The sequence below is a fragment of the Nuphar pumila genome, chromosome 17, assembly GCF_984573655.1.
Source record: "Nuphar pumila chromosome 17, dmNupPumi1.hap1.1, whole genome shotgun sequence".
NCBI classification, from domain to species: Eukaryota; Viridiplantae; Streptophyta; class Magnoliopsida; order Nymphaeales; family Nymphaeaceae; genus Nuphar; species Nuphar pumila.
In genome coordinates this window covers 27,161,251-27,305,429 of record NC_143265.1, presented here as the reverse complement: position 1 = coordinate 27,305,429, position 144,179 = coordinate 27,161,251, and the positions used below count along the sequence as shown (strand labels likewise).

At 36.9% G+C, this 144,179-nt stretch overlaps 2 protein-coding genes across 2 annotated transcripts in view; one reads left to right on the top strand and one right to left on the bottom strand.

The window, feature by feature from the left end:
• LOC149811821 (protein CORTICAL MICROTUBULE DISORDERING 2-like) overlaps positions 1–3,964 on the bottom strand; it is a 9,606-nt gene extending 5,642 nt beyond the window's left edge. Inside the window, exons 1-3 of the mRNA XM_089992811.1 lie at positions 2,796–3,964; positions 1,994–2,269; positions 1,745–1,836 (exon numbers count right to left, since the gene is read on the bottom strand). Of these exons, the coding sequence (XP_089848937.1) occupies positions 1,745–1,836; positions 1,994–2,269; positions 2,796–3,827 (1,400 nt within the window). The 5' untranslated portion in view covers positions 3,828–3,964. The remainder of the gene's footprint in view (positions 1–1,744; positions 1,837–1,993; positions 2,270–2,795) is intronic.
• Positions 3,965–49,405: 45,441 nt separating this feature from the next.
• On the top strand, positions 49,406–127,624 carry LOC149811820 (rhamnogalacturonan I rhamnosyltransferase 1-like). Its single transcript, XM_089993216.1, has 9 exons — positions 49,406–49,457; positions 50,239–50,491; positions 124,679–124,746; positions 124,847–124,935; positions 125,067–125,229; positions 125,505–125,794; positions 126,094–126,298; positions 126,645–126,802; positions 126,913–127,624. The coding sequence occupies exons 2-9, from the start codon at positions 50,308–50,310 to the stop codon at positions 127,178–127,180; spliced, it is 1,425 nt and encodes a 474-aa protein (XP_089849342.1). The 5' UTR covers positions 49,406–49,457; positions 50,239–50,307; the 3' UTR covers positions 127,181–127,624.
• Positions 127,625–144,179: the final 16,555 nt, after the last annotated feature.

Here is a 144,179-nt window from a genome sequence, read left to right as displayed (position 1 = left end):
AAAAGCAACAGCGGATCTTATTTTCTCATGATGGATATGTCTACTTACCCTCAGATACTCTAATGCATATTAAATTAGATCTTCTGCCCATTCCCAGAAGAGTAGGAACCTCCACATTTAAAACATGAAAATGAGGAAAACAATAAACTTAGGTATTTATCAGTGTTGTGAAAAGCGTTGAGGCATAGAGAGGCGCTCCACCAAAAACTGAGGCGAAGCGTAAGCTTCAAGGCGTAAAGCGTAAGCCTCAAATTATTTTTTTGAAAACTTAAAAAAAAATATCTAAAAATATAAATAAAAAAATGCTTTATTGATGAAGTAACAACCAATAAGAAATAGAAAATCTCAAATAAGTACTAAAAAATATGAGATTAACATATAAAAGTAACTAAGAAACTGAAAAACCAATTATATAACTGAAAAATATAATGTCCTACAAAGCAACAACCAAAGTAACTAAGAAACTGAATATATAACTGGAAAACTAATTATATAACTAACAAAATCTTCTCTTCTTCTTCTTGATGTTGTTCATGCCTCACGCCTCAGGCTGGCGCCTTGAGGCGCAGAGGGCCTCGCCTCAAGGCAAGGCGCGCTTTCAATAACACTGGTATTTATTTTTATCATCTTAACATCAAAGACAGCATCTTCCATTCTACATTGACTGCAGTGAGTCAGTGGTTGATCCACTTATATACATCATTTCACAACAGAATTTTGCATATAATAACACACGTGAGCACATCAAAAAGTATTAACTTACATTTAAATTCCTTGATTAGCTTACTCTGTTTTGGAAAAGTATTATGCAGTGACAAACTCCAGAGAACTGTCATATGTATATGGAAATGAACTCCTAGTGGTACAACACATGGGTTGTAGTTTGTAACTCCTGGGAGTCAAGTACCCAGAGATCCAGGTATGCTGGGGTATAATTCATTTGAATAATTACAACTAAAGTACTTTCTTGGTATGGTGCATTGTATTTCACAAATTGCAAGAGAGAATAGTGAAAGCCTGAAAACTTCAACTCAGGCTCATATATGTCACATTGATACAGATGTGGAAACAGGACACAGTGTATGACATGGCAATTCCTTAAAACTAGGACACAAATAGACATAATTAAAAATATCAAATAGCAAACAATAAAACTAAGTTGAAATTGAACTATAACGTAATTGATGACAATTTTCTTTAAAAAAAAAAGAATCAGGTGAATACAAAATAACTAATTAAGATAGTCAAAGGAAATAGAGAAAGTTAATGAAACAATTCTGGCTGTGTCTGACACTGGTTTGACTGTGTCCATAGAGCTCGAATGTCGTGTCATGTCAACATGGGATATGCATGCTAAGTGAAGTTTCCATGTGACAGAGGCTCATTCAGCGGGAATCCCTATAATACAATCCCAATGCAATATGACATCAAAGAATCAAAACACAAAAGGAAACTTATAAACAAAAAAAATCTAAGTATTAATATATTTTCAATCAAATAAAATTATAAAACAGTAGACAAATCATAAAAGATGATTTTTTCAAAATAGCAGATGCAGAAAAATCATAAAAATATGGATATTAGATGGCAAGAAACTGCAGCATGCACATTAATCAGGATTTAGGAAAGTACATAGCAGTCCCGTAAGATAGGAAGAAACATCAATTGTACGAATGCATTACATTCTATATAGTAACCTTAGATTCCAATAACGTCAATATAGTAATGCCCAATAGATATTTACCTCAAGCATCGAATTAAACAATCTGCAGCAGAAGCTTCCTGCATGGCTTCAACTGCAGCTAGCTGTGCTGCGTCTCTGTACTGCATAACCTCCTGCAGAGCAAACAAATAACGAGTCACCAATAAATCAAGTTCTTATACTATGTACCGCAGAAGCATTTCCACTGTGCTTCCCAAGGAAATAACATATAACAAGAGACTTGTTCAGAATCTCATTCTTGGGGAGAGAAGGCTATCAATAGAATTATACCTTCCCAAGCTTTTCTAGAGAGGGTGGGAGGGAAGCCCAAGAAACATTACTGTCACTCAACTTTCTACTGTTGAGAGAGATCTTGACCAAGTTCCCAGGAATGATACCATTAGGGCACTCTCCAGATGATTTCTTTCCCAAAGATATCTTAGGCTTGCTTGACTTTTCAGGTGCATCAAGAGTTTTTTCCTCAGATGCTTTCTTAGTCGACTGTTGAGCTTTATTATCCTCCTTAGGTGATGGTTTTCCATTCACAGGTGACTTTTTCAGAGGAACCTGGCATTCAAGAAGAATTAGATATGGAAGGTACTCCAAATAACTTATTTACAACAGAGAATAGCAACATCAGAAAGATGTTATTCCCTTTGTAAGTTATTTGCAAAGCAACAAAATACAGAAGAAGAAGAAGAAAAACGCACACCTGTTGATTTTGAAACTGTAACCAGGAATCGACACAAAAGTGACAAAAAGCCAAATTGACAAAGAATCGAGAAATCGAACAGAGCCAAGTACCATAGTCCCAACTTTGGATTATAGAATAGGGTACCTCAGGTCAGCTCAATCTTAGCACCAAGGGCATCTCTCTCTCTCTCTCTCTCTCTCTCTCTCTCTCTCTCTCTCTCTCTCTCTCTCTCTCTCTCTCTCTCTCTCTCTCTCTCTCTAAAAAGAAAAATATATAGAAAAAATGAAGTCTGAAATAAGTCTAATGGGTTTGAACTTTGAAGGATGACTGCAAATTAGTTAACAAGAAGACATCAATGAACTAAAGCAAATGAGGGAAAAGCAAAAAACAAAATCTCACCGAAGAACTGCGGGAATCCGATTTGGTTTCTTTCTTGATATATCTCGAAGCTGAAGTTTCCCTGCCTTTCAGTTCAATGGCTCCCTCCCAGCTCTTTCTTAGAGCTTTCTGCCCCAACTCAATCCCATTAACCATATGGGTTACGGGAGTCCCAGAGATAGACTTTCTTCCCGCTGCACTTCCCTTCAACGCGGATGCTGATTTCTGCAACAATCCCTTTCTCAGGGTCTTCTCTGATCCCTTGGAAACAACAGATTGCTTTGCAGATGACACGCTCATCCGGATCTTCGCCTGCTCCTTAACTCCGGCAGAGAATTTCCCGAACGAAGTCGGCAACGAAAAGCAGCTCGTGGGCGACGAAGGGATCGAGCGGACGTTCAGCGGCTTCAATTTCGTCCGAATTGCCAACGAAGGAGCACTATTAAGCTCGTCCTTCTCCTTCGGCTTCATAGGCAGAGACCTCGACCGTTCGAATACCTTCTTCTTCTCCGAATTCGCCGAATTCCCATCGAGTTTCGTCGTTGATCTACTAGCCTTCGTCTCCCAAGATGAATTGGACCCCGGCCCAGATTTCTGCCCCGCACCATTTTCGCCGATTCTTCGATTCGATCCGTTCTTCTTCCGGTTCTTCTCATCAGAACCAGATGGATTGAGAAAGCCAAGAGAATGAGTGGCAACAATATCCTCAGGGCTTCCTACACACGGATGTCTGCCAGGCACAGGCTTCACACCTCTTAGAATGGGAACAGGGGATGCGGACTCCAACCTTTCCACATGAATGAACTGACCCAGTTGGAGTTTGTCACTGAAGATGAGATCATCATGCTCATCAGGCAGAGTCACATAGGTGGCATGGGAGGAATCAGAAACCTTCAAATAGAAGCCCTGGTTGGGCCACAGCTCCCCACCGGCTAGAGCAGGAACAATGCTTATGACTTGCAAGAGAACCGACCTGTGCTCACCTGCTATCTTCACATCCGTGTTCATGTGCTGAAGCAGCTTCAAAAGAACTCCAGGAACCAAGGTAGCCATCAGGCATCACTCTGAGAACCCACAAAACCAAGATCTTATCATCAGAAGCCAAACAACTCCCTTTTCACAAGTATGGGTTTTTATAGGTGTGGCTGATGAGAGAGAGCCTGGGTCAAGGCTTTTCTCTCTGTATCTTCTCCTCTGCTTCTTCACCACCAACTCAGGGCAAGGTCTTGAGCACCAAAAAAGCAAGACTTTTGATGGTTCACAAACAAAAAAAATTTCAAATAGCTATTTGGGCGTCCTTGATTGATGAATAAAAGTACAGTTTTCCCCTTTCCTGGTTATTCTTTTGATTTCTCTTTGAAGGGAACCAATAAGATTGAAGAAGTTATGGAAAAATATAAGATTGAAGAGTACTTAACTCAGAAAAAGCAAAAAAATCCGGATTTTGTTCATAACAAATGAAAGCTCTCTTTTGGAAAATATGGGGTTGGTGATTGAATGAGAAAGGTGAAAACCAGAAGCTTTTTTTGCTTGATCTTCAAGGCTGAAGCTTTGATGGTGGATTTAGATGATGGGTGCTGCGGAAGAAAAGGTAACTTGTATGATTGAGCATTCCTCTCTGGCTTTCTTTTGACATGATCACACGAAAGCCTCCAGCCCAGCAAACCAATTCAGTGGAGAGGCAATTTCTTTTGACATGATCACATGAAAGCCTCCAGCCCAGCAAACCAATTCAGTGGAGAGGCAAGGACTAATGGAACTCTTGTATTTTTTAGAAGGAAACCTCTTTTTTTAATGCCAAAACTATCGAGGGCAGTGGTTGGGGGACTGTGACCCACAACCTGCACAGCCCATTGCGCACCTCCTCCCCCCCCCCCCCCCCCCCTGCTTGGGAAATCCACCGCTCACTGCCACCAATACACACTCATCTCCAACGAAAGGGTCGCCCATTTCAACTTTGACTGTCCCATGCTTTGCCATGTCACAATAAGGGACATTTTGGTCATTTTCTTATTCCCAAATCTTGCAAGGGCAAGTTCCTAAGGCTGATGCAAGGCGCATGGTATTTTCAAAGGGAAGTTCCAAATTTTCAATGTTGTTCCTTTCATAGAAAAAAACGTTTATTTTTCATGGTAATTCTTCATTTTGTCTTTTGTTTTGTTCACAATAGGGGGTTCTTTGGATAACGAAGAAAAGAGGATCAAAACTCAATGAAAGGCCTACCTTGCTTACTTTGAAAGCCATATTCCAATCACTCCTTTTCCTTTCTAATAGGAACTGCAAGAGTTTTTCATGGTTAGGTCTTTTTCTGTTTTTTGGGGGGCTTTGGGCAGAGATGACTGATAGTCAAAGGACGTTTTGGTCATTTTCTTCAATTCCAAATCTTGCAAAGGGAAGATCCGAAGGCTAATACAATGCGCTATTATCTTGGTCATTTTCAATGATTTTTCTTTTATAGAAAAGCACTTGTTTTTCATGGTCATTCTTCATGTTGCCTTTGGTTTGACTATTCACATTAGGGGGATAAAAGACAGAATGGAGGGCCTATGTTGCTCATTTTCAAAAGCCAAAATCCCAATCACTCCTTTTTCCCGCATCTATTATGAAAATGCAAGATTTTTCATGTTTTTTTTTCCTTTTTTTTTTTTTTGTGTGTGTGTGTGTGTGTGTGTGTGGGGGGGGGGGGGGGGGTGTTGCTGCAGAGATGAAACTGATCATGGTCTCTTTGCTTAACCGGAGAAAAGGAAAGCAAAGGTACTAACATGCAAGGAACCATTTACTACCAAAGTCCCATGCCAAATCTTTGCAAAATCTTTGCTTTTTTCATGATAAGTCTGGTTTTACATCATTTGCCAGCACTAGTATATGAGTTTTTCATCCCTTATCGATATTGGTAATCAATAAACGAGCATGAGAACAAAGTCCAAAGCTACCGTATTCACCAAAACCATATAATAGCAGAAAGGACAATAACTCGGAGAATAATGCCCTGTAAATTGTTCTCTTGAACGATTAAAAAAACTCAAAAAGACTTTTTTCCCATTTCATACAAATATTGATGTGCTCCATGTGCCATCTTTAAATCACATCCCCACCAAACGTATGATATATCACACAAAAAAATGTTGACTGCCGTCCGATTCCTCGTCTCTTCTTGGCAAGGCATGCTAATAATGATAAATTGATAATGAGCCATTAAAGAAAGCAATGCATAACACTATAAATAGAGTATTATTTATTAGTTGGTTGATTAAAATAGCAAAGAATAATGTAATGGGGTGTGTCGGTTTAACATATCTAGAACAATTTAATAAATGATTGCACCAGTATCAAATATATTTATGCCATAATGGAGTTGGGTTTGTTGACTGTATCCCTTCTTATTTCATTAATGACCAAAAACTCCCCAGTTGGCCTGTCAACGGCTCAGATCAAATCTAATCCACCTATATGCATGGTAACCAGATTGGGATTCAACTTTGGGTATGGGTCAAATTTGTGACAACTCACATCCTGTAAACAGTCCTCTTGATAATCTCAAATATGTTGCATGAATGCTTATGGTAGAGCTGGGAAACTGGGAAACGAATGGAGCAGAGCTCGTCGCTTGATTTGTTCGGGCTCACTATGAACTCGTTGGTGTAACTGGTGAGCCGAGCCATGAACAGCTTGTTAACGAAAAACAAGTCGAGTACGAACAAAGAGTGATGAGCTCATGTAGGACCATTAGAATATGACATAGAATTTAAGTGCGATATTTATCATAAAAAAACAGTTTTATACAGTTGGTAAAGTATATGGCATGTGGGAAAGAGGCGTAAAGTTCCGAATTCCATTGTTGGCAACTTTAAACTTCACATAATTTTTTTTAACACGAGCCAGCTTGTGGCTCGGCTTAGCTCACTTGAGCTTGGCTCGTCAAGTTATGAGCACGAGCAGAGCCAGAGATGAGTTAGACAAGCTGAGCTTATTCGGCTCATTTACCAGTCCTAGCTTTAACGAGACCTTTTTTTTATAGGCAAGCTGGGGTTAGGCAGACCCCCACCTGTTATACATCATACCCTTGGGATTTGAACTTGCAACGTCCAATATAAGGTGACGTGCCCTAACAGCTTCTGGGCATGTTTCATCCAACCTAAACCAATGTTCTCAAACTCAACCCAACCCAACCCAACCTTTAGGGGCGGTTTGCATGTCACTGAATGGGGTACTGTGGCATTCACTGCCGCGGAAATAGAATCGGACCCCTTACGGAACCGTTTCTAAAAAAACCCACCTCCCGTGTGTAAAATGGCACGCCCGTCAAGGGTTTTTCATAGAAATGCATGTTTCCATTCCAGTGTTTGTGTTATCACTGTGTGCCCCCATTGAAATGCACGCCAGTCTATGCATTTTCGCGAAAAACAACCCGCTTTACGATGAGACTGGATGCGCTAGAAAAATGTTGTTTTTTTTGTGAAAGAGTACTGTTTCATCAGGGGCAAGAAGCAGTGGCGGATGGCAAATAAGCATCAGCAAAACACACACAAATATTGTGTTGCTGCGCTTAGTGATGGCGATTCAAACACGTCCTTATAGAACCATGTGTTTGGGTTGGTCAGAAAACTAGACTGGTCTCACAATCAGGATAGCCTATTTTTATTGAATGGGTGTTTATGCTTGACCCAACAGCTGTATTCAATTTGTGCTTGAAGTAACCCAAACCTAATTTATAACCAAACTTGTCTCACTCCTCACCTGAACCGACCCATAACATGAATCTACTCAAAGATGAATTGCTCCAAACCAGAACCGATCCATCACCATAATGGACCCAAACTCACACCTAGCATATAGCCAAATTGGTTTCAAGTAATTATAAAACTTTTTAATTTACATATGTCTGGAGAAGTGTTTGCAAATATACGTAGGATCTCAAAGGAGGTGTGCACATTGAATAGGAGGAATAAAGAATAGTATAAATGACTTGTGTCAAAGGGGATAAGGCACATGTATTTTTTTTTTTTTTTTGCTTATGCGCAAGTGTTGAGCTCTTATAGCCTCTCTTGAAGTAGTTGTTACCTTTCTAACATAACAAACCTCAAGTTATGGACTCTCCACATTTTTTAATTGGCCATAGAATGTACTCCCCATAACCTACTAATTAAGTTCTCAAAAAGAAGCTCGCTTAGTTCATGCGTGAGACCCTATGACTATACATATTGAACCCATTTTTTTGATCCAACATCTCTCACTTGGTTATACGGGTCGAACACTCATATTATATCATAACCAGTGCATTATGTATGACACTCATAACTATATGACATCATGAGGTTTTATATATATTAGTTAGACTTTTTTTCATAATATATCTTTATCATGAGGCTATTCACAAACTAGGTTATTTTTTCATCATGTCATGAATTTTATCATAACCTTTAATTTGTGTATCAGTTTATTTCAAGTATTCACTATTTACTTCTTACTAAGTCATGCAGTTCATAGATAAAAAATAAATACATGATAATGTAGGTCTTACATAGTCATGGGTTTTTGTGGCTCTTCTATGACTATATCATCATCATACATACTAGTGGAGTATTATAAAATTTATAAATTCATGATTTGCCAATCATAGCTAATAGTCTCACTTTTCAATATTCTATCATAGTTTATACTCCAACTTTCCATGTGCATTATCATATGTTGATCACCACCTGATTATTTCATATTAGTATATTATGATTCAAATAATCATAAGCATGACTGACCAACACTATTTAACATTTCATGCATGAAAACAAAATATCCCTTCATGCATTTATATAGTCATACTATAGGAAGTATTAATTATAATAATTATTTATCATTATATACAAATAAATATCCTCACATGCATGTGTAAAATTATAATTCAGCTCTCACTTTTTCAATACATTACATTTAAGCAATATTTGCATTAAATCATGACATCCCGAGGTTTTGCATATACTAGTTGGACTTTTCCTTCATTATATATTATCATCATACAGACTAGGTTGATTTTTTCATCATGAAATAAAGTATAAATCTATATATCCAAAATCAATTTTGGATATACACAAGATCCATATCCAATGAGAGTTAGCATTTGGATATGCCAAATATGATAAGTCAATTTCAAGGCTTTAGTCAAACCACAAGCTTGAATATTTAAGTTTAAATCCATTATTGGATATATATATATATATCCAAATTTATTAGATTTATAGGATTCTATATCCAAATTTGACTCGAGATATTATCTATCAAATTCAACATGATCCATATTAAAATGGATCTCTATACAGGCTTAACTAAAACCATGGATCACTCAAGATTTAATCATAAACCAAAACCATATATGTTACAAATGAAAATAGATCCATATCCAACATTCTTCTTATATGGATTTATCTGAGTCAAATAAAGATCCATATAAAATATATTATTAGGTCTAATATCTGCCTTGTTACTATTAAGATCTACCATAAACTCTAGATAAAATATGGATTTATGTCTCGTATCCATGAATTACCATCACAAAACTTGGATCTAGATTCGTATCCCATATTCGGGCATTGTACTTTTCTGAATCCATCACATAACCTAGATCCAATCTAGAGCCATACAAATTCAACAAAAACCCAATATTATTATCTGAATCCAAAACTAATCCAACTAGATATATACTCAATCAATTTGATCTATTCAAATATGTATATGACCGAATCTAATATGCTTTACTGGATCAAACTAGATCTATGTCTCCTTACTAAAACCAAACATTTGATTTAATACTGATCAAATTCAATCTTGACTCAAACATCATATTTAATAGATCTTATTATTAAACTTGATCTATATAAGAATTGAATCAATACAAACCATACCAAATCCATATATAATATAGTCCAAAACATGATATTAAGCATAAAAAAATGCAATAAGTTAAAGAATTTTAGGATTAAAAAAAAAAATTACCAGATGCAATGAAATCTTTATGAAACTACCTGTACCAATTAGATCTAAACATGTTTAGATAATGCTCTGTGAGGTATTCCACTAACTAGAAGCACTTTTCTGCAAAATTAAAAAAAGTCAAAATAGTTTTGGGTAAAATCAACAAGCCAGAACATTAAAATTGAATTTTTAAATTTTTTTGAGTTAAACAAAAAATTTAAGGTGGTTTTATGTAATTAAAAATAATCAAGAGGAGTTTTGAGAAAAATCTCAATCTGCATCTCTATCTCTGATATTTTTCAGAGAATAGGTCTAAAAAAAAAATAGAAAACAACCTCGGTCTCATGACGTAATATCACAAAAAAATAAGGATTAAATCTAAAAAAAATCAATGAAAACAAAATAAATAAATAAAAAGATAAAGGGTTCTCGAGTTTTCGAGAAACCCTAACCCCTTTTGTTTTCATACTTTTTTTTTTCTTTTTCGCAAGTTTCTCTGTAACCAGTACTGTGGCTGAGGTTTACGGTGAGCGTCCAGTGGAGGAAAATAAAGGTCACTGCCTTCCCTACTCCACCGCGCCTACCTGTAGAGTGACTCTCTCACCCCCTTTACGGTTTTCCCTTTTAGCATGGGTGATGCCATTGGTCTCTGCTCATGCAAAGCTGCAACAACACTGACGATATGGCAGACATGCCGCTGGCGGTGCAGTAAGTGGCCTCGGTCCCCTCGAGTGCGGCCATCTGCTGGCCAAGGTTTAAGACGGTGGGGTTGAAGTGTTGTCTGTAGATGAAAAAATCGTGGTTGGGGCCGAGCTCTCCGATGAACATTCTCTGCATCGTATCCGGCTTCATCACCATGAACGTCGTCGATGCCTCGATCGACATGTTCACCCCTCCGTGTTCGCCGAACTCGTGTCACGCACTCACGAGTGCCTGCACCAGGTCCGACGAGATCCACCCGTTCATCACCGATCCCTTCTTCAATGAGAACCCCTAATTGTTGTCATCCTTATTATAGTGCTTCTTCTTGATCAGACCCATCTCTTCGATGGTCGATTCGACAACCATGGATTCTCCAACAGAAGTGTTTCTTGTGTTTCATTTTTCTTCTCACTTTTTTGTTCGCCTCTTCACTCCCTTGCTGGAGCTGTAAACTTTGGCCATTCCGGCATTTGCCCGTTCTCCTTTCTTCATACTGCCCTGACGAGGTTGATGTTGTAATGGAAGAAGTGGTAGAGGAATGGGGTGAGGCAGGCGACAGAGATCACCAAGATCTGCCCCAATTTCTGTTGGATGATCAGTGGATCCTCCAGTGATGGAGCGGCCAGTGCGGGTTTCGATCTACCATTGATCCCCTTCTCAAAGGTCGTAAAGGGGTTGAAAAAAAATGTTTCCCTGTTCTTCTTTTGTTGCACTTTTGGCATGACCATTCGGTAGGCCACATATAGAATCGAAGTCCAGTAGCGACGTCGTTTTGATTGGATCTGTCTCTAGCTCTAGCAGTGAAGCTGCCGCTAGGGGTGGCAGTCGTGTCGGGTTGGCGGGTCAGAACACCTCAACACGAACCCGACCCGTTTATTAAACGGGTCGGATGTGGCAAACACGACCCGTTTATTAAACGGGTAACCCGACATGGTTAACCCGTTTATTAAACGGGTCAGGTCGACCTAACATGATTATACGACACAGCGATCCATTTATTAAATGGGTCGACACAGCGATCCATTTATTAAATGGGTCGACCCGATAACACAATAACACGGGTTGTGGGGTGACGTGTTGCGGGTTTGTGTAAACGGGTTGTGGGTTTGTGCAAACGGGTTGACCTGCCCGCCTAACCCGTTTATTAAATGGGTCGAACGGGTTGGCGGCAGGGGCGTAGCTAGGATTCATGTGAGGGAGGAGCAAACAGGAGTGTAGAAAAAAAAATGTATTTGTGTGCTACAGCCCAGTCCTGCCCCCCCCTAGCTACGCCCCTGGTTGGCGGGTTGGCATACCCCTAACACGAACCTGACCCATTTAATAAACGGGTTAGGCGGGTCGATCCGTTTACGACACGAACCTGTTTAAGCCAAACCCGAACTCGGCTAAGAAGCGGGTTGGCAGGTCGTGTCAGATTTTGCCACCCCTAGCTGCCGCAGAGGTCTCCTCCAGTATTGATGTCGATAGAGACTAGGGGGTTCTCTTTTTTCCCTCTCTCATTTGATTTTTTTCTTTTTCATTGTTTCATCGGCAGCAATGTTTGTAGGGCACAACTGTTCGATAGACGAGCCTTTGACGTTTAGCTCATTTTCGCGGTAGCTTGTTTCTGGCTGCTGCAATTGTCAAGTACCCCTACGCACACCAAAACTTGGCTCTGATACCACTGTAGGATCTTACAGGAGGTGTGCATAAATAATAGGAAGAATAAGAAAGAGTATAAAAAAGGAGTTTTCGGTAAACGGCCCATGTCAAGGGAAATAACGCACATGCATTTTTTTTTTTTCTGTTTGCTTGTGCTTAAGTGTTGGGTTCTTATAGCCTCCCTTGGAGTAACCATTACCTTTCTAGCATAACAAACCCTAAGTTATGAGCCCACGTAATTGATCACAGAATATGTGGAGTTGTAACTTTTCATAACCCACTAATTAAGCTCTCAAAAAAGGCCCACTTAGTTCATGGGTGAGACCCTATGGCTACAGTTGAATTGGACCCTACACTAGATCCAGTTCTCATATTGGATCCATTTTCTCGATCCAACAATATGTAATCATGTTCAAGGTTACCATTTGACCTAACTAGAGCTTAAGTCTGTTAAAATCCAACCTTTTATACCTGTCCCTATTCGTACCCAAACCCATTTAAACCCAAGCCCGATCTTGCATCGGAGTGGGTTGGATCTAGGTTCAATTTATAAATCAAATAAAAAACAGGTGTGCTTAAAACCTGTTTTTTTCTTTTTCTCTTTTATAGTTGACTCGGTTTATACCTAAACCAATTAACAGTTTCATTTATAAAAGTACCTAAACCTGAATCAAATTGGGTTGGGTCTTGGTCCAGTTTTTAGGCCTGTTTTAAAAAATGGGTCTAACAAAACCGGACTCAAACGACCCGGCCAGTTACACCCATAGCAAATACTTCAAACAGCAAAAAATTTATTGATGAATGGATACATGATTGAAAGCAATTTGCATTAAAAAGGACAGAAAGAAAGTATCTTGAAAATAATAAACACTTACCACCGAGGTGGTATATGAAGTTCCAGGATCGAATCCCTCTGCCACATGGGGCTGCTGGTTTCTGGCAAGGATCCGCCTAACCCCAGCTTGCCTTTAAAAAAAAAGAAAATAAAATAAAAGAAAATAATATACACGTGTTTAATTTGGTTTTAACTTCATTACAAGGTCAAAAGATATATATGTCAGCTATTTTCCTTGAAACCCAAGCCAAGGACACATGAGCTTTGCATTTTGGAAAAAAAAGGAAGAAAAACATAATTTCATTTGGTTTTCACAGTTTTTATTATTAAGAAAGACATGTTTTAAGTAACCATACCGCATAAAAGGCCACGCGTTGTGGACAGGTGGGCTCTATTTTGAGGGGGCCGTTCTAGGGTAACAAAAAGTAATAATAAAAAAAAAATCAGTAAAAAAATAGGAACGATTCAATCCTGGATCAGACCGATTTATCCCCCATTCTACCGATGTGAAATTGAAAGGGCCAGTTTTTTGGGTTAGGACTAGTAGGGGTGGCAATAGCCAACCCGTTTAATAAACGGGTCGACCGGCGTAACCCGTTTATTAAACAGGTCGGGTTCGAGTTGGGGGTATGCCAACCCGCCAACCCGGCTGACCCGTTTAATAAACGGGTTAGGCGGGTGGGTCAACCCGCCAACCCAACCCGTCAACCCGTCTGCTCGACCCGTCGACCCGCCAATCCGACCCATCAACCCGACCCGCCAACCTGCCAACCCGATCCATCAACCCGCCAACCCGACCTGGCAACCTAACCCGCAAACCTGAAAACCCGTTTACCCGACCCAACCCATTTATTAAATGGGTTGGCAGGTCGTGTCGGGTTACTCATTTATTAAACGGGTCGGGTTCGTGTTTGCCACAGCCGACCCGTTTAATAAACGGGTCGGGTTGAGGTATGCTGACACGCCAACCCGCCAATCCGACCCGATTGCCACCCCTAAGGACTAGGGATGGCAGTGGACCCGGGGAAAGCAGGGCCCCGCCCTGTTTGGACCGAGGATGGAGGCGGGGATGAAGGTTAAAATTCATCCCCGTTCGAGGATGGAGGCAGGGATGGACGTACACTTTTTCCTGCCCCGCCACGATCCCCACCTCATCCCCGTCCTCGTCACTTTTCCCCGCAATATCCCTGCCCCCATCACTTTTCCCCGCAATATCCCCGCCCCGCCTCATCCCCCGTTTGAATCAGGGATGAAGGACATGAAACGGGGATGAAGGCGGGGGTGGAGGTTAAAATCCATCCCTGCCAGGGATGGAGGTTCTAATGTTGAGGCGGGGCAGGGGTGGAGACCTTGTCTCCCACCCTGCTCCGCCCCACTGCCATCCCTAGTTAGGACCGATTCGACCATGAAATGAATCGATTTGGGGTAGGTTCGACTGGATTACGATGGCATTGACGCAGCTACTCATACGTTTTGACATGATTCTTTTAATTTTGTAACACACCAAGAAACCCTTGCCAAGTAAAGTGGCGTGCTGTGTTGTCGGTCTGTGGTTCCTTTGAGACAGGATGGGTTCCATCCTGCATTCAATCCTAACCATCCTAATCAACGATTAGGATTGACTCACACTTCAAATGCTTCGTCTGTGACTGTATATTTTTTGCTGACGGTGGGTTGACGGATATTGAGTGTGACGTTTCCGCGCTTGCAGCGCCACACAACAAGCCATTGCCACTGCTGTCTGTGACTGCCCCCCACAAAGGACGGCAATCAACGACCATTCACTCACCGTGTACTGCTTTACGATCATTAGCTGTATTACAGGTGTGAAGTTGCTTTCTCAAACCCTCTCACCAATACACTCTCCCAAGCTTATTTGTTGGTCCAAGTAATTACCGGGGCCTACTTCTGCACGAGCATCTCATGATGATCAATAGCTTCTTCTCATGCACTTGTAACAAAAGAAAATGACCCCCTGAGATCCACCTTAAAGTAGGTGCCGTTTCATCTCTCATTCTATAATTTTTCTCTTTCGGATAAGTTTTTTTTTTTTTTACACCTAACTGCGCTGGCTCAGCCTGCCATGCTTATGGTCTCTGGCGGGTCAGCATACCTCAACCTGAACCCGACCCGTTTATTAAACGGGACGGCTGTGGCAAACACAAACCCGGCCTGTTTAATAAACGGGTAACCTGACACGACCCGCCAACCCATTTAATAAATGGGTTGGGTCGGGTAAACGGGTTCTCAGGTTCGCGGGTTGGGTTGGCGGGTCGGGTTGGCAGACGAGTTGGCGGATTGACCCACCCGCCTAACCCGTTTATTAAACAGGTCAGGTGGGTTGGCGGGTTGGCATACCCCTAACACGAACCCGACCCGTTTAATAAACGGGTTAGGCAGGTCAACCCATTTATTAAACGGGTTCATTTTTTCCAAACCCGAACCCGCCTAAGAGGCAGGTTGGCGGGTCGGGTCAAGTTTTGCCACCCCTACCTTCGACCCCAAGGAGTCGCCAAGCTTTGGCTTAAGCAACCATAACGCCCGTAGAATTTGAACCTAGACTAGCCGTCAAACAGTTTAGGCCTCGTTTCAATGCACCAAACCTCTTTCCGATAAGTTTAATAACTAGGAGAGTGCCACACCAGTTCGTAATACTTTACATGGTGAGACTTTTGTTTTCCAAAGTATTAGGTTAAAATTAAGGTTGACACTAAGGGAAATGAAAAACGAGAAACATACTTCTAATAAAAAAAAATAAGAAACTTGTTGGAAAATCCATAATTAAGGCACGTTTAGAAGCGACAAAGATGTAGAAAAAGTGATACAAGGTGAGAAAACCAAGCAGTTTTTCTAACCCTTGCGGACCAAAGAGACTTTTCTCTGACAGAGTTTTTCTAAAAGCTAGACTTCTTGATAAGAAACATTCTTCCATTTGAGGAGGTAGATGAATGTTTTCTACAAAAGAAAAACTGATGACTATCACACACTTCCCTGAAAACCTCTCTACCCATAATAATTTTTTACCATTCATTGCATCACCACTACTACCACCCAACATCACCCACCTATAAAAAAACTGCACTAGAAAAGCTTCACCACCCCTTGATGATTTTTTACCTTCACTCATCTCTTCACACCACCACCCACCATCACTCATCTTCCGAAAAAACCCACCACCCTCACCTACCTCTTAAAAAACGGCATCGAAGAAGGTCCACCACCACCACCAACCCCACGATGATTTTTTACCACCATTCACAATCACTCGCATCCCAAACAGCCACACCTAAGAACCTCCACCACCACCAACCCCACGATGATTTTTTACCACCATTCACAATCACTCGCATCCCAAACAGCCACACCTAAGAACCTCCACCTCCACCACCACCCTTATCCTCTCTCTCATTTTTTTAAGATTTTTTTATTTTTATTTTTTTCATGCTGCCCAAACAAGTGAACATTTTTTATTTTGAAAAAAATATCATATCAAAATTTTCTTTTCGTATAAGAGTTTTCTTGCTTCCAAACTTGCCCCATGTGAAATGAAAAATGTGTGTGTGTGTGTATATATATATATATATATATAAAGAGAGAGAAAAGTAATGTTGGCTACCAACATGAGTAAGGAACTTCTTAATGAAAAATGTAGCATTTTTTACTTCTTTTTAGTTATTTTGCATGGCAAACTCTCTAGATGTGATCTACATATTTTTAGTAGAAACTGACCTTTGGATCATGTTTTTCTAACGTATATGTCATATTGCATATTGCATGAGAGTTGAAAAATCAATAGCTTACAATGTATCAAATTTTCAAACTTAATAAAAACAAAAATTTACATTGAAAAACTATAATCCAAAGGTCGATGCTTACTATTTTTATCATGTTGAACACATCCATGAGGTCAGATTTGGTCAAAACAACAACGACTTATGAGTTCCAACTAGGGGGTTGTTAAAACAATCTCATTCTTTGTGTCCCAACAAGGGTAAGAACCCCTTAGTTGGAACTCAGGGAGAGGTTGTTTTCACTACAAGAAAAATGGCTATTAGCGACAAAAGTTTGCGACGGATTTTTTCTGTCACAACTTTACGGCAGATTAACGAGAGAAACAAATCCATCGCTAAAATTTGTAATATTTACGAAAATAGCAACGAAAAAACTTTCGTCATAAAATTCGTCGCTAATTAGCGACGGCTTAGCGATGCCAATTTTTTATCGCAATACCCGCGACATTTAGCGACGGATTTGACGACGAAGGTTTTTCCGTTGCTACGTAGCGACGACGTTAGCGGCAGAAATATTTCGTCGCTAACTGGTCATGTAAATTTGCGACGGAGTTGCGATGAAAGTAGGCCATCGCCAAATCCGTCGCTAAGTTTTTCGTAAATCCCTAATCAGAACCCTTCTTTCTCTTTCCTGTTTCGTCTCTCCCGCCTGACGCACTCCCCCGGCTGCCGCCCTCTACCGCCCGATGCACTCTCCGGCCCACCGCCCGTCGCTCCCCGATCTGCTGCCCGTCCCTCCCCCGACCCATCGCCTCTCGTTCCGCCGTCCGTCCCTCCCCCGGCCCATCGCCCCTCGTTCCGCCACCCGTCGCCCGCTGCCCGGCGTCTCCCAAGTAAGTGGATCATTTTTTTTTCCTGCAGGGGGTTGCCCCCCCTACCTCGTTCTTTTTTTTCGGCAGAGGGGGGCGACCCTCTGCATCATTTTTTTCTGGCAGGGGGTCGCCCCCCATGCCTCATTTTTTTATTCGAGCAGGGGGTCGCCCCCTGCCTTTTTTTTTTCCGACAGGGGGGGGACCCCTTGCCCTTTTTTTTCGGTAGGGGGTCGCCCCCCTGCCTCTTTTTTTCTATTTGTTGTTCATGGCATGTTGTCAAACCCTCGCATCATAGTTAATTTTGCTCTACCTGCATTTTTCTGCAAAATCCTTCATGGCTTGTGGAAACTTTTTTTAGGTTAACATTTTCCTTTTATTTTCCGTTGATCTCCTCATATTTTCCCTCGATTTTGGTCATTCTTGCGGCATTTTGGGGAAAATCTGGTGTTGCTCATGGAAAATATTTTCCAGAAGGATGTTTTCCTTTTTTTTTGAGTTATTTGATGTATTCTGTCGAACTCCTCAACCATAGCGTGAGCATTGCTTGTTTCTATCCTTTTTGTTCGTTAGAACATTTTCTGTTTCTCATTTTCTTTTTCGTTTCTCATAATTTTAATAGTTTTGTGCATAATTTTAATATATCTATTGCAAAATTGGTTCTTCATAAGGCATTGTTTTGGGTTTTTACCAAGCATTTGCAGATATGAGGAGAAATTTCATGTGATTTGGTATCATGGATGATGGCTTCATTAACTCAACTTTTTTTTTTCAAGTTCAGAATTCATATTTGTATTGTTACGCTATAATTAGATATTTGAATTTTTGAATCTTATTCAAGCAATTGATTGCGGTACACAAGGTTTTGTGAAATTTCCATCTTTTAATTACATATTTGAATTAGTATTATGCCTTTGGCATCACATTCGAGTTGTCATAGAATTTTCATGTATCTCTGACAGTTTTTATAATATCCTTGTTACCTTACCTTTTCCAATACAAGTATTTATCTTGTGATGTTATCACTTGTAATTATTATTGCCAAATTTGTTATAATATTGAAATTTGATTTTTCTTGCCCTATTGTGTGGCTTCTTGAGGATTACATTTTTGTTAATCACATGCTTCCATGTAAGAGAGAATCCACATCTACATAGTCAGTGAGCCACTATCAAGTTTTTGGCTCTTCCAATTTATCCGGTATTAAAATGCGCCTGCTTGTAACAGGTGGCAGCTCAAATCATTGCAGTCTGAAGGTAGGTCTGGATAATTTGATGATACATTGTTCACTCCATTGTGAAATTCAAATGTTGTGCTCAGTAATTTGCTTGTCCAACTCTTATCACTTGAAGCAATACATCAGTTGTATATCTTTATCTTTGTGCTGGCTATTGTCCATGTTATTTTCAGTGTTCTTACCATGCTCTTGGAGGTGATCCAGGTGTGGATTCCTCGTAAATCGATCATGCCCAAGACATTTATGGGGTCAAAACTGCAAAAAAAAATATCGGAAGAGCAGAAAAACCCCATTTAGCACATACCCATCTCTCTCTCTCTCTCTCTCTCTCTATATATATATATATATATATATATATATATATATATATATGAAAATGTGTAGGTGCATGATCACTTTTGAATATGACCAGAACGAACTTGCACGGTGCACGATGGAAAACACTCCCGTGAGTGTCCATCACACGCTTTTGGTCATGTTCAAAAGTGATCGTGCACCTACACTACTCTACTCTCTCTATCTATCTATCTATCTATATATATATATATATATATATATATATATATATATATATATATATATATAAAAGAGCGGCATCTCTGTGTACATGTATAATGCAACGTACGCATGCACCCTTGGCGCTTGGGTTTATGCCGTGTTTGGGGTTGGTTAACGACGTGCAAAGAAATCCCTTCCCCCGAGTAGAGCAACCCATCAATGGTACCCCCGAGATTTACTCACCTGATTGGTCTCTTCGAGTTTGTTACCTCTTAATTGTTAATCTGTTATCGTGGGTTGTGGAAGTCACCCAGACATCCTTGTTTCGCTTCTCTTCTTGTTATTTTCTTTTGTTGAAATAATAAAACAGTAGTCACAACTTTCAAACTCCAAATGATTAATTATTATTTCACCAAGTCAAGAAACGGAAGAGGGGGACAGCATCCTTCTCGATGTGGAATATGACTTTTCTTCGCATACATCCTTTCAACCTTAAACAAGGATCCCTCCATTTAACGTCTCCTTGGTTGATGGACGGATAGTTGACAAGGCCAAATATGTTAGAAACAACCAACTACGAGAAAAAGTATAGCAAGGGGCCTACTGCGTTTCTTTGACATGGTGTTTGTTGTACATAGTTGTTCATAATATCATACACAAGGAATCAGTTTCAACTTTCAGTTGGTAAATTTTTTCTTACAGGGAAGGAGCTGAATAGTGATATAACAGAAATGTGGTGTCAAAGTTGTACCATCTTTTTTTTTTTTAAAGGCAAGCTGGGGTTAGGCAGACCCGCACCAGTTATTGTGCAATGCACCACCGGGGTTTGAACCTGCAACGTCCCACCACAAAGAGAGGTGCATTAACAGCTCCTACCAAACACGCTGAGCCCCGTTGGTCAAAGTTATGTCATCTTTATTATGTCAAGTTCTGTATAAAGTACTGTTCCTCAGTTGTAAGTTTTCCTGGTTCTTTGTTTCTGGGATGCACATGTATGTGTAACGTGGTTATCTCCTGAATGAATTGAAGTTAATGCCTGCTAAAATGCAGCTACATGATATTTCAAGTTAATTTGGCTTGATCAGATGATGGAAGCACTCTTTTGCTATTATTCTTCGTACCATCTATTCACTCTTTGTGTAATACCTGAGAATTTTTTATAATTATTTATTAAAAAGGATGAATTTTATGTCGCAAATTCGGTTTGAATTTTTATTTGAGTTTGTACTTCAATGAGTTTGAATCTCAAGTTAATTTGAATCTCAATTTGATTTGAATTTTTTTTTTGAGATTTAATTTAATTTGGAGTTGAATTTTAATTTGATATTTAATTTTAATTTTAATGTGAATTTAATTTGGTAATGATTTTAGAATTGAATTAAAGATTTAATTTAGAATTAATTTAAGTTAATTAAGAAAACTTAACCCATAGGGTGGGACGCCGCCCTACTATGTGGGCCCCTCCTACTTACCTAGAAGTCTCTACTTGGTTTAAGTCAAAATATCTAATTAGTTTTCTTATTTCATGGGTCTAATAGTTTTTATAATACGTAGGACTCCTAATTAGCCTAAAATTTCATAAATTCACATGTAATACAATTGAAATTTAACAGACATAAGACTGAAAAGGAGTTTCCATATGAGATGAAGAGACTCTTAGGAAAATTATAAAAGAGGAGGTTTCTCACTCTCCTCCCATGTGCCCCCCTCTCCCTCCTTAATTCTCTTTTCCTTCTTCCTCCCACATGCCCTTCCTTGGAGGAGATTGCTTTGAAGGTTGGTGGTGTGGTTGCACATTGGCGGTACGTAAGTAATAGGATACGAGGTTGAACACACTTTGGGAGAGCTTTTATAAGATCCACAATTTTCACTAAACTTCTAAATAAAAATATGAGATATTTTTACGTAATTTTATCTTATTGACCTGAAGTGTGAAACAAAGGGATTTCACAGAGTCAATTATACTTAGGATGCATATATTCTCAAAGATATATGCTCAAAACGTTCAGAGAGCCATATCGTGTTCATTTGCAAAATCAGGAAATTTCGTAAAGAAAATCTGCTTCTTCTCGTCAAGAAGAAGAGAATGACATACTCACTTTTTCTCACAAAAAATACTGGCGAAACCCCAAAAATATGCAGGTTCTACAAAATAATCATAGGCCTCACAAAAATATCATGTGGGTCCTACAAAAATATCCCATAAAAGCAAACTAGTAAGTCCCACATGAACATAAAAGTCATTATGTTATTTTCCCCCAAGTAATTGCTCTTGGATTTGGATTTAGATCTGGATCAAATTTGACCCATATCCAAATCCAAGACACACTTAGTGGCCTATAAATAGAAGAGAGGGGACTTCCTTTTTAGCATACACGATTTTGGGTTCTCTCCCCTCTCTCTTCTCTCTCGAAGAGGACTCTCTTTAGAAAAGAGCTCTCTCTAGAAAAAGCACTCTCTAGATTTTTTTTGTGCTTCTTCGCTATGACGGCTTTTATATGAGATAGTCTTGGTTGTGACTGTACCAGATATAAGGACGTGTCGGTCATGACCTATGAGCGCCTCTACGCTTGCGCAAAGCCACCTTTACCGATTTTTTGGTAGGTTTGCACGTTGTTTCCTATTTTAAGTTATATTTGTTGAAATAACTATTGTGTACAGTGAGATTTTTCTTACTGTATACCTTTCTAAATGATATCGGGTCCTAGTCCTTGGTTCACACCCTCTACACCACCGCAAACTTGCTTCAGTGTTCATGTGCGTATCCTTGCGACTAATCGATATTTATGATAAATTACCCGGCATAGGGTCATATTTCTTGGTTCATGCCCTCTATGCCATCACAAGTTTGCTTCGGTATTCACGTGTGTATCCTTGCGACTACTTTCCTATTTATTATATATATATATATACACATTCTTTTACATAAGTTACTTAGCCTGCGACATGGTTTTATGCACCGAGTCTTGCTTTGCGCACTTTACTTTGTCGTCACATTATCATACGCACATGATCCAATTTTACGCTATTTATTTTGTCATCGCATTGTTATGTGCATAGGCTTCTGCTTTTAATAAATATAATTACACTATAATAAGTGTACAAATGGTGACTGATTCTTATTGCTCAAAGCGATTCAAATGTCTTGTCGCATTCAAAATATTATTTGGCAAAGAAACCCGTATTGAAAATGTTTCAAATTTGCCAAAATTGCATTTACGTAAAGATCTAAGTCACCAGCGTAAGGCCTAACTAAAACCTAGGTTTTCAATAAACCATGGGAGATAAAACGTACGCACAATTATACACATCTATCGAAAAATGAAGGTAGCATTTTTATAATACCTATGATTTTTTAATAATTACTAATTGTTAAAAATATACATTTATAATTTAAATTAGGTGAAAAATTAGAGATTTAATTAATGCTAACTTGGGATCAAATTTATATGATTTAATTAGGTTTGAAATCGAATTTAAATTTAAAGTTTATTTGGAGTTAATTTACATTGAGAATTTAAATTAATTCAAATGCAATTTAAAATGAATTTGGAATTTTATATGAAGCTAAATTTTTTGTAAAATATTAGGTTTATGGATGAGGTTTGGGTTTACCTAAACTGGATTGGATCTTTATTGGATTTAAAAATCTAAGGTGAAAATCCATGAACTATTATGGAATAAAAAAATTTAATCAAACTAAATTTTATATTGTTTTGAGACCAATGGGCTGGATACCCACCTACGTGAGCCCAACCTAATGAACATCCTATATGAAATATAATGAAATAATAACCTCCACGTGAGGTTTTAGGCAATCCTAAGATAAAATCCATGGTTATATCTTGTCAAGGTTTTTCTAGAATATGTAAAGGTAAATATAACCCTGCATTTGTGACATTACCTTTTGCTATGTGACAAGTATGACATTTTTCTATGAACCTATTTACATCTTTCCTCATATGTGGCCAAAAATAAGTTGAGGAAACTAATTTCATGGTTTTATCCCTACCAAAATGACCTTCATTATGTAATTCTGAAATTAATCTAATCCTAATGGAATAATCAAGTATACAACGCAATTTTTTCTTAAATAAAAACCCATCAACCAAAGAGAATTCATCATGATTATTTTTATTTACTTTATTAATAATTTTTGAAAAATAGTTATTATTGGCATACAATGAATCAAACTGACAATTTTATGGTAGAAAGTAAAATATTTTTTCAACTTAATGCATCAGCTACCACATTGTCTTTTCCCACCTTATGTTTTAAAACAAAATTGAATTCTTGTAAATATTTAACCCATTTGGCTCTATGTGCATTCAGTTTACATTGACCAATTATATACTTTAGTGCTTCATGGTGAGTATGCATGATGAATTCCTTATGCACTAGATAATATCACCAATGTATTAACGTCCTAACGATAGCATAGAATTCTTTATCGTAGGTAATATATTTCAACTTAGCTTCATTTATTTTTTTGCTAAAGTAGGCAATGGGTTTGCCTTCTTGACTCAACACAACACCTATGCCTACACTAGACGTATCACATTATAACTCAAAAGTAAGTTCGAAGTTGGGTAAAGTCAAGACAGGTGTGGAATAAAGATGAGATTTCAAAAGCTTGAAAGATTTTTAGACTTTAAGATTCTATTGAAAAGTTTTCCCTTTTATGCAATTCGTTAATAGAGTAGTAATACTACTAAAATGTGGGATAAACCTCCTATAGAAGGAAGTTAATCCATGGAAGCATCTAACCGTAGTGACAGAGTTTGGCACTAGCCAATCTCTAATTGACTCAACTTTTGATGGATCAACTAAAATTCTTGTCGTAGACACAACATAACCTAGAAACAAAACTCCAGTGGCAAGGAACACACACTTGTTAGTAGAGGCATAGAATTGTTTCTTCTTAAGCATGTCAAAAACTAATCTTAGATGTTGTATATGCTAATGCTCACTTTAACTATAGATGAGAACATTTTCAAAATACACAACCAAAAATTTTCCTATATATTGTCTAAAAATTTGATTCATGGTCCTCATGAAAGTGGATGGGGCATTGGATAACCTAAAGGGTATCACAAGCCACTCATAATGATCATCACGAGTCTTCTATGATAATATCTACTTCTTAAATCTAATTTGAAAAATATTTTAGATCATGTCAATTGATCTAAAATATCATTTAATCTGGGAATTGAAAACCTATACTTGGAAATGATCTTATTGATAGCTTGACTATCAATACACATTCACCAAGTACCATTTTTCTTTGGTATCAGCAAGGTAGGGATAGCACAAGGACTAAGACTTTCTCTAACATGACCCTTAGCTAAAAGTTCTTCTATTTGTCTACAAATTTCTTCATACTTTGTAGGACTCATTCTATAATGTCGGGCATGAGGTAGGACCGCACCTAGGTGAAAATCTATATGGTATTGTACATCTCTAAATGGGGGTAGCCTAGCTGGAAGCTCTTCAAAAAAAATATCCTGAAATTCTTCCAACAAGGGTGACACTCTAGGGTCAAGGAATGAAGGACTAGACTCACTATGAGATACATCTACAGACAATAAAACATAAAAGACATTGGTCTGTTCTAAGACTTCCTGAAGTTCATATCTTGCCATGAACACACTAAATAACTTAATCTTAGGAGCAGAATTCTTAGTGGAAGTAGGGTGGGATTTGGGAGTGGCAGATTAAACTGAAGATATGAAACTAGATTGTGTAGATGACGATGAGGTCAAAGACAATGGGGTAAATATTTAGAGGGTAATAACTGTATGTTTTTTTCCTTATATGTGAATGAATAAGTATTAGATCTACCATTATGAATGACCGATCTATCATACTGCCAGGGTCAACCTCAGATCAGATGACTTGTATCCATGGAAAGCACATCACACCAAACCTGGTCAAAGTAGGTCTTTTCTATCAAGAATTTGACCAAACACTGTCGGTCAACTCGAACATCTATGCTCTTTTGGACCTATGACATTTGATAAGGTCTGAGATGAGTCATAGTACCCAACTTTAATTTTGACACGACTTCTACATAAAAAACATTTTTGTAATATCCTGAATCTATAATGAATCTACAAACCTTACCATCAATGGTACATGCATACTCAAAGATGTGTGTCCTAAGCCATCTATCATTCACTTTTTGTCAAGGGGCTAAACACACTCTTCTCAAGATTAGTGCCTCTCCTCTATTTGGCAACATCAAATCCTTGTCCTCAATCTCTTCAATTCTTTCTTCAAATTCTTCACTCTCCATATCATATACAGGTTCAAACTCAAGATCAAATCAAATCTTGGGTATTTATGATATAACTCTCAATGATAATTGAGAGGAAGGAGCCGAGCTCACAACTTTTGTTTCATATGCTCACAATGCTCGATAGATGTGCGACCCTGATGACTATGGGTCTGCTTGAGCTGCCTCTACCAGGCTGCCGCTCTACCCTTTAACCTAAGGGCGACTAACCCAATTCGCTTTTCTTCGGGGACTTCCTTGAATTCAAGAATTTTCTTCACTTCACTTATCCCGTCTAAGAATTCTTAGGAGTACTCAATCCCTTAAACTCTAGAATTTTAAACTTAAGTCCGTATTCTCAGTTCAATCTCCTAGGCTGGTTCAAATTTCTATCGACATGTATTTTCCTATAGGTGTCAAACTCACTAACTGAATCATATAAACTAGTGTCATGACTCCTTCAGGATTCATGCATGCTATACTCGGATCATCTTTTTCTCTCGCTAGTTAATTCTTTCATTCTTCTATTTAATTCTTTGACTTGTTATCGCAAGTCGCGATTCTCATATCTAAGGTCACGATTTTCATTTTCGAGGTTAGGTTCACCTCAACCACGATTATTCAATAGCCCAAACATGGCAAAAATAAATCCAAGAGTACTCTAAGATCAAAATGGATCCTACTACAAAGCTTTGATACCAAAATGATGTGGATCCGATAATGGGTCAATCAATGATACAAGATCCAATCGGATCTCCATGCGCGGAAGCTAAAGACTAGAATTTAGGATTCTCACAGGTTTCAGTCCAGAGTCATTTTGACGTAGTTACGTTCCTAACTGATAAAAGGTGCCAACATAGGATCTGTAGGATTCACACTCGTTTTTCCAACGAATCTATATTTATAATTTTTTTACCATAGATGGTCAAGAAACAATACGAACACTAGAACAATAGTCTGGTTTCCACAAGTTGGTGTCAATGGAGCTGTCCAGTTTGGACAGACCAGAATGAGGTTAATCAGTGCGGATTCGATCGAAAGTCCAAACACAACTTTTAGATAATTTAATTGTAAATCCAAAGAAATAAAAATCAAGCAAATCAGAGATTGTATGACTCAGATACAATTTGGTCAATGGGTCAAACTGGTACAGTCCTAAACAGTAATCCACAGGATTGTTCTCCCTGTTTTGAAACATTTTTGCCATAAAAGATGATGAAATCAGAAAAATCACTAAACACGAAACTTATAGGTGTGTACGACAGATTTTGAATGAGCTATTACACATAAAGTTTTGATAATTGTACAGGATATTATGATGCAAACAATGTTGACTAGTTCTGACAAATAGAGTTCTTGAATCAAACTCAAAGTCATACACTTTTCAAACAACAGAACCCATTTTAGTTTTTAGAGTTTTTTGTTCAACCTGCACTCACAAACACTTCAAGGGTAGATTTTACAATGTGATTAGCCTTGCCACCTTAACCATAACTTTGATTAGTCTTAACAAAAGTAAATATAATCACACCATAAACAAATAGTTCTAGACATAAATTTCCAATCACAAATAAGTTTAGGCAATGTCTTTTTTTTCAAATAAAATTACAGCAAATTAGAGTCTAATATAGAAAGTTCTAGTCAAACCAAATTTGGAGACACAAGGCAAAGATTCCAGCAGTATATGAAGGTTCACGTAGACATGAACAATACGAACAACAAGGTTATTACTCCCTTCCAACTTGGCAAGAACACAACGACCAAAGATGGTGTCAACGACTACCGGGACAGATTTGTCACAACAACACTCCCATGACTGTTAATGTCTTCAAAACAACCCCTTCAACAACATGAAAATGTTGCAGCAGGTTACACACTAATCTGGAAATTTTCTTGTGGAACTTGGACAACAATAATATTCAACACACTCTGTTTGGTAGCATGGTTTTGTACAACAACTAAGGACACACAAAAAGGTTCACACGCAGCTATGGTTCACGCCCAACGGGTTCACACATAGCAGGCTCACAAGCAACAAGAAAAATTCTGAAGTAGCTGACCAAGGTAGGAGACACCTAAGCTAGTTCCACCGTTGTTGATTCTTGAGAGGATTTCTTTCAAAAGTAGCAAAAAAGGTCCTTCATATTTATTCCATTGTTGATTCTTGAGAGGATTTCTTTCAAAAGTAGCAAAAAAGGTCCTTCACATTTTTTCCTATCAAGCCTTATAGGATTCAGCACAAGCTAAGTTAAGGCTGTGATGATATTCCAAAGCCACCTCCAAGAGTGACCAATAGAAGTTCAGTACTTGAAATGGTCTTCTTAACAGTCAAAAATGGCATAAAGGCCTTATACGAATTTTGAAGCCCACTTAAATCCTTTCACACATTTTGTCTGGAAAGCTCTTCACTCCCTCTTCATGCCCTTTGTGGCTGGTCAAAACTATTTCAAATGAGGTCCATATTGATCCAACCCCAAGGGTGCCAACATGGATCCATCTTTGAAGAATTGGATCTTGTGCAAGATCAAATACTTCTAATAGATCTTAAAAATATCTAAATAATTTTAGATTAAAAATAAAATTACAAAAATATAAAAATCTATTCAAATATCCTCATACACCCTCTAGTGACATAAAATAATCCTACCAGACACTAGAACTATCCAAATCTGTAGAATTTGGCACCTAAATAAAATAAAATACTAGAATGATTCCAATATTCACAAAATGGAATCACAATAAAAAGTATTTTCTGAGAAGATAGAAACAAAAAATTTAAAAAATAAGATATGCATAATGATATATTTACCCTTAAGATCCATTTGGACCTGAATGGTTGAGAATTGAATTGGATTTTCTAGGGTACTTCATTCCAGATCAGGTATGTAGAATTGGATTCACATCCGACTCTTCTTCAATGCAATGGTGATCCGAATGCTCTACATCACTTATACACTATATATATCATACATATATTACATACTATATGAAGTATTTTATATATGTATATTGATCTTTATATATTGATTGACCTCTTAAATAAGAGGTTTCAATCAAGCACAAGAGGGCCTACAAAGGTGGAACGTCCCCTCTTGTTCCAAAACTTTCTTAAAAGCTTTATTTTACAAGTTTATATTTCACCCTTTTTCTTTTTTAAAATTATTTAGAAAGTGTTGACTTTTATCTCTTTGTTTTTCTTTACTTTTTGAAATAGAACTCCAGCCACAATAGGAGGGCCCACTGGGATGGGGCGTCTCCTCCTAGAGAGTCTCCTATTACCAAAACCAAGAATTAAGTTTGCTTCTTTGTTAAATCAAACCTTTCATTTAATTTAGGAAATATATAGATTTCCCTATAACTTTGAATTTAAAGAGATTTTATTAAGACTGTTGTAGATAGGTATTAAAAAATGGCTATGTTCATACCCTATAGAAAAACTATAGATGCACAGACTTATTTTTTAAGGAAGTCTACAAGTTGCATGGTATTCCAAAGACTATCACTTCAAATAGAGATGTTAAGTTTGTAAAACATTTTTGGAAACAACTATGAAAAAAGCTAGAAACTTCATTACATTTTAGCACTGTGCATCATCCACAAACTGATGGTCAGATTGAAGTTGTTAATAGGTCATTGAAAAATTTATTGTGAGCTTTAATTGATGACAAACCTAAGTCTTGGCCACACATCCTTGCTCAAGCTGAATTTTCATATAATAAGTCCATGAATAGATCTACTGGTTTTAGTTCATTTTCTATTTTATATGGTTCTAACACAATTTCTTCTATGGATTTAACTCCTATTCTTGTGATTGGTCCTATTTTAAATTCTATACAAGATTGTATTTTTTTCTGCAAGATATTCATGAACAAGTACATCAAAGGCTACAAGAGAGCATTGGTAAGTACAAATCAGTTATGATAAGAAGCACCGACAGGTAATTTTTAAAATTAGAGATCTTGTGTGGGTTACTTTAATTAAAGAAAGTTTATCAACTGATATGCATGGTAACCAGTTTGAGTAAGTAACATTCTATAACTCTATATGTGCATAGTGTTGTGTGTACAGGTAGCATGAAACTGTCTAAATAAATTAGTATACCAAGAAAAGTGGTGATGGATGGTGATGATTCCCTTGTCATCCTGGCATTAAGTGATGATTTCTAATGTTTCAACCTAAGGTGATAATTCCTAACGTTGGTCAAAGGACATGTGCGAGACCCAGATAATAAAATACAAATTGTGTGATTAAAATATAGTTGGGGACTGCCTTGGACCTCAAAATTTGACCCATTTGTAGTATCCACAGGATTTATGCAAGATAAAAATTAAATGAATTGCATTAAGTTAGGCATGAATTCAAAACAATGGTTAATAATTAGATAAGAGGCCATTCATTAAATATGCATTGGTTCATGCATCAACTCTGCATTGGCTCATATAGCATATGATTTTTTATTACCTGTATTAAATTGGTTAATATTGCAAGTTTGTCTTAATTGTGAATTATGCTTTAAGGTCTTCTTAAACTTATGTTTGTTTGATGTATGCTTCTTTCTTTACTGTTGAATTTTAATAGTGTCTCGTATGAAAACTTTGGTATATACTTCATTTTTAAAAACCTTTTTTAGAGGTGCTGAAGCTCAGGATTAGCTGATTATAGTGATGGTGAAAATGGTTGGCTTGAGAGGACGACGATTTATGATTTGGTGTCCAAGATTCAAATTGTTATGGGATTGGATTGTGTTTGAACTTATAAACTTAAAGTTAAATTTATTGAATTGATTTTAATTTGAATTAAATAATGGTTTGAATTAAATCACAGTTTGAAATGGGTGTTGTGTGATGGATATGAAGTCTGTTATGTGCCCCAGGTCCATGGGTTTTCTTTTAAGCAATGATTTAAAAATCCTATGTTCCTTTATAAAAAAAAGTCTATAAATTTTCAAGGGTGAGTTTGGGGTTGTTATAGAACTGGTTTCAATTGGAATCTATTCTTTCCAAATGGGGACCAAAAGCTTGGTTTATACCCATCTAAAACTGGTTTAGACCCATTCTTGACTGATTATGGGGTGGACTAGACCGATTGTAACCTGGTTCTTAGTTGTTCACAGATCCTGAATCAGTTGCCACTAGTTTTGAACCTGAATCCACCTCCACCTTACTTAAATTGGATCCAAAAGCTGTTACAGTTGGATCTTTCTACTTTAGCTCAGAGTTTCATAGGACATCAATAGAAGATATGGTTTCATAGCACCGCCCACAGCGATGCCCTCAATTGCTCCATGATTTTTATTTACTACCTAAAAAATAATAATTTAAAGGAGTCAAACTACTCCCAGTCTGAGTAAGAAGCATAATACAAATATGAGTGTGCTCAATGTCATGTGTACAGGTATATGTGAAACACATCTGAATAATGATATACGAAATACTATAAACTCAGCAGCTCATGGCTAGGCACGTAAAGAAAAACATTATTGAGAACTATGCATTACATAAAAGAACCATAATCAAACTATAACAATTACAATATCAAGTAAGGTATATATCTAAAGACATAAAATAAATTGACTTTATGTTTCTCTTTTTAACTTTCCTTGCGAGTACGCACAAGCATTCGACATTGTACCAGACCGAGACCACACAGGGGTTTATTATGCTTTCATTGAATACCCTATGTGACTAGCTATATAAATACCCCAGAGGGGACGGTCCGTGACTGAGAGAGTATTCTCCAATGGAAAAAAATAGAATAGGATACATATTGAAACTTCTGCAAAAGACTTGGATCTACCACCTAGGACACATAGGTAGTTCTGGCCCCTAACTTCGAGGACTGGAGACTGGGTGAGACACCTTACTCTCACAAAAACGTAAATGTCCCACGGAGTTTATACCATTTAGCCTTTCCAAGGTAAAACATAGGTCCGGTAATATACACCATCTTTCAGGTGTACCTAGAACTCTAGAAAATCGGTAACATATATCGTCTTTCAAGTATACCCAGAATCCTGTAATTTAGGTTATATGTCATATATTTAATTTTGTTTACTTCTTCATGTGAGTCATTGCACCACAAGGGATTTTCAAAACCCCAAAGCCACACTCGAGGTGATCTAAGTGTATGCACATTATCAACCTAGTGCATAATAGGCACCAACAATATTTCTTAGAATTACAGGCTCAAATCCTAGCCAAGTACTTATACTTGCATTATTTTAAATTTTATTTCTAAATTAGGGTGTACGTATCGTACCCCTTGTACCCCACTGATCATGCAACCACCTGCTTTATTCTTAGTGAAGCACACCCAGGCATATACATCAACGTAGCATCAACCATGGCATGTCGCAAGTATAAAATTTCATAAGTGCTCATATGGCACTACAAAAGTTCTGCAGAACCGCAAGCTCAATTTTTAGCTTTTGCATATCTCATGACCCTGCAATGATCATAACTATGCAAATATCCATATCATGCATTTACAATAAGCGGTCCATGTACTAGACGTAGTCATGGCATTCATATGTGAATCACATATTCAGTTTACATACAAAACAATTTACATCATGGATATCTCATTCTTTGTCAATGCTTAGTAATAGCATAACATTATTTCTGTGTGCATACAATGAGAATTGCATTTTTGCGAAACACACACATGTATATTCATTTTAATAATATAATAGCAAGAATTATGAAATAAGCATTCTTTTACCATTTAACTGGATTTTCAAATGTACAACCACCCTGTTGAGTGCATGACAACAAATGTAATGAATTTTGCATTTAGTGAAACTATGCTCAGGTATGTTCATTTTTCTGACAAGAAACAAGATGGGCAGAACATAAAGTAGCTATTCTTACATCATTTTAATGGTTTTTTGAATAGAACTACCATCCTAATTGAGTGTACCACGATATTATTAAGGATTGAGACAGGCAATGCAATAGCACAAGCAATAAGCCGCAATCAATTTAATAACAACCTTATTGCATACCTAATATATATATATATATATATATATATATATATATATATATATAGTCTGGTTGGGTTGTGGTGAATCAATTTTAGGTTATATCTTATATTTTTTTTCGAAAGGACAAGCTGGGCTACATGTGAACACCCCAAAATTTTTAAAAAAGTTAAAAATTCTCTTTTTCCCATGACCCTCATCTTCTGAATAATTGGATCAACTTCTGATCAATTTCCATTCATTTATCGGATTCACTGGTTGAAGATCCGAAATCCAAATTCAATTTCCATATCTGACCCAATCTCGGATCCAAATCTGATATCCAAATCCAATTCTGAGCTCGAATCTTCTATTTTTTAAAAATTCAAAAAAATCAATTCTCTGTATTTTTTCAGATATTTTATCTGGATCTAATCTCAATATTCTCTCAAATTCTCGGATCCAGACTCGTTTTGAAACCCAATTTCTGAAATTTAACCATGTATTTTCACAAAATCTTCTTTTGTAAAAAACCTCAATTTTCAAAACAAATATTTTATAAAAAACTTCTAAAAACCCTGTCTGGACTCCATCTCCTTTAAAATCCCTCTTAAAATCCCTTGTAAAGTTAGGTTTTTCTTTCAAAAATGCAAAAGAAATTTTTTATAAATAGCTTCATCTCCTTTTCTGAAAAAAATTTATAAGTAGAACCATCGTTTTGAAAAACCTCTTTTCAAAAACTGCCTTTCTAAAATTTCTTGGAAGTAGAGGGACCTCTTTTGAAAAACTCCCCAACGGCCTTCTGTTATAAGAAGAGCCGCAGGGGAGGTCTCTGATTCATCCATTCTCACCCCTCCATTTGCCTCATCCGCTCTCACCCTCCCATCTTCACACATTCTTCTCTTTCCCCCTTGCTTCCCTTTTTTCCCCTTCTTCTTCTTCTTATTTCTCTTCTTTCTTCCTCTGATTTCCCCCCAATTGGCTGAAGGAGGTCGACCATCCCTAGAGCAGAGCTACGGTAAGACCCTCCCTCTTCTCTCTTCTATTTCTGTTTCCTCTTTCTGTTTATCACTCCATTTAAAGCATCCCTTGTAGTATCGATTTGCTCATAGCAAAATCGATCTACACATGTGCAATATTATTGGAATGATTTCATTCCAACATCTTTTCTTTATTTTTTGCAATTTCTTTGGTTTATGTGAATGAAATTAGAATATATGTTCATTTGATACTCCTCTATATTCGTATCCTGTTTTATTTTGATTTCCCTTTCTTATTTTGGTTTCCCTTTTGCATTTGATTTTCGGTTCCATTTTAATAATCAGTTTGCATTTTTATCATCTTTTGATTTTCGAGTTCTTGTTTTTGTTTTGGTTGTCTGTTGATCTTGGTTGTATATTGATCTTGATTTCTTGTTCTATTTTGATAACCTGTTACATTGCATAAGTGCATTTGATCATCATACTGCCCACTTTGATTTAGCATTTCCCTTCCCATGATTTGGTTATCCTACCATTGATGTGATCTTTTATTTCTATTTTAATCAGTGGTTCTGCATTTCCATCAAGTTACATGAACCCCAGTTGAATATTCGGTATGGCCCCTGGCTTTGAGAGTTGAGATACCATTGTTTGGAATTCTCTTCATCAATTTTTTCTTCATTAGGTTGGGTTCAGGGCTCATGTGAGTCTGTTACGTTTTGGTTCCCTTCTAGTTATGATGGTTTCCCTCGTAGCAACATGTGCAGAGGTTCCCTCAACACTTACTTATATGCACCTTTGTGCGTGGAGATTGGAAATGGTGATGAAAACCCTTCCTTGCATCCGAGTCTGTTGCAATCTATGCATTCATTTAATCAATTCAAGTTCCGTAGTCTTAATGGCCTAGTTTTTGTTGTTATGGGATGCTCACTGTTCGTAGTTCTAATCATAACACTTACTACAGAAAATGTTGTTTTCCCTTCCTCTTTTTTTTATTTTTCCCTTTTGTCAAGATTGATTGAGCTCAAGATTGGTTAAAATGCAAATCTCGCTAATGTTGTCTTTGAGAACAAATCAGGGATGATGTTTCCCTTGTTTGATGTGGTGCATTTGGATCTCTTTTTCGTCCTGTGGCAAATTAGCAAGCTGCATGTCTAATGGTGACAGGTTATGGCATAAAGACAAGTGGTTCAATTTTACTTTCTTCTTGATACTTACTGTAATGTATGCTTCTATTGTACCATGAAGATCGTTCTGGATCTCCCTGTAAAATTCTAAGGATATCATCCGCTATGAATTTGGAGTCGAGATTTTGTGAGGACCTTTCAATTACATTATGGCGCCTTTCACCTTCTAAACTTTGTTATCCAGCCACCATCAGATCCATCAGCAGACTATTCTGTCGGCACAACACTGATGGTGATGCTCGTCTTATCTAGGTTGTTGTGGCAGATTCTACTGCAAAATATCATGGAAAGATTTGTTGTATTACCCGCTCATTTGGGCTCAGCGTTACAAGAGAGTGGAAATTCTCTTATTAAGCACTGGACCCTCACCCATTGGCATTCAAATTGCTGAAGTCACATCACAATACTCATGCCACCTCCAGTTTTCTGCAATAGCCACCAGCCAAGCCCCTGGCATCATCACTACACCTTAAGCACATCACTTGCGCCACCAGTTATACTCTTGCACCTGCATCTTCATTGTGTCTTAACCCAACATCACTTCTTTACCTTTCTGCGCATGCTTACCACCTGCCTTTCTCACTTGCACACAACATTACATAGGCATACTTAGTTTGTACATAACATGTCATCATTTCACTATCACATATCCCCTGCACTTGCATACAACATTGGCATATCATTTCACTGGCACCGCTGTGCTAACCCCCTTATTACATTACAGCAGCAAACCTTCGGTATGCCATATCACTGCATGCCATTTTAGAATAATACCCTCACATTAGATTAGCTTAACATTAATGCATAATTAGACACAGTACTGGTATGGCATACCAGTCTATATGCATCCCCCACATAACCTCTGAAGCATCTTTGCACCTATATGTTGTTCATTGTTTTATGTTTCACAATGCATCGACATCAGACCCAGTCTTAGCATAGGTAATTTCCCCTTTAGCAGTGTAGTGTTTTGTTAAACATATGTTTGATTTTCCCATGGCTGTGCATTATGACGTATTACAGGTTGTACATAAGATGCATAGGATTGTACACCAGTCACACCATTGCTTATACCCTCCTCACTACTATACCTCTCATTCACCATCATTCCCTTGCACAGCATTTGACGGGCTACCCGTGTGTCACTGCTGCTAATCATTGAGCATACCACCTTTTACCTGTTTACCTCTTTTCCACACAACACTCACCTACTACACTTACTTCTGTTTCAACACTTGCACACATTCACTACCACACACTCCCTACTACAGCTTCATTTGCATACACACCTTCACTGTATCCCCTATACATTGACACTCTTCACTGCATATCAGCAGCACTTGCTGCATTTTCACTTCCACTACTTTATTTTGCATTTCGCTAGCATTGCTACATGAGCATATAACATTTGCACCTCACTGCACCTGTATACACACGACAAGCGTACTGACACTTACACCCTCATCTTCTCACCTTCTGCACACTGCACCTTCACTAGTTGCATTTACACCTATGATCACCACTGTTCATTCCCTGCCTTCCCATCACTTATCATCACAACACCTGGTTCTATATACTCACACCCATCCCCGGTATGTTCCATACCGCAGCATCTTTGGCAGCTTGCCATAACTTCATGTTATGCATTCTTGCATCCTCGACATAGCATTTTCACTATTCACAACAACCCCTCTGCATTAATCACCTAACCACCTATGTTAAGTATCATGCATTTTCTGTATCTCCACCACAACACTCCATCTTCACCTTGCAACACTTCACTACATTCTTTACATTCACTTTATCTCTTCAACACAACACCTACCATTTCACATCTCCATTACACTCTTCACAACACTTAACTTCACCTCTTCACAACAGCTTATGCGCATTTTCACAACATTTTTACAGTTGCAACCAAACATCTTCACAACACTTCCACATTTGGCTGTGATCTTCACAGGTATTACTAATAGCCCACAAACTGCTGTAATACCATGTTATGTATTCCCGCAACAGCCTAGAATTCATTATAGCTTCCTATGCCACCTCGTACCCTTCTCCATTACCACAACCCATCACTTTTACACACTTCCCTGCACATCTTGCAACACCAATACCAGTTCATTTTTTCTTACCACTTCACCTTCATCCACTACATTTTTCACAGTATTTTTCACAACATATGTATATCACTTGCCCACTTTGCAAACCATATTCAATCCTAGCACCCGCCATTTCAACATTACACTCTACTGCATGTGCACCACAGATTTAGTCATGGCTTTGCATTTCATTTCATCATTGTATATCCCCTTTTAGTTCATCATATTTTCCTGCATATACATATTATATATTATCTGGGTATCATCTTACTCGTTCACCCTTCATAGCAGTTCACTTCCCTGTAGAATACATCTCATAACAACATATTTTTCATTCTCTGTTCAGCATATCGCCTATATTAGGCTAGTGTTCTATATCATATGCATTCCAAATAGTGTCATCTCCATCACCTTTATCATTTCAACAATATTTTCAATTTGACTTCATCATTCACACATTTCATGATCCAGTCCACATTGTGGTAGGGTTTGTTGATATGCAGAAAAGCACCTTGCACATACATCATCACTTATACTTTCACTACAACATTTTCTACATTCACTGCAACACTTGCACATAGACACAAGTATTGCATATATGCATATGCATATCACATATGCGTATCACATATGAGTGTTACACTCCTTATTTAGCATGAATATCATACTTAGATGCATATGCATGTTCTTCTCATTAGCATTAACCTAGTTATTTGCATATTCATTTTCTTCATTAGACTAGGCATGACCATGTGCATGTGGGTCTTTAACATAGCATTTTCCATTTTCTTCTATATTGGCATTTTGCTAACTCAGTTTTTGCAGGAAAGATATGGAAATTGCTGATTTCTTTTTCTCAGATTAGGAATTCTGATATTTCAATTTCAATTCAAAGACTGTAATAATTTGATATTAATGAGAATTTTTGCTTTCAATTTAGAATAGAATGTATGAGCATATAGTTCTCATAATTGCTTATGACATCTCATTTTATTTTTATTTTTATTTTTATCTTTATTTCAAAAATTCACGAATGGTGAAACATGAATGGTACGTGCACCTTTCTAATAAGAGGTAAATAATTTTAAATAAATGATTCACATTTATGACCATAGTCAAAATGTGAACAATACTTAGGATTTTTATCTTTTATGAAAAAACATATGATTTTCATCATATTTTTTCTGAAATATTCTTTTCTTTCTTTATTAGAATTTAAGATATAAATTAGCTTGAGATATATTTATGGTCATAGTCATGGATATATTAAAAGTTAATTTTATTTTAAATCCTATAAAGGCACAAAAATTTATTTTATTCTTTATTAAAATTTAAATAAAGATTATATTATAATACATTTATGACCATAGCCATGAATGTATTATGGTTTAATCTTATTTTAATTCTATTAAAGAATAAAATATGCTTCTAAATTCTACTCTCTAAATAAATTTCAAAGCATTCACATTTAGGATAGAATTGCATTCTTTCTCAAATTATTTCAAATCATTTTCCAAATACCAAGTGATTTTTTAGATAAATTTTTAAATACAGTTCTCATTTCTAAATTCAAAATCATTTTTAACTTTTATTTACAAATTCAAATTCATCTTTTATTTTCAATTCCATTTAGTCTTAAATCTTATTTCAAAATTCCAACTTTCAATTCTGAATTTCACTTTTCTAAATTTCATATTTTTCATTCAAATTCATTATTTCCATTTTTGAATTCTATTTCAAATCCTAAGTTTTAATTCAACTCAAAATCAAAGTTTTGAAATCCACTTTGGAATTCCAAATCAAAATTTGATATTTACTTTGAATTTTTAAATCAACTTTCAAATTCAATTCTGATTTCAAATTCCAAGTCCGAATTCAAATTCTATTCTCAGTTTCAAAATCTCAATTTGAATCCAATTTTCATTACATTTTCAATTCCAAATCCCAAATTCAAATTCATTTCCAATTTCAAAGTTTATTTTTCCAAATTTTCAATCTCTAAATTCATTCTTGAGTTCCAAATCCAATTTCAATTTCAGATTCTAAATTCAATTTCAAATTCCTAAATTCACTTCTAATTTCAAGATTAAATTTCAATTTCAAAAATCAATTTCAGATTCTAATTTAAATCTAATTTCCATTCTAAACTTTAAATTTCAAACTCCATATTCGATTTTGAGTTCCAATTTCAAAAATTCAACTTTTTCCAACATTCTTTTAAAAAATCTATCTTCCTTTTAATTCAAAGTTTCAATTTTAGAAACTCTTAAAATCTCAATTCTATTTCAACCTTTGATTTCAATTGCAGTTCTGACTTCCAAATTTCAAAATTTCCTTTTCAAATTCCAAGTGTAGATTCAAATCTTAGTTTTTTAAATCAAGTTCAATTTTTGAATCACTTCTTCAAAGATATTTTTCAAACTTATTTCAAAGTCACTTGGAAAAATCCAAAATTTCTGAAGCATTTCTCAAAAGCATATATCTTTGCATTTTCACAGCACAAGCATGATTCAATGTGCATCTAGGATTTCAAAATAATCACTTAGACAAATTTAGGCAAAGCAAAAGGCATTGATTCGATCCTTGGTTCAATTACCCCTAGTAAAGGCGTCAGGAACGGTTGAACCTCGTACCGACGAGCGAATCCTGTCTTTTCATTTTCCCACAAAATTTTCAAAACAGAGGCGAGTAAATTTCAGAATATCTTTTCAAATAAAGGTCAAGTGAGACCTTGCAAAAGAGTTTTTTTTCCTTCTCTCTTTCTCTTTATCTTTCTTTTCTTTCTTTTTCTCCTCGAAAGGGGGGAAAAGGCTGAAAGGAAAAGGAGAAAATTTTGCAACGATCACACTACGACAATCAGTGGCAGGCTTGCAACCATGACAACCATAAAATTTATACCCCATTAAGGAGGGGCACCCTACCGATCATACAACTACGAGGAAAGGGAGCTTGCCCCCTTTGTAACACAACAAAATGTGTCTGTTGTGTTCGACAAAATTGTGACAGCCCACTGCGCAAGCATAAATCGGCAGCCAACTAATGCATCAGCAAACCCAGTCAGTTTGCCATAATTTCTCTTTTTTTTAGATTATCTTTTGAAAGGCAAGCTGGGGTTAGGCAGACCCGCTACCAGTTATACAACCATATACCAATGGGTTTTTGAACTTGCAATGTCCCAACACAAGGTGACATGCACTGGCTGCTTCTACAGGCAACACTGTTCAGCACAACCAGCCACAATGGTTGTGCCCCGCAGGATGCCACACCTGTTGTGCAATGTTGTTCACTTTCTCAATATATTTTTTTAAAAATATATTTTTTTAAAAATATATTTTTTTAAAAATATATTTTTATGAAAAGTATTTATGAAAACTTGGTCACCAAACTTTACTTGAATTGTAATTAATTACAACTCCTTAATGTGGCCAAAAGGCCCTAATTAACTAGAAAAAGAAAAATACAAAAAAAATGAAATTGAAGCTTTTTTGCCCTTTGCCTATTCGCTTTAGATTCAAATACACTTCACTTTAACATTGTGGAATCAACAAATGGTGCCTCTCTGCAAAAACAATAAAAAATACAAAAATATGAAATTCTACATTAATTTGAATTAATATGCAAAATTACACTTATGCTTTTGGTTATTATAGAATTTTCTGTCAGAATAGGTTTCTATAATTTGACTAAATTAGGTACCAATTTAATTCAGATCATTCTCGTAAATTTTAGATATATTCTCAACATGTGAATGAAAAGAATCTAATTTAAAGAATTATAAAAATCAACGTAAAACTCAATTTATTAACAAATGAATAGTAACTTTACAACTCTAAAAATTGTTGACAAATTTTTTGACAGCTTCTGGTATTTAACAGATTTAGAATAGTAAAATAGATTAGAAATAAACAAAAATTTCACAAAAAAATTAGATTTGATCAAAAATCCAATCCATTTTACGGATTTGAATTTAGATTCTGGAAGCTCCAGATATATTAAAAACAAAAAGCAGAAAAAATATAGAAAATAAAAATTGCAGAAAAAAGAGTTGCCAAAATATGTTGCTAAAAAAAGCTTAAAATGGCCTATGAAACGGAATTTGAACTTGTTGAATTTTTTTTAGAGATCAAAAGAATTTAAACAAGAATTAGATTCATTTTACGGATCATAATTTGGATTTCGAAAACTCGATTTATGATCAAAACAAAAAGCTATAGAAAATCAACAAAAATGAATTTCCAGAATTTCGATTTTCACACTTTGATCTATTGAATTAGATCAAAGGATGAAAAATTTGAGATTCATGGACTAAAATCTAATTCCTAAATGATCTAATTATAAAATTAAAACATAAATTATAAAAATTAAAATGCATTTAAAAGAAAGAAACTAATCTAATTTCTTGCATGAAATAAAGAGAGGGATAAAGAGAATCCATCGAATTTCTTGCAAAATCCAATGAATCCGATGAGTGAGGGTGAAGAAAAATGATCTTCAGCTAGTTGTAGATGCCAAGCCCTCCTCTGATTGGGCTTCTATGCATACCTTCATTGCTTGATGAGAATAAAAGAAGAAGAAAAAGAAAAAGGAGAAGGAATAAAGAAAAGAGGGAAAACGAAGCAAAAGGAGAAGGCATGGAATTTCAAAGAAGAGGTGAAGAGGTAAGAGAGGGGTTGGTGTGAAAAGGGATAAGGCATAGAATTTCAAAGAATAGGTGAAGAGGTAAGAGAGGGGTAGGCGTGAAATGGGCTGAAGACCCCTTTCACGCCCCCCCTTAAGTGACTATTTATAGTTAAAAATAGGTTTTACGAAATTTCAAATTGAGTTTCCTATTTTCAAAATACTACCTATTAATTTTAAATGTGCAAAAAGGGGGTGGCACCTTTTTCAAAAGAGGTTTCTAAAAATTTATGAAATGGATTTGGGGATTTGCATTTGCTAAACACATTAGTATTGGATCTAAGATCCAATTAATGTGTTTTGGACTGGATTAAGGTCTGAATTGCCTTGGGATTTGCTCAACAATCGTAAAACGGCCATAACTTCCTTGTTTTAACTCTGAATCACACAAAATTTAAATCATGGCTTCTTTAACCCTAAAATATTATAAGCATGAAATGTAAACCAATAAAAGATGCTAAAATACATGATTTTATGTATTAAAAATAAATGCATTATCATACATTATCATGCAACAAGGAGGAGGCAACCGGATGGTAGTCTGCACACTCCAGTCGGTTTGCACCCAGTTGGCTATATATATTTTTTAATTCAAACATGGCACAAACCTAGCATGCTCGCAACGCATACTGAGGCTATGCATCTCTCAGTTGGTGGGTTGTTGCCCTGAGTAACGGCATCACCTAGCCCACATAAGGGTCGATAGACCTTGGTCGGGTCAGGCCGGGCCGGCCAGACAAGTCTGGCTTGACACCCCATTCTAACCAGTAATTAAAAATGGGCTAGAGTTAAATAGTTCCTAGCCTGTTTTCATACTCACGCATAGCATAAGCTAGTTTTCATAGGCCCCGAAGTGGTCAAATTCATTAAATGAGACTATTATATGAATGTTGCATGTAAAACAAGTAATTAAAAGTTAAACATGTAATATTAAATGATTGATACTCACTAAGAGAAGGTGAGTGATACTAATCTGGCTTCATGGATATCGATTTCAGCATGGAAGGTTGCTCCTCTCCAACCATGAGGATAAAAGAACCCTCCACATTAGACTGTAGCATGAAGGTACAAAATCTCATGAGTAAAGTCTGATGCATCGGGATGGTAGTGTGAGAACTTTTCTTACTTTTGGCATCCCTTACCCAACATTAGTGAATGGTGCATGGTAAAGCTAAAGTCACTCCTTGATTGAAAACATTGTCTGCGCTGTAGCCCTAACTCAGGACTTCTGCTTGTGTGTTGTACCCATAGGGTTCTGAAAACTATAACTTAAACGATTGTGCATTAGATAGTTATAGCATGCATCATATAAGAAAGAAAAGTTAATTAAAGATAAGAATTAGTTCATGCATAAAATCGGCTTCTACAATGGTAAGTGCATGCATTTTTAACTGTTCATGCATGTTTGATTATTTATGTTTGAATGAATGATTGATTGGAGTTAGTTTTGCAAATATATGCTTACATGAGATATTAGCAATGTGTGTTCAATTTTTGTCTTATTTACTTTTGTTAAATGCATAAAAAATTAAAGTAATTCATGCTTACTAGTTTTGATTTATGTGTTATGTATAGTTTTACCTTACAAAGACAAGTGTTGTCTAATATATGGATTTTAATATTTTTTTAAGAAGTGAGTGAGCTCATATGTGATGGCGGAAGGTTGCGATGGGGACCGAGTCATGCATTTCCCAATCTCTGAGTGTTTTGGACTGAGAGCAAATTTTAATTGCTCAAGACTCTGATATTTAATTAAAATTATTAAATAGACTTTTATCATTAATTTGGACATGTATGGACTTTTAATTCAATTTGTGAATATTTGATTTCTTCTTTAAATGCATGTATGGCTATGAATGTAAACGAGAAGTAATGTGCTAAGTTTTTGTTCTGTTTTGGTTTTTCACTGCTATTTTATAAAAAGTTATTTAAAAAAAATCATGATTTTTGGGATACAAAATTTGAGGTGTTACACCACCATTTATGGGGATCGATACACATACTGAGTTGTGTTCCAACCTAATCCCCTATGCTTGTGATCATTGCAAAATTTTACTTTTCTAAGTCCACTTGATTTTTTGAAAAAGATTTTGAAAAACTCACCTCCATTTTTTAAAAATACAGAAAAATTAAAAAATAGGATCCGTCTGTCGGTATGAGGTTCAATCGTTCCTGGTGCCTTTAGTAGGGGTAATCGAACCAAGGATTGAACGGTATGTCTTGCTTTGCTTAAAATGTTTAAGTAATTATTCTAAGTCCTAAAATGTAGAAAGAAAATTAATCATGTGATTTTGAGAAAATTTTTAAGGAAAATACTGATGCATGCTTAGAATGCCTTTGAGATTGCTCTAAAATTGTTTTGAGATTTATTTTGAATTTTCTTTGAAATGATTTTGGAAATTATTTTTGAAGTTATTTTGAAAATAGATACTTTGGAAAATTGTGATGCCTGCTTGGAATCACTTTGAAAATGTTTTAAAAAGGAGATATTTCAAGAAAAAATGATTTTTAAGAGGGGAAATCTAGATGATTTTGAAGAAATTGATTTTTGAACAAGGAATCCAGATTATTATTTTGAAGTTGAAATTGTTTTAAATTTATCTTGAAATTTAAATTACTTTGAATTGACCTTGAATTGAGATTTCTTTGAAATCATCTCGAAATTGCAATTACTTTGAAATCATCTTGAAATTGAAATTGCTTTGAAATTGTCTTAAAATTGAAATTGCTTTGAAATCACTTTGAATTGAAATTGCTTTGAAATTGAAATTGAAAGTGCTTTGAAATTGAAATTAAAATTAAAATTGCTTTGAAATTAAATTGACATGGCTTTGAAATTGAAATTGAAATTGCTTTGAAATTGAAATCTAAATTGCTTTGAAATTGAATTATTTTGAAAAGAAGATTTTTGGAAAATTCAAAATTTTGAAAATGCTTTAGAGATATTTTTGAGAAAGTCGATTTTTAAGAAGGAAAATCCAGATGATTTTTAGAAAAACAATTTTTTTGAAGAAGGAAAATCCAGATGATTGTTTTGAATTTTGTTTTTGAGAAAAGGGAAAAAACTTTATAAATTTGTTTTGAGAAAAGAAAAACCTTTGCAAATTTCTTTTGTTTTGAATTTTTTTTATGCTTTCATAAAATTTAATAAAGATGAATTTGCCACATATCCATGAATATGGCCACAAATATATTTTAAATACATCTTATTGAAAATATCTTGGAAAACTTTTGAAATATGCAATGATTTTTTAAAATAGCCTAAGAGTGTAGGGTTTTTGTAACTTAAAATAAATTAATAAATCTGAATTTCATTTGTATTCTGACTATGGCCAAAAATATGAATTTTGTTAAGTTTATCAACTTCTTAGAAGAAGGTGTACATATCATTCGTGTTGACCATTATGAAATTTAAAATATGTGTATTACAAACTATAGCATTTAATATCGAGAAAATAAACTATATGCAATGCAATCTATCTAATGCAGAAAAGGAAATTTCCATCATTTTTTATACTTGATTACAATTTACATGGAATAATTGGATAATGAAATAAGAAAAATAAAAGAATAAATAAAGAAAGACAACATCTTGAGTTTTTCCTGCAAAATTAACAAACATGTTTGTGGAAAACTATAGGCTTTTCTGGATTCTTCCAACAATATCGAAAATCGAAAGACATTTTCCTGAAATAAGCCTCTTCCATGCTTTTCATAAAATCAAAATCATAAATGAAATAAAGGATGGATTCATGATTTTATAAACCATCAAAACAAATCTATTATGGAAAATAAATTCCGAAATTAGGGACAAAATGACCAAAATACCCCTAAAATTAAGACTATGGCCTTAAAATTAGGGTTTTCTAAAAGAATTTTTGAAATATGCATCACATGGAAACTCAAAGGTTTATGAAATTGATTAGAGAGCTTGTTAATATGATAAAAAACATTGTCAAAATTTTAAATCATGAAAATAATATCCGAAATTGGGAAATTAAATGAGAAAATGCTTAATTTGCCCTCTTTTAGCAAAATTATGACTTTTTAGAAAATCGATTTTGAAAAATTTAATGAATGAGATGCTAAATGACCATGAACATTTCTGAAATTTGGTATGGAGACCCCTAACAACCTTAGGAATAAACTAGAATTGAAAATTTTAGAAAATGATTGAAGAAAAACCTGAATTAGGGACTTCTATCAAACTTTGGAAAATTGAAACAGGAATTTGCAGAAATGAAATTTACAGAAAAACCTATCGGAGTTTTTCGGGTAAAAGAAGGTTTAAAAAAAATCAATTCAATCCCAAATTGAGTATGTAGACTCAAGACAAGTCAAAAAAATATCTTCTTTTTACAGAATGTGAAAATCATTTCTGAATCATGAGATATTAATGATACATTGGGAAATTAAATTTTAGAAGCAGGAGATTGAATTTAACATATAGGTTTCTGTAATTTGGGTGTTTTAGAGGCTGAACCAACTCAATTTCTCCCAAATTTATGGGATGAGTTGCTTGTAAAGATCTAAAAACTACTCCAACTTACATAAATTGAAAAGTTGTTTTGGTTTGGGTGTAGTGACTTTGCAAAGTCACTGCTCTATCTAAGAAAATGAACCTGTTACAGAACATAGTGTTCTGTAACTAGTCACAACTTTCAACTACAATAAAATAGTAAATAATCATAGAAATTTATAAAATTGGCAGACACAAACTAGACATGTAAATGAATAAAATCCTTTTACAGATGTTAAAAATGATCTCTCATTGAGGAGAAATGACTTTGACAAGTTGATCATAGATCTGATCAACGCCTGAGGATGCAGACAGACAGGGTTCTGGTTTTTTATAAAACTAAAATAAAAATTAACCATAGAAAATTCTAAAAATTGGTAAAGGTAAACTAGACATTAAATGAAGAAAAAACCTTTTACAAATCTGGGAAATAATCTCTCATTAGAGAGATATGACTCTAGCAAGATGGTTCAGGCTATGAGTAGTGCCTGATGATGCAGAATGATAGGGTTCTGGTTTTCGATCAAAATAAAATATGAAATGACCATCGAAATTGCTAAACATTTGCAAAAATAAACTAGATTCAATCATGGAGACACCACTTTTTACAGATCAGAAAGATCATCTCCGGTTAGGGAGATATCACTCTAGCAAGTTGGCCCGAATTCTGCTAAAATCCTAACGATGCAGAATAACAGATTCTGACTCTTGATTTTTAAAGTGTGTCATCAGATGCCCAAAAATCATGAAAATTTCATAGATTCATGGAAATATATTCATGAATCTTCCATAAAAAAATCAGATAAAAAAAACAAGGATAAACCCCCGAAATGATGGTGCTAATATGAGGCCAAATCAAAATTCATGCAGAATTATAAAAGAGAATACAAAAACTTAATCTAATTATGCATAAAATGAAAAGAGAAGCATAGATACAATATTTTTTTGATTTTGCATGAATGAAAACAATAATCTAAGACTAAAATACATCTACTAAAGAATCAACAAAATAAAATCAAAATAACAAAAGGCATGGAGCAATTGCTATATCCGATTAAAGAGGAACTCGATTTTATGAAAAAATCGAGTTCCATCTTCATGATGGCTGTAATAAAAATGAAATACAACAATGTAATCAATAAAAGAAGCAAAAGAAAAGATAAATGAAAGAGCGGAGAGGAGGTTTACCTACTGGAGGTGGCCTTCTTTCCTTCTTGCTACAACAAAGAAGAAGAAAGAGCAAATTTTAATTGCTACAACAAATGTTTACCTACTGGAGGTGGCCGCCATCACATATGCAATTTTGAGATTTTTTTATTTTTCTCTTTTTTTCTTTTTCTTTTTTAATTAACCTAATTAAGGTTTATTTTGATTTTCCTATTTTCAAACTAATTAAAACCCTAATTAAAACCTCAAATGTGGTTCCACCTAGGTAGGCCCCACATTGGTTTTTAAAAGCAAGTAAAATAAAGGTTTTAACAAGATTTAAAAATAGAAGATAAAAACAAAAGTGAAAATCAAAATCCTAAACTAACTAGAATTCTAAAATGACAAAAATGGGAAAGTAAAATGAAGAGAAAATGATAAATGTGATGCCACCTAGGTGGGTCTTTTGGATCAAATTGGATCTAAGATCCGTTTCAAAATACAAGCTTGATGAAATCCAAATTAGAAATTTGATCCGGATCCAGATCTGATATATTGAGAAAGATATTTTTCTGAAAAACATTTTAAAAAATATGATGTAAAGTACTAGGTTTTCAATTTAAAAGATCTATTTTGAACCCAAGTTTGAAATCAGAAGACAGTTTGAATTCATTTCTGGATCTGAAGTTTGAAAATGACAAATGGATCTGGATCTCGGATCATGAGTTAGAGTCCATGTTTGAAAATAATGAAGGAATCCTGGATCGACGATAAAAACACTTAAAATAGATCTCGAATGATGAAAAGTGTAAGCTGGATTCTGGATATGAAGACAAAATTGGAAATTGGATCTAGATCAAGATGGATATGGATCCTGGAAATTAAGGAATGGATCTAGAAGTGATTGATTGGATCTTGGATATCTAATAAGATAATCCAGGTTCAGAAAGTAAATTGGACTCTGGATATAGATAATAAAATGAATTAGATGAAAGTTCCAGGTCTAAGATAGAGAATGGATATCAGATCTAATATCCAAATTGAAATATGGATTGGATCTTGGATATAGATAAAATATCAGATAAAAGAATTGATCTGAGTCTAGATTGGGGATTTCCCCAGCTTGGAAATTGACAGAATTGATATTCTGAATAAAATGACCAAGAAATTATCAATTTTTTTGTTTTGCTCTACAGGGTGTAGAGTGACACTAGATTGGACTGGTTTGAACTGACTTGAACTGGATAGAACTGAATTGAAGGTTAGTTATACTGAGGTAATCTAAATATGGAGCTAAAACACTAGCTGGGTGGACTGAGGTTAGCTCAATTTTGGCTGAAATAAGCTAAAAATTAGCTGAAATTGATTCCAAGAATGTGGGAAGTAACTTTGAACTAGAACTGAGTCATTCGAACTTCTGATGAGCTCAAATTAGACACATGGAAAAAGGATCTACTGGAATTGACTGACTTGGAGACAATTAGCTAAAATTCAAGCTAGAAATGAGATCATTTCGCTTGAAATGAACTAAATTTGGCTAAAATGAAATAGCACTGCTCATCATGAGCTCAGGAGAGCTAGAAATGACTGATATTTTAACTCTTCTGAACTTAAGATGAGCTTGGCTAAGTCTAACTGACAAGGGTTTAGGGTGACCTAGGGGTAAAATGATAATTTTGCTGACAAAATAGGATAAAATGGCCTCTAAACTGGAGTAGACATAAGGGTGAGACTCCTACACTGTACTGCAGGGGGCTGACATCTGTGAAAAAAGGATGTCCGAAATTGATCTGGAAAATTTGGAGTGTTTACAATGCTGCACATTTTTTTTATTAATAGGGATCGGTTTAATCTATGATCCATCATGGTTAAATACCATGCCTGAGTATATGTATTTTCATACATATATTCAAACGGTATGCAACATACTTATGCTATAGAGCACCGAACACTAATGCCCCCTACCTTTCTTTGACGAATCAAATCACCAACTAACTTTCATGGTATGTCGAATCAAGAAGGCTTCTTTCCCAGTCGTCCAGCACCTCCAAGGTAAGTTGATATCCTTTGATGGTTGAGGAAGAAGAGAAGAGAAGAGAAGAAGGAAGAGATGTGTTAGGGAATGATGTTTTTTCAGATACATGTGAGGCCCACTTGGGCACCCACTCTCCTTTTTTTTCTCCTTTTTCTTCCTAAGAGCCCCCCCCCCCCCCCCCCAAGTCGAACCATAACCCACCACCACTTTCGCCTATTTTCCCCACTCTCTCATGTTGCTTCTTTGTCACGAACACACCACCTGCAGGAGCCACTATCGCCAGCCACCAATCGAACACCCCATCCATCGGCCACGACTGCCAGGTAACTCTCTTTCTCTTTTGGGTTTACTGACACCAACCCTGTTCGCTGCCACCCCTCTTTTGTCGACATAGGCACCCGACCTCTGTCGAGTCACCTTTGTCAGCTGGGAGCACCAGTCGCCACCGAGATGACCTTCTGCTCAATCTTTGGTGCTTTCATGAGCACCAACTCCTCTACTCCAATCGTGGTCTTCTCACGGGGCCGCCCTGACCATAACGATGGAGGTAGTCTTGGCTCCTCTGCTTCCACAGAAGATTGTGGATTTTATGGGGCGTAGATGGCCCTGCCAATGCCAAATTGGAAGAACATCGTCTATGGGTCAAAATTTAGAGAAGTAATTACATGTTTTATTTAGTTTTTTTTTTGTATGACTATCGTGGTTGGGGTTTACCTCGATAAGACTATCAATATCAACACCTACAACAATATCTTCTCTAGTTTAACGAATCCCAAATATGAGGCTAAGGTGCAGGAGATGCTCGCTTCTGTTTGTAATGGTGCCATAGAAGCACTAGTTAAGACCTCCCATCACGTATTGAGATCAAATTCAAGCATGAAGGGTACGTCTTCTTTGAGCTTTTCTGGGCAGTTATCAGCCGTTAAGGAAGAGGTGAAACCTGATAACATCACTTTTGTTGGTCTTCTGACTGCTTATGCTCCTGTTAGTTTAGTCAAGCAGGGTCAAGTACTTTTTGAGAGCATGGGTTATGATTTTGGTATCAAACTGATTTTTCTCACTTTTGGTGCATGGTTGATCTTTGCACTCATTCTGGTGATCTAGAGAAAGCAAGCATGCCAGTGGATTACCACTCTTCTTTACGAGGTGCTATTTTTGCAGTTACAAGGATTTATGGGGAAAGAATGGTGTAATTTTGGTTTTCTTGTTGTTGGGGTATCTTTTTGGGAATTGAGGATGATGCTTTTTGGGCAACACTTTCTGCTTGAAACATATATGAGTTTATCAAGGGTTGTCAAAGTTCTATTGGCCAAGGATGCTTCAGACGGTATTCGGATAAGAGAATCTATGTCAAGCGGTGAGCCTCATATTGTTGCTTGACTGGTGTTTGTGAATTTTGAAACCCCTAGGTCTTTTGGGTTTTGATACATTGTACTTTACATTATTAGAGTAACATACCTTAACTTATCTTTTAGAGAGCATGTTTATACATTAATCTTGCAAGCATGATGTATGGTGCTAAATACTTAATTGAATTACAAATACAAGTTATGTGCACATACCATATCTAATTGTAGATATTTAGGGCTATTATGTATGCTTAACTACCTATATTTTGTTTTTACCTCGTTATGTGCATACACACATGTAGTTGTGGATATCTAGGGGTGCTATGGTTGCCTATACGTTTAACTGATTTGAGTGCAGGATATACTAAAAATGTGATACTTATGCTAAGTATCAAAATGACTATAATCAATGCAATGTGAAATATAAATAAGGTAAATTCCTGTGATAAGTACATGGTGCAAATGCATCCCCAATAAATTTATTTTATTGTGTGTAACACTTTCATGCTCACATACTTCACTTAGTTATGAATATGTAGGACTCTTGTGATTGTAGTTCGGAGATCATGCTTGTCATGATTGTAGTTAGCAGAATATGAAGTGTGTTTGCTGAAGGTACACATGTGTATGAGTTTGAATGTCCGTACACTTATGAATGTATAATGTGTATGCAATGTGTGCCTTCATACTTTTGTTTGCGCATATTATGTTGTTTTGTGTGTTTGTATGAATTTGATACATTGAGCACATATAACTACTATGAATGTGTGCAAATCGTGTTTGATGCATACTATGAATGTTATATATATTGTCTTGTCATATGTTGGACTTATTTATTCTTGCATGGCAGAATGCATGTGAGTGTTATAAAATTGTGTTGAACTTGTATGTCTTGTTTGCTTAAGAACATGTGTATATGATGTACGTTGTGATGTTCAATGAGATTTTGACCTTACATTTCTTATTCAATTATATCTAAGGTTATATATCAATTCATGTGGTAAAAATGTATATATATGACTTGAATCATGTTTGCATAACTCAAACTACATAAGAGTTACATATGTTAAGGCTTAGTTGCTTCGTATTATGAAATGTGCATGTTCACGTATGCATGCATAAAACCCATATTTGTTTACGCATGCTTCGAGGTTCAATTTATGAAATACAATATTCTTTGTGGTGATGATATGATGTGTAGAATAATATTCTTCTGTATGATATGATTTAAGTATCACGTGATACAAAATTATGAATGCATGTGATAAATGTTTAAGTTCAATAGTGAGCTATAGTTCATGAAACCTTACTGGTTAAATATGTGTTTTTATGATTTAAATATCATATGAAGTGATGTTTGATATAATGCTTATTTGATTGTATATATGCATGTGTCCATATTTATGGCTATCAACCCTTAAAGTGGTCAATTGTATTGATGCATATGTGACAATAGTTTTCACTGGACATGGTATCCGTTGAGAAATTGTTCCAAAAAAATTCGGTGAGGGTGTGCATAACCAGATCAAGTAATCCGGCTAGAGCAATAAGTCTCTGTGACGAAGTGCATTCTCCAAGAGCAGGTAGCCTACGAAGATGGTATATTCCTGTGAGAAAGTGCATTATACAATACCAGGCAGACAATTTGTCTAGAATGGTAACTCCTTGTGAGGTTATACATTTCTCAGATCAGGTGATCCGACATGGATATTATGAATATTTATATGATTAAATGAAATGTTATGATGAATTACGATGATCTTCTAAGTTGGTTGATATAGCCAGTTTTGAATCTATAGACTTGACTTTTGTATTATAGCATGATTATATGTTGAACTCAGATATAAGAATGAGACACTTATTGATTTTAGATCTTGATTTGAGATTATCATTTGAGACGTTTATATTAGCATATAGGTGAATGACACATCACACCTACAAATAACTAGTTTTGACTTACTAGGTGAATGACATATCACGCCTACATAGTTTTGTTGCAAATGATTGCATTTTGATTGTCTGATTCGAATTTATCCCACCTATGTATCATGATTGATGTGTATCATAAATATCTAACTAATTTACATAGAAAGTATGTGCATGTGTTTCACGCTTGAATGGTCAAATATGATTTGACCTATTGTTTATAAGAATTATGGATGCATATGAAATTGATGCAATGATCTGAATATGTGTGTGTGTGTGTGTGTGTGGATTATGTAATGCTCCAAAATTTTAAACTTGCGAACTTTTCAGAAAACAGGCAAGAGACTAGGAAAAATCGTTTTCCTTCATAGTTTGTTTATGAAATCAGCGGAAGACTATTCTTTTGTTAATACATAAGACAAGCTAACAACTTTGGGCATGTTAGTTAAAAGAACCAAAACTCATAAATTCGGATATCCCAAGGAAAATCCGTTACAAACCCAAAACATCTAGGACGCGAGCTAAGAGCAGAAAGAAGAAGTTTTGAAGTCATCTTGCAATCGTGCCATCGCCCGTGGTGTACCTAATCATCACCTGTACCTATAGAATGGGTTAGTTTCGTGAAAAACTAGTAGGTGCACAAGAGAGACTACAGGAAACTGAATTAAGTACGCTTAATTCAGCAGATTATACAGTTAAAAGCAGATATGCAGTTGAACATGTAAGTAGTGCAAGCGAGTAAATAGTGCAAGCGAGTAAGTAGTGCAAGCGAGTCAGTAGTGCAAGCACGTAAGTAGTGCAAATGCGTAAGTAGTGCAAACAGTAAGCAGTTCAAAGCAAGTAAGTTGTGCAACTGACAAACGCAGCATACGATTCAATTGATTGTAGGCTGTGAACCACCACACAACTAGCTTATTCTCGTTCCTAGAATGAGGTTTCTGTATCTAATCATTATCAGGTCATCGTTTGTCACCCTCACTACTTCTAACAAATGCTTGTCCTGAACCACCTTAAACTATTCCCATCTCTCAAGGCCTTACGTAGCCAACTGTCACCAGTTATGACTCACTAAGGCGTTATACTTTCTCAGAAAAGCCCATCCTTTCGTAGAAGGTCCAAAATATGATCATGATCTAAAATCGCTAAAGATCTGATTCTCACATCAGGGATCAACATGTAATCATGCTAAAGCAGAAAGCCAAAACTATAGATTCATAAGTATCTATCTCAAGCAATCTCAGAAGATCATCACAACTCACCATAACTTTGTATGGTAAGCAAAAATACAAGATCCACGTCGGATCGCTTGGTCCGGGAGATATACGACCTGATAAAGAATTACCGCCCTAGATGGTATGCCTGGTCTTGAACCATACACTTCCTCACAGGAGTTTATCGTCTTTGCGGCTACCCGTTCGTGGACAATGTACATCCTCACAGAGATTCTACCGCTCTAGCCGGATTACTCAATCTGGGAAATGTACAACCTCACAAGGAATTACCGCCCTAGATGGTATACCTGGTCTTGGACCGTATATTTCCTCACAGAAGTTCACCGTCTTTGCGGCTACCCGTTCGCGGACAATGTACATCCTCACAAAGAATCTACCACTCTAGCCGGGTCACCTGGTCTTGATCATACATACCCTCACAGTGAGACCTTTGGGAAGTCGGTCCCCAACAAAATCCCTAGCCAATGAAAATCATTGTGATACACGCATCAACGCAAATGACCGCTCTCAGGGTCGATAGCCAATATTACAATCCTCAAATAGGACCTCAAAGCATGCGTAAACGACACATGAGAACACACAGATATGGCAATCCAGTTGATTCTATAGGAGAAGAGTAACTAACTCTATCTAACAGCTAAACAAAACAACTGAATAAGACAAGCACTCATAGCAATGCTCGTAATACATACAATTACCATAATATGGCTCAGTCCATCAGCAAATAATTAAATTAATCGTAAGGCATAAACCATTGCATCACAAGTCATTCATAAGTTATACATGATAAGCAATCATACGACAACAGTTATATCACAATATGTAAGCAACTTATAAGACAAGCAACCACATCAATCCTAGTTGCCACCAGTTTGTAGATTACGAGTTGTATGCAATCACATCAATCATAATAGATACGTTACAACAAGCACCAAGCAGTTCGACCAAGGGGTAAAGCAAGTCACATGCTAATATGTAGCAACTGGCATAATGCTATTATTATAAGTACTTAACTAGTATGAAAAGCTAGTTATTACTCAACAAAGAACTGCATAAGCAGTTTAACCAAATAGAGTAATGCCTTGACAGGCGTGCATAGCTCAACGAGTAGCATACTAAACTATCGAGCAAGCGAGCAATCAACCAGTGTGAACAAACTTTATGTTTTGATATTACTGGCCTGTGGGTACGCGCAGGCAAAACGTAGAAACAACTGAGACTAGTTTGGGCGTCTGTTATTCTATGTATTTTCAATAACCCGAATAGCTAGTTGAGTCTGCTCCAAAGGGGACGGCTTTAGCCGAGAGAGGATTCCTTAGAGGCTGATAAGCAGTGCCACAGATGCATCCAACTTCTGCAAAAGTGTTAAGCTAACTATTGTAGCCCCTTTCCCCTAACTCCAATGACTGGGGAGGCCAGATCATATGCCCGTAGGGTGGTTGTTAACAACCTGTCCATTAGAGTTTTATACCGCTCTGTCATCTCTCTTGACGGACAACAAGAAGTGAATGGGTGCGTTAGGGGTTGCTTAACTAACGACCTATTCTATGTTGTGATCTTTAAACCACTCGAGCATATTGCCTGTGAAGGCGAATGTGAGACCATTTTATGTGATTACAGTATTATGCATTTAACACTATTCGAGGTTGCACAACCGTCTCACCCGATCATCGCAGTACTAGACGTGTAGTGCATGACTACAAGTACTCTAGGATGAAAGGGGTATAACTCCTCAATAAGAGCCTCATCAGAAGTGTTTCACAAAGATGTAATGCTTCTCAAACTATACTTTGACATTCTTTGTCTTTTTAAACAGCCAACACCTTGTGCCAACATTTGGCATGTGATTATCTCGAATCTCATCCACTATTGAGGTATCTACATGCCTCGCATGACTCGATACCGACCTCGATAGACGGGATACTGGTTTCTCAACAAAACTAGCCAATCGCATCCTTCCAAATGCTTCGATTTGGGCAGTCTTTGATGCTTTTGCGCAGCTCCCTTAAATCTCAAGTCGACTCTGCAGGACTGCGTACACAAAGAGCCAGGATCCTTGCGAGGTATCCCTCTCCTTAGACGAGGATATATCGCTCACTCCCTACTAAACTCTTGTCGCAAGAGGGAGAGTGGTAGATGTCTCTTGCATCCTCCATGAGAATGCCTCAAATGCGTATGCAATGAGCGAAAACCGGAGCGTCATCTGCAATAGCAAGGCAGTAACAACACATGCAAAAGCAGAAGCTTGGGCACAAAGCGTGACGACAAAGTAAAGATTGTAAGCAGGAGTGCAACGCAGAACCTTTGCGTGACGGCAAAGTAAAAGACTGTAAGCAGGAGTGCAACGCAAAACCTTTGTGCGATGCGTGACGACAAAGTAAAGGACTGTAAGTAGGAGTGCAACACAAAACCTTTGTGTGATGTGTGATGACAAAGTAAAGGACTGTAAGCAGGAGTGCAATGCAAAACCTTTGCGCGATGCACGATGGCAAAGTAAAGGTTGTAAGCAGGAGTGCAATGAAAAACCTTTGCGTGATGCACAATGACAAAGTAAAGGTTGTAAGTAGGAGTGCAACGCAGAACCTTTGCGCGATGAACGACGATAAAGTAAAGGACAAGGATCGTGAAACTGCGTCATTGAGTTAAATACGTACTCGTATATATATATATATATAATTGTCCTTTTTAGTTAATTGAACTCAATTCAATTGTTTAAGTCTTTTATGCAATCTTTCCCTACCTTGGAGAGTTGCGAACTTGCTGGCGTCTGCGGGTGTATGCGATGGACGGCTCGGGTCGTGGAATGCTAGAGGGATCCGTCGTACGAGCTGCAAAAGTGACAATCTTAGCACGCTAACACCAAAACAGATGGTCAGAGTCATTGCCACTAACCTAACGCGAAGGAAGCAGAAGCAGGGGCATTGTGCCCTTGCATACCTGTTATGAGCGCAAGAAGCGGGGGCAGGGGTTACAAGCCCCTGATGACTTGTTGTCAGCAAGCAATGAGGAGGCAGGGGGTTGCACCCCTGCCTGACAAAGCAGAAGAGCAGGGGGCTTCTCCCCTGCCTGTCTAACATGCACGGAGGCAGGGGCTTGGCCTCTACCTGAAGAAATGCGAACAGGCAGGGGGCAAATTCCCTGCCTGATGCCAGAGAAGAGCGAGGCGAGAGGGCTTGCCCCCGCCTGCCGAAAAACAGTGAAGGCATGGGCGATGCCCCTGCCTAAAGAGAGAAAAGACACAAGGAGCGGGCTCGACCCCTCCTCTGCCGCAACAAGGAGTAGGGAGGGGCTTGACCCCCTCCTTTGTCAAAACAAAGAGCAGAGAGGGGGCTCAACCCCTCCCCTACCGTAACACGAAGCAGGGAGGGGCTCGACCCCCTCCCCTGTCAAAACAAAAAGCAGGGAGAGGGCTTAGCCCCTCCCCTACCGTAACACGAAGCAAGGAGGGGCTCGACCCCCTCCTCTGTCAAAACAAAGAGCAGGGAGGGGGCTCAGCCCCTCCCTTGCCGTAAAAGGGAGCAAAGAGGGGCTTAGCCTCTCCCCTACCTGTATAGGGAGCAGGGTGGGAAGCTCAGCCCTTCCTCTGCCGTAAGGAGATGTAGGGAGGGGCTCGACCCCACCCCTGCAACCAGAGGGTATCGGGAGGGGAATCGGCCCCTCCCTTACCAAGCACGACACAGGGAGGGGCTCCACCCCTCCCTCGCTAAAAAGAGTCGTACGGAGGGGGCTTTGCCCCTTCTTTGCAATCCAGGGCAGCAGGGAAGTGGCTCAGCTACCCTCCCTGCGAAACGGAGAGGTGAGGGAGAATAAGAGGGGAGAAGAGGCAAAAAAAAGGAGAAAGAAGTCAAGGGTACGTACCTGGAGGTTGCCGAAGGGAGTCGTCGGGGCGGTGGCCTGTCAGGGGTCTCCGGCGAATCGAAGAAGACGAGAGAGAGTCGGGAGAGTGGCAGAGGGGGAGAGGGTTTCGTATTGAAACCCCTCCCCTCCTCGCTTCACTATATAAGCACGAGGGAGGCGGTGGTCGACGTGTGGGGGGAAAAGGGGCATACCTGGGGAGGCTGCCGAAAGGTGCTCGTCGGAAGGGAGCTCGCCAGAAGGAGGGGGGCGTCAGTGGCAGTGCTCGACAATGCAGGGAGAGGGAGTCGGTCGGGGGAGAGAGACCGAGAGAGTGACAGAGGGGGAGAGGATGTAGAGACTGAGAGATGAGAGGGGGAAGGAGGTTTCGAGAGCATCCCCCCCTTTGCTGCTGTGTGCTTTTAAAAAAGCACGCAGCCGACTCATCACCCGAGTCAGATCCAGGTTCGAATCTGGCCCGGATCCAAACGATTTTTTTTATTCGGATTATTACATATTATGCTTTATAATGTGAGTTAAGATTGAATGAAATATTAAGTGATGGAATGCTTTTAAATGCTTTCTGTTTGCAATATTTAAATGAATGACTCATGGAAGGTTGTTCTGTTGTCTATCACTTGATATTTGATGAAAAAATATATCATGTCTTTACCTTTGAATGCTTGATATGTTTTCTTTAAGTTTGAGTTTAGATTGTTCTACGAGACTTTAGCGAGTCTGACATCATTTTAGGGGGGACAAGTAATGCAAATAAAGTATGATGAGTAGTTAAAGCAACTGACTGGTTGAGCTGCATTCTCGAGGGTTCACTCTTACCTTATGATCTTGGTAGACATGATCTTTTTGTTTTAAGTACTTGATCATGTAAAGACTGAATTATTGTTTTTATACTTTGATTTGAAATAGAATTAAAACTCTTCATATTTCAGTCTTATATTGTACGTGGTTTGAAATGTGTATATCCCATATATTTTTATTTGATTGTTATCTTTAGTGTAACACAGCTCAAAGTCTTAACCATTTTTAAAATCATTTTTGCATTATAAGATTTGATTTACTTATACTTATAAAAAAAATAGTCTCAAAATTTTAATATTTAAAAAATAATTAAGGTTAAAATTTTGAGTGCATTACAAAATAGTATCAAAGCAGTTTGGTAACAATGACTACGAGATGCAAGTAAAATAGCCTTTGTTGGTAAGATATTTGCCTTATTGATGTAAAATTTTAATTATATGTGATGTTTAAAATGTTGTTGATGAGAACCTAAAAATGTGCTCATGGCTCATATTTATTGTGTAATCTTTTCTTTGCCAAATGGCTTAGGCAGGAAGGGTCAATGACCTGCTAAGTATACATATTTATTTGTATTTTTTAAAATCTTTTGAGGATGAAATTTCTTTTAAGGGGGTAGAATGTAAAACCTTTAATTTTTTAGGATTATTAATAAATAAAGAATTCAACTTTATTATTAAATTAAAAATATATTTCTACTTTTTATTTGCCAGTGTTGTTATTGTATACGCTCAATTACTCATTTCAGGTCAATAAAGGTAAAGTATTCATTTCAAGAATTATTTGAAACAAAATACTGTTAAAATGTTTAAATTGTCATTAAAACTATTTATTTTAGTGAATTTTTACTCATCAAGGCATTTTCAAAGTCATAAAATAATTTATGAAAAATAATTTAATCAAATAAACTGTTATTTTAGAAAGTAACAAAACCATGAACTATTTAGAATTAGTATAACTATTTTGGTGTTAATGAGATAAGAAAAATGAATTATAGAAAAGATTATGGATTTAGGTATAGACCCGAAGTTCATACGGGTTAGATCAAAATGGATCGATCCAAACATAGAGTTTTAAGGGTTTTTAAAAATAGTAAATAAAATTAAATTTAAGTATATAATTAGTTTTAGACCCTACTTAGATAATATAATGTTAATTACTTTTAGTTTTGATTTTTATAGGATTTAGAAGCTTATTTAGGGTTTTGGGCCTATTCATACCCAAAATGGATCCAAACTAGACCCGTTAGGGAATGATGCCTTTTTGGATACGTGTGGGGCTCACTAGGGCACCCAATCTCCTTTTCTTCTCCTTTTTCTTTCCAAGAGGGGTCAACACCCGCCCTCTCGGCTCTTTTCTTTTTTCTTTCTCACTCCCCATAATAGAAAACCCCTATTCCCCTCTCTTCTTCCCCTAAACACATGTGATACATCTATCTTCTTGTGATACACAATGTTTTAATGCAAGAGTTTTGCTATGCTTGGACTTGCATCGAACACTTTCTTGTTAGACATCTTTACATGTCCATATTTGTCTAGTCCTAAAACCTGAGAGAGGAATCTCCTCATGTTGGGTCATCCATGGATGCATACAATATCTGAGACAACAGAGTTATTTTGTCTTTGATCTTCATCTGCAAGATAACATATTAATTCAATAAGAATTACATATTTTGTTTTCGTATATAATTCTTCTATGAATAACAATGAACCTTAATATAGCAAATAGGGCTTACCATCGCTTGATTTGTTTCTGCATTGACAACCCCAAAGTTTTAGTTGGTATGGGTCATGCAAAACATATGATCTCGAGAAGGCCCCTCCTCATCATCACCAACCTATGAATAAATGCAATATGATTAAAAAAATGTAAAGTTCTATACATGAATGATAACCATACAAAATATTATACATACATTCTCTTCTCAATATCATGTGAAACTCTTAGTGTCTGTAGTGTGCATAAATTTTTGTTGGGCACGGTTGGATGTGTTTATTGTACTTAGCACCTATAAAGACATATAAGTGAGGTATATATACACTATTATAATCGAATATAATTAATGCATATAACATTAACATATAATAAAAAATGCAAACCTTTGATTGACGAGAATGAAAATAACATATCAAACATTCCCACTAATTATCGAGGATGTAAGGTGGACATGCAGTGAGGTGTTCATCGAGGGTACTATGATGATTGTTGATATTTTAAGCTCGAACTTAAAGTTTCTTCAAGCTCTATGGCATTCTTTCAACACCCATCATTTCATCATCGCCAGAATTTTATACTTTTCATGCATTAACAATATATATGTCTTACCTATTGTTGAAAGAATAAATGTTAAAGATCAAATCAATTATATATATATAACAAAATTGAAGCCCACACATCTTCCTTGTAAGAATGTGCTAATGCATGTGAGGTAAAAAAATGTAAAGGTGTTTGGTAAGAATCTCGTGTAATAGTTCCTATGAAGCTACTAAGGTATTGTGTCTATCGCCTTATAAGTTGTCCATACTTATTAATAACAACCTTATATTTTTGTTTCAGGTGAAGACCTATTAGAGTAGTCAAAGCACGTATATGCCCTCTTGTCCTCCTAGCTATTACACTGAAAAGACATGCATTGATAATTTGTTAATTATCATAAACAACACTACATTGTCAGTATGACATAGCAAATACCTAATGACTTTGTAGGCATTTCAGATTTTTGTGTCGATGCTTATGATGATACTAGTTTAGGATTTTACATTTGTTGAAAATTGAATAATAAGTTAAAATTTAAATGATACATAATCAAAAAATTGATTTAGCATGCATTCACTCAATATATTACAAAATTAACAATTAAAATACAAAATCCTTAAAATGTAAATCATTTATAAAAAAATACAGATTTGGCATGCATGCACTAAATAGATTATAAAAGTATGAATTAAAATATAAGACCCCTAAATTCTAAATCATATATAAGAAAAAAAATACATTTATCATGCCTTCACTAAATAGATTACATAATTAAAAATTAAAATGCAAACCCCTTAAAATGTAAATCATGTATAAGAAAAAACATAGATTTAACATGCATTCACTAAATAGATTACAAAATTAGAAATTAAAATATAAAACCTCTAAAATCTAAATCATATATAAAAAAATAGATTTAGCATGTATTTACTAAATAAATAGCATAATTAGGAATTAAAATATAAAATTCTTAAAATTTAAATCATATATAAGAAAAAATAGATTTAGCATGCATTCACTCAATATATTACAAAATTAATAATTAAAATGTAAAACCCTTAAAAGTTAAATCATATATAAGAAAAAAAATTGATTTATTATGCTTTCACAAAATAGATTACAAAATTAAAAATTAAAATATAAAACCCTTAAATTCTAAAATATATATAAGAAAAAAATAGATTTAGCATGCATTCACTAAATAAATTATAAAATTATAAATTAAAATACAAAATCTCTAAAATCTAAATCATATATAAGAAAAAAACTACAGATTTAGCATGCTTTCACTAAATAGATTATAAAATTATGAATTAAAATACAAACTCCTAAATTCTAAATCATACATGAGACAACAAAAATTAACATGCATTCACTAAATAAATTACAAAATTAAGAATTAAAATGAAAAAGCCTAAAATCTAAATCAATTGTCAAAAAACAAATTTAGCATGCTTTCAATAAAAAAAATTAAATTAACAATTAAAATAAAAAAATCCTAAAATAAAAAAATATAATTTTTTTAAAAAATACCTTGCTAGTGGTGGCTGGGCAATAGGAGCAAGTGATGGCCGGTGAACACACACACAGGGGGAGCTGCCGACTGACAGTGATGGCTAGTGAGCACATATATATATATATATATATATATATATATATATATATATATATATATATATATATATATATATATATATATATATATATATATATATAGAGAGAGAGAGAGAGAGAGAGAGAGAGAGAGAGAGAGGCAGTGGTAGTCGCCAACGGTGGCAGTGGTGGCCAATGAACACAAAGAGAGAGAGCATAGACAGACATAGAGAGACATAGAGGGAGCTGCTAGTGGCAATGGTGGTCGCCAACGGTGGCAGTGGTGGCCAGTGAACAAAGAGAAAAAGTGTGAGAGAGAGCACGAATGTTTCAGAAGTTGATTTTTTTATATCCCTTTTTTTTTTGTGCACCCAGAAAAAACTAAACTTTACTAGTGCAACAAGTAAATGCGCTAGTAAAAAACTTTTTTCTAGCGCACTTTCTTTGTATGCCAAGAAAATTTATTATATTGGTGCCATGTTTGGCACAACTGGAACTTACTTTTTTATTGGCACTAAGTATATTAGCGCCAGTGAAAATGATCTTTTAAGGAGACACACCAGTAAATATATTATTTCCTGTAGTAAACTCTCATGTTTGCTTTGTGAAGTCCAAGTTCTGCACTCCATGATGCAGAGTTTGAAGCTTGAAAATTACACGTTTGAGAATTTTCTTGGAAAGCACATTCCTAAGCTTGAGAAAATGGAATTCTTCATTGGCAACGGCAATTCCACTTTCAAAATTATATCTACAATATTCCTAATCACTAGCCAAGATGACCGACACATCCGGCTCTATGCAACTTGGATATCATTTTTTTCACCAAATCAAGGATAAACAGGTCATGCCATTTATGGTTTGCGAATCAGTCAATTTTGTATTGAATCGGCTCAAAATAGGTATTACAAATGGAAATCACTAGAATATGAGAATTAATGTGTACACTGCGATTTTCATGCATTTTTTTGCTTTTTTCTCTTGAATCTAACAGTAGATGTGATAATGTTTTGTTTTATAAGAACCCTCCAATTTTGATCCATAAAAAAGATTTTTTAACGCTTTAAAATCAATAGCTCATAATCTTTATAAATATTAAATCATTCAACAATCATATTTTTTCCATTAAAAATACATAATTCAGTGGTTGATTCCTAGCAAATTCACACATCCACATGATTGGAATTGAAAAAAAAGTGTAGGCCATATTTATAGTTCTCAGTGAATTACAAATGGTTAATTCGGTTTAATATTTTTTTTAAGAAAACTTAAAATTTTTAATATTTTTTTATTTTTAAAAAAATACGTATCATCTGACAGTAAAAAATTGACCGATTACAATCGATTTGATTTGATTTTGAATCGTTTTCAAACTGATTCTCACATCACTGGGTCATACTTTTCCTTTGCTTAAATCCTTTGGGGGATGATAAGTGGTAGGCTATTTTGTTCATTTACTTTTGAAATGCCTAAAATACCCTTCAGCATTCGTAAGGGGTTTTTCAGGCTTAAATGGAGAAGGATGTCCAGTTGAACAGAGCTTGTTTCCTCTCATGCTCACAAAGTTGATCAAAGGTCTATTATGCCCATATGCATAATCCCTTTTGGCTTTCATCTTGCCGACAACAAGGGAAGCAGATCAGGTCCTGCTGAACCTGAGCGTTTTTGCTCATGCCGACATCGTGGCCGTCGGATGAATGCCACGTGGTTTTGTTGATTTTTGAGCTTTTTAAAATGCAAATCGGATGGCCACGATGTCAGCATGAGAAAAAAACGCTCATGTTCAGCATGACCTGATATGCTTCCTACAACAAGTGGAGCACCCACATTGGAACTTCCCATTATTTCGGGCATTATCGCGGCTTAAATATTTTTGTTTTGACAGATCAGATATAGCTGGATGATGATTCATCCGCATATGAATTAAGCAATTGATCTGGGATTAGATACTTAATATCCGGTGAAGTATGGTTTTACCTGATCTGATTTCCGTTTTTGTCTTTTAGCTGATGCAAAATAGTGCAAACCAATCGGTCCTGATCCAGATTCCTAATTAGATCCAGCAAAATTGTACCCAAATGTCCAGTTTAGATTAATCTGTACCCGAGAACACGTTTAGGTGTGATCGAAATAAGGTGTTTGACTCAAACTGCAGATCCAAGGGTACGTTTGGTTTGATAACATGAGATTCACTTTCTAACACACTTTAGAAAGTGAATCTCATTTGATCATTATTCAAAAATTAAACATGAAACTTTTTTAGTATAAAATTTAAAAAAAAAGTTTCATAAAAAGTGAGTGGGCCACATAACCCAAAAATAAGATTTAAAAGAGTATAAAATTTATTTTGTGGTAAGATTCAAATCTCATCTTTTTTGAATGGTATTTTTAACTTTTCAAAAACACAACCAAACCTACCCAACTGAACCCGACCCAATTTTCTCTACAATCATTGGCCTGTCAGATGTTTGTCATTCAGAACAGCAAAGGGCGTTCATATCCTTTTGCATGCAGAAGATGTTAATCGAATCACCTACTTTGAAATCGTTCACTTTAACTTGGCAAAAACCTGTCTTTCTTGGAGACAAACAGTCATGGTATTAGTCCTCTGTCACTAGGGATGGCAGTGGGGGCGGGGGACAAGGTCTCTACCCCCGCCCCGCCTCAAGATTTTATCCTCCACCCCCACCTCCATCCCCGGCGGGGATGGATTTTATCCTCCACCCCCGCCTTCATCCCCGTTTCATGTCCTCCATCCCCGGTTCAAACGGGGATGAGGCGGGGCTGGGATATTGCGGGGAAAAGTGGTCGGGTCGGGGATGAGGCAGGGATCGTGGCAGGGGCCGGGAGGGGCGGGAAAAAGTGCACGTCCATCCCCGCCTCCACCCCCGGACGGGGATGGATTTTAACCTCCGTCCCCGCCTCCATCCCCGTTTCATACCCTTTATCCCCGGTCCAAATGGGGTGAGGCGGGGCGGGGCCCCGCTTTCCCCCGGTCCACTGTCATCCCTATCTGTCACGTTTTGCTTGATCTCAAACAAACCCTCCTTAGACTTCCAGACTGGATTGAGTGCAATCACATGGCACAAAATTTGTGCATTAAGCACCTGACACGCTCGATCAATCCTTGGACCCAGCGCTATCTCCAAGATGGAGGATATACACCTGATCTCTTCACTTGGACTTTCGTGCCTTTCTACACTTTGAAGCGAGTGGGGGGTGCTGTCGTGATGTTTCAAAAATATTTTATCAGGGTTACTAACATTTGGAAAACTCGTTTCCTAATCAACTATTTTTGAAACCAAAAACCATGCATTTTCGAAACTTGTATGAAGCTTATAAAAATGCATAGAAAAACCTATTTCACATGACATGAGAAACTTGTTTCTCTTGCTTGAGAAACATGTTTGTGTACATTTCTTGAAAGTTTTTCTTAAATAAGAAATTTATTTTTTATTAAAATTTTGAGACGTGTTATTCAAAGTTTTAATTATTTATTTTAGTTGTAGTAAATGTAACCATATATTTTTATAAAAAAAATTAATTAATTCTTACTATTTACCATAATACTAGTAAAAAAGTAAAGTTGATGAAAACTTATAATAGTCTTCACATATATTGTCAACATTTGCACTTTTATTTCACAAACACAATATATATATATATATATATATATATATATATATATATATATATATATAAAGACAGAAAGAAATGTGCTCCTTCTTCCCACCTTGTTTTGCCCCATTCTGCCCCCTAAAAAATCACCGTTTTTAGCATTTTTTTTCACATCTAACACCATAGATGTGATCTATAAGTTTTGTTTAGTGAATCGGCTTTTGGATGATCCAAAATCAATGGCTACCAAGGTAACAAATTTTCTTGGCTCATAAAAATATTTTTTCATTGAAAAACATGATCCAAGATTCGATTTTCACTAAATCGAGCATGCTAAACACATCTAACAATTTAGATCTATCATAAAACACTTCAAAACTATGGGGCAGAATGGGAATGGGACATAATATGTTTGATTCTCGTATATATATGGGTAATATTTGCTAGCCTCGTGGGTAAGGAACTTATTAGTGAAAAATATAATATTTAATTTTTTTTAGTTTTTTACACATCTGACCTTCTAGATAAGTAGAAACCGACCTTTGGATCATGTTTTTCTAACATATCTTTCAGATTTTTCAAGGGTTAAAAAAATGAATTGCCTACAATGTACTAATTTCTAAAACCTCAAAAAATTATATTGTTACACAAAAAAAAACTATAACCCAAGGATAGATTCTTAATGTTCGAACCGTGCACGCATGAGGTCATATTTGATCAAACACTACAAGAAACATGTGGATTAGCGACGACCTAAATCCATCGCTAATTTGACGTTAATCCGTCGCTAAACAGCTTAGCAACAGATTAGCGTTGGATTAGAGACGGATAGCTTTCATTGCAAATTTTTCGATGCTAATTAGCGACGGAATATATCTGTCACTCATTTTGTCGCTAAGTAGCGACGAAATGTATCTGTTGCCAGTTCCGTCGCTAAGTTGCGACGGAATAACGAATGCCAACATCTGTCGCAAGGTCGTCGTTACTATACGACGATTTTGGTATTGCAACAGATTTATAGTCGTCTTTACATTCAACGCTAATAGTAATTAACGACAGATATATCCATCGCTAATCCGTCGCAAACAAGAAAAAAAATTTTAAAAAATATTTGAAAATTAAATATCGAGAAAAAAATTCCTGTGATACAATTTATATTTCCTGTACGATTTATATTTTCTGTGAATAAAAAATAAAGTGCACATCAAAATACATATAAAAAGAAACTAAAACAATTAATCGATCCAGTGTAAAATTCGCAAGTTCTAATTATTTACAATTCAACATTTACATTTTTGAAAAAAAAAGAAGGTAGAACAAATTCAACACATGAATCTAATCATCGCCAAGATTTTGTGCGTCCTCTTGTTTATTGTCTTGATCTGTCCCTTCAGCTCCACTACGTTGATTATTGCCAGCAACCTACACGAGAAAAGAAAGGTCAGTATTGATAAACAAAATATACTAAAATAAATTATACTCTATATGTGATTCTATCATGCTCATATGTGTTCTAAGGCAGTAAAAGAACTATATATGTGATTCTATCATGCTAATATGTGTTCTAAAGCAGTAAAAAAACTATATATGTGATTCTATCATACTCATATGTGTTCTTAAGGCAGTAAAAAAAAACTTATATGTGGTTCAATCATGCTCATATGTGCTCTAAGGCAATAAAAAAAATGTATATGTGATTCTACCATGCTAATATGTGTTCTAAGGTAGTAAAAAAACTTTATATATGATTCAATCATGCTCATATGTGTTCTAAAGACAGTAAAACAACTGTTTTTGTGATTCTATCATACTCATATATATGTGCTCTAAGGCAGTAAAAAAATTATATATGTGATTCTATCATGCTCATATGTGTTCTAAGGTAGTTAAAAAACTTTATATATGATTCAATCATGCTCATATGTGTTCTAAAGGGAGTAAAAAAACTTTATATGTGATTCTATCATGCTCATATGTGCTCTAAGGCAGTAAAAAAAACTATATATGTGATTCTACCATGCTCATATGTGTTCTAAGGCAGTAAAAAAACTTTATATGTGATTCTATCATACTCACATGTGTTCTAAGGCAGGCAAAAAACTGTATATGTGATTCTACCATGCTCATATGTGCTCTAAGGCAATCAAAAAACTGTATATGTGATTCTATCATGCTCATATGTGTTCTAAGGCTGGCAAAAAACTGTATATGTGATTCTATCATGCTCATATGTGTTCTAAGGCGGGCAAAAAACTATATATGTGATTATATCATGCTCATATGTATTCTAAGGCAGTAAAAAAAACTTTATATGTGATTCTATCATGCTCATATGGCCTCTAAGGCAGTCAAAAAACTTTATATGTGATTCTATCATGCTCATATGTGTTCTAAGGCACTCAAAAAAACTGTATATGTGATTCTATCATGCTCATATGTGCTCTAAGGCAGTCAAAAAACTGTATATGTAATTCTATCATGCTCATATGTATTTTGAGGCAGTCAAAAAACTGTATATGTGATTATATCATGCTCATATGTGTTCTAAGGCAGTCAAAAAACTTTATATATGATTCTATCATGCTCATATGTGCTCTAAGGCAGTAAAAAAACTTTATATGTGATTTTATCATGCTCATATGTGTTTTAAGGCAGGCAAAAAACTGTATATGTGATTATATCATGCTCATATGTGTTCTAAGGCAGTCAAAAAACTGTATATGTGATTCTATCACGCTCATATGTGCTCTAAGGCAATCAAAAAACTATATATGTGATTCTATCATGCTCATATGTGTTCTAAGGCAGGTAAAAAACTGTATATGTGATTATATCATGCTCATATGTGCTCTAAGGCAGTCAAAAAACTGTATATGTGATTTTACCATGCTCATATGTGTTCTAAGGCAGTAAAAAAATTGTATATGTTATTCTATCGTGCTCATATGTGTTTAAAGGCAGTAAAAAAATTGTATATGTGATTCTATCATGCTCATATGTGTTCTAAGGCAGTAACAATATTATACTGAAATATTATATAAAAGGTCAGTATTGATAAAATATACTGAAATAAATTATATGCAATGCACCTAAGTTAAGGCAATCAAAGTTATATGAAATCTAACGACATGCAATACATCACATGAAACTTTCATACCTGATAGGCACCTGCAAACGAAGCTCCCCTGTTCTGCAAAAAACTTTTGAAAAGCCCGATTAGCATGACAGCTAGAAAAATTGTTAACAACTACCACCTTTCTCTCTCTATATATATGAGTTTGTATTTGGTGCAATCGATTGTACCTATAATCTAGTTTGAATCTCATGATGCATATTGTTTTGACATAATCTAACCTAATAGATGTGTTCAACATGCCCAATTTAGTAGGAATTAACTCTCACTACAAGAAAAATGTGGATTGGCGACGGCTTAGCGACAGACAACGCCCGTCGCATAATCTTGGTTGCTAAATAGCGACGGAACTTATTTGTTGCTAATCCGTCACTAATTAGCGATAAATATAATCTATCACTAAGCCATCGCTAAACAAGCACGAATTTTGTTTTGCGACGGAATGTAATCCATCACTATTTTAGCGACGGATTACATTTCATCATAAAACCAAATATTAGCGACGAATATTATCCGTCGCTAATCCATCACAAAATTTAAAAAAAAATATAAAAATTTTTATTTAAAATATAACTATCGAGAAAAAAACTCTCGTTATACAATTTATATAAGCTGTGTATAAAAGATAAAATACACATAAAAATACATATACAAAGTAGGTGAAACAAATTTAACACAAGTTATGAAAAACAACAATGTTTATTTCCCAAGAATAATTTAAAAGCAAATATTAGATTGAAAATAAATCATTTTGCACTTTACTGCAGTTATTCAATATAATCAAATCAATATGGCTTCTTCCAAAACAGTAACTGTAACTATGAAAGAAAATTAATTAACATGTAGATGCTGGCTTAGAATGTGACCAAACAATGACTCACCAACCAACTTAGAATAGACAAATTTCTTGAAAAGAAAAGAGAGTGCTCCCTGATAAAAGAATGTTGTTGAACATGGATCACCTTCTTCTCCAAAACTGCGTATAATGTCCTTAAATCAATAGTGTTCCACAAAGAAAAGAGTAGGTCCCAAACATAAGCCCGAGAAAAAAAAATCTTCTTCAGGGGGGGGAGGGGGTGGCGTTGCTCCCCTATAACCCCCCGCCAGAGGTGGCCCCCTTGGACCCCCGCCCGCTGACCGCGCAGCGGGACCCGCGTCGGAGGGAACCCCCAGACCCCCCTCTAGTAAGGGCAAAAACACTGAATCAGGCTCCACAACTCATCAGCTTCCACTAAAATAGCATATAAGAAATTGGAGTAGGCAGATATTCCTTCATTCCTAAATGTATAAAAAAAAACTTTCATGTAAAGAAACAAAAATTTGATAATGCTGGCACAAACCCTCTTCCATATTGTACTTATCATTTGCAATTGAATCTTCCCAATGTTTCCATTGGCGTATCTAGCAAAGAAAGCTTATAAAAGTCAATAATAGATGATTATACTAACCATTATTTCTCCATAATATTCATTAGTTATGGGAACATAAAACAACAACTTGATTTTTGTTGTAGCCAAATTAAGATATTTGGTACATATGAATAAAAAAGAAAAAATAAACACCTATTTTAGATATGTGTTTTCGATGGAAAAAATGATATTTGGAGCCTAAAAATTTTACAAAGATTTTGGTCCGTTGATTTTTTTCAAACGTTATAAAAACCCACCCATGTGTCAGAATCGAACACTTCAAGAGCCGATCCATATAAAATCAACTACATAGATCACATCTGTATGGTCAGAATTTAAAAATAGAATGAAAAAAAATCTGAAAAACTCAATTAGCATGTTTCATTTAGCACATACCCATTGCTATACATACATACATGCATACGAGTGATGCATAGTTGCTCAACCCTTGGGTGCACAGCTATGATTGAACATCCATTGTGCAAGTGATGGATGTTCAACGTCTTTTCTGCACAAAAAATGCTATTCAGCTTCAAAATCGTGCAAAAGACCTTTAGGAACAGTTTTTGACTGTCACTAAAGGTCTGCTTTTCGTTGAACCTTTAGCGGCGATCGAAACTGCTGTTAAAGAATCTTTTTAAAATGACTAAAGGTCCCAGCAGCAAAATGGACCTTTTGGCAGTCGAAAACCATCACTAAAGGTCTTTTTTGCACGATTTTGACATTGAACAACATTTTTTGCGTGAAAAAGCCACTGAGCATCCATCGCACAACATTCCGCTAGTAGTTGCGCACCGAAGGCTTGAACAACTACCACTTTATATATATACAAGAAAAGGGTAGGTGCCTGACCACTTTTGAGCATGACCAAATGGACACAATGAGCATCCAATGTCACCTCCCTCCGATGTCAGCGACTGCAGATCCCCCTCCCTCTGAGGCCGGTGACTGCAGTGACCCACCCTCTCTCTCTTCCTTTAAAAAAGAATCGTACTATATAACAAAAATCATGCATTTTCCAAAATGCCCTATAACTTTTAAAATATACCTTATGTCCAAATTCATAATTTTTTTGCTTTAAAAGGACCTTTATACCCTTTGCACAAGCAAATTTTCTCCAGATATGTGAACTTACTCTCAAATATCCAAATATGGGCATTTCTTCCTAAATATGTGAATTTCCTATTAAATATGTGAATTTCCTCCAGCCTGTGCCCCTTATACGATTTTATTAAAATGAGTCTCACATTTTTTGGATATTTTGCAACCATGAGTTGTGAAGGTTCCCAAAATGTGTGCACTTTTTTTAACTAAACGCTCCCACATTTACGAATGTTCTGACCTTTACACGTGAATGTTCTCATATTTGCAAACATTCTCTTGTTTGTGCCCCTTATTCAATTTTAGTAAAAGGAGTTCGCACAATTTTAGTAAAAGGAGTTCTCTAACTCTGAGTGACTAGAGGCCAAAAGGAGGCCTTTTCTCCTATAAATGTGTTGTAGTAACGACCTGTCACTCGAGGTTTTTACCATCCACCCTCTCCAAGGTGAACCGTCTTGTGAATGGGTAACCGGGTAGTTTATCTTTCTTAAGTTGGTTTGACAATACACCCCCTTCTAAGGTGCTTTGGCACACATGTCTCGTGGTCAACGCAGGGTCACACAAACGAGGTCTTTACCTGCCATTTCACGTTCTCGAGACTCACACGACTAAAGAAAGAGCACATCGCCTGTGAAGGCGATACAACACCATTTTATTCTTAGGGTATCACGAACAGGGGACCATCATCCCACATGACTCAAGTAGAGTCGCACAACCTTAACTGGCAATTATGCCAATACCCTACATTGTGTTTCATTTCCCAACTCTTGTTAGGATACATTGAGTGCATAGCGTGCGACAAGCATCAGTGTAGTGCCAAAGTGTAACAATTGGTAATATCACACAAATCCCAATACAACACTCAATATAAGCAATTGACAATCTAATTTAGTGTCATGGTGTGCCAAAGTGTAAGTGCGAAGCCATACCACACATTTCTCAATTTCTTGCACATGTATCGAAACATAAATATTAACAATTACGCATATCCATGCAAAACACATTGCAACATGTGAATATGTGCAAGTGAGTGTGTCATTTGGCATCCATATGTGATACATGAGTCAAAATGCATAAATTCACCAAAATTTGCAATTATGACAATAAAGCTATTTAGCGCAATATTCCATGCACGTGCCATTATGTGCGAGTGATGTGCGAAACTATAAACCATAGGATTGTGAAGGAGAATATATATGTATTTGCAAGCATATGACATTTTGCAATTCATTTGCTAATACCATTCATTATACAAACGAGGTCGTCAAGACATGCACTCACAACTCACATGGCTAATTACCATTATTGCGCGAACAGAGAACAACGAGCACAATCATTGCAGTTTACACAAATCTGAAAAAATATGGGGCAGCATACAGCTGCAATGCACATGTGTAACGCAATGCGCATGCGCAGGAAACAGGGCGCCAAGGCAGCCCACACCTTGCTGCCTTGGACCGCACCTCACCACAGCCCGTGGGACTGTGAAACGTCGCAGCCCCATGCTTCCAACGCAGCAAGGCTGTGACAAGAAACACTGCAGCAACATACGACAACAGGGTGCACCTGTTGTCGATGTAGATTGCGCCATGCAAGCATGGGCTGCAAGGCAAGCCCGCGACTGCCTTGCAGACCGCAGCATCCAGCGCTGGATTGATGCAGTCCGACGCTAGCGCACCGAAAAGAACCCAACCAGGCTTGGTCTAGAAGAGATCGGGCCTAGCTGGCCTCACCCACACCCTAGTCTAAACCAAGGTAGTTCAGACCAGGGGTGGTGGGATGCAAACAGGGGCTGGAAGCCCCCGAACTATAGCAGTCCAGGCATTCCAACCGTCGGGTAAACCATAACAGGGTCTGGTTCACAAAGGACCAGACCTTACTAGTACCGGGAAGACCCTGGTATGAACCACGAAGGTTCAGACCAGGCGCTGAAATAGAGCAGGTCGGGCTTGCATTGGGAAGCCTGCGGTCATCGAATGGCCACCCGGGTGCAGTTGGCACCTGGTTGCCAACTGTTGCACCTCCTGCACACAGCAGGGAGCTCCTGGCCGTGTCTAAACCGAGAGGGTTCAGACCAACAGGTTGACACAGAAAAAAAAAGGGCTACAACAGCCTGGATAGAGGAAGGAGGGCAGCGACTGGGCTAGGTTACGAGCGAGCCTAGTCCGATCGCACCAACACCCCAAGGCTCAAGGCTGCTCCGCTGCCAATCTCTTAGTCATGAGAGGTTGCTGCGAACAGAGCAGGCTCCAACCGAAAACAAAATAGGAAGTTGCATGTCTGCGAAACCAAGAAAAATGAGAAGAATCTTTCTACTACATGCAAGAAACAAAGAACAAATAACGCTTGCATCTTATCCACCTAGAACCCCTCGCACTTCATGGAATAAAAGGAGGAAGTTCAAGGCTTTGCTACAGTCCACAAAACGAAGGCATTTCCAAAAGAAATCAGAATCAAACGAGGATGAAAAACTTCTTTAAAAATGCTTAAGTGTGTGGGTGCTCAAATGAAATGAAAAACTACATACATTAGAAAACAAACACCACTAGTCCGCCAAAGATACGTGCTTGCAACGCATGCACAAGGATCTCTTTGGCTTCGCGCATTAACCAACATGCAAATCCAAGTAAAATGAAAAAATGGAGTGAAATACTCACATTGATTTGGGATTGGGGAAGGAGAAAAGAACGACTTCTCTTAGCTTGAGATGAAACCTTCACAAAAATGAATGCCCACACCACACATTCACACTTGGATTTTCGAAAGAGCTTGAGGAAGAGGAGAGAAGGAGAGCTCCCAAAAATGTCACCTTTTTGGGCTCTCTTTCTTTTTCAAAAGCTTTTATATGCCTTGCATGAGATATGAATGTCTAAGATCTCTTGGAGCGATCCAACGGATGAGATGCTCCACACACCCCTCTAGGCGGTGGCAAGGGTGTAATACCCTTGCATGGCCGCCCAAAGTGAGCCACTCATCCACCTCTTTTTAAAATTACCTTATTTGATTTTCAAAAGTGCCATGGGGCTGCCTCCCCATGCACCCAATGAGAGCTCACCCCTCTCATTATTATACTTTTTGATATTACATGGATGCCATGGGCTGCCGCCCACTTGGCCAATCCATGCTTTCTTTTCAAACCCTTCACATTACTTACCATTTTGCCATCGCCCAACATGGTCAAACGTGACCAGCTGGTCCTCCTCACCAGGGTGACGCCCAGTGAGGTCGAGCCATGGTGGGTTTTGACCTTCCGGTCAAACCCAACCAAACCCTTAAACAAAAAAAAATCCTTTTTTTGTTTCATTAGCATTTTAAACTTAGTGTTAATATATATATATATATATATATATATATATATATATATATATATATATATATATATATATATATATATATATATATATATATATATCACCACAACAAAGCAGCAGATTAGCGACGACCGCATTCCGTCGCTAACAGGCGTAGCGACGGATTAGCGATGACTAGGCGACGGTATGTTTACGTCGCGAATTTTTCAACGCTAACTGGCGACAGAATAAATTTGTCGTTAGGTCTGTCGCTAATTGTGATGGACTAACGAGCGATGTATTCCGTCGCCAATCCGCCGGTACTAAACGGCGACCTCGGCTTGGCGACGGATTTACGTCCGTCGCTAAGACATCGCTAGATTTATATACACACCAACGGATGTTTCCGTCGCTAATCCGTCGCAAACACGAAAAAAAATAAAAAAATTTAATTAAAAATTAAATACCGAGAACGGTACAATTTATATTTCTTGTACAATTTATATTTCCTATAAATAAAAAACAAACTACACTAAAAAATTCCATATAAAAGGAATCTACAACAATTAATCGTTCCACCTTAAAATTAACAAGTTTAATTATTTACAATTCAACAATTACAATTAGGAAACATAAAAAAATAAAAAAAATTCAACACAGTTCTCTAATCATCGCCAAGATTTTATGCGTCTTCTTGTTCATTGCCTTTATCTGTCCCTTCAGCTCCGCTACGTTGATTATCGCTAGCAGCCTACACAAGAAAAGAACAGTCAGTATTGATAAACAAAATATAATGAAATAAATTACGCACTATATGTGATTCTATCATGTGCTCATGTGTGTTTTAAGGCAATAAAAAAACTCTATATGTGATTCTATCATGCTTATATCTGTGCTAAGGCAGTCCAAAAATTGAATATGTGATTATAGCATGCTCATATGTGTTCTAAGGCAGCTAGAAAAACTCTATATGTGATTCTACCATGCTCAGATGTGCTTTAAGGCAGACAAAAAGCTATATATGTGATTCGATCATGCTCGTATGTGTGCTAATGCAGTCAAAAAATTGAATATGTGATTATAGCATGCTCATATGTGCTCTAAGGCAGGCAAAGCAAAAAACTTTATATGTGATTCTATCATGAATGATATATGTTCTAAGGCAGTAAAAAAACTCTATATGTGATTTTGGCATGCTCACATGTGTTTTAAGGTAGTCAAAAAGCTGAATATGTGATTATAACATGCTCATATGTGTTCTTAGGCAATCAAAAAACTGAATATTTGATTATAGCATGCTCATATGTGTTCTAAGGCAGTCAAAAAAACTTTATATGTAATTCTATCATGCTCATATGTGCTCTAAGGCAGGCAAAAAACTTTATATGTGATTATAACATGCTCTAAGGCAATAAAAAAACTCTATATGTGATTCTATCATGCTCATATGTGCTCTAAGGCAGGCAAAAAGTTATATATGTGATTCTATCATGCTTATATGTGTGCTAAGACAGTCAAAAAATTGAATATGTGATTATACCTGAGAAGGACCTGCAATCGAAGATCCTCTATTCAGCACAATACTGGTGATCTCATCTCGAAGAAAGGGGGCGACGGTGTCATGGAAGTAGTCATGCATTGTGTCCTTAATGATCTGACGTACATCATCACCAGAAAGAATAGGTTGCTGCTTGGAGCTTATGTCAGCGAAAGTAGCCTGTGAGCCGTAACTGGAAGAAGCAATAACTGGTGAAGTGTTCAGATTACTCCCAAACTCAAACACGCGACCTTTTTTGGGTTCACCTGCTGTAGTCACCCATGCTGCAGGATTAAATGATGGATGTTGAGTAGCATCATCGCCATATCGCTCTATCATTTGTTGCTCATATGCCTCCTACAAAATAATGTTTAAAGTATGCATTAATAATTAATGATAACATTATGATAACTTGCATATTGCAATGATTATTAATAGAATAAATACATACCGTTGTCGTTCTCGCCTTCTCTGATACGAAGACTCCCATGGTCTTCTGTTTATGTGTTTCAACAAACATATCCTTATATGGTACAATGCCTCCTTTTTCTGCTTTCTGCAAAGTTAAAGGACAAAAGATTTAGTACACAAGTTTGCAACAATACTTATAAAATTAATATTATATATTGATGAGTTACTATTTTCTTCAGGTGGCTCCCAAATGTCTTAGATCCACCTGTGTGTAGATGGGCTTTGGGCATTTTCGCTCGATTTTGTGCAGCCTTCGCAGAGCGATTTCGAAATGCATCTTCCGCCCACTTATCGCACATTTCATCCCAGTAGTCTCTCCTGATAGTAATAGGGACATGGCTCTTCCACTGTAGTGGATCATCTACTATGGCAGATGCTTTTTTTGCTGCAGTCTTCATAGTGTGCAGCATGTCTGCAAATCGATTGGTAGTCACCTTCTGCCACACCTTCCTTGCATCATTTTCTTCCACCATAGTTGTGAAGCGATTCGAAGCCTACAAATATTTTCAGAGAGTTAGTAGACATTACTTAAAAAAATTAAATATAAAACACATTAACTACGAGGAACAACTGTATACCGTGAATGAGGACCATAATCTGTCTAACACCTCATTTGGGTACTCTTTTCATTGAGCAACCGGTCCTGGTAGATGTTGAAGAAGTGAATTCCTAATCTCTCGTACTACTTCTTGTGGCTCAAACCTCGTGCTTCACATGAATTGTTACACAGTAAATATCAATATAAAATATTTATAAGATATGCAATAATTGAAAACGAAATACTTACAGTCGATTATCGATATACACTATTCGATTGAGTCTTCTTGTGCCAGACTGAGATGACCCTGCTTTCTGTGTTGGCTCATGACTTGTTTGATCAACTGGTGTAGGTGGGTCGTGTACAGGCGAAACATCATCTGTAAAAAAATACGTTAGACTTTCTCAGAATACGCATTTGAACTAATCAAGCATCCAATTAGTTAAATGATATACCTATCACAGGAGCCCATGAAGATGAAGGTTGGGTCTGGCTACTACTGGATGAGCGACCACTGTAACCTCCACGAACCATATTCTAACAAATAACATATGTCATACAATACATTCAAGTCATTCACATCAAGTATTATAATACATTCAAGTCATTCGCATCAAGTATTACAATAATTCAAATCATTCGCATCAAGTATTGCAATACATTCAAATGATTCACATCAAATATTACAATATATTCAAATCATTGATATCAGGTACTGCAATGCATTCAAGTCATTCACATCAAGCATTGCAATGCATTCAAATCATTCGCATCAAGTATTACAATGCATTCAAATAATTCAAATCATTCACATCAAGTATGGCAATAATTCAAATCATTCATTGCATAAATTACAATACATTCAAATAATTTAAATCATTCACATCAAGTATTACAATGCATTCGATCATTCGCATCAAGTATTACAATACATTTAAATAATTCAAATCATTCACATCAAGTATTACAATGCATTCAAATAATTCGTATCAAGTATTACAATATATTCAAATAAAATTTTTAATCATTCACATCAAGTGTTGCAATACAACTCATGCATTCGCATCAAGTATTACAATACATTCAAATAATTCAAATCATTCACATCAAGTATTACAATGCATTCAAATAATTCGTATCAAGTATTACAATACATTCAAATAAAATTTTTAATCATTCACATCAAGTGTTGCAATACAACTCATGCATTTGCATCAAGTATTACAATACATTCAAATAATTCAAATAATTCACATCAAGTATTGCAATGCATTTAAATAGAGGTTTGTAATACAAGATTTTGCTCACTAGCTTGAAAATTTTTCCTCGTCACTAGTTTGACTTTCTTCTTCTTCTTCTTCATTGTTTGCCCATCCACTTGATACATCATTTGGATCACATTTCTCTATGAATGTTTCATCGGCCAATGGAGATATGACATGCATATCATGCGCAACATCGTGACCATAAGCGAAGTCATAGACATCATCTGATTGATAGTAATCGTTGTCTTCAGCTAACTCATCTTCCTGTAACTGATCATACTCAGGGTATAGTTTGGACTTAACCTTGCAAACTGCCCACCATTCATGTCTATCTGACTTTTTTGTACTCGGATATGAAGTATAATAAACTTGTTGAGCTTGCGAAGCTAATATGAATGGTTCATATGTTCCAAACCTGGATTTATGATTCACCTCCACAATGCCTGAAGCTTTGTCGAGTCTTGTTGTAGTTGGATCAAACTAATGACACTTGAATAAAGTTACTCTGTTATTTATGCCTAAGTAAGTCAACTCCATTATTTCCTCTATAACACCGTAGTAATCATGTTCATTTTCACCGTAGCTGCTACCCTTGACACACACGCTACTATTTATCGTTGATTTGTTTATACCATAATCTTTTGTATGGAATCGATAACCATTTACGACGTACCCGTTGTAGCATTGCACAACTTTGGTCAGACCATTTTCTAAATCACATATTCCTGACAGACCTACGCACAAACATAAACAATGATTGTGATCATGATCAATTAAGTAACTTAGTGTTGTTTATAAGTACAAAATTTATGTTAGCTTCTTTACCAATTGTTTGAACCACTCAACAAACTTAGTTTCACGTTCTTTTTGTACTTCTGCATCAGTGAGATGTGAAACTTCTCTTTGCAACTCCAGATCAAATAGTTTGCAAACCACAAATAATTATATTACCGAGTCATGTATCCACATATAGAACATAAAAGGATTTATAATTGTGTTGCATCTACATATACTTACTCGATGTATGGGTCAATCGCTGAGCAATTAAAAAGAATATAGATGTGTGCTGCATCTTGCTCTCGATCTGTCAATAGCCTTGATCGGCAACTACCAAATGCATGCCCAAGTGGTTGAAATATCGATAGCTTGTCAGCTACAGTTACTTGTTCTCCATCATCGTTTCGGGGTGGGCATGTGTAACGTGTTGGAATATGAGGTTCGAAGTACATAGATGAGAAATTTAAAATCTCTTCTAAAGTGTACGCCTCACAAATAGAGCCTTCTACTCTTGCTTTATTACGAACTTTTTTTTTGAGGTCGAACATGCATCTGGCAAAAATATACATTTCAAATTTTAAATATCTGTCATTAAAGTGAAAAATATAAAAAAACATATACCTTTCAAATGGGTACATCCATCGATATTGCACAGGGCCACCAACCCTTAGTTCATATGGCAGATGTATGATCAAATGTTCCATAACATCGAAAATGTTGGCGGAAATATCTTTTCTAGCAGATAAACAGTGGTGATGACAGAGTCCTCGAGATTCTTTACATTTGACACTACGACCTTCGATGCGCACAATGTTCTGAAAAATCCGCTCAACTCAGACAGTACCCCCCATATAGGTTTGTCTAACATATCATGGAATGCTAGGGGTATCAATCATTGCATAAAGATATGACAATCATGGCTCTTCAACCCATATAATTGTTCATCGTCAATCTTCACAGCCCGAGCAATGTTAGAGACATATTCATCTGGAAATCTCATTTGCCTCAACCATTGACATACATGTTTTATTTGATCAGGTCCGAGCACGTACTTTGCCTTTGGTTTCAGTACTTTGCCATTATACTCTTTGAGTTCCAATTCTGATCTTTTACATATTAATTTTAAATCCATACGGGCCTTCGGATTATCCTTCGTTTTTCCTTTAACATTCATTACTGTATTAAACAAATTATCAAACACATTTTTCTCCACATGCATCACATCCAAATTATGCCGTATCAATAGGGTCAGCCAATACAGTAGTTCCCAAAAAATAGATTTCTTCGTCCAATTATGATCCTTCCCAAATCCACGAAAGGGTGTAGGGCTGCGGGCATCTGTTAACACATCTGGAAAGTATCGCAATCTTCTTAGAATCTCTATGTCGGACAATCTTGAGGATGGACCTTCTGTTTCAATTGTGCTTGCTTTAAACGCATTCTTTTGTCGTCTGAACGAATGATCGCTGGGTAGAAATCGGCGATGGCACTCAAACCAGCAAGGTTTCTTTCTGTGCCTTAATCTAAAAGCTTTGGAATCCTCCATGCAGTACGGACATGCCAACCTCCCATGTGTGCTCCAACCAGATAGCATACCATATGCAGGGAAGTCACTAATTGTCCATAGAACATCAGCCTTCATGTTGAAATTTTGTTTTTGGTGGACATCATACGTGGTAACACTGTCATCCCACAGTACTTTTAGTTCATCAATCAATGACCATAAATATACATCAAGATTTTGGCCAGGTGAGGTCGGACCAAGGATCAACAGTGACAAGAAAAGATTTGGACGTTTCATACACAAGCTTGGTGGAAGGTTGTATGGAGTTACAAATACTGGCCAACATGATTATGAAGTTGATCTACCCCCAAATGGATTAAATCCATTTGTACATAGACCGAGTCTAACATTTCGCACTTCCATTGCGAAGTTCTGATGAGTACGATCAAAGTGCTTCCAAGCTTCAGCGTCAACAGGATGCGTGATCTTGTTTTCATCGTGTCGAACTTTATTTGCATGTCATCTTATGTGTTTAGCTGTCCTTGAAGACATATACAATCGCTGCAATATAGGAGTGATAGGAAAGTAGCGGAGCGACTTGTATGAAACTTCCTTTGATCTTGTGCTACCATTGCCTCTTGTCTTTGACTTGAACCGAGGATGCCCACATGACAGGCATGATATGTTGTTTTCCTGCTCCTTGAAATACAACATGTAGTGATTTGGACAAGCATCAATCTTTTTGTAACCCATACCGAGAGCGTTGACCATAACTTTCGCACGATAGAAATTTTGTGGCAATTTCTCATCTTTGGGCAACATACTCTTCACAGTTATGCACAAACGGTCAAAACATGATTGACTCAAATTATACTCGGACTTCAAATTCATCAGTTGAAGAACTGCAAACAAGATAGTGTGACTCTCGCAACCGTTCCAAAGTGGCTCATCAGCATCTCTAAGTAAATCATAAAATCTACTAGCTGCATCGTTTGGTGATTCTTCATCTACGGCAGTTCTTATATCACTAGAACTCATAGCAGAACCCAGTTTTGTTCCTGCAGCATCAAATATCAAATCCGTATATGGATTATCGTGTACTATATTCACCCGTGCATCAAAATTATTTCTAAATTCTTCTCCATAAAACATCCAGTTCTGATAATCACTTACAAAACCCTTCCTGTATAGGTGATGTCTAATGCTATGAGGTTCTAGAAATCGATTATTCTTACAAATCTGCAGGGACACCTAATCTGACCTATGGGATCCACTGTACTGACACTTGTCGTTGCAAATTCAATAAAACGGTCAACACCATCCATATATTCATGCGATAACTTATTATCCACTATCCTACGGTACATTCATTCACGGTTTGCAGTCATTTTCTTATGATGTTACGAATAATAGCCTAACAAATTAAAAGAGAACAATCAGAATGCTACGATGAAGAACATATCAAATTTACCATGCAATATATGATGTCATACAATAACAAGAATTTTGATGCATGTATTCATAACTTAATATTTTCATGTGCAAACTATTAATGACACGATACAATCATTTGAAACATGCTTTCATTATACAATTTCACATATAAGTTATAATCAAATTGAAAGTAACTACATGCAAGCATGGATACAATTATATCAAACATTGCAATACATCGTAATCATTCATATCAAACAAATGGCAAACATGTACCTGCAGCAAACACACTTCAATATCTCACTAACTACTACCATGCCTAACATGGACTCCGTACTCCAAAAATAAGAACACTTCAATATTCATACATTAAAATCATGCTCAGCATGATCTCCGAACTCCAACAAAGCAACCCTAAATATCAACAACTAAGTGAGTGTGTGAACAATAAAGTGTTATATCTAATAAATTAAATAACACGTGATACGCTTGCATCACTTACTCACCACGGGTATTTACCCGATTTGCATTGTTTTTGACACTTACTTACCACAGGTGGCTGAGTACGAGCTGATTTTGTTAAAAAATCTGCACAAAAAAACATTGTTTTAAAATGAAGTCACCACGAAATAAAAATAAAAAAACTGTTCTGGCAAGGGGTCGACTCCCCTGCTGTTCCGGCAGGGGGTCGACCCCCTTACGAAACATAGGGGGATAACCCCCTTACGGAACATAGGGGGTTAACTGACCCCCTGTTCGGGCAGGGGGTCAACCTCAGCCTTTCCGCCAGTGAGTCGACCCACTACCGAAACAGCAGGGGGTCGCCCCCCTGCCTGTTCCGGCAGGTGGTTAAACCCCTTGCCGGAAAGGCAGGGGGTTAACCCTCTCCGGGGTCGACCCCCTGCCGGAAAACGCGGGGGTTAACCCCCTGCTTGTTCCGGCAAGGAGTTAACCCCCTTCCAGAAAGGCAGGGGGCAAGAGGCCCCTGCCGAAAATGGCAGGGGGGGCCTGCTGGAAAACGCGGGGGTTAACCCCCTGCTGTTCCGGCAGGGGGTTTAACCCATGCCAAAAAGGCAGGGGCAGAGGGCCCTTGCCGGAAACGGCAGGGGGTTAACCCCCTGCGTGAAAACCGCAGGGGGTTAACCCCCTGCGTGAAAACCGCAGGGGGTTAACCCCCTGCGTGAAAACCGCAGGGGGTTAACCCTCTGCCGGAAACGGCAGGGGATTAACCCATTGTGTGAAAATGGCAGTGGGTTAACCCCCTACCGGAAAACGCAGGGGGTTAACCCCCTGCGTGAAAACGACAAAGGGTTAACCCCCTGCCGTTTTCACGCAAAGGGTTAACCCCCTGCATTTTCCGACAGGGGGTTTAACCCCTACCGAAAAGGCAGGGGGCAGGGGGCCCCTGCCGGAAACGGCAGAGGGTTAACCCCCTGCGTGAAAACGCAGGGGGTTAACCCCCGCGTTTTCCGACAGGGGGTTAACCCTTTGTCGTTTTCACGCAGGGGGTTAACCCCCTGCGTTTTCCGGTAGGGGGTTAACCCACTGCCGGAAACGGCAAGAGGTTAACCCCCTGCCGAAAAACGTGGGGGTTAACCCCTTGCGTTTCTGGCAGGGAGTCAACCCTCTGCCGGAAAACGCGAGGGGGGGGGGGTCCTTTACCTTCCTCCGCGCTGTGGGATCGGCGAACGGGAGAGCAGCGAAAGAAGAAAAGGAAAGGCTGTTTGGGATTAGGGTTATTCGAAACTTAGCGACGGCTTAGCGACGTCATTAATCTGTCGCTATGCCCACACAAATCAAATTTACGAAAACAGCGACGGACTATCCATCGTTGCCAAGTTCGTCGCTAAGTAGCGAGGGACTAGAGTTTGTCGCAAGAGGCGTCGGCAAATCGTGCAGCCGTAACGATAAAATAGTGTGTCGCAAAAGTCGTCGCTAAATAGCGACGGACGGGGCGACGAACTATACTTCGTCGCTGGTTTCGTATGCTTTATTGATTATAGCGACGGATGTTTGTCGCTCATTAATTCGTCCCTAACGAGCGACGAAAATATTCTGTCGCTAACAACGTGTTTTCTTGTAGTGTATATATATATATATATATATGAAATGCTCCATTTCAATTCCGTTAAGACCTATACTCTTTGAAACCCATTCTTTTCTGAATTACGTACAATTAAAGGGGTTTAACTCCTTGATTTGCAATTTGAATAAAACTTGGGGTTTTGATGAAAAATGCATTATAATATGCATACATATGCATTTGTTTCAATATATATATATATATATATGTGTGTGTGTGTGTGTGTGTGTGTGTGTGTGTGTGTGTGTGTGTGTGCAAAGATCCTCGTGGGTATACAAAAACATTTTTTTTAAAATTCTTATCATGCATTGAAGTTTCTTAGAAAATTCTCGGGCCTTACATCCTACCCTCCTTAAAAACGATTTCAGCTGTGAAATCACAAACATCAATCAACAAAGAAATCAGGGTATTTCTCCCTCATGCTTGCTTCAGACTTCCATGTGCATTTTTTGATGTCGTGGTGCTGCCAACGCACTTTGACCAACAGAATGGTCTTGGTACGCAAAACTTGATCTCGACGATCAATGATCTCAACAGGCTTCTCGACTATCATCAAATCTTCCTGAACTTCTGTCTTCATACTGAATGATGTGTGACGGGTTAAGAATATACTTCATTAACATCGACACATGAAATACGTTATAGATCTGGGCGTATTGTTGAGGTAGTTCAATCCGATAAGTTGCTTCTCCGATTCTCTTAAGAATCTTGAATGGTCTGACGTATCTGAGACTCAATTTTTTTTTCTTTCCGAAATGAAAAATGCTCTTGATCGGTGAAACTCTTGCAAAAACTATATCAACAACCTCAAACAAAAGCTATCATCGTCTCTTATCGGCATAACTCTTTTGTCTATCTTGCGCTGCCTTCAAACGCTCTCGAATTTTCTGCACTTGCTGAGTATATTGCTGAAAAACAATCGGTGATTCTCTAGATCTATCGCTGATATCATCCAAATATGATGGTGATCGGCAAGGTCTTCCGTATAATACTTCATATGAAGCCATTTCGATACTAGCGTGATAGTTGTTATTGTAGGCAAATTTGACTAAACACAAGTGTAAAACCCACTTGTCTTGCCAGTCGAGCATACAAGCTCGCAACATATCTTCTAACATCTGGATCATCCTTTCTGACTGACCATCAGTCTGAGGGTAAAAGGCAGTGCTGAACTTCAACCTTGTTCCCAAAGCTGACTGCAACTGCCCCCACAATCGTAATATGAATCTAGGATCACGGTTTGAAATAGTCAACATCGGTACGTCATGTAACCTTATGATCTCTCGACCATACAAATCAGCTAAGCTTTCAAGAGATTGACTGATCCTGATAGGCAAGAAATGAGCAAACTTGGTGAGTCTATCCACAATTACCCAAATCGCATTGTGCTTTCATCTGGTTTGCGGTAAGCCTACCACGAAATCCATAGTGACATCTTCCAATTTCCATTTAGGAATCTCGATCCTCTGCATGGAACCTCCAGGATGTTGGTGCTTAATCTTGATTTGTTGATAAGTCAAACACCTTGATATGTACATTGCTACTTCTTGCTTCATTCTATTCCACCAATACTTTCGTTGCAGATCCTTGAACATCTTCGTACCACCAGGATGAACGGTGTACTTTAACTTATGAGCTTCATCAAGAATCTCCTTCTTCAACTCAGGGTTATCTGGCAGCTAAAGTTGATCCTTCATACGAATGCTACCATCATCCTCAATTCGAAAAGATGTACCTTCCTGCTCTGTTTGAGCTAAAAGCTTCACGTATTGAGCATCAAGCTTTTGTGCCTCGACAATCCTAGGCAAAATCTCTGATTGGATGGTTAAACCAGACAATTTGATCATTCACCTCCAAGCAAAAATGGCTTTCAAGCCACAAAATCCTCTATCAACTTCTGGCTCCACACAAGGCTAGCCAGAATATTGCTCGATTTGCGACTAAGCGCATCTGTCATGACGTTCACCTTACCAGGGTGGTAGGACAACGTGAACTCATAATCCTTGAGGAACTCAAGCCAATGTCGTTGTCTCATATTTAATTCCTTTTGAGAGAATAGATACTTGAGACTCTTGTGGTTAGAAAAGACCTCGAACGTATCTTCATATAAATAATGTCGTCAAGACTTCAAGGCAAACACTACAACAACTAACTCTAGGTTATGAGTTGGATAGTTTCTCTCATGAACCTTCAACTGCCTTGAAGCATGCGCAATAACTCTATTGTGTTGCATTAGCATGCATCCCAAACCTGCTCTTGAGGCATTTGTGTACACCACAAAACCACATCTACTAGAAGGTAAAGCTAACACCAGAGAGGTCGTCAGCTTAGTCTTCAGAATCCAAAAACTCTCTTCACAAGCATCAGTCAACTCAAACTTGATGCCTTTAAGCAAAAGCTTCGTCAATGGTAGTGCAATTCTAGAAAAAATCTAGATGAATCGTCGGTAGTATCCTGCTAATCCAAGGAAACTATGAATATCCAAGACATTTTAAGGTTGCTTCCAGCCCAACACGACTTCAACTTTAGCTGGATCCACTGAAACTCCATCACTGGATATCACGTGACCAAAAAACATAACTCGCTTGAGCCAAAACTCGCATTTAGAAAACTTGGTGAATAATTTGTTCTCCCGAAGTACTCCCAAAATGATACGCAAATGCTCCCGATGTTGCTCAAGATTCTCTGAGTAGATCAAGATGTCATCAATGAACACTATCACGAAGGTGTCCATGAATGGACGCAAGATCTAATTCATCAAATCCATGAACGTTGCAGGTGTATTAGTGAGCCCAAAAGGCATCACTATGAACTTGTATAACTCGTATCTCGTTCGAAAAGCTATCTTTAAGATATTTTCCTCCTTGATCCAGAGCTGATGATAGCTCGATCTGAGGTCGATCTTCGAGAATATCTTCTCTCTCTACAACTGATCAAAGAAATCTTTAATTCTCGGTAGCATGTATTTATTCTTAATCATCGCTTGGTTGAGTATTCTATAGTCGATGCACGACCTCATAGATTCATCTTTCTTCTTCACGAACAACACTGGTTTACCCCATGGAGATGCACTAGGTCTGATGAAACCTTGCTCCATCAACTTTTCCGACTAACGCTTCAGTTCTTCAAGTTCTTTTGTAGCCATACATTACAGTGCCTTGAAAATCAGGGTCGTTCCAGGCAATAACTCGATATGAAATTCGATCTCGCGCTTCAGAGGTAATCCAGGCAGTTCCTCAGGAAACACATCAAGAAACTTCTGAACTATATCTAAGTTCTTGATTGGAATTATCTTTGGTTTAACTGGGGCGATACTGACCAAGAATGCAGTACCCTCATTTTGCAAGTACTTCTGAGCTTTGAAGGATGAAATCAAATGGTTGTCTTGAATAGGTTGAGAGAGTTTGATTTCTAAAACTAGACAATCAGACTGATATAAAACCACCTTGCCTTCTCTACAAAGAACTTGAGTGTGATACTCAAATAACCAATCCATGTCCAGAATGGCATCAAACTCAATCATGTCTAGTAGGATTATGTCAGCTGGCAAATTCTGACCTGCCACTGACACCTTAATGCTTGGAATATAGTCCACACACAATGACTGATCACCGGTCGAAAGTACGGACCTCCAATGGGTAATTCAACGGTTCCACGGATATAGGCAATGTTCTAGCAAATCTAACTGAAATAAATGAATGGGAAGTACCACAATCAAATAAGGTAAAAATCGCTTGTCCAGCGACTAAGATAGTATCTTTGACCAACTCTTCCTTAGTCACTTGCTTGATAGTGGCCGCATATGCTCGTCCTGCCACCATTTTCTGGCTATCAGGCTTCTGCTGATGCGATTGTTGTTGTTGTTGAGGCAGTCGTTGATACATTGGTTGTGATGTTCCATGTATGTTTCTCTTGATGTCATCTGACTGCTTTTTCCAAAAGTCCTTGATATAGTGACCCATCTTGACACAGTACAGACATCTTCCGGTGTCTCGAGGACATGATCGACCAGGATTATCAACGAGACATTTTGGGCAACCTTGTGTTGTCGCTAACTGCTTCTGTTGGGGTTGGTGTTGACGGTTCTGATGATGATGGTTGTTGCCTTGTGGTCGGTACTTCTTCGTTGGTGGATGAAACTTCTTTCCATTGGGGTTCTTTTGAAATTATCTCTTCTTAGGCCAACTCTTTTAGCCTAACAGCTGGTTTCCTCATAACTATTGTGTCTTTTGAGATTTGGACCAATCCTGCTCCAGGAGAGTGTCCGTCTCCAAAGCCTGATCTAGTGTCATAAGGACACGAGTGTAAACTTTTGTACAAAGAGCATGCTTCAAACTACGAGCAAACTTCATTGCTCGATCCTTTTCGGTAACGTAAATGTTAGGACAATAGCGTTCCAGACTTCTGAACTTCGTAACGTACTCCGCTAGTGTAGAGTTCCCTTGCTGAAGGTCAAGGAACTCTTACATTTTTCGACTTTGCTCATGCATTGGGAAGTACGTGACATAGAAAACTTTGACAAACTACTCCCATGTGATTGCTTCATTCACGAACTTGACTTCTAAGGTAGTCGCCCACTACCTTTCTGCATCTTTCCAAAGTCTGTATGTTTCAAAGTCCACCTTCTGGTCGTCGTTGACTTATAGTACACGAAAGATCCGCTCAATCTCTCGAACCCAATCATCTGCTGCTTCGGGAGTCGACTTTTTATCGAATGACAGAGGGTTCATGCTCATGAACTGCTTATATGGTACTAAGGTAGCCAGAGCCTGAGTAGGTGTCTCGCATCCCTGGGTGGCTTGCTGAAGGTTGTCACCCATGACACGCATGGTTTCCGCTTGACGGCCAACAACCTCTGCAAGGTTGTTGAGCGAGTCCATCAGGTCATCACATTGACCTCGCCATGCCATCTTGAACAAGAAAAAACTCCTATAAGCGAAAATACAATTTCAAAGACACAATTTCTATTCATAAGCAAAAGATTCATGCTTTCATTACATTCAAGCCCAAAAATACCCTTTTCACTAAGACAGGGTTACAAAACATATCTAACTACGTTGGAAAACAAAAATAAAACACTGACTTAGTGTTTCTAAAAAATGTTCACAATTAAACAATCATCTTTATTTTCGACTGGTGTAACGGTCTCGATAATCGTTTTGGTTCCTGCACCGTCTTCGCTTAGAACGAAGAGGAGATGATGGTGTGTACTGAGGAGAATTCGGTGGAGTACGCCGAGCTATCTTAGGGCCTACGTCAAGAACTTCATTTTGCACTGGAGAAAGAGGAGGAACTGGCATGTACTGAGGGGAAATAGAGTAAGAGTAGGATGCCAGTGAGTACTGGGAAGAATTTGGTGAAGCGTGCAAATCTCCCACACAGTCAACTTCAAGTGGTACCAGACTGGTCTCAGATGGCACATCTTTAACTGTTTTGGCATTACCCTTCGCTATTTCATCTCCCAGTTTACACTGGCACTCAATCTCAATATGCCCTCTAAGGACATCGTAAGGGCAATTACTCAATTCATGTAGACAAATTTGTCCCATATGATACAACTTGCATCTAGCACACAGAGGTGCCAAATCTGCAATCACTTGAGCACTTCGTACTATCTATTGTACTTCCTGATCTAGGGCTTTTACGCCTCGAATCAAGTCATGCAAGGCTTCAAGAATCTTTTCATGACTCGTTCCCAATGACATCTAACAAACAAATATCTAATTATGCATAAAGACTTAAACAAAGCAGTAATCAAGCAGGAAATACCAATATTTTCTAAGTTAAGCATACTTACAATGCGATGGATGATGCACGCAATGTCTTGAACCACACTTTGAATATTGCTCTGATACCAAGATCTGTAATGCCCCAAAATCTCAACTTGGAAAATCCTTAGATTTTTAGGAAGAGTTTTTTTTTTGAAAACATTATGCAAGCAAAAAACTATAAGGGAAATCAGTTGAAATTTTTTGGATAGATTACAGAATGATCAACAACAAGAAACTTTCCATTACCAATGGGTTTTACAAAATGAGACTGAATAAATTATACATCTTTCATTTACAAAATGTCTCCCAAAACAAGAGGATCCCCAAACTACTGCCAAGATCTCCAAAATTCAAAGTGTGGGTTCAATCTTCTGCAGCACATCGGCGCCATCGCACCTCTATCAATCATCACCTGTATCCCCATAAAACGGGGTCAGTACTCTTGCGAGTTGGTGAGATAAATCATCCATATTATACCATTTTAAAGGAAAAGCATGAAACATGAAAGCAGATATGTCATGGCTCAAAAACTACAAATAACAGATTATAGCTAACATGATGACGCTGTTAGAAATATTTAGCCAAAGTACATGTGCATATGAACAAGTAGATGCAATGTGCTACAAGTCTAATCAACAGAAGAAGTAACAATGCACAACCAAGTGTAATATGATGCGACATTCAGAAACATGTAACCAAAGTAAGGCATCTACTGTACAAGTAACTAAGAAAAGCACAAGGAAAGAAGCACATGAAACAGTTCTAACGTAAGCAAGCAAAGCAACTAACAAAGTAAGTCAGCATGTGATTGGTTAGTGATTATGTTCTTCTTGCTTACTCATTTGGGTACGCGAAGAAACCTCGCATTCTGTGAGACATACACCCGTCATCTATTATTCAAATTCTAAACTGGTAACCGAGGAAGCTACAGACCGAGTAACCTCATGCGGGCAGCTCAAGGCTGAGAGAAACCACGCATAGGTAATGGATTGCAATCCTCACTACTGCAGTAGTGAAGGTACCTCAAAAGGTAACTTCGGCGTCCCTAACTCTGAGTGACTAGAGGCCAAAAGGACGCCTTTGCTCCTATAAACGTGTTGTAGTAACGACCTGTCACTTGAGGTTTGTACTAGGAGTGGCAAAACCTGACACGACCCGCCAACCCGCCTATTAGGCAGGTTCAGGTTGGGCTTAAACTAACCCGTTTAATAAACGGGTCGACCTTCCTAACTCGTTTATTAAATGGGTCGGGTTCGTGTTAAGGGTATGCCAACCCGCCAACCCAGCTGACCCGTTTAATAAACGGGTTAGGCAGGCAGGTCAACCTGCCAACCTGCCCACCAACCTGACCCGCCAACCCGCCCGCTAACCCGCCAACTCATTTACCCGACCCAACTCGTTGGCGGGTTGGGTTGGGTTACCCGTTTAATAAATGGGTCGGGTTCGTGTTTGCCACAGCCAATCCGTTTAATAAACGAGTCGGGTTCAGGTTGAGGTATGCTGACCCGCCAACCCGTCGGGTCGACCTGCCAACTCGACCCGATTGCCACCCCTAGTTTGTACCATCCACCCTCTTTAAGGTGAACTGTCTGATGTCTTCTTTTAAATCGTTGTAATTTTGAAAAGATTTTTATATGAAAAACATGTGAAAACCAGACATCAAATAATAAAAACCGGTTCTCACTAGTGGATGAGACCGGGTCGAACTCAGGGAACGGGAATATATTGTATTCAAGTACACAAATCTAAACTATTCTTTATTGCCGAATTATGGAAATGTAAAATGTTCAGAAAAGTAAACACAACTAGCTATTACAACAAATGAATACCCTTCGCAGAGGGCGTAAAGTGCAATATTTACAAACCCAATTAAAATTCCTAATTCTAAAAATAAAAGCAAAAAGACGCTTTATTCTTCGTACTTCGTGTCACGTAATCACTTCCGCTCCACTCTTGTGCTATCCTGCACAATGCAAATGAACACGAGCAGTACCAGAAATAGAAATAGACTATACTAAACTAGATAAATGCTAAAAATTGTGAATCAACTTATGCAAGAAATCTAAATGACAAAATAAAATTGATTTCTAATTAAATCTACTACTAACTAACTAATTACACATCAATTAACTAATTGTTTATTTAACTAACACCTATACTTACTTAACAAAAATAAGAAAATGAACTGAAAATTAATTGACTGACAGGAAATGAAATAAAAGACCGGAAAATGAAGTAAACAAGAAAACTGACTTGAAGTAAAACAAAACGTGAAACAGACAAAAACTGAATGCAAAACCTGGAAAATGCAATAACTAACAACAGGACTCGAAATGAATTAAAACTGAACTTAAAGAATGAAAACAGGAAAATGAAAGATAAAAAGAGACACTCACTAATTGAATTAGACACAACAGGAAATCACTTGACACATAGGCAATTACAAAACTAAAGAAAAACAGGAAATTAATTTCAGTACATGAACAAACAAGCATCTAACAATTTATCTACAGAAATTGAATGAACACAAGACTTTAATGTAGAGACAAACAGAAATTCAGAAGAAAACAAACAGAAAAACATTATGAAAACAGTAAAAACGATATCAAAGACTGCAAAAGAGGGAAATCAATGAATGCAAAAGAAACGTTTAACTAACAGATCATGAATTAATTTTTGAAATGAAAACAAACAAGATATTTGCTGAAAATAAAAAAAAAATAAAAAATTAACTAATCAAATGTTATAGACAGAAACAGATAATGAAAGAACAAAATAGTAAAAAAAACAAGAAACTTCAACCGAATTTATAAACAACTAAAAACAGGAAACTACACTAGAGAAAAAAAATCTAATCGGGAATGAAAACATTGAATCATAACCTGATGCTAACATTTTTCTTTTCTTTTCATTTTTCTGTTTTTTTTGTTTTTTCGTTTTACTGAAATAGCAATAACATGAATTAGAAGTTGAAGAAGAAGAAGAAGCTGAAGAAGAGGAAGAAAAAGAAAATCTGAGGATGCAGATTGAAAGAAGAAGAAGAAGAAGTAGTAGAAGATGAAGATCGGAGGAAAAAGAAGAAGCAGATGAATCGGAGATGATGAAGAAAGAAGAAATCGGATGAAGAAATAAAGAAGAAGAAGAAGAAGTAGGAGAAGAAGAAGATTGAAGAAGAACTCAGCACTCACCGTAAATGAACCTGAGGGAAGAAGCTGGCGACCTCCACCACCGCCGCCATCGCCGGAAGGAAGCTCCACCACCGCCGGTTGGATTTGAACAGAGCAAGAGGGAGAAGGGGAAGAAAGAGGTCAGAAATGGCCCGGTGTTGGTGGAGGAGAGTGAGAACAGAGGGAAAGAGAGGGAAAGAAGAGAGGTTTCAGGCGTAAATGGGGGAGGCGCCCGATTGTTTTCTGTTTTTGGGGTTTTAAAAACAACATACCGGTTTGAACCGGTTTGTAACAGATGCAAACCGGTTCAAGCCGGTTTGTTTATTTATTTATTTTTTTAATTCAAACCGGTTCAGCCGGTTTACTATTATTATTTTTTTTTTCAGTTTTAAGTCAAAAACCGTGTAAACCGGTTTAGAAAAAATTTCAAAAACTTTATTTCATTTATAAGGAAAATAAAAACTATTCTACTAAATTTTTTCTTTTCTAAAAACAAATACTTAAAATGAATATAAAACTTATTACTCTATATATATTTTTTATTTAAAAAAAAAAAAACTAAAACTAACTACTATGATTATAACAAAAACTAAAATATGTATAAAATTGTAAAATAAAACTATTTTTCATGCATTTTCTATTTTTTTATCATTTTAGCACATTTACTCAAAAACTAACATAAAATTGGATTTTTGAAACATTATTTCATAAAATCATGCATATTTAAATGTTAATAAACTCTGAATTATATGCATGATCAAATACCCCCATGCTTATGTTTTGCTAGTCCTCGAGCAAACTAGAAAAATGCAAGAAATCAAACTATCACCTAACTCACTTTCGTAGGAATCACGATTGCATTTAGCTCATGCAACAAGCCCTTTCAACCCTTGGGTTACCCTAGTGGACGAGTAAGGTCTCGTGAGGGTTTGCAGTGATGCTACCCACAAACATCTCTGTCATGTATGCATAATATTACACATCCTCATAAGCAGTAGGTAATTAAAGACTTTGTTTTCACAAATATTTCCTATTATTTCAAAATCAAAATATAATTAGAGTCTTTTATATACCACCACAGAAAAGAATTTCTTTCACTTTTCTAAATATCACAATTATTTATGTTTTATTCTTAGAAAATCCAATAAAAACATATTATTATTTACTTATCCTCACTCATATGTTTTCTGCACAGGTTTTCTTAATTACACTTCTAAGCACTGAACTTTTCTTTCTTTTTAAGCTCTTTTCTCTCTCTTTTTTTTTTCTTTTCACGCTTTTTCTTTTTGCGCACTTATTTTTCTCATATAGCTTGCGTGTGGTCTGCTTTTATGCCTTGTGCAATGTCAATATCTTCTATACTTTTTCAATATATATCAAAAGATATCAACTAAGACATAAAAGTGACTTCCTTCATTCACCCTTATAACATGAGAGTCAAACATTTCAACTTGTATCTGTTCTCAGTTACTTAGGATCATGAAGTTTTCCACTCTCCTTTTCGAAAATGGAATTAAAAGTTTCAACTTACATCTAAGTTCCATCTACTAAGAATTATGGAATTATCCAAACAACCTAACGCATGCTATATTTTTTCTTTTTAGCTCATTTTTTACACTTTTGTTCATTTGCTTAGTTTTTCAAAAATAGCACTGTGCATATTCATATTTATGATTCAAAATAAATTCTAACATGTATCTATCATCATTTCTTCGAAATCCGCATAAACAACCATAATTTTTAGATCTATGTCAGAAAAAAATTTCGTGGGGCTTAAAAAATCCTCTAAAAACATTAGATTTGAAATAACATTCATATAAGTTCAAACTCTTTCTTTAAAAATCTACTTTTTATGAGAGATGTGTAAACATGTGCAAGAACGTAAACAGAAATATCAAGGTGTGCATTCTACACCCTCCCCCATGCTTATATGACACTGTCCCAGTGGCACTCCCCCATGCTTGAATGAAACTAAGTGAATGCACATGAGAGGAAATAAATGAGGTAAAGAGTAGAATGAGCTGACATGAATTAAAAATGCACGTTCTATGAATGTAATTAATGTAATGTATACATGACAAAACATAAAACTCATGAATGAAACAAAAACAACATGAAAAACTCATGAAAAAGTAAAAACAAAATAAAATCTATAAATTCTAAGCAAATCTAATAATATACAAGATATGGGTTGCCTCCCATAAAGCGCTAAGTTTCACGTCCACAGCCAGACGGATCCCTAGAAAAATCCTTCATCGTACATGAGATCAATGGACATGAAGTCAGACTCAACCGGGCTCTATGAAGAAAACAGTGTCATCTGTGACACTACGCACTGTGTTTCCATCCCTTCTACCTCCAAATTTAGCACCATGAATCTCTTGACATGAAGAACTGAGATTAGTCTCATCTGAGAGACTGGTCAAGAATCGAGAGTCTAGGACCAACCGAGTGCCAATGAATGCAACTTCAGACAAGTGGTGAATATGATCAGGCTTGACTTGGTCAAGCACCTTCTGCATCTGCACCTCTTGCTTACTCAAAACAATTGGTGATCCTAAAGGCTGAGAAAATGGGGCTTTATATGATGAAAATGTATGTTGTGAGTAAGGCCCCTTCTGTTGAGGTATCATGGAGATCGACTCGTCAGTAGAAATGCTATGAGGTTCATGAGTCGATTCCTGAGTAGAGTGACACGCCTTCCCATACTGAAGGGATGTAATAGATTTGACTTGCTCATGATGTGAAGTAGTGGGTTGCAAGTCAAATAACATGGAATCCTCTCCCTTTGAGACAACAGACTGACTATGAAGGTTCCCCTGGCTTTGCCTAGTGAAAGTCTCAACCAACTGTCCCATTTGAGTCTCTAGCTTGGCTATTGACTGCGTATGGGAACTCAAAACTTGTAATATCCTATCTTGGAAGGATTGACTAAATGAAGGCTCATGAGGATGGGGTTGAGTATAAGCATGTTGGGCTGGGGGATGAACCTGTGGAAAAATAGGATGCGAGTAACCTTGTGAAGGGTTACTGGTTCTATACTGTGTCTGGGAGGGCTGATGGGATATGAAAATGGATTGGTTTTGCCAACCTGGGGTATATGATGATGTAAACGAATCAGGCATGGGTCTAGCGAAACCTTGGGCAGCATTCACCTGCTCCTGAACGAATTCAGGATATAATGGCACTGCCGGACAATCTGAAACACAATGTGCAGGGCTAGCACATAGCTCGCACACTCTTTCTACTGGACTTCTCGAAGAATTGGCTAGGAATTGATCTAACTTCCTAGTCAGCTGGTCAACCTTGGTACGCAATTCTAACTCGGACCTAACTTCGGAAATCCCAACTTTTCTAGGACCAATAGACACAGGTGTAGTCCTATCGAGCCGTGAAGACAAGGTATGATGCATCGTGTTTTCACTCAAGGTTTCGAATAGAGACCACGCCTCGTCCTCACTCTTGAGCATAAAAGTGCCCCCACAAGACGAATCAACCATTTGACGATGCTTTTCAGTAAGCCCGTCATAAAAATACTGCACCAACTGCCAACGAGGCACCTGGTGATGGGGACACTTGCGGAGAAGATCTTTCAATCTCTCCCAAGACTCGTGAAATTGTTCTCCCTCAATTTGAGAAAAACTAGTTATAGCTTTACGAAACTGATTCGTTTTACTAATTGGGAAATATTTTTTTAAAAATTCTTTTTGCATTCCTTCCCAAGTAGTAATACGAACCATCTCAAGAGATTTTAACCAGTGCTTGGCTTTATCTTTGAGAGAGAACGGAAACAAAGTTAACCTCATAGCGTCGTCTCCAAAATTATTGATTCGCACAGTCGAGCAAATCTCAAGGAATTCGTCGAGATGACGATATGGGTCTTCATTGCTAAGGCCATAAAACGAAGGTAACATTTGAATCACACTGGCCTTAATCTCAAAATGGCTCGCTCCTGCATCAGGTCTCGTGATGCAGGAGGCGGGAGTATACGTATTTGGCATGAAGTACTCCCTCAAAGGACGGATCAAATGATGATCGTCAGCCATTGCGTACACCTTAGAGTAGACCGGTGTAGCACACGTCCTAACTTTGGGTTTTCTACCTAACTAACGCACTAAGCGGCCAAACCACGCAAACCACAAAGCGAGTTAACTAAAAAACAACAAAAACTAAACAAACACCACGCAGTTACACATAAAAGAGATTATGCATAGAAATATAAAATCTATGTGTACGGTACCAATCGTACACAGTCACCTCTAAGGGAATCCTAATAGGTGGGTTGTGCAGAAAAGTAAGCTCGTCTCTAAGATATGCACATACGTGGTTCTAAACCTAAATGCACACAAACACTAGGCAATAAAGCGAATACTAATATTACGCCGTTCCCCGGCAACGGCACCAAAAATTTGATGTCTTCTTTTAAATCGTTGTAATTTTGAAAAGATTTTTATATGAAAAACATGTGAAAACCAGACATCAAATAATAAAAACCGGTTCTCACTAGTGGATGAGACCGGGTCGAACTCAGGGAACGGGAATATATTGTATTCAAGTACACAAATCTAAACTATTCTTTATTGCCGAATTATGGAAATGTAAAATGTTCAGAAAAGTAAACACAACTAGCTATTACAACAAATGAATACCCTTCGCAGAGGGCGTAAAGTGCAATATTTACAAACCCAATTAAAATTCCTAATTCTAAAAATAAAAGCAAAAAGACGCTTTATTCTTCGTGTCACGTAATCACTTCCGCTCCACTCTTGTGCTATCCTGCACAATGCAAATGAACACGAGCAGTACCAGAAATAGAAATAGACTATACTAAACTAGATAAATGCTAAAAATTGTGAATCAACTTATGCAAGAAATCTAAATGACAAAATAAAATTGATTTCTAATTAAATCTACTACTAACTAACTAATTACACATCAATTAACTAATTGTTTATTTAACTAACACCTATACTTACTTAACAAAAACAAGAAAATGAACTGAAAATTAATTGACTGACAGGAAATGAAATAAAAGACCAGAAAATGAAGTAAACAAGAAAACTGACTTGAAGTAAAACAAAACGTGAAACAGACAAAAACTGAATGCAAAACCTGGAAAATGCAATAACTAACAACAGGACTCGAAATGAATTAAAACTGAACTTAAAGAATGAAAAACAGGAAAATGAAAGATAAAAAGAAACACTCACTAATTGAATTAGACACAACAGGAAATCACTTGACACATAGGCAATTACAAAACTAAAGAAAAACAGGAAATTAATTTCAGTACATGAACAAACAAGCATCTAACAATTTATCTATAGAAATTGAATGAACACAAGACTTTAATGTAGAGACAAACAGAAATTCAGAAGAAAACAAACAGAAAAACATTATGAAAACAGTAAAAACGATATCAAAGACTGCAAAAGAGGGAAATCAATGAATGCAAAAGAAACGTTTAACTAACAGATCGTGAATTAATTTTTGAAATGAAAACAAACAAGATATTTGCTGAAAATAAAAATAAAAACAAAAAATTAACTAATCAAATGTTATAGACAGAAACAGATAATGAAAGAACAAAACAGTAAAAAAAACAAGAAACTTCAACCGAATTTATAAACAACTAAAAACAGGAAACTACACTAGAGAAAAAAAATCTAATCGGGAATGAAAACATTGAATCATAACCTGATGCTAACATTTTTTCTTTTCTTTTCATTTTTCTGTTTTTTTTGTTTTTTCGTTTTACTGAAATAGCAATAACATGAATTAGAAGTTGAAGAAGAAGAAGAAGCTGAAGAAGAGGAAGAAAAAGAAAATCTGAGGATGCAGATTGAAAGAAGAAGAAGAAGAAGTAGTAGAAGATGAAGATCGGAGGAAAAAGAAGAAGCAGATGAATCAGAGATGATGAAGAAAGAAGAAATCGGATGAAGAAATAAAGAAGAAGAAGAAGAAGAAGATCGAAGAAGAACTCAGCACTCACCGTAAATGAACCTGAGGGAAGAAGCTGGCGACCTCCACCACCGCCGCCGTCGCCGGAAGGAAGCTCCACCACCGCCAGTTGGATTTGAACAGAGCAAGAGGGAGAAGGGGAAGAAAGAGGTCAGAAATGGCCCGGTGTTGGTGGAGGAGAGTGAGAACAGAGGGAAAGAGAGGGAAAGAGGGGAAAGAGGAGAGGTTTCAGGCGTAAATGGGGGAGGCGCCCGATTGTTTTCTGTTTTTGGGGTTTTAAAAACAACATACCGGTTTGAACCGGTTTGTAACAGATGCAAACCGGTTCAAGCCGGTTTGTTTATTTATTTATTTTTTTAATTCAAACCGGTTCAGCCGGTTTACTATTATTATTTTTTTTTCAGTTTTAAGTCAAAAACCGTGTAAACCGGTTTAGAAAAATTTTCAAAAACTTTATTTCATTTATAAGGAAAATAAAAACTATTCTACTAAATTTTTTCTTTTCTAAAAACAAATACTTAAAATGAATATAAAACTATTTACTCTATATATATTTTTTATTTAAAAAAAAAAACTAAAACTAACTACTATGATTATAACAAAAACTAAAATATGTATAAAATTGTAAAATAAAACTATTTTTCATGCATTTTCTATTTTTTTATCATTTTAGCACATTTACTCAAAAACTAACATAAAATTGGGTTTTTGAAACATTATTTCATAAAATCATGCATATTTAAATGTTAATAAACCCTGAATTATATGCATGATCACTGTCCTATGAATGGGTAACCAGGCAGTTTATCTTTCTTAAGTTGGTTTGACAATACACCCTCTTCTGAGGTGTTTTGGCACACATGGCTCATGGTCTCTGCAGGGTCACACAAACGTGGTCTTTGCCCGCCCATTCACGTGCTCGAGCATCACATGACCAAAGAAAGAGCACATCACCTGTGAAGGCGATACAACACCATTTTATTCTTAAGGTATCACAACACATAAGCTCACTCACGAATAGGGGACCATCGTCCCACATGACTCAAGTGGAGTCGCACAACCCTAACTAGCAATTATGCCAATACCCTACGTTGTGTTTGATTTCCCAACTCTTGTCGGGATACATTGAGTGCGTAGTGTGCGACAAACATCAGTGTAGTGCCAAAGTGTAACAGTTGATAATATCACACAAATCCCAATACAACACTCAATGTAAGCAATTGACAATCTAATTTAGTGTTATGGTGTGCCAAAGTGTAAGTGCGAAGCCATACCACAAATTTCTCAATTTCTCGCACATGTATCGAAACATAAATATTGGCAATTACACATATCCATGTAAAACACATTGCAACATGTGAATATGTGCAAGTGAGTGTGTCATTTGGCATCCATATGCGATACATGAGTCAAAATGCGTAAATTCACCAAAATTTGCAATTATAACAATAAGGCTATTTAGCGCAACATTCCATGCATGTGCCATTATGTGTGAGTGATGTGCAAAACTATAAACCATAGGATTACGAAGGAGAATATATATGTATTTGCATGCATATGACATTTCGCAATCCATTCGCTAATAACATTCATTATACAAATGAGGTCGTCAAAACATGCGCTCATAACTCACATGGCTAATTACCATTATCGTGCGAATAGAGAACTGCGAGCACAATCACTACGGTTTATGCAAATCTAGAAAAATACGGGGCAGCATACAGCTGCAACGCACATGTGTAACGCAATGCGCATGCGCATGGAACAGGGCGCCAAGGCAGCCCACACCCTGTTGCCTTGGACCGCACCTCACCACAGCCCGTGGGACTGCAAAATGCTGCAGCCCCATGCTGCCAATGCAACAAGGCTGCGACCAGAAACACTGCAGCAACATCCGACAGTAGGGTGCACCTGCTACCGACGTTGACTGCACCATGCAAGCATGGGCTGCAAAGCAAGCCCGCGGCTGCCTTGCAAACCGCGGCATCCCGTGCTGGACTGATGCAGTCCGTCGCTAGGGCACTGAAAGGAACCCAACCAGGCTTGGTCTAGGAGGGACCAGGTCTAGCTGGCCTCACCCACGCCCTAGTTTAAACCAAGGCAGTTCAGACCAGGGGTGGCAGGATGCAAACAGAGGCTGGAAGCCCCCGAACTATAGCAGTTCGGGTGTTCCTACCACCGGGCAAACCTCAACATGGTCTGGTCCACGAAGGACCAAACCTTGCTGGTACCGGAAAGACCCTGATCTGAACCAAGAAGGTTCAGACCAGGCGCTGAAATAGAGCAGGTCGGGCTTGCGCTGGGAAGCTCGCAGTCAGCGAATGGCCACCCGGGTGTAGCTGTCACCCAATTGTCAACTGTCGCACCTTCTGCGCACAACAGAGAGCTCTTGCTCAGACCAGGGAGCTCTTGGCCAGGTCTAAACCGAGATGGTTCAGACCAACAGGCCGACAAAAAAAAAAAGAGGGCTACAACAACCCGAATGGAGGAAGAAGGGCATCGACTGGGCTGGGTTACGAGCGAGCCCAGTCCGGTCGCACCAACACCCCAAGGCTCAAGGCTGCCCCGCTGCCAATCTCTTAGCCATGAGAGGTTGTTGCGAATAGGGCAGGCTCCAACCTAAAACAAAACATGAACTTGCATGCATGCAAAACCAAGGAAAACAAGAAGAATCTTTCTACTACATGCAAGAAACGAAAAACAAATAATGCTTGCATCTTATCCACCTAGAACCCCTCACGCTTCATGGAATGAAAGGAGGAAGTTCAAGGCTTTGCTACAATCCACAAAACGAAGGCATTTCCAAAAGAAATCAGAAACAAACGAGGATGAAGAACTTTAAAAATGCTTAAGTGTGTGGGTGCTCAAATGAAATGAAAAACTACATGCATTAGCAAACGAACACCACTAGTCTGCCAAAGATTTGTGCATTCAACGGGTGCACAAGGATCTCTTTGGTTTCGCGCATTAACCAACATGTAAATCCAAGTAAAATAAAAAAATGAGGTGAAATACTCACATTGATTTCGGATTGGGGAAGGAGAAGAGAACGACTTCTCTTAGCTTGAGATGAAACCTTCACAAAAATGAATGCCCACACCACACACTCACACTCGGATTTTTGGAAGAGCTTAAGGAAGAGGAGAGAAAGAGAGAGAGAAGGAAAGCTCCCAAAAATGTCACCTTTTTGGGCTCTCTTTCTTTCTCAAAAGCTTTTATTTCCCTTGCATGAGATATGAATGGCTAAGATCTCTTGGAGAGATCCAACGGATGAGATACTCCATACACCCCTCTAGGCGGTGGCAAGGGTGTAATACCCTTGCATGGCCGCCCAAAGTGAGCCACTCATCCACCTCTTCTCAAAATTACCTTATTCGATTTTCAAAAGTGACATGGCATTGTCGCCCCTTGCAATGAGAGCTCACCCCTCTCATTATTACACGTTTTGATATTACATGGATGCCATGGGCTGCCGCCCACTTGGCCAATCCATGCTTTCTTTTCAAACCCTTCACATTACTTACCATTTTGCCACCACCCAGCATGGTCAAATATGACCAGTTGTGTAACGCCCCAAAATCTTAACCCAAATTTTTAGATTTTTTTTTTCAATACAACGGAAACCAGTCATACCGTAGGGCTAAGCATTCCAGAACATTACAGATGGAGCAAGACCAAAACATTATTTTCATTTCAATATCAATGAAAATTAAGATCAGAGTTCTCACACTATCCTTGGAACAGTAAATCTAAAAATCCTAATCGAAGCCTCATCCCGCAGTTGCTCCTAAATCCAACTCTTCACCTGAAAATTTATAGGGATTAGACTACAACTGTCTAAGTAGGAATTACTGTAATTTTTCTTGCAGGTATATCATGTGTCAAGTATATGGTGTGGGTGCCGAATGTGATTTTCAACCCATATAAGAATAAGTAAAGAACTACGCTACAACAATCAACAATTTATGAGAAGCAATCTGACAAGTATCATCAAAAGCAATCATTTAAATATCCCATAACCACAAATACAAATTCATACAATGATTCAGGGAAATGCAATTATGACAATTCATAATTCAGGTACACATTCATACCACAAGGTACATCCATTATGCATAAAGAAACATTAAATCATACCATGATGCATAATTTTAGTACAATAAGACATTTAACATACATTGAAAGTTAAATATCATGCATCCACCAAACATATAACAATTAAGGAAACAGATAACATATGCATGTTCTAATGCATAGTAGGAAAATGCATGACTTATGTGTAATGCATGAATCCTCTTATTATCTTTCCTTAAGTTTTTCTTCCATATGCATGCTCTATTAAATGCATACAATTTAAGTCCATCGTTTTTAATTACTGTTGTCCGCGGATACACCAAACGGGTACAATCTCCGAGGTTAAGTAGGTTCCCAGGGTAGCTTAGCACACAATTTGTATTTTATTACTGGGTTCCAACTTAGCCCTCGCCCGATATCAGGAAACCGCACTATCCATCAGAACATTAGACCTCCACATCTAATGTCGGGGATATAAGGGACACCCCACGCCCACATGTGTCACTTCCTTGGTACCATAAACAACAGTTGTGTCAAACACACCACTCCCGGGTAAAGTGGCGGACTCTCCCTAAAACCGTGGCCAGGAGAAAGAACCTCAATATCGGGTTCAGGGGACAAAATTTCAGCACACGGAGTTTTTGTATCCTCATAGTCTCCCCAAGACCGGAACTCTAAGATCCCTATTCTCCAGATGGGAGATCAAAGAAAATATATTATATTGTTCTTAATTATTATCCTTTTATTTAAACCCAATTCTTTAAGTTTTGTAACACCATATGCAACAGTAAGGGTAAAGGCTCGCATCCACCCCTGCGAGAACCATCACGGGACTCTCGCCCATGGAAACACATAGAACAGTGCAATAAAGATAAAATGTAATTTTTGTGATGCATTTAAACAATTAAAGAAAGAGCAACCCAAAGCTCAAGGCTCTCTAGGCCCAACGATGATTCATTTAGATCATCGATGCATCATATGCAAAAATCATAACAATATGCAATTTATGCAATGATACCAACATGATTCCAAATGCACATTCATTCATACCAATTTAACAATGTGCATGAGCTACCACAATCATATGCATGTGTTCACCATCCATGTGCAAGTGCTTTCATGAAATCACTTAACACGCATGCATTCATCCAAAATTTCATAAGCACATGAGGACATTTATGCAAGATTTTTCATGCCAATACCATCAATGCCATGTACGCACTCGTACCAAGCCAACTTTGCAGAAATCAAATATCTCACATGTTACAAACTATAAAGCATGCTAACACGTGTCATTAAATATTCAAAACTCAACTTTACATTAAAAAACTCAACTTTACGTACATAATAACAAATAGAGTTATCAACACAAATTTGTTAACATTGAATAATTTATGTATGCCCACGTGCTTAGACATTGCCCTGTGCCAAAAACCCAAAGTTTCTCAACATACACTGTGATCTGAGTATTAACCTGTGTAGTTTAGGTGATGCAATTAAACATATATGAAAAGCAACCCAGCACATGTTGATTCCATGATCTTAACAACAATTGCATAAGCATATCACTATATATTCCCATCATGTGCACACGTACTTGTCAATGCATGTTTTTCATTGAAATAAACGTCAAATGCACATTTTCTTTCAAATGTGTGTAACTATCAAGGCACTGGTTCGGTTTGGAAACGTCATATGCCCATCAACACAAATTTCTATCAAGCTCCACCTGATTGTCAACTCAAAATTTTATTAAGTGCATGTCTATCTTCTGCATAATTTGGTCAAGTACAGACAACATGCAAATACCGATTCTTAACACATATATTTATATGTATTTACAAACGTATTTAAAGTACGAAGGTCTCTCTTCATCAAGAGGTTCACATCCAGCTGACCCAGTCGACTAAGGTCCCAACCAGGCTCAGCCGACACCAGTCAGCTGGGTCGGGTCTGGCAAACAGGCTGGATAACTGAGCCAGCCCAGCCGAACCCGTCGGCTGGGGCCTCACAGCACCTCCACTGGCCCAGCCTCTGTGTGTTGTCGAGGCTGGACAATTACCCACCCATTAATGTATATATATATATATATATTATAGAAACAATTACACGGTCATATATATGATAGGAAGCATGATTATTGAGCAAGTATGGAGCTAAAACATTCAACAATTTAGAAACAGTTACACACCTACACAGAAGAAATTTTACATATATAAATTAAGAAAAAACTGTGAAAGAATTTTAAATCAACATACATGCACACCATGTATCTTGGTGTGGTTACTTATCTCCATGTTTTTCTCTACTAAACCATCCAACTCATACCCAGCCGAACACCCGGCTGGGTCTAACAGCATAACACTGTAAGTAGCACTGAATACACTCCAACACCCAAGTGCAGATGTACACGCTATGGAAGTTCTTTTCATGTGTGAACAAGAAAGTGGTGAAAGAAAATTCTACAAGTAATATTCCCATGTGTGCATGTACGTGTACAATAATGTGCATAACACAAATTGTCATGAACTAGGTATGTAAGTGTGCTGCAGAAATACAGACAAGGATACTTATAAGACTTGAATACGAACTGAAATGTAAATAACTCCAATTGTTGACAAATAAACCTTACTATCACATAATAGATGTCAAGGCTGATTAAAGGCATTTAACTCAACTAAAAATTTATGCATATAAACGAATCACCACATTAAGACATTCTAAGTATTAATTTTTCAGAACTTACACTAATTCAGACAAAAATTAATTTGAACCTGAATTCATTTTAGATAGTATAATATAGGTTCTGTAGTTGTAACACACTGATCAGGTGTCCTATATATATATATATATATATATCTTTTTCACACGAGGAGGGGTTTTGTGTTTACACAACATCTCTTTCTTGATATTAACAGAGGTTAATCGACTTGGATTTACAACACTCCAACCGTGAAATTAGAATGATGTGCTCCCTCTCGTAGGAGTAACATAACATTGTAACTAATAGTGGATAGTTTCAGTGATTTAACAAAATAAAATGGACATTCAGGAATCAATTAGGGAAATAAAATTGGGAGGTCACAGTTATCAGGGTATATGCCCTTAACAGAAATCTGAAAACCCCTCTCTATTATTCGAACACCCCTGTAGCATCTACATTTTTCACAGCAGCTGAAACCTAAACCCACACCAAGCATAATAACTCCTACTATCGATAATCCAAAATCCCCAAATCAGGGATTTGGCATCTCTGGTGGCTTAAAAACCCAAATACCCAAAAATCCCTTTCGGATTTTGGGATTCACTGCACCCGCATTGTATGCTTGACCCACAGAATACCCAACAGAAAAACAAACAGGAAAACCTACCTTTTTCCGGCGAGATGGTTGTTGCTACAATGAGAGGAAGTGAAGACCGATAGGGAGAGAAGGGCTTGGCAGGGCCGGCGGCGTCGACCCAGTCACACGTAGCGAGGGTGCCGACGAGAGAGGCTGAGGAGGGACAACCACGATGGTCGACCAAGGCGTCGAGGCTCCAGCAAACTCCAGGGCATCGCCGATGGCTTGCGCAGAGGGAGACAAGAGAGAGAGAGAGAGAGAGAGAGAGAGAGAGGAAGAGAGATGAGGGATGAGAGGAACAGGGGTTCAGAGACCCCTTTTTGAAGGGGGCGACCCCCAAAAAGGAAGGAGGGGATAGGTTTTCCCCCCTTTCTATTCGGCAGCCTCGCACGACCCCGCCCCCTGCTTCCATTTCAGAACCCTAACCGCCTCCTCCCCTTTGTTTTTATCGGGCAGACCCATCCTTTTTTACTAACAATTTTTTTTTGTTACTTACCTGGTACGCGGGGCGCAACTCGGGTCTGAACCCGAGACCTGCTGAAGATTAGATGAGTATTAGGGTCCGCAATTTGGACCCGCTACCCATTGCGAAGTGGATCCATAGGTTGGGTCCAAATGGATCCAACCATGGATCCCTTGTATATTTTTATTAATTTTTATTATATTATATATATATATTTCAAATGTGATATTATTTATATATGGATCCTGGATCTGAAAGGTGGATCTCCGGCCCATAACACATAAATTATGCAAATTTACGCATAAAATTTGTGGTTATTACAAGTTGGTCCTCCTCACCAGGGTGACACCCAGTGAGGTCGAGCCATGGTGGGTTTTGACCTTCCGGTCAAACCCAACCAAACCCTTAAACAACAAAAAAAAAACAAAATTTTGTTTCATTGGCATTTTACACTTAGTGTTAATATATATATTTGAAATGCTCCGTTTCAATTCCGGTAAGACCCATACTCTTTGAAACCCATTCTTTTCCGAATTACGTATAATTAAAGGGGTTTAACTCCTTGATTTGCAATTTGATTGATCTTATGCAATTTGAGTAAAACTTAGGGTTTTGATGAAAAATGCATTATAATATGTATACATATGCATTTGTTTCAATACACACACACACACACACATATATATATATATACAAAGATTCGCGTAGGTATTCAAAAATATTTTTCTAAAACTTCTTATCATGCATTGAATTTTCACAGAAAATTGCGAGCCTTACACATATTCCAGTGACTTTATATATAGTCACTAAAATATAAGAACAGAAATATGAGAACTAATGTGTAAACCATGATTTTCATAATTTTTTTTGTTATTTTCTCTTAATCTAACTGTACGGAAGTGATCTACATGTTTGGTTTTATAAGAACTCACTCTTTAATAATCTGATTTTGATGCATAAACAAAAAAAAAATTAGACTTTAAAATCAATGGCTTGTAATCTTCATAAATATTCAAGCATTCTAAAATAATCTTTTTCATAAAAAATACATGATCCAATGATTGATTCCTAGCAAATTCACCATGCCAAGCTCATCCACATGGTTGGATTTGCAAACAAAAGTGTTGGAAATGCCCATATTTCTACTTCTCATGTTTCAGTTCTCATATTCTAGTGTATATAGTCACTAGAATATGAGAACTGAAATATGAGAGGTGGCTTTGCAATTGCTAGCATCGAAGAGAGGGAGAGGAGGTTTGCAGTCATCGACATCGAAGGGATGGGGATCTGCAATCAATAGCACATAAGGGAGGGGGTTTTGTTGTTATAGGAGAGAGGGAGAGGGAGAGTGAGAGGATGGGGGGCTCTGAATTCATCATTGCCAGAGGGATGAGGATCAATCGTCAGCGCTAAAGGGAGGGGGATATGCATTCACGGGAGAGAGAGAGAGGGGGTGGATGGGGGCTTTGCAGTCGTCAGCATTGGAAGGAGGGGGATCTGTGATCGTCAACGCCGAGGGGAGAGAGACGAGTAGAGGGAGGGAGAGGAAAAGAATTGGCATGTTAATCTGGACCGTCTGATCATAAAATTATTGGATGGTCTTCATGTTTGGGTAGGTTTGACATGTTTTGTAGTGGATAGGCTTTTATTTCTCTCTCTATATATATGTGAAAAAATATTTGCTACTAATGAAAGCAAGGAACTAATGAGCTATAAATCATAAGTGCAAGTTGTATGGACTTAATCTAACCACATGGTTGGTTTGCTAAGGATCAAGCTTTGGATGGTGCTTTTATGATGTAAAATTACATCCATTGAGTTATGGTCCTTTTGAGTTATGAACTTTTGGCACATTGTGGGTCATTGATTTTTTGACCCCTTTAAAAACCTAATAAATTGTTATAATCACATGATTCAAAACAATATTACTACTAAACAAACCATATAGATCACATCCTTAACATTTGATCAGGAAAAAAATGAAACTTTTGAAGTAAAAAGTGATTTATACTCATTAGTTTCTTACCTTCATTAGTAGACAATATTTACCCTATGCACATAAATAATTACTATAATATGAGAACTAATGTGTAAACCATGATTTTTATGGATTTTTTGTTCTTTTTTCTTGAATTTATCCATACGGATGTGATCTAAATATTTGGTTTTATAAAAGCCCACAATTGAATCATCCAATTTTGATGTATAAATGAGATTTATGCAGGTTTTTTTTATAAAACCAAGCATCAAAACAAAAAATTCATGATTAGTTCTAGTATTTCCAATTCTCATATTTTAGTGATTTTATATATATATATATATATATATATATATATAAAAGAAAAGTGGTAGGTGCTTGAACATTAAGTAATTGACAGGTACTTGAAAAAGCTGGCCTCCATCGTGCTTGATGAACGGGCATCATAAAATAAATGTCAAAAACGAGTTTTTCTGCCAAACAAGCAATATGACAAAAGTCGTTGCTATTAACCTTTATCGGCGATTTTTGTTACCGCTTTTGACCTTTAGGGGCGACTTTTGTGGCTTTGACAGAAAAACTCGTTCTTGGCCAGCATTTAAGTACCTAATGTTCAATCACACCTACGCAGTACTTTTTGCCTGTTTGCTTTCATCGGCTGATAGACGGCCAGCGTTCAAGAACACCTACGCACTACTCTCTCTCTCTCTCTATGCATATATATATAGAGAGAGAGAGACCTGCTTTATTTTTGCCATTTTGTTTGCTTTCATCCGCATCCTCCTTCCGCTCCTTCTCTCTCTGCCCTTGTCCCTCTGTCTGTATCCCCCATGCTAGGAGAGAGGAGAGACAACCGGCAAAGGAACGGTCAAGGCGGAAGATGAGATTGATCATGCTTCGATCCCCTCATCTTCATCAGATTCAACCGCCTAAGGTATCGAAACTCTCCATGTTGGGTGGATGTAGGGATTTATAGCTCCTCAAAACGCCAGGAAAGCGGAGGATCCCTTTCACTCTGAGGCCCCGTTTGGACGAGTAGACGTTTCAAAAAGATAGGAATTAGGGGAGTGCACATGGTGTTGGATTGATGATTTTATCCAAACGGGAGGGTTCGATCGAATGATTGACTCGGTGACGCCGATGAATAATGGTGTGAGGAGGTCATGCCTCTGATACAGTTGGATAGGTGCGGATGCTGGCCCTTCCCTTCTCCATCCCCTCTCTCTCCGACGACGGCGATGACGACGACGCTTCTTCTCCCAAAGAATCGTCTGCATGTGTGGTTTTTCGGGGTGTGCTCGAGCATCCTGGTATGGACGTGCCTGGTTCAGCTGGTGGCTGTGGGAAAGCTCTGGCACCCTCAATTGTCTAAGGGATGGCATGCCTGCTTTAGCTTCAGGGATTTCTCCAATCATTTGGTGAACATCAGGCTCGCCCACAACATGGTCGCCCCTTCTCCTCATTCTTCTTCTTCTACTGCTGCACCTTCCCCATTTCGGACGTGGAGTGAGTACTTGAACATCTGCCTCTCTCTCTCTCTTCCAACTTATAACCTTCTTTCTTTTCAACAGCTCGTTATGGTTGACATCAGTGCGTTCAAGTTCTGCATATTTGGGTTGTCTTGAATTATTAATTCTTGCATTGTGATTCCAAGTTTTGGAAGCTTATCCTTGGCAAGTTTGTGCTTTGTAAGCATGGATCTTGTTTGCATTTTGATGATCATATGACATCGGAGAGAGGTAAAGAATTTGAGATTGCAGCAATTTGAAAGTCAAGTGTGTAGGAAAACTTTTTCTCATATCTCCTAGTAGTCTTGAATATATATATATATATATATATATATATATATATATATATATATATATATATATTCATCTGGCGAAGCAACGAGGCACTGATTTCCAGGTTCCATTTCGAGGCAAAGAAGAAAGGAGTTAATCCGAATCATTTTAGGACCTCTCTGTTAAAATGCCATTTCTTCATGGTGTTTCATGTAAACTCAATGCACTTCGATTGATCATATTCGGAAGTTTAAGACAACATTCAATGCTATCCGGAATTCTCTCCTGTGATTTGAGGTCATTTGTATAAGGAATAATCAGATGACTTGGCGAAATGAACTGAATCATCTCAACATGGCATGATCTATAATGAACAAGTAATTTGTTGCCCTTTTCTGGACTTGTAGAAGCCCTCAACAACATCTGGATTCTCCCAAGCCTCAATTTCTATTTTTTTTTCTTATAGGGCATTTCTTTTCCAACCTTCATTGTAAGCAATAGGTCCTTTATATAGTGCTTCCTATACAGAGTTTGCATGAACTATTAACTATCTTCAATCTTACTTGTATGGACACCTATTGATGCAAAGCATCCTGATCATCATCACATTGAAGAGGAGTTGGATGCGAATCCAACTCTACATACTAGATACAAAAAGAGATACCCAAGAAGATCCAATCCAAATTCGGACAATTCGGGTCCAAATGGATCTCAAGGGTAAAATCATCATTATACATATTTTATTTTATGAGAATTTTGGTTCTTATTATCTCAGGAAATATATTTTGTTTTGTGGTTTCATTTTTGTGAATTTTGGAATCGCCCTTGTATTTTTTTTGTTTTATTTTTAATTTGTTAGGTATCTGATTCTACATATCCGGATAGTTCTGGTGTTCGTTAGGATTTATTTTATACACTAGAGTGTGTATGGGGTATTTGGGTAGATTTTACTTTTTTATTTCAGTTTTGGATTTGGACCTTGGTCCATTCGTTTGATGTGGTCCAACTTGCAAGGATTGGATCTTGCAAGAGATCCAATATTTCAAGTATTGAATCCACATTGATGCCATAGTGTGTTGAGCCAATGTGGACTCAACACTCTAGACATTTATCCCTTTCATAAAAGTCGTGAAAGCCTTCTTGAAAAATCGTGTAAAGAGGTTATGAGGCCTCTTAAAAATTGTGGAAGCCTCTTTATTCTTTTAACTGTTTGAGAGAGAGAGAGAGTTAAGTCCAAGTTTAAAGCAAATTCAAATCTTGAGCATCCATTGGCTACGTTGGGAGGTGGCATTGGAACCTACCTCAGCCATTAACTCAACTTTTGCTGAGTTCTATAAGGCCATAGAGAAAGTCGTGCATGGGGTTGGCTTTCTTTACTTGGAAAAAAAAAATCAAGTGTGAGGACATGGTGGAAACTATGGTTGCCAATCGAGGAAGCGGGAGCGGGAAGCGATACGGGAAGCGGAAGCCGGAAGCGAGGCACTTTCAAAATTTTAGGAAGCGGGAAGCGTGGGATGACTTAGAAGCGAATCAAGAATCGTCTCGGAAGCGACCTAGGAAGCGAGGGGAAGCGGAAAAAGAGAAATAAAAAAAAAATACAAAAAGAAAAAAGAAAAAAAGGGGAGAAGCGAGGGGAAAACACACTTTCCATAAATGGGAAGCGCGTTTCCCATTTATGGGAAACAAGCTTCCCAATTTTTTTTTGGCGCTTCCCAGTGCATTTCGAAAGCGCGACGTTTCGCGCTTCCAAAACGTGCTGTGGGGAAGCACGCTTCCCCACTTGGCTAGGCATTTTCGGTAATTCTGGTGGAAATATCCTAGTCATCCTCTACTTCGTCGATTTTCTGAAGAGTGCCTTTGCTGTACAACTCTATTTGTTGTTGCAACTTCTGCACTTTGGTGAGCATCTTGCTACCGTGAAGCTGCTGGTCCTTGTTGTGTGAACAGCTTGCTGCTGTTGTGAAAGACTGTTGCGGTGTTGGTGAAACCGTGAACGCCCTGCTGCCATTGAAGCTGTTGAAACTCGTGACTGGTGCTTATTCAAGTTGCTGGTTTTTGTTGCTGCTGAAGAGGCTACCTGGTGAACCTCAAAATTGTGAGGTACCGCGGCTGTAAACCACCAACGTACCAAGATGTCCAACTGTTCCTCTGTTGCTGCTGTCTGCATCCATCTGCTAATTTGAGCAAAATCGTGCCATTGCTGAACACCATTTTTCCTGTTCATTATTGAACATTCAAACTATTGCTGGATCCTTCTTACTCTTGTCGTCGTCATCGGTTTGACCTGAACTTAGTTGATTTTTTTGTTAGAAAAAAACTTGCTGCATTTTGTTTGACAGAGATAGATTTTTGGAATTGATTGTTTTTTAGATAACTTGATTAGAAAGATTATCTTTTTTGTGATACTTGCTTAGACTAACCGAAGTCGGGTTAAGGTGGACAAGATTTTCACATTGTAGAAGCTACCATTTGAAGTGTCTTTCTGTGCAGGTTGAACTATAAACACTAAAATTGGATTAATCTAATTTTTGGTGTTTGATATATTGTATGAATGATTTGTTTGATTTCAGAATTCTGTCAAAGAAGGAACTTCGTTAGTGTTTTGAGCATAACTCCCTCGTCCGGAGTCAAAAAATTGCAGGGCTTAGCTTGTTGAAAAGCTATTGAGCACCTCTACAAATTTTGTTTTTTAATCGTTTCCTGATTCTGGCATTAATTCTGTCGAAAACACTCCGGAATAGAGGGGACAGCCACTCGGGTGACTGTCCAGGCCTTTACCAATCCGGTTCAATGTTTGAATCATATCTGAGTCATTCAAACTTAGATTTTTTTTTATTTTTGTTTTGTTGGAATGACAATAATTTTGTCTAGAACTTTTGTGTTCTGTCCTTCAACAGAAACAATAAGGTTAGCCTTTGTTTTGGTCTGTCACCAACTAAGCTGTTCCAAGTGTGACAGTCCCCAAATCCTGCAACCTGTCCCCTTGTCCGAGCTGTATTTCGACAACCAGTTATCAAAAAAATATAAATTTAGGCTCTATAGAAAGGCGAAAACGTTATCTACACTTTTTGTGTTGTCCATATTTGCATATTAGGCAAGTAACTAAGTCTAAACGCTTCCAGACTGAACCCTGTCAAAAACTTTGAATATCTGTTTAGTGCTGCTTCTGTGTGTTGGATCCGTTTGGATCTTGGATCGTGGACCGACCCACAGTCGGTACCATATCACCTATTGATGTTGGGATATATGAAAGCTATGTCACACAAACACTCCATTTTGCCCTCCGTACCCGTTTCGACACACGTCAACACCTTGACACGCCATTTTACCCTCCATACATACAAGTTTGTATTCAATTTATAATTTATAATTTATAATTATATTTTCAGTTTATAACTTTATATTTTCAGTATATAATATATATTTTAGACGTAACATATATATTTAGATTGTATTCAGTTTATTTTGAATTTATTTTATATTTATGTGATATTTAATATATATATATATATATATATATATATATATATATATATATATATATATATATATATAGTTGTGTCCTTGTGCCCACATTTTTTGAAATTGCTGTGTTGTATCTTCCATACCCACACCCATACCCATGTGACATAGTATGAAAGTTGTCCTAGGAAAAGACTTTCTCAGGTGGTGGTTCAAGGAGGAGAAGGATGTAACTAGGATTGGTGAACGAGCCGAGATCGGACTGCTCAGACTCGGCTTGTTAAGGGTACAGCCTTGCTCGGGCTCCACTCTTGAGCTTGTCACAAATCAAATACTCAGGCTTGTTATGAGCTGAGCTTTGCAAGCCAATCACGAGCTGGCTCATTTTCTGAAAAGATTGTTTTTAGGTACTTTTTTAAAGCTTGATAATATATAAAATATACATAAATATATGTGTAATACACTATGTCACATGGGTGCGGGTGCGACACGGGTGCGGCGCAATTTCAAAAATTTTGGACACGGTGACTCGGCTATATATATATATATATATATATATATATATATATATATATATATATATATATATATATATATATATATATATATATACATAGAAGCAATAACATAGCAACAGAAAAAATTTATTAGCAATTTCATTGTCATTTATCAGTACATGAATATATAAAAATATCAAGTTTTTCTATATGACTTGCATATGAAAATATACATCTTACAGGAAGAGGGCACATTCATGTTTCAGTTACCTTTGCTCTGGCTAAATCATGGTTGTATTGTATTTATATTCCTTTAAATTGATAAATTGAAAGATATTTCAAGAATATAAAATTATGCATATACAACTACTAAGTATTGGTCCTGAACACTGAGAAGCAACTTTCTAGTAGGCAGCTCACCCTTCGTTGGAGGAATTATGCTTCCCCTTAAAGATCACACATCCCCAATCAAATGGACTGCAGTTGTATAGACTGCAGTTGCATAGACTGTGCAATGCAGTCTGTGACTGTGCACAGTCAGTCACAGACTGTGCAGTTGCACAGACTGTGCACAGTCAAACACTGTGACTGTGCAACTGTATTGCAGTCTGATTATATATATTTTAAAAAAAAAAGTTAAATGAAAAATGATTTTTTTTTGTTTTTCGTCTTAAAAATGGATATTTTTGGACTCGGTCAAAGTTGACCGAGTCCAAAATGTGGACGGACTCGGCCTCAACTCTTTGACCGAGTCCGACTCGGCGTTGACCGAGTCTGGGCCGAGTCCGAAGCCGCACCCGTGTCGGGGCGTGTCGACTCGGGTGCGGCGCCTCCCTAGCCGAGTCCGTGTGACATAGGTAATACATGTATAAAACATATATAATAAGTATATTATGTATATAATATAATATCATATTGTGTAAAGTATATAATATATAAATTTATAATATGTAAAACGAGCCAAGCCGAGCTGAGTTTGCCATGTTCGTACTTGGCTCATTTTCCGAGCTGAGCCTAACAGCGAGCTGCTCATCTCGTTTCCCAGCCCTCATGGATCTCAGTAATCCAAAATCCTGTGGCTTGAGAAGTTCATTAATCAAACTAAACTTTGTTGCCCTTTTTCTGAGGTTGAAGTTGTCTATACTTCAGTGCTTCCTTGGGCTTGAGACTGCTTGCTCTTGATTGGAGCGTCGTGTCCCTAGCTCTTATGTTATAGATGCTAAACTAGAGGTTATGATATCACACAGACTATTGTAACATCCATCGCAAAAGCTTTGGTCCAATGTGAGCCTCTTGATAGATCCTAGTGTTAAGTTGCTAGCTTGATTTACCTGATTGTTTCATGTTCAACTATTGCTTATTTAGCTTGTATTGTTATTTAGTTCACAATCTGCACAAAGCAGTTGACCTTTTTGGTTGTGCTGAGAATTTTTAGATATGTTCATGATTATTAGGCCATGTAAACTTCGACCTAAGACCTAAAGTACTTTTGAATTTGTCCGAGTCTGAAGAATTTGTCATTTGTAGCTATGCTGAAAGTTGGCTTTTCCTTTTGGAGTTTTTCTACAAGTCCTTTTAGACATCTCTTTTTATCCATTTTCCTGTTCTTGTTTTTAATTTATTTATTCATTTTCATGTTTTTAATTTATTTTGGACTTCACAAAGAAAATTTTGAATTTCTTATGAGAATTTCATACAAGATTAGATTTGCAATATAATATTGATCAAAGATTATGCAAGAAGTGCCTATATAACTACCACATAGAAGCATATATGGTATCGCAATCACGCATTTTGTTTTGGAGTTTGTTTCTGTTCAAGAGTGTTGGATGCACTTTATCTTATTCAAAGTATCAGCCTCTTGCATATAGCTTCTGGCCTTAACTTTCACATTCTGGGAGGCGAGGTTTGTTAAAATATATGTATCAATATATATATATATATATATATATATATATATATATATATATATATATATATATATATATCTTCAAATACACCATAATACCCGATAGGGGTATTATGGTCATTTCACACCGTACCCGACAGGGGTACTTGTTTTTCTTCCCTTTTTATTTTTTTAATTATTTTTTTTCTTAGGGAGAGGCGTGCCTCAAGGTGAAGCGTACGCGCCTCACCTTGTTTTGGTGAGGCAGTGTTGGCCTTCTGCACGAACCGTCGAACGTCCCTCGCGAGCAACGACCGAGCGAAGACCTTCCGGACAGACTACCTCCTGTTGCAGATCACACACCTCCACTTGTTGTTGCTCTTCTTCTCTTGCTTCACCTGAATAAAAATGGACTCGCCGGGATTTGGTGCCTCAGTCCGGACGCCGATTGCCGAAAAAGACATATCCAAAATACCTTTTACATATATAATATGACTTCTACATCCTTAATGCCTTAAACGAAGGGAGGGGATCCAACCTTCATTTTCTTGAGTGTTAAAAATTCACATGGCGATATTTTTGAGGAAGTTATATCGCGAAAAGCACAATATTTTCAAAATAGCCCTAGTTCAGAAAATATTGCCTTTATAATGTGATAAAAGCACCTTTTCAATAATTTTATATTGTTCATACTGTTACGAAAAACACGTGCAAGAAACAACCGAAGGAAATCGTATTTCTCTTTTTTGACAGTTACAAGAGAAAAAGAAAAGAAAGAATTTATACAAGGCAAGGACGACAACCCTAAACCTAAACAGGTCGGGTCTGATTCATAAGAAATCGGGACCCGCGCCGGGGGAGAGCCCTCTGACCCCCCTTCCTGCAAGGGCAAAAACTCTGAATCAGGCTCCACAACTCATCACATACTTCCCTCTATATGATTATGTAAATCTCTGGCATTCTTTATATTTTGATTTGTGCGATATTTTCCTTATGGAGAAACACCTATCTTTTAGTATATAGGACTTTTTTTTCCTTGCCGAGTTTTTCACGAGAAAGAGATTCTATTGTAGGGACGTTAACAGGCAGGATTCAGGTCCACATCAATGAAAATCCTCACTCTTAGATCTGGACTCGGTTAAGATGAAAAAGCTACTACCAAATCCAGATCCAATTAGCTACTGGGAATTTCGGATATCCCTCGTACACAACTGGATTTGGATGTTAGTTGGATTGAATTCCAGATTCAGATGTAAAACTTTTCCTTTTCCTTTTCTCTATTGAATCCAATTAAATTGATAAAAATTCGGTTGGATATCTAACCCAAATCCAAACTGTTAGCATCCCTATCTAATGCTAATTAAAACTAACCAAACCCAGTTGGCAAGGATTCTTTTGGCCCTTTTGTATCCAACTGAATAATTGGTGAAGTTTGGGATTGGGTATCCAGATCCAGGCAAAGAAATCAGATTTTTTATTTCTTGTTGGTTGTTGCTTCATCAACAAAGCATTTTTTATTTATTTATAATTTTAGATATTTTTTATAGTTTTTTTAAGTTAATTTTTTTTTTAGTCTTACGCTTTACGCCTCGAGGCTTACGCCTCACCTCAGATTTTGGTGGAGCGCCTCACTATGCCTCAACGCTTTTCACAACACTGGCCCCACCATAGAGTCGTTGGGGTTCCCAACGGTCACAATTGTGATCGTTGGGGGCTCCCAATGACTCCATGGAGCCTCCTTTTGTGGCTCTCTTTTTGAGGCAATGAGGCCCTTCTTCCTCTCTTTTCTTTTGCATAAATAGAGGTGAACCCCTTTGTATTTTCTTCATGCTTGAAAGCTCTCTCTCTTTCAATAAAGAGACTTTTATATTTTTGCCTATCTCAAGGCTTGTGTATGTGTTGTCCCTTTGTGGACTTGGCTATTGTCTCTTTTGTTTGACCATTGTAGGACATTGCAAGCGCTTATAACACTCTTTGTATTTTTGCATATCTCATTACATGGTATCAGAGCCACTCGGTTCTTAGAGGAAAAAGCGTGGTACGTATATTTCTCATCTATTGTCTCTCGTTTCTCACTTCTTGGTGGCATTATGGAAGCAAAAATCGACCTGTCTTCAAACTCAATGGAAAGAACTACATGATGTGGGCTTCGGCTTTGGAGAACAACCTCAAAGGTAAAAAACTTTCGGGGTATGTTATGGGTTCCATTTCGAAACCTAGATTAGAGCTCACAAAGATCGAAGGTGGCCAAGAAAAGGCTCTTGAAGGAGATGCTCGCCTCAAAGCCATTGAAAATCATAAAAAAGAAGTTGAAGATTGGAAAAGCAATCACGCAAAAATCCTTGCTTGGTTCATGAACAATGTCGAACTCAAGGTATATGCTAATATAGCTAAATTTCGCCGGGCCAATGAAGCTTGGTTTTTTATGAAGGGTATGCATACCCAAAAGAATCTTACAAGAGCATATTTCTTGCAAGAAAAAATTAGAACCACCAAACAAGGTGATTCAAGTATTTAAGATTACTATAGTGTTTTAAATCCACTATGGTATAAGTTGGCTCTTTTAGAGCCAAAATGGGTTGCTATGGAAGATGTTGAATTAAGACAAAAGAAAATGGAACAAGATGGATTGTTCCAATTCTTATTTGGGTTACGTCTCGAATTTGAGCAAGTGAGGTCATCACTTCCCATATATCTATCTTTCCTCCAATAGAGGATGCCATTGCCGAAATCACTCAAGAAGAAACAAGGCTTGGCGTGAGTAAGAATGTTGGAGTGCTTGTCGTATCCAAACCCAACAACAATGTCAAAACCTATAAACCTCTTCATTTCGGTAAACAAGGAAACTACAATGGAGGAAGAAAAATGATTGTTTGTCATCATTGCTATGAGCCGGGTCACATTAAACCTGCTTGCCTAAAGCTCAATGGAACTTTCAAACCTAAGGTGGCTTCTCTTGAAGAATCTACCACCAAAGAAGATAAAGGCAAGAATGGTGATCTAAAAAAGACCCTTGGTCAAATATCTATGGCTCTTCAACAAATCCTTAAAGCTACTTCCTCCACATAGGGTGCGGCCATTGCGTCTACATCATCACCCGATACATATTCTTGGAACTTAGACTACGAAGCATCTTTTCATATGACCCCTCATGAAAATGCCTTAGTAGATGCTTGCACCAATTCAAAAGGCTCTTGTGTTTTTACGACCGATGAAACTTTTTTGAAAATCTCTAGTATTGGAACTCTAAACTCAAAAAATTCTCAAAATCTTTTTGTTCCAAAAGTTAGAGTTGCCCCAAAACTAAATTTAAACCTCTTTTCGGTCTCCCAAATTGCCGACCATGTATGTGAAATATATTTCTCATCTAATGGTTGCTTTGTGCAGGATCTCCGGTCCGGGAAGCGGATTGGGGAAGGCCATAGGAAGGGGGCCCTCTACTATATGGATCATCTAAACCTTCCTATAAACTATTTGAAACTTGGCATAAAAGGCTTGGTCATCCAAGCTATTCAAAAATATATCTTTTTCCATTTGGAAACAAATTTTGTAAGGAAAAAGACATTAATTGCAAAGATTGCATTTTTTGAAAAAATGGTCTATTTCTTTTCCAACTAGAACTTTTCTCTCTTCCAGACCATTTGAATTTGTGCACTCAGATGTTTGGGGACCATCTCCGGTCATGTCTAAAGGGGGTTACTCCTACTATGTCACTTTCATCGATGACTTTACTCGATATGTTTGGATCTATTTTCTTAGTCACAAATCGGAAGTGTTTTCCTTCTTTAAAGAATTTCATATGAAAATTCAAAATCAATTTCAAAGTAATATATCTACTTTGAGAACCGATTCCGGTGGTGAATACTTATCTAATGAATTCCAAAATTATTTAACTCAAAATGGAATTTGTCACAAAAAATCATGTCCTAGAACTCCACAACAAAACGAACTAGCGGAAAGAAAGTATAGGCATATCATAGAAACCGCTAGAACATTGTTTGTCTCTAGAAATATTCCAAAAAAAATTTGGACCGAAGCCGTTTTAACCTTAACATACCTAATCAATAGAATGCCTTCCTCAAAATTAAAGAATGCCTCTCCCTATGAAAAACTTTTTAAATTCTCTTCGGACTTCAATCATCTTCGTATTTTTTGTTGTAAATGCTTCGTTCTCTTGCATAAGAGAAATAAGTTGTCTCCAAAGGCAATTGAATGTGTTTTTCTAGGTTATGGGGAAAATAAAAAAGATTATAGGTGTTTTGATTTCGAAAATGACAAGCTATATGTTTCAAAAGATGTAACTTTCTTAGAAGATGAGAATGATTTTGAAAAAATGGAAAAATCAAATGAAAGTGATTATATGTTTTTACATGATCTTATTGATGACATAAATGATGATTCTATGAATCATCTTGAAAGCATAGAAGACACGTGTCCAATCTTGATGTGTGACCATCAAGTGATGGTGCTAGTAATGAAAATATTAATGTTTACGCTCGGAGAGATCAAGGCAGGCCTATTAGTGCCTTAGAAAAATATTCTCAAATTTTCGAATCTTCAGAAGATCCCCCCATTCGGCACTCTTCTAAAGAATCAATACCCCCTAATAGGTTTGTATCCTATGAGTCTTTAGCACCCAATTATCGAGCATGTTTGATAACCCTACATTCATATTATGAACTCACTCACTATAATCAAGCTAAAACTCTACCACATTAGGTTGAAGCAATGAAAATAGAATTAGATGCCCTAAAAAAGGTTAATACTTGAGAAATAGCAGAGTTACCTGAAGCGCCTAGGCACATAGGGAAGTGCGTTTTGGAAGCGCAAAACATCGCGCTTCCGAAACGTGCAGGGAAGCACACTTTCCCCACACTTCCCCCTCGCTTCCCCATTTTTTTCATTTTTTTTATTTTTTTTATTTTTTTTCGCTTTCCCCTCGCTTCCGGTTCACTTCCTAGGTCGCTTTCGAGACGGTTTGTAATTTTCTTCTAAGTCATCCCACACTTTCCGCTTCCTAAATTTTTGAAAGTGCCTCGCTTCCCGCTCTCGCTTCTCGTATCGCTTTCCGCTCCCGCTTCCCCGACTGGTAACTCTGAGAAATAGTCAAACTCCCTCCGCATAAAAAAACCTATTGGATGTCGTTGGGTTTTTAAAGTTAAAACTAAAACCGATGTATTTTTAGAAAGATATAAAGCCAGGTTAGTAGCAAAGGGATATTCGCAAGAATGTAAAATTGACTATAATGAAACATTCGCTCCTATAGCCCGAATGACTAGTGTCAGAACTAAAATACTTGTTGCATCAACAAAAAAATGACCTATATATCAACTCGATGTGAAAAATACTTTTCTAAATGGGAATTTAAATGAAGAAGTATATATGGATCCACCACCTGGAATTAATATTGGACAAGGTCAAACTCTTAAACTCTTAAAAGGCTTATATGGTCTTAAACAAGCCCCCAAGGCTTGGTATGATCGTTTTAGTGATATCATGGTTAAATTAGGATTTCACTCCTGTTATACTGACATTGCTCTCTTTGTTAAAAGTGCAGTTACTAGCATTGTTATCTTATTGCTTTATGTTGATGACATGATTATCACTGGGAATGATCAAAATAGTATTGTTGATGTTAAAATCATATTGAAAAATAATTTTGACATGTCTGATTTAGGTTTCCTTAGATATTTTCTTGGTATTGAAGTTGCATATTCTCCTAGAAGATATATTTTGTCACAGATGAAGCTTGCTGCAGATATATGTACCAAGTCTGACATTTCAGATGATAAAAAGGTAGAGACTCTAAAGGTTATTAATGCCAAATTAAGGTTGGAGGATGGGGATCTTCTGGAAGATCCCACACCCTATAGATGACTCATTGGATCTCTCACTTACCTAACCATCACCAGATCAGACATTGCTCATGCAGTTCACTTTACAAGCCAATTTCAGCATGCTCCTACAACTGTGCATATGAGCGCCGTACTCCGGGTCATCCGATACATCAAAAACACTATAAATAAAGGGTTATTTTTATCCTCATCTTCTTCATTAAACTTTCTTGCTTATACTGATGCAGATTGGGGAGATAACCCTAATGATAGAATCTCAACTACCGTTTTTTGTGTATTTTTAAGAGATTTCTTAATTGCCTGGAGATGCAAGAAGTAACAGAAAGTCTCGCTATCTTCTACTGAAGCTGAATATCGGGCTATGACAACCACAACAATGAAACTAGTTTGGCTTCGCAGTCTTCTCAAAGACATGGGGGTTGATATTGCTGGAGCTTCAAAGTTATGCTGTGACAACCAGAGTGCCATATATATTGCAAGCAATCACACCTTCTATGAGCGTACTAAACATATCAAGATTGACTATCATTATGTTCGGGATGAATTTTTACGAGGAACAATTACTCTTCCATATGTCACTTCAGAATATCAGCTGGCGGATTTCTTTACTAAAGTTTTTCCCGCTCTCCGCTTCATGTTTCTTCTTGGCAAACTTTCCGTCATCTCTCCGTAAAGTTTGAGGAGGGGTGTCAAAAATATATATATATATATATATATATATATATATATATATATATACCATAATACCCGATAGGGGTATTATGGTCATTTCACACAATACCCGATAGGAGTACTTGTTTTTCTTTCCTTTTTATTTATTTATTTATTTTTCTTTAAGCCACTTAAGGGGCTCCACCATAGAGTGGTTGGGCCCCCCAACGGTCACAATTGTGACCATTGGGGGCTCCCAACGACTCCATGGGAGCTCTCTTTTGTGGCTCTTCTTTTGAGGCCATGAGGCCCTTCTTCCTCTCTTTTCTTTTGTATAAATAGGGGTGAACCCCTTTGTTTTTTCTTCTTGCTTGAGAGCTCTCTCTTTTTCAATAAAGAGACTTTTATATTTTTGCCTATCTCAAGGCATGTGTATGTGTTGTCCCTTTGTTGACTTGACTATTGTCTCTTTTGTTTGTCCATTGTAGGACATTGCAAGTGCTTATAGCACTCTTTGTATTTCTGCATATCTCATTACAAGGTTAACTTCAATCATGGTTGCCAATATCAGTCTTGTCTTGGATATATCTCAGTGAGGAAAAATCTTGGGCTATTATAGGTTTTTCAATAATTCTTGGGAAAATCTCAAGGTTTAAAAAAAAACAAAAAAATTGAAAAAATAGGAAAATACAAAAAAAAAAACTTCCTTTCTTTCTTCTTTCTTCTCTCTTCTTTCTTCTTTCTTCTTTCTTCTTTCCTTCCTCCATTTGCTGAGTTATTGTAGGCATGATAATATCGTGATATTATCACGATAATAATTGTAATGTTATCGCGATAATTTTGCAAAATACATAAATTGCTGATGTTTGCAAATATTGTGAGATTTTCCCCTTAAAAACCTTTTTTGATTTTATAGTGATAATATTGCAATATTTTGAGAATATAACTGATATCTGTGACTATGGCTTCAGTAAATCACTATAAATTATAGATCTGTGGAACAGCCGAATTATTTGGACGGTACAGGAAGTGCTATGCTGTTTCTAGGTTTCTAGGAACAAGAACCATTTTTCTTTGCCTGGTGAGCTCTGGAGCTTAAGTTGGACTGAAAAGCAAGGTCTGCTAAGTTCCATTCCTGTAGATTTATTTAAATGATGTTATGGACAACATTGAACTTTATTTTTTGGTGGTATGAAATATGATTTCCCTGGATTCATGGTGGCTCTAAGCAACTGTGGAAGTTGTCTGACCTCACAATCGACCAAAACATCTTTCTAGAATTGTTATGAGATTCTCTTATATACTTTGAAGCATAAAAGTGTTGATGAAGTGCTTTTCTTTTAATTGGTTTGGTTGTTTTCCTTTTATTCTTGATACTGAGGAAATGCTTTTGGGTTATGATCTCATTCTTTTCCTGAAATACTTTTCTGATCTATGAAACTTTTTAATTAAGTTCTTCTGCTCATATTGACTTCATCAACATTTGGTTCAGGAATGTATAAGAGTAATGGCTACCTTAAAGTATCTTGCAATGGTGGCCTCAATCAAATGCGTGCTGCGGTCAGCGGATTCTACCTTCAGTTTATTCACATTTCTGATATCTATGTTAAATGTCCATGCAACTTCTGATTTATCAGATGCTTATAATTGGTTGTCGCAGATCTGTGATATGGTCACCATTTCCCAATATTTGAATTTGACTCTGCTCATTCCAGAGCTTGATAAGGGATCGTTTTGGGCTGATCCTAGGTACATCTGTCACTCAGAGCTCTGTACTCTACTGGCTATACAAGTTTTCCTCTAACAACTTTTGTGCATTATTAGGAGCATATGGAATAGATATGGGTGAATATTCAATTATAAGTTATTTTAAATTGCAGCTCTTTTGATAATATATTTGATGTCAAGCACTTCATATATTCACTGAGGGATGAGGTCCATATTATAAGAAGGCTTCCAAAGAAACTCAAAAGAAAAAGTGATAGCGACTTTCATGTGATGAATCCAGTAAGCTGGTCAAATGAGATATATTACATGCAGCAGGTTAGACTTCTTGCTTTGGGTTTACCTTCCCCATCCAAACTAACTGCTTATTAAAGATAGTAAGAGACACAAACATGTCCTGAATTATGGCAGTATGTTGTATTTTGCTAACCACTACTTGGATATTCTGTTCAATTGTCTGTACGCTCAGGTTGATTTGCATGACCTTTTGTTGCTTTATACTGCAGTTTGTTGCAATAAGTTCGTGCACTAATGGATTGCAAGTTGATCAATATTCTTGCTGCTGTCTGCTGATATAATCATTTATGTTGCAGATTCTACCACTTTTCAACAAATACAAAGTGATCCATTTTAACAAGACAGATGCACGCTTAGCAAACAATGGTCTTCCATTAGAACTTCAGAAACTTCGTTGCCGTGTTAATTTTCAGGCACTAAAGTTCACCCCACAAATTGAGGCACTAGGAAAGAAATTGGTGAAAATCCTTCGGGAGAAAGGACCATTTGTTGCACTGCACTTGAGATATGAGATGGACATGCTGGCATTCTCAGGTTGTACTCATGGTTGCTCTGACGAAGAAGCTGAAGAACTTAGGAGGATGAGGTGTGAAGCTTATGAATGTGGAATCATCACCCTTTGCTTAGAGTCCCTCTTCCGTTTTTGTTGCACAGCTGATCTTTTTCTAAAAAAATTTGAGCGCACTACAAGAGTGGCATTTGTTACTTCTGTCAATCTTAATTGTTAATTGAATATCAGAATCTCAAGAAAATTTATGGTCTCTTTCCTGAGATTGGTAGTTCTTCTTGTTCCTGATCATGGGAACATTTTCTTTGCTTTTAATAAATCATCATAAGTTTTCTTTTGGCTTAGAAATCATCCCTGATGCAGGCTCACTTTTTCAGATATGCATACCCATGGTGGAGGGAGAAAGAGATCGTTTCTGAACGAAAGAGATTGGAGGGGTTATGTCCTCTTACTCCAGAGGAGACTGCACTGACCTTGCGTGCATTAGGTTTTGAAAAGGAAACTCAGATTTATATCGCTTCTGGTGAGACCTATGGCAGTGAACGGAGACTTGCAGCATTACAATCTGCATATCCTCACATAGTGAGTGCTTTGTGTCCCATTATACACATCTAATTTTGTTATCCTTTAGTAAACGGCAAAAGAATAATCGTATCAGTGCCTTATTTTTTTTGCTCAACTGTTTTGCAAGCAATTACCAATTCTTGTAAAAGGATACAGTATTGTGAGGTGTTCATAAGAAAAGGATGCTTGTATGATTAATCTTGTGTGTGTTCAGGAACAAGCACTGGTTGTTAAACTTTGATTTTTAAGCAGTCAATAACTGAATGGTATTGTGCAATGTGGATGTTTCTCTTTCCTTACTGGCAGCATATTTTTTTTGCAGTTCTTTTTCTATTCACTGTAATATATTAAATGTTTATTTCAGGTGAAAAAGGAGATGCTACTTAATCCTGAAGACTTGAAGCAATTCCGCAATCATTCCTCTCAGATGGCTGCATTGGATTATCTCGTTTCTATTGCCAGTGATATGTTCATTCCTACCTATGATGGAAACATGGCAAAACTCGTTGAAGGTCATCGCAGGTCTTCTTATAAATATTAATCTTGCACACTTGTCTTTGCACCTCCCCCACATAACATTGTGCATTTATTTTGTGATATTTTACGATTCATATAACTTGAATTCTTTGCAGATACTTAGGTTTCCGGAAAACTATTTTGTTGGATAGGAAGAAACTAGTAGAGCTGCTAGATTTGCACCAGAATAGCACTCTTTCGTGGGAGGAGTTTGCTTCTTTGGTTCGTGAGGTGCACAAACAACGAATGGGCCAACCGGTTCTCCGCAGAGTGATACCAGACAGGCCCAAGGAAGAAGACTACTTTTATGCAAATCCCCAAGAATGCCTCTGCAACACTGTAAATTGTGAATTTGCCAACTACACGTCAGGAATGGATATCTAAATACTCATTAGTGGTCGACAAACAAAATCTGAGCTGGAAATGTTATGGAGTGGCATGATCAATTCCAGGTCGTTTACTTGTATATCGGAAACAAAAGCTGTTTCTTTGGAGCATCCAATGATACAAGCACCAGACAGGTTCTTCAGATGAAAATGACTTGAGAATGAGAACTCCCGTCAAAGCTCATGACGTACCTCACCATGTTTGAAGTTCTATAGAGATCAAGGTTGTTTTGTCTTTCTTAGCTTCCAAAGCAAACAAATATAATGCTCAAGAGTAGACTGGAATCAAGATTTTTTATTCTAATACAAGATGAAAATCTAAATTCAGTGCCGAAGTTGTACAAAAGAAAGCTGTTTTGTCGAGTCCTTATGGCGGCTGAATCAAGTGGGTTACATTCTTGTTGCAGTCATTATAATAGTCAACTCATGCTTTACAAGTTAACCACACACTCTAATCCGGCCAGCGGATGCTTAAAACTTTACCTGTGATTAAAGAAGAAATGGTCATCAGTAAGAGAGAGGGAGGGAGGTGGATACCCTGTTCTCAGCTCGTTGAGCATTCTTCCTTAAACATGACCTTGCATTCCCATCTTTTCTTGATGATCTTTTCATTGTTTTCCAATCTTTAGTTTACATGAATCACCAGGTTATTCAGTCTTGGCCGTCATATATATATATATATATATATATATATATATATATATATATATATATATATATATATATATATATATATATATATATATATATATATATATATATATATATATATATATATAAGAGATTCTTCTACCTGGTTCTGGCTCCCAGAAGATTATTTCACCTTTGTTCTCATACCAGTCCAAGTTCCTTTAGGGTGTGTTTGATTCTCGGGACGTGCCTGGGCGGGGACAGACTGGTCCCTGCTCAGGCACTGTCCTGCGTTTGATATGCTGCAATGCAGCTGTCTCAGACAGCACAAAGAGTGTCCCACACGATGCATTACAATGTCTCAGTGTGGGACACACCAGACAAACGCCATGTGTTCTGCCCGCCCGGCGTTTGTCTGGTGTATCAAACACACCCTTAAGGGTCCTTTCATTGGAACCCTTCTAATTCCATCTCCTTTCCCCTTTAAACCTTCAGAATATGATGCAATAACTTCTATGCGGTCCTTATTCCAATTCCTATCCTTGGTCATACTGATTCAATATGATGCAAAAAAGTGCTAGGCAGCAGGAACCATTTCTCATCTTTTCTCATACAGTTTGATTGTTTTTTTTTACCTTAGTGGGACAGCATTCTGGGATTTTTTTTTTTTTGATAGGCAAGCTGGGGTCAGGCAGAGCCCCCACCTGTTATACATTTTGAACTTGCAACTTCCAAACACAAGGTGATTCCTACTAATAATGTATGATAATGCATCCATTTTTAATACATAAAATCATGCATTTTAGCATCTTTTATTGGTTTACATTTCATTGTTTAAATTTTGTGCGATTCTTTGAATCTAAAGGCAATTCAAACTTTGATCCAGTCTAAGAATCTAATTCAAACATGATCAGCAAATGCAAATACTCAAATTCATTTCATAAAAATTTAGAAACCTCCTTTGAATTGGTGTCAACCTCTCTTTTTATATTTTTTCCTTTAGCGAGCAGTGTTTAGAAAATAAGAAGAAGATAGGTAGTTAATTTTTTAAATTAGTTTTAACCTAATTTATTACTATTAATAGTCACTTAGGGGGGCGTGAAAGGGGTCTTGAACTATATTTCACGCCAGCCCTAATCCTCCTCTTTACCCCTTCTTTTCATTTCATATAGTTTTTTTTTTGCTCTCTCTTTCTCTCTTCTTCTTCTTCATATTCTTCTTCTTATTTTTTCATCAAGCAATAGAGATCTGTATGAAGACCAATCCAGATTGGAGCTGCACATCTATCCTTGGTGGAAGATCACTTGAATTCATTAGATCTAGCGATTTAGTGAGTTTTCAGTTTCCCTCTCTACAATTCATGCATTGTAAATGTGTGTTTTCTTTTTTATTTGTTTGTGTTCTTAGTTTAATTTGATCATTCTATAATTATAATCATGTCAATAGTTTAATTAGTTGTGTAGCATTGCTTTTGAATCAATTTTCATCTTAAAAGAGATACATCAATCAATGAAATTGCTTCTTATACAATTCAATCGATCGATCATCTCTTGTTCATTAGAGTAGTTGTTTCTTTTCAATTGTATTTTAATTTCTGTAATTTCTATTTTCAATTATGCAATTAGATCATTTAGGAATTATATTTTAGTCCATGAATCTTGAATTTTTCATCCTTTGATTTAATTCAATAGATAAAAGTGTGGAAATCAAAATTCAGGAAATTCATTTTTTTGATGATTTTTTGTAGCTTTTTGTTTTGATCATAAATAGAGTTTTCAGAATCCAAATTATGATCCGTAAATTGGATCTGATTTGTATTTGAGTCTACTTGCTTCCTGAAAAAATCAACATAATCAGATTCTATTTCATAGGCCCTTCTAAGCTTTTTCTGGCAGTATATTCTGGCAACTATGTATTCTGTAATTTTTATTTTCTATATTTTTTTAGTTTTTGTTTTTGATATATGTGCAGCTTCCGAACTCCAAATCCAAATCCGCAAAATGGATTGGATTTATGAATGAATTTAATTTCTGTTGTGAAATTTTTGTTCATTTTCAATCTGTTTTACTATATTGAATATGTTAAATACCAGAAGTTATTAGAAAATTTGACAGCAATTTTCAGAGTTTTAAAGTTGTCCATTTGTTAATAAATTGAGTTTTACGTTTAATTTTATCATTCTTTAAATTGGATTCTCTTCATTTACATATTGAGAACATATCTGAAAATTTTGAGAATGATCTGAATCTAATTGATATCTGATTTGGTCAAATTACAGAAACCTATTCTAATAGAAAATTCTGTAATAAGCAGTGGTAGAATTGTAATTCTGTGAGTTAATTCAAATTAGTGTAGAATTTTATATTTTTGTGCTTTTGTTGATTGTTTTTGCAGGGAGGCACTATTTATTGATTCCACAGTGTTGAAATGAAGTTGATTTGAATCTAAAGTGAAGAGGCAAAAGGCAAAAAAGCTTTATTTTTATTTTTATTTTTCTTAGCATTTTCCTTTTTCTAGTTAATTAGGGCCTTTTTGGCCACGTTAAGGGTTTATAATTAATTTCAAATCGGTTATTCGGTTTATAATAATTCCTTATTATATTTTAGCTTTACATTTTTAGTTAATTCAATTTTTTTCTTTTAAAGCAATAAACAATTAGCATTTATGAAATATGAAGTTTTATCAACCCGTTCCTTGAGTTCGATCTTGGTTCTCACTACTTGTGAGAGTTAGATTTTTAAAGTTTGGTTACCAACTTTCATAAATACTTTTATTAAAATATCATTTTAAAAATACATTGACAAAGTGTACACCACCTACCAAATAAGGGGATTCATTGGTAGTATTTCGAGATATTTTTGCACACACATCAGAAGTGATGCATTTTCATGAAAAAAGGATTTTGGTGCTGCAAATCTGTAATGTCCCAAAATTCATGTTCCCTACGCACACACCTGGGCTCACTAAACTAATCTCCACACGAGAAGATTCCATAACACATGGCTTTTGTAACCCATTCAAACAGCTCGTAGTTCACACCCCATCACTAGGTGACCTTGAGCACAACCTCCTCGAGGCAATTATGTGATTATGTTAATGAATATTCAATATTTTCTTTCCTTGGTGCTCCACATGCACCCATAGGTTCTATCGAACCTAGGCTCACTCCTGAGCCATATACATGCTCATATCATACATTAGTTATCATCATGCATATACCATATCATATGCCCACATGCATACATAAAGGCTTCATACACATGCAATCATGATCGTGCTTCAATAAACAAAATAACATATATAACCAATTATTTTCTATTCTACTAATTATGCCTCATGATGCATAATGCTCATTAACATACTTGTCATATGAATGATTATCGATCAAGAATTAACATGAAATGCATTCAGTTAACATGCTTAACAGACCAAATTTCAATTTAAGCATCAATAATTATGTTGCTCAAAGTAGAAAACATCTAGGCATCAACAGATACCATACTGTGCACTTCAGATCCTTGTTAACCCTATCATATGCCCCCAACAGAGTTGGTGGAACTAAAGAAGCAGCTACAAGAATTGATGGACAAAGGCTTTATACGGCAAAGCGTATCATTATGAGGTGCTTCAGTCTTATACATCAAGAAGAAGAATGGGTTGATGCACCTGTGCATTAACTATCACATGCTGAATCAGGTGATGATCAAGAACAAGTACTCTCTCCCACGGAATGATGACTTATTTGATCAACTTCATGATGCCAAGGTCTTCTCCAAGATAGATCTTTGATCGGGTTATCACCAATTGAGGATCAAGAAGTTAGATGTGTAGAAGACAGCTTTCAGGACACAATATGGTTATTACGAGTTTTTGGTGATGCCCTTCGGGATAACCAATTCTCCAGCAGCGTTTATGGATCTGATGAATCAGATCTTTCAGCCCTACTTGGATTTGTTCATGATCATATTCATAATTGATATTTTGATCTACTTAGAGAGTGAGGAAGACCACAAAGAGCACTTGAGGATTATCCTCGTGATACTTCGACGTCATCAGTTGTATGCTAAGTACTCAAAGTTCAAATTCTGGCTAAAGCAAGTTATGTTTTTGGGTCAATAGACCCTAGACCCTGCTAAGGTAATGTACCTCGACAACCATGATTGAGAAAAATTGTTTGAATCCTTATTTTGATCTATTGAAACTTATGTTTGACTCTAGGTGGAAGCGGTCTTAAATTGGAAATAGCCTAAGAGCATATCATATATTCGTAGTTTTCTTGGACTTGCAGGATACTACCAAAGATTCATTCAAGACTTCTCGAAGATCACGACTTCAATGACAAAGTTGCTTCGCAAAAGAATCAAGTTTGTTTGGACTTAGCTGTATTTAGAGAACTTCCAAGAGCTGAAGAAGAGGCTTACTATAACCCCTGTACTCATATTGTCTTTTTGACAAGGAGGTTTTGTGGTTTATATTGATGCCTTAGGTACCGAATTGGGATGCATATTAATGCAGCATGGCAAGGTTATAGCATACGCTTCACGTCAACTAAAAGTGCATAAGCAAAATTATCCCACATACGACTTGAAGCTTGCAACAATAGCCTTTTCACTTAAGGTTTGGCAGCATTACCTGTATAGAGAACAATTTGAGGTTTTTTTTATCATAAGAGCCTTAGATACATCTTTTTGCAAAAGGACCTTAACATGAGGTAAAGGCGGTGGTTAGAGTTCTTAAAGGACTATGATTTCTCCATATAATATCACTCGAGAAAGGCCAATGTAGTGGCAGATGCTTTGAGTAGAAAGGCGGGAAGCCTTGTGAGCATGATAAGTAGCGAGGGGAGACTGCTTGAGGACCTGATTGACTAGAGACTGTTTGACACAAATTCAGGTCTCATTCAGATTGCCAGTTTAGCAGTTAAATCGGTTAGTGACTACAGATACATTCTGAATCCTCATTAAATTAAACTTTGATTGGAGTTCTAAATCTTTATTGTAACATTATTTCCTTCCAATTCTAATTTTCTCTCGTTAATAAGGCCTGATAACACTTGTGTTGCAAGCATTCATTTACCTTGCCTTTCCAGCTTTTTAATTTTTTGTCAATTTTCAGATACATTTTGTTATGAATCACTGTTATTTATTTTGTCAAACTTTGGCTTGGGTGTTGATTGCTATTTGCACTATTATTTTCGTTCATTTTAATCCATCACTCCTGTTAGTAAAATCTGATAACTTCTTTTATTAACTATAATTCATTTGCCACCTGTAATTACATATTTCTTTGTACTTTCATCGCTCAACAAAAGAATGACCTGGGATTCACAAAATGGTTGCGGCATGCAAGCAGGACGAGACAACTTTGCATCTGAAGGAGGAAGAAAGCATCTAGTATAGCCAGAGGCTTTGGGTACTAAAGGATCCTCAATTGAGGAAGGAGGTTCTAGATGAGGCACATCAGACCAGGTTCACTATACGTCCGGGTAGCACGAAAATGTATAAAGACCTTCAGAGGAACTACTGGTGGCACAACATGAAGAGAGACATTGCCAAGTACGTATCGAGATGCTTGATTTGTTAGCAAGTCAAGATAGAAGATCAGAGATCTGACGGCATATTACAGACAATTGAAATTCTGCAGTGGAAGTGAGAAGACATTACCATGGACTTTGTGGTAGGTCTGCCTAGGACATGCTAGCAATATGATACTATTTGGGTGACTAAGGATCTCCTTACGAAGTTAGCACACTTTCAACCGACCAGGGCGAATCAAACACTAGAGAGTCTGGCGAATTTGTATATCGACGAGATCGTCAGGTTACATGGAGTACCTGTCTCGATCATCTCAGATAGAGATCTGAGGTTTATGTCAAAGTTTTGGGGGTAGCTTTAGAAAGATTTAGGAACAAAACTTAAGTTTTGTATGGTGTTTCACCCACAGACAAACTGACATTCAGAGAGGACTATCCAGACCTTGAAGGACATGCTACGATCTTATGCCTTAGAGTAGAAAGGCACTAAAGTAAGCATTTAAAACTAACTCAGTTCGCCTACAACAACAACTATCATTCAAGTATAAGCATGACTCCCTATGAGGCATTGTATGGGCGACCCTGTAGGTCCCCGGTTTGTTGGAGTGATCTATGTTTACTATACATTTTTAGGTTAAGAGTAAGCTAACTAAAGTGATTGTGGAATGTTACGAGCGATGCCAAGAACCATTAATTTTTATATTCCTTGGATGTTATGTGAATATTCAATTTTAGTCAAAATTATTTTGTAAACAATTTATTTATTTGAACTATGAATTATGGTAATAAGGCAGTGGAAGTATCCCGCGCGATAAAAAAAATTCACTCAATCCCAATATCTCTTCAAACAATCAAGCTGCAATCAACTATCTACAAAAGAGATCTCTCAATCATTGTCAAGTTGAAGACTGGTGGATGAGTTAGACCTCCGGGGCCAAAGAAGACTTTAATCATCTCAAAGTTGAAGGAGCATGTGACGTGTCCTTCCAAAGAAAGTTTAAATCATCGCCAAGTTGGAGGTTGATGCGATAAACCTCCCGCCAATCCCTAAAGGATATTTGATCACTGTTATCATAAAAAGATTTTCAATCTAATAAGACAACATTATCATAATAATTCTTAGGAGTAAAGAAGATTCAAATAATCTCCGAGTTGAAGGATCATGTGACGTGTCATTCCAGGGAAAATCAAAATATCGCCAAGTTGAAGACTGATGTGGTTAAATTCTCGCCAAATCCCAAGAGCGCTTATTTTTTATGTCTCAAAAAAGTATAAAAGATTATCAAAAGACCTCAATAAGAGAGATAATATTATCAATATAATTTCTGGGACCAATAAAGACTCGAAACATCTCCAAGTTGAAGGGGTATGTGACGTGCCCTTACAAGAAAAATCAGAACATCACCAAGTTGAAGGCTGATGCGATAAAATTCTTGCCAAACCCCAAGAAAAGTTCAATCCCTATGTCTCAAATGAGTACAAAAAGATCATCATGGCTAAACCCTAGATATCAAACTGCCAATACTACTAAGTCTCTTCTTTACCTGTGTGACATTCTTTTATCAATATCCTTTTCATAAATCGCTTTTATGATACTAAGAATATCTTTTCTTTCTTTTCATATCAAGGAAATGGATAGCTTCCTTAAAGAAACCCAACAACAATAATTTGATTCTGATTTTGGATTCTATACAGTGAGCCCAGTTGGAGGTTATACTCTAGGTAGAAGAGAAAATATATTTTCACACAAATGTGCTTACTTTCAATTATCTTGAATCAACTACTATTTTTATCTTATTGGCAATCTTTTCAAGCTATCCTGATATGAAGCAAGAGCTCGATGTTCATTTTGACACATCGTGGTGTCACCTTATGCCTTCTTGAGAGAGTCACCTTATTCGTCTTTCACGTTATTGAAGGAATTGCCTCGCTCCTCTTTGAAAGTATCACCTTATTCATGTTCTGCATTGTCGAAAGATTCACCTCGCTTCTCTCTGAAAGGATCGCCTTATTCACCTTTTGCATTGTCGAAAGAATCACTCTGCTCCTCTCCGAAAGGATTGCCTCATTCATCTTTTGTATTGTCAAAAGAATTTCCCTGCTCCTCTCTGAAATGATCGCCACATTCATCTTTCGCATTGTCGAAATAATTATCTCACTTCTCTCTGAAAGGATTGCCTTATTCATCTTTCGCGTTGTCGAAAGATTTGCCATGCTCCTCTCTGAAAGGATTGCCCTATTTGTCTTTCGCGTTGTTGGAAGAATCGTCTTGCTCCTTTCTGAAAGAATCGCCTCATTCGTCTTTTGCGTTGTCCAAAGAATTTCCTCACTTCCCTCTGAAAGGATTGCCTTATTCGTCTTTCACGTTGTTGAAAGATTTGCCTCACTTCTCTTCGAAAGGATCACCTTATTCGTCTTTCGCATTGTTGAAAGATTCGTCTCACTCCTCTTTAAAAAAGTCGTTTCATTTACCTTTCGTGTTGTCGAAAGAATCACCCTTGCCCCACCTTGAGAGAGTTGTCTTATTCATCTTTTGCACTAACGAAAAATTCACCTTATACTTCTTCGAAAGAATTGCCTTATTCATCTTCCAAGTTGCCTCCTGCAATCTCATTTTCCTTACCTTTTGCAAACCCCTCTTGAATCTATTGTGCAAAACCCGAAGGTTCCATCATGGATTCTTCTTTCGAGGATTTTGTTCTCGTTTAGGTTAAGGGTTAAGCTTGAACCTCATTCTTCCTTGAGGTATTTTCTCGTTCAGGTTAAGGGTCATGCCTGAACCTCATTCTTCCACAAGGTATCGTCCCCTTTCAGGATAAGGTTTAAACCTTAATCTTTTTTGCAAAATGGCCATTTTTCAAAAGCTATTCAGTCTCAGTCATGAGGTGCCCAAGATCAACTCTCTTTTCTAGAGCTTTTAGGAAACCCCATTTTCATTGCCTTCTTTGCAGGCCCACATTTTATGAGGTCTTTTTCATGTTTTTTTCAATCTTTTCTCTCAAGGACTCCATTCTAGCCCCCCGTTCAAGTAAGGGTTAAACATGAGCCTCCTCTGTGAGGTATCTTCTTCCCATTCAGGTAAGGATCAAGCCTGAGCCTCAATTTGATGAGGTAAATTTTCTTTATTCTCCACCACCACCAAAAATAAATTCTTTTATACCCAGTCAAATCTTCTAACTGGAGCATTTTATAGACCAAATTTGGTGTGTTTTTCTTTACCACTAAACTTGGCCTTCAACCGGCTTAGTAGCAAAGAGGGTCATCTGTAAACACCCCAAAATTTTCTCATTCATCCTCATACACCCCTTTTCAGTAGATGCATGTCTCCTTAGGAGTCTAGCTCTAGGTCGATTCCAGTTTAGGTACCATTTTACCCTTTTTACCCAAAAAAATACCATTTTACCCCTAGGTAATCTTAGATCCCTGGCAATTAGATCCAGTCAAGTTCATTTCAAGTTCAAAACAGTTAGAATGTCAGTCATTTCTAGCTCACCTAAGCTCACTATGAGCAAACAATGTTCATTTATGACCATTTTGGCTAAAATCAATTCATTTCTTGATAAATGAGCTCATTTCTAGCTCGAATTGTAGCCAATTGTTCCTGAGTCAGTCAATTCAAGTTGACTTTATCATTCTGAGCTCACTAAGAGTTTAAGCGATCTAGACCCAGTTCAATCCCATTTTTCGCAGTCTAGGAGTCCATTTGAGCTGAAATTGAGCTGAGTCTAGTCAGTTAAGCTAGTGCTTGAGCTTCAGAATTAGTTCATCTCAGTATTATTGATCTTTATTTTAGCTCAAACTCAGTGCGACCTCGTTACCCATTTCACTCCAGTGTACATTTCTCACCATTTCTTTGATAATTGCACCATTTCTCAATCATTCAATCAGGCAGTTTATTTGAGTCAGTGTCATTTTAGTTCACCTGAGTTCAGAAACCTTAGAATTCAGCTTAAACCCGTCAAAACTAGTTCAAACCTCATTTCAGTGTCACTCCATGTCCTGCAGGGGCAAAATTATTTCTCGGCTATTTTGTCTGAAACTTCATTTCTATCATTCCCCCGACTGGTACAATCAATAATCGAAGATCAGATTAGTTTCTTTCCTGAAATTTTTAGCTATATCCGAGACTCAATTCACATTTGGATCGGATCCAGTGTCGGGTCTGATGTTCAATCCTCGATTTTCACCCTCGAACAAAAATGTTCAATTCTTTGTCCCTGCTAGGGGTTCGGGACTTCAAATCCCTCATCCAGGGTTTACCTTTTGCAATCATTTCATATTATTTCATATCATTTTTTGTCATTTCGTGACATTTCATTGCATTGCATGTCATCCTCAAGATCCAACACTCTGGTTTTTCAAAATCTCCCAATCTAGATTCGCTTTTAAAACTTTTCTTTCGAAATCAATTTCAAAAACCTGGGTTTTAGATCGATATTTGCCATTTGTCAACCCCCAGGATCTTATATTCCTTTATTTTAAAATATTTTCTTTAGAAAGCGATCTGGATTTGTTTCAAAATCAATTTTTAACTAATCTCAATTCTCAAATGAGATCCATATCGGTGGTGTCGCTTCTAGATACCTTCTTTCATCCAAATTTCTCACATTTTCGAGTTTTAGTTGATTTGGGACTCTGTCTTTTCACCTTTTAAACCTTTTTTAAAATTTTATTTTGGTTCTAAATCAGAGGTAGCCTTATCCTTCGTCTATTTCTTTCATTTTTGACCAAGGTCTTAGAGTTTCAGTCGGAATAGGACTCTATCACAGAGTTTCAGTCGGATTGGGACTCTACCTTTCATTTCTATTTTTTTACATGTTTTCAAGAAAATCCTTTAAAATCTTTCAAAAGAAACCAAAATGTTAGAGTTTCAGTGAGACTAGGACTCTATCATAGAGTTTCAGTCGGATTAGGACTCTACCTTTCACTTCTATTTTTATCTGTTTTCAAGAAAATCTTTCAAAATCTTTCGAAAGAAGTCAAAATTTTAAAACTAACTTTATTTGGATTTACCTAAGTTCTAAAGTTTCAGTTGGATTAGGACTCTAACCCTGACTTCATTTTTTAGAAAATCTTTCAAGAACTTCTTCATTTACCTTTCAAAAACTCAAATTTTAAAATTCTAGGACTTTATTTTAGAGTTTTAAAATTTTAGGACTCTGCCCTAGAGTTTCAATTGGTTTAGAACTCTACTCTGATTTTATTTTATTTTTTTTCTTTTATTTTACTTGTTTTTCAAAAACAGACCCAATTCTCAGAGTTTCAGTTGATTCACGACTCTATTTTAGAGTTTCAGTTGATTAGGACTCTAACCCTGATTTCGTCTTTTTATTTATTTTCACTAATCTCTTAGAAGATCTTTCAAAACCTCTTTGTTTGTCTTTCAAAAAATTAAAATTTTAGAGTTTCAAAATTTTAGGACTCTAGTTAGGAGTTTTAGTTGGTTTAGGACTCTAATTTTCTCGATTTTATGCTTTGCCTTTATTCTAATCTGTTTCAAAAAATCCTTTTTTTAAAATCTTTATTCTAATCTTTTCAAAACCTGAATGTGGAGCCCACATAGTTGGCGCCATATTTGAGAGAGTTTCAACTTGTTTAGGACTCTAGTTGATTTAAAACTTTCAATTTCAAACTCATCTTTCATTTTTAACTTATGTTGAAACCTTTATTTTCAAAATCGTTTTCTGAATAATAAGTAGGGCCCACACTAGGTGGTGCCACATTTGAAAGTGTTTAGGTTAGTTTAGATTTAGTTAGTTTTTTACTCAGGTTAGAATTTTGAAAGAGTCAAAATTGATTTTTAAAAGTCCATTTTCACCTTAGTAGTCTAAGCTTTGTTTTTAACTAGTAATTAAAACTTCAAAAACCAAATGTGGACCCATATAGGTGGCGCCACATTTGAGATTTTTATTAAACCATTAGGAGTCTTAGTTGGGCTTAATTAAGGTTAATTAAGTAGAGTCTTTTAGGGTTAGAATTCCACCAAAAAATTGCCCCCCATTGAATCTATCTTAATTAATTAAGGGGTGTTTCAAAAGAATCCAACTCTTTAATTAAGAGTTGGAAATTTTTATAAAATGGGCTATAGGGGGTCGACCCCCTCATCTCTCCTCTTCTTCTTCTTGCTCCCTCTCTCTACTCTAGCAACCTCTCTCTCCTTCCAAAGCTCCTCTATTGAAGCAGCCCCCAAGGTAAGATTTCTTTCATTATTTTTTTAGTTTTTAATTATTTATTTGGTATTTTAGCCATTGTCGCCCCCTTGTTATTGGATTTTTAGTTTTCTTTTCATTCAAAAATCATCAAGCTTATTCAAGAACATAATTGTATTCACGTGTTTTTCATGATTTTAATCCATTGAAATAGCTTAGATTATTGTTTTCTATGTTAATGCCAAAGAAAAGATGAGATTTGATTCCTCTGTGGATCAAATCCTTCTTTCAAAGGCTAAATCAAATTTTCAATCATGTATCCCTAAATTTTTTATATATTTTATCATGCTCATGATTACTTTATTCATTGAAGCATCCAATCATGACTCGTTATATGATTTCCATATTTTTTTATGATTTTTCATGCCTAGATTAGGGTTATTCATGTGTTTCATCGGTAATACACGTATCTTGATTCTGGCTACGCATAAACAATATTATTTTATATGCATTTTTCTATCAATAAAATATGATTTTTTAAGGTTCAATTATGCGTATGTCAGTGACATTACATAAAAAATCAGATTATTTTGAGTTCTATAACTCTGCTAAAAAAATCAGAAACCGAACTTTAATTCTTATACCATGAAAACGCTATATGGAATCAAGAACGGTTTGTCAAAGTCATATCTTCCTCATCAAAGATCCGATTGATGATCCGTAAAATATAGTGTGTTTGTCAGGATGTTTAGTATATTTTGTTAAAAAACTAAATTTTTTTATGATCGTTTGATATTTTTGTTTTATCATAAATCAGGATTTGTTTCTCAGAGATTGTTATATAACATTTAAGCTCTGAGTCAACTTACGTGGACCGTATCTCCCTAACTGAAGATCATTTTTCTGATTCGTAAAAAGACAAGGATTCATTAGCATGTCTAGTTTTATAAGTGCGATTTTGGTAATTTTTGAACTCTGTCTGTTATTTTTATTTAAACCAAAATCAGAATTGCCTTTTCTGAAATTGTTATACATTCACCAGAATCAAGCATATATTGCCGGAATGATATCTCCCTAACCAGATATGATTTTTCCAATCTATAAATAGTATTATTTTTGTTCAGAAGTATAGTTTATCCATGTAAAATTTTATAGTTTTTCATTATTGTTTGATGCCTGATTCAGGTCTGACACTATGACAGGTACATGCCCGTAAGCAAAATCACATATTTTTATGACTTTATTCAATTTTCATATCAAAATAATGACGAAAATATATTTTTTTGATTTCATTTTAATTTTAGGGTTATTATAAGTTTTCATATCAATTTTTATGAATTTTTAAATTCATTTAATGCATTATTTAGTTAAATCACAAAAATAGGATGCCTACGGAGTCCTGATTCAACTGAAACACGGGCAAAATTTGATCTTTTTATAATATTTCAAAATTTTCATGAAAAGTTTGATCATGCTCATAATCATATTAGGGTGTACTATACCCGATTTTGCATCGTTTTGAATTTGTTTGATCTCTGGATTATGCTTTTTACAAAAATCTTTTCTGAAAAAACCCTGTTTTAAACCCTATTTTGCAACAAAGTTTAATTTTTAAGGGTTATTTAGCCTTTTTTCTCAAAATTCCAAATTTTAAAGTTATTTATTTTTATTATTTATTCAATCCTACATCATCTTTTATTATGTTTATTTCAGAAAAACATAGAAAAATGGCTTATAACTCGATAAATCTCTTAATTTCAGATATTGTGGGATAAATCCTGAAAAGCCAACATTTATCCACTAACAAGTTTGCTAAATTTGCAGGGATATTCAAAATTGTATTTTCATTTATTTGCTTTTCAATTAGTGATGTAAATTGTAAATGTAAATTTGGAATAAGAAGTTACTTTCTGCTTAGATTAGAGTTGCATTGCATATAGTTTATTTTCAATAATATCAATGTGTGATGGATGATGATTAATGAATATTCAAATTCACAATGGTCTACATGAATGGCACGTGCACTCGCTTTTAAGGAGTTAATAAACTCGATTGAGATTTTATTTGTGGCCATAGTCAGAATACGAATAATATTCAGATTTATCATATTCTTTTAAGCCACAAACAACCTACACTCTTAGGCTATCTTCAAAAAATCATTGCATTTTCTCAAAAGTTTTTCAAGTATTTTTCCCTTTTAGAATCAAATGAGATATATTCTATGCATATTTGTGGCCATAGTTAGGGATATGTGCTAAATTTATTACATCTAAATTCTATAAGGCATATAAATTCCTTTTATCAATGGGTTTTCATAAAAATTTTAGAAAATATTCTCTCAAATTGCATTCATGCATCACATAGGTTTAGACTGCATCATGAAAAGATTTCACAGGGCACATGCCCATTCTTTTGATCAGTTCAAAAAATCCTATCTCATAAAAATTGATTTTCTCAACCACCTGAGTTTTTCTCAAAATCAATTTTCACAAAACCCTTGGTTTTTCAAGAAATTTTCAATCTTTCCAAATTTAATTCATGATTCTCCAAAGTTTTAATACTTCTCAATTTCAGAATTCAAGTTCAGCGAAATCAACTTTCTCAAATTCATTTGAGTATTCTTCATAAATCAATTTTCTCAAAACATCAGGATTTCTTCATAAATCAATTTTCCTTTTCTTCAAAATATCTCCCATATATGGTTCACAATTTTCAAAGTATTCTCTTTTCCAAGTATTTCAAATATTCGAAGCATACACCATGTTTTTAATACGCATTTTCAAAAATTCATAGCACATGCCCGATTCTTTGTGCATTTAGGAATAGAACATCGGTTTAGACAAGTTGAGAAAAGCAAAACACTTGATTGATACTTGGTTCGATTACCCCTGGTTATGGCGCCAGGAACGGTTGAACCTCGTACCGGCAGGTGAGTCCTATTTGTTACGACAATGAAGCCATACATGATACTTCAAGTACAAGGTTTTGATGATGAGCAAGTGGAATCAACTGCATTTCAGCTAAGGCTATGAAGAAATTGAAAAATTCAGTGAAGAATCTTTGAAGACTAGTGTGCAAATGTTTAATTCATTAAAAGTCTTAGATTCTTGTAAGAGCCTTACTTAGAGTCCATATTTAGGTTGCATTTCACCTTAAAAGTCTTTAGAAAAACTTTTCTAAAAGAAACTCTTTTGAAAATCTTTTTAGAAAACTCTTTTCTTAAATTTTCATGTTTATTAGTCGACCAATAGACTTATCAGTCCACTAATCCTTTCGCGCCATATTTTCTAAAAAGTCATTTTTGTCAAATTAGTCGACCGAAGGTTTTATCAGTCGACTGGACAGAATGTATGTTTTCTGGAAAATTAGCAGCAGTCGACTAATGGTTTTTCAGTCGACTGAACAGAACATGTGTTTCCTAAAAAAATTTAGCAGCAGTCGACTAAAAGGTTTTTCAGTCTACTCATGATATTATCAGTCGACTAACTTTTCTCAAGTCGACTAAGTTTCAAAAGTTTAGATTTTCAAACGGCTCGATTAACATATCAGTCGACCGACGATAACTGTCAGTCTACTAATAACTAACTATTAGTCGACTAACTGATGTTTCAGTCGACTAATTTTACCGTTTTCCTGAAACTTTAAAAAAGGCGTGTCTTTTCATTTTTCAAATGTTTTGATCGTTCAAAATAGACAATTTTGACACCCTTTCATACTCTCAACGTATGAAATATTTTAACTATAAATATGAGTGCATTCTACACTCAAAAATATTAAATTCAATAGAATTATATTGAATTACTTCTTGCTTTTCACTCCTATTCATTCAAGTATTTGTTTTCTCACTCACGTGATATTTTCACTTCAGTTTTTCACTCAAATCACTTTGAGAGATAGTGAATTTGTGAGTAGAGTGTTTCAACAACCTCAAAAGTCAATTGCATCTCATTTGCATTCAAAAGGAAGGCTCATAGGTTGTATTGTAAGTTATTTATTTTCTGTAAAAAGAAGGACTCCTTGGTGTAAAGGAGTTGTTTGCTTTCAGTGGGATTGTTACTGAAAGTGAGACCGGTTATGGTCTGTGTGATCTTGTAGTTTACAAGGTTGATAGTGGAAAATCTCAAGCGGGTTTTGCTTGGGGACTGGATGTAGGTCAGGTTTGACCGAACCAGGATAAAATCTTGTATTCTTTGTGTGTTTGCTTTGAGATTTGCAAAATCCTTCAATATTCCGCAGAAAGTTTTAAAAGCACTATTCACCCCCCCTCTAGTGCCAGTTACCTCGATCCTAGTGCACTTTCATTTGATATCAGAGCACAGGTTTGCTATTACTTTGATTTGACCATCATCTAGCATGGCAACTACAACATCTCAACACAAAGAAGGAAGTTCCTCTGTTCGTCCTCCTCTCTTCGACGGAACAAACTATGGATACTGGAAAGTAAGAATGACAATATTCCTGCAATCCATGGATCTCGATATCTGGAGAGTTGTTTCAGAAAAGTACCAAACTCCATCAACTGATTTCAGCCGATGGACCGATGATGAAAAGAAGACTGCTTCACTTAATGCCAAGGCAATGAATGTCTTATATTGTGGCGTTGACAAGGTAGAGTTCAATCGCATCTCTCAATGCTCTACAACTAATGAAATCTGGCATACTCTTCTCATAACACACGAAGGTAC

What these genes read in the sequence shown, in the direction of transcription:
- LOC149811820 (XM_089993216.1), top strand. Translation starts at nt 50,308, where the DNA reads ATGGGGAAAGAATGGTGTAATTTTGGTTTTCTTGTTGTTGGGGTATCT. An exon ending in AGATATATTACATGCAGCAG is followed by an intron (nt 125,230 to 125,504) that starts GTTAGACTTCTT and finishes TTTATGTTGCAG; the next exon opens with ATTCTACCACTTTTCAACAA. An exon ending in AATCTGCATATCCTCACATA is followed by an intron (nt 126,299 to 126,644) that starts GTGAGTGCTTTG and finishes TGTTTATTTCAG; the next exon opens with GTGAAAAAGGAGATGCTACT.